The 122,972-nt window shown below is 33.3% G+C and overlaps 4 protein-coding genes across 7 annotated transcripts; 2 read left to right on the top strand and 2 right to left on the bottom strand.

Annotated features, from left to right (window-relative positions):
• Positions 1 to 607: 607 nt before the first annotated feature.
• LOC148623255 (uncharacterized) lies at positions 608 to 12,643 on the bottom strand. 2 transcript variants are annotated; one of them, XM_088564973.1, is made up of 5 exons: positions 12,566 to 12,643; positions 9,807 to 9,857; positions 7,232 to 8,087; positions 1,999 to 2,104; positions 608 to 915 (listed from the first exon to the last, which is right to left on the bottom strand). In XM_088564973.1, the coding sequence occupies exons 2-5, from the start codon at positions 9,843 to 9,845 to the stop codon at positions 738 to 740; spliced, it is 1,179 nt and encodes a 392-aa protein (XP_088421099.1). In that variant the 5' UTR covers positions 9,846 to 9,857; positions 12,566 to 12,643; the 3' UTR covers positions 608 to 737. The 2 variants fall into 2 exon arrangements, with proteins under 2 accessions (XP_088421099.1, XP_088421100.1); XM_088564974.1 differs by having other exon boundaries at positions 608 to 911; positions 1,995 to 2,104; positions 12,566 to 12,625.
• A 6,126-nt stretch (positions 12,644 to 18,769) lies between these two features.
• On the bottom strand, positions 18,770 to 22,187 carry LOC148623256 (uncharacterized). Its single transcript, XM_088564975.1, has 2 exons — positions 20,490 to 22,187; positions 18,770 to 19,820 (listed from the first exon to the last, which is right to left on the bottom strand). The coding sequence occupies exons 1-2, from the start codon at positions 21,157 to 21,159 to the stop codon at positions 19,591 to 19,593; spliced, it is 900 nt and encodes a 299-aa protein (XP_088421101.1). The 5' UTR covers positions 21,160 to 22,187; the 3' UTR covers positions 18,770 to 19,590.
• Positions 22,188 to 29,175: 6,988 nt separating this feature from the next.
• On the top strand, positions 29,176 to 75,782 carry LOC148623257 (proprotein convertase subtilisin/kexin type 4-like). 3 transcript variants are annotated; one of them, XM_088564969.1, is made up of 15 exons: positions 29,176 to 29,640; positions 37,474 to 37,593; positions 38,295 to 38,375; positions 39,464 to 39,592; positions 41,857 to 41,921; positions 44,070 to 44,158; positions 44,552 to 44,724; positions 50,663 to 50,866; positions 52,595 to 52,698; positions 54,325 to 54,434; positions 61,798 to 61,927; positions 62,797 to 63,110; positions 69,814 to 69,870; positions 70,484 to 70,606; positions 71,979 to 75,782. In XM_088564969.1, the coding sequence occupies exons 1-15, from the start codon at positions 29,470 to 29,472 to the stop codon at positions 72,164 to 72,166; spliced, it is 2,058 nt and encodes a 685-aa protein (XP_088421095.1). In that variant the 5' UTR covers positions 29,176 to 29,469; the 3' UTR covers positions 72,167 to 75,782. The 3 variants fall into 3 exon arrangements, with proteins under 3 accessions (XP_088421095.1, XP_088421096.1, XP_088421098.1); XM_088564970.1 differs by having other exon boundaries at positions 29,182 to 29,640; positions 61,810 to 61,927; XM_088564972.1 differs by lacking the exon at positions 29,176 to 29,640 and adding an exon at positions 31,410 to 31,520.
• A 31,631-nt stretch (positions 75,783 to 107,413) lies between these two features.
• Positions 107,414 to 118,756, top strand: LOC148623258 (visual system homeobox 2-like). The gene is made up of 5 exons (XM_088571130.1): positions 107,414 to 107,905; positions 109,682 to 109,775; positions 112,935 to 113,058; positions 117,624 to 117,804; positions 118,404 to 118,756. The coding sequence occupies exons 1-5, from the start codon at positions 107,515 to 107,517 to the stop codon at positions 118,685 to 118,687; spliced, it is 1,074 nt and encodes a 357-aa protein (XP_088427256.1). The 5' UTR covers positions 107,414 to 107,514; the 3' UTR covers positions 118,688 to 118,756.
• Positions 118,757 to 122,972: the final 4,216 nt, after the last annotated feature.

A 122,972-nucleotide genomic window follows, 5' to 3' on the forward strand; every position in this document is an offset into this window, starting at 1 on the left:
ACACACACCATTATATCGACCTTGGGATTCGCGCGTCAGACCGTGGGTAAAAAAATGTCTGAAACCTCAACATTTTCCTGCTTATTATATACTGTAGCTAGTGCTATAAAAAATCAAATACGTTGTTTCATGCTCACGTATGGCGTATTCGGATGTAGATTCCCTTTATAAGCCATATTGATACAATACAAACCTGCATAAGTCCAATTAATACAATACATCACTGTATAAGTCCTACTGGTACAATACACCCTTATATAAGTCCTACTGATACAATGCACCCCTCCATAAGTCTTACTGATACAATGAATTCCTGTTCAACCGCAATGCACTCACCCCCTCTATAAATCTTACTGGTACAAAAAAATGTATACGTCCTACTGATGTAGTACACCCCTGTATAAGTCCTTCTGATACAAAACATAGGTCCGTCTGATAAAACACCCACTTGTATAAGCCTTACTGATTACTACGACCTCATTGCATTATAATACATCCCTGGTATAAATCATACTTAAACCTCGTTATCACATGTATGATATTTGTTACATTCCTAAGAGAATAAAATATAAGCACATGTAGAGACAATAAATTAAAAGTGACGTGATAAGTTGACATTTCAAACTTTTGTTTAAGAATTAAACTTTCATCATAGATTTAAACGAATATGTGAACTTGACAAAACCTTAACTTAATAAAAGTATTATAACAAGATTACTTTACAATATAAATATAGTTTAGAATTTTTTATTTTGGATAGACGATTGCCCAGAATATAAAACGACCGGTTCCCTGTTAGTGTATACAAACGTTGGCTCGTTACTGTTAACGAATACGTCAACAGGTTCCATGTTGGTAATCAGTTCATCATCGCTGTCATCATTCACACAATCCATACGTGTAAGATATAGCTGTCTAAAATATAAAATTAACCCCTATCCATATCAATATTCTTTACTAAAGACATGAACTTTAAGGTGAGCAAAGATTAATTACCACATCTCGAAATCCTAAAATCACAACAGAAATGAACCACTAGCACACACACACACACACACACACACACACACACACACTATCCCAAGAAGAGACAGATATTTTCACGGTATACTGGGAAACTGTTCACAATTTAGGGTTTTACTAGCCTAAAATCTTAATTTTATAATCTTCAAATTAGGTTTTGCGAACCAAGCATTAAAAAAAAACAATTCTCCATGAAAATCACCCTAAGCAGATTCAACAATCAACAAACGTTTAATGTAGTATACTTACCTGTCTCATTAAGTGTAGTATACTTGTCTGTCTCGTTTAATGTAGTAAACTTGTCAGTCTCGTTTACAGTAGTGTATTTACCTGTCTCATTTAATGTGGTATAATTGTCTGTCTCGTTTAATGTTGTGTACTTGCCTGTCTTTGTTAGTGTAGTATACATACCTGTTCCATTTCATGTAGTATACTTACCTGTCCCATTTAATGTAGTATACTTGTCAGTCTCGTTTACAGTAGTGTATTTGCCTGTCCCATTTAATGTAGTATACTTGCCTGTCTCATTTAGTGTAGTATACTTGTCTGTCTTGTTTACTGTAGTGTACTTGTCTGTCTCGTAATCAGGTAGACTTCTCTGTCTCGTGTGATCTAGTATATTTGTCTTTCACGTTTGATCTAGTATACTTACCTGTCCCATTTAATGTAGTATACTTGTCTGTCTCGTTTAATGTAGTATACTTGTCAGTCTCGTTTACAGTAGTGTATTTGACTGTCCCATTTAATGTAGTATACTTGCCTGTCTCATTTAATGTAGTATACCTGCCTTTCTCGTTTACTGTAGTGTACTTGTCTGTCTCGTTTAATCAGGTAGACTTCTCTGTCTCGTGTGATCTAGTATACTTGTCTGTCTCATTAATATAGTATGCTTGTCTGTCTCATTTAATATAGTATGCTTGTCTGTCTCGTTTACTGTAGTGTACTTGCCTGTCTCATTTAATGTAGTATACTTGCCTGTCCCGTTTTCCTTGTTTACGTAGATGAATAAGAACTATCACCACAATGACAATAAAAATGGCGACACAAGTTGTAGTCACCGCGATCGTTACCATTATGTTATCTGAAATAGTTACAAGATAAATCTACCGCTACCGCCATCATATACCATAATATTGTCTAAAATGATTCAAGAAAACTCTTTTGATACCAAATATAGTATTGTCTGAAATAATTCTTCACATAATGTCGTTTGAAATAATTCTTCACATAACGTCGTCTGAAATAATTACAAGGTAAATTTATCATCACTTTAATATTGCCTGAAATGTATGAAATAAAGAGATATTTTCGCTCTCGGGGGCGCAACAATAATAAAAATAATTTATTCATTTATTCAATAAAAATATAGTTTCGAAATTAAAGGGAAAGACCATATTATTGTGCAAGTCATAAATATCGAAACTAATCTGTTCAATATTCATGAAAATTAAATTGAAACAAAATAATTTACTTTTCTTAATTAATTAATCAAGGTTTATAATTAGAAAATTTGAATTTTCCGCGCCAAGGGCGCCAACCATGATCGGTTGAACTGTGAGGTCACGAAGTCAGTTTGTAAAGTGAAAGTAAATAGGTAATTGATTACGATGTCCGAAGAAATCGCAAATTTGGGACTTTACCCGTATAATTTCAACCCAAAATAAATAGAAGAAGAGATTGAGGCACAACATGTAAGCAAATGTCAGGCATCATTGACAAACAACGGGATTTGCAGCCAGATGACTAGTATTTGAAAGGAAAATCTTATGGCTACTTCCGAAGAATGTTCGTGTTGCTGGTAAAGAAAACTTTTAGAACATTTCTCTTTTATCATTCGTGGAATCGCAAGCTTGACAAGTCATCGTGTTCTGGTGTTTAGATAAACATGATCGTAGAAATATTTACGGAATATTCTTTGTTTACATATTATTTGCAGTACTTGTATCAGTACCAAACCAATTTAGTGACGTCACGAGCCAATCGGAAGCTATCGGTAAAAATCAATAAAATCTGGCTATGATCTTCCTTCAGATAGGAGAGTTCTGCAAGATGGCTATCCACTTACATTTCAAGGATTTCGAACTTTGCATAGCCTTGATCATTTTATAAAAGTGCATTTTGCATTAAAGATTATTTATTTTTGTTTTGTGGGTATGATTTATCATAAGAGCCTAACTTAATGCAAAGGTGGTCTTTCCCTTTAATCACGAAAACTCAGCATTTAACATTGTTTTACCACGAACCAGCTATTTATGTCGCATTGTTTTATGACATAAATGACCAGCCCATTGTAAAAGAATGATAAAATGAATGGAGCTTCCGTGATTTATTTCGATTCTAATAGGTTTAGATGACATTGGTCATATGTTTATCACCTTTTTACCACGACTGCGGTCTAAAGACTTTTGAAAAACGTCATATAAGAATTGTTAATATAACGTATGATTAACAAAAGTATATTTGTGTTTAATCAACTAAAGTTTGCAGGGTAACTGCTTTGCATAAAGAGAGACCAATGGATATGTCTTCTAATTATCGTCCTATTTCAGTTCTTTGTACAATTTCCAAAATTTTTGAGAGACACATCTGTTTAAATCTGACAAAAAAGTTAATTGACGGGTGGTTGAAATATATAGATGATGGTGATATTGTAGGAACTATTTTCTATGATTTCAGTAAGGCTTTTGATCTTGTAGATCATTATTTACCGAAGCTGAAATTCTATGGTTTTGAAAATGACGTTATAAATTGGATGAATTCATATTACACCAATAGAACACAAGAAGTCCATTCTTCAAATGTCAAATCACAAAAGTAAAATGTTAAATATGGTGTACTTCAAGGATGTGTACTAGGACTTCTTATATATAAGAACTGTAACTTAGTACACGATGTAGATAGTTCAGGACAGTTCATTTAGATGTTATTATGTAGGATAGAGGATCAAATTAATGATGCATGTCACAACAAATCAATATTATACAAACGTCTCAGTATGTGACAACTCTATTCGCTACACTGCTCCATCGGATCAAATTGATACAGGGAAGATATGTAAACGTATAGAAAGGCATGCATCATTACCGTTCAACCTTTGAAAACAGATAATAAACAATTGGGAGAATCTCATTCCAAACGGTTTACCCATTCGGTCTTCACGACAATATCATGGGAATTGGAAACATCTAAAGAACATTTTCGATATATTTTCCAAAGCAATGCGTAACAACAGGACACATGGATGCAGATTAAATCGCAATAAACGGAAACATCGAAATAACAATACTACGATTTCAAACCTCATTACAATTTCTGAAACAATGTCCGTCATCAACTCTTAACCAAACTATGTTCAATACCATTCCCTAGATTACACATTATTCTAGAGGACTGTAATAAAATTTCGTTCGGCAGTCCAACATATGAAACTGCTCAAATTATAATTACCTACTGTTATCCCAAACTTTTCCCGAAAATTGGTCGTCCAGAAAATCACCTTTCCGAATAATAATTATATAGGTGTTTCTAGAAAAGCAGAGGACGCTTACCCTACCAGTGCACCTGGTCCATGCTCCCAGTTTTTAGTGGAGTCCGAGTTGCTCATTTACTTTTGTTACTTTGTATGTATGATTTTAGTCACTTTATGTTCTTTGTTGTGTATGTCTGTTTTCCATATCTGGTCTTTGTCCCTGGATAACATTCTTTTGATTACCGCTATAACCTTGGTTCCCTTGATTACTCTTATACTACTGAAGGTTTAGATTTTATCAACATTGCTGGTATTTTGAATGATAATGCAGTTAAGGAAACTATCCCTGCTCATTTTGATAATACTGCACTCCCTTTTATTTGTTATGTTTTTAAAAAAAAAGCCAACCCGTAAATATCTCTTTCATTAAAGTGAATTATGCAAGGATGTGAATTTTAAAGAAAATATACCAACATGCTGAAATTGCATTAACTCAAAATATATGTATGGTCCCAGTTCCCATGGGACCAATTGTGCACCAATTATTGCGGACCTCTTTTTGTATTGTTACGAATCACAATTTATGGCTATGAACGTATGTGTCATTTTTAATCAACATTTTTATTTTTATAAATATATATTTGATTTTATGAACATACATTTTATATTTTGAACATATATTTCGTTTTAATGAATAAATATTTAATACTATAAACACATATTTCGCTTTCATAATCCTACGAGGAGGAATGACCCGGCCAGCGAAAGCTATATTTTTTTATAGCCTAGCTTGCCGAGTGGTCTAGAGCGCTGGATTTTGTGCAGACGGTGTTGCCATAGATGTGTGATGCAGTAAAATTCTATATGATTCAGCAAAAATTAAAACTAAATAAAATTGCATTTTAGCTTAAGTAAATTGATAATGTCTTGACATATTTGTAAATTTAGCCAAAAGAAAGAAATATTTGTAATATTGAATAATACATAATATGTGACAGGAGACTAAATAAGTTTGAATTCTTTGGTACTTGCTTAATTGTTTTGCAAATAATTTATGTGAACAACTCACACTTTATGGAGATGGGTAAAATGTATTTAATTGCTCTAGGTAATAGTTTCCATTGTTTAAGGATAAATAAATTAAAACAGTATTAGACATGAAAGATAAAGTAAGTTTGAGTAAACGTAATCGTACATAACCAAACGTATCATATACTAAGGCGTTTGAATATTCATCTTTGGTCATTAAATAAAATTAAGAAATTTCATTGGTAAATAAAGATAGGTCCGACAGCACGTGATACTGGGTTTTTAAGGGAACTCAACCCAGCCCTGGTATCACTGTGTACGTTCAGGACAATAAAGAGTAAAAACTTAATATCTTTAATTACCAGGTACGTAAACAATTTAAATTTGATATTTTATTTCTAACTTTTTTAATTAGAATTTCAGAAGTAAAGTTTTTAGTTGAAGTTTTATTTAAAGCAACTATGTAAATAATTAAATTCTTATTTATCAAAATAAATAAACGAAAAAGTATATTAATCAAATAAATAAAAGTATACATAGTATTAAGCTTAAATTATAAGAAAAATATATTTTGATCACTGTGTACGTTCAGGACAATAAAGGGTAAAAACTTAATATCTTTATTTACCAGGTCAGCATCGAAAGCACGCAGTGACCAATGGGCCACGGACACAAAACAATACAACATGTATGCCAGACATAGCAATAAAATATCATCACTCCACCAGATTCTACCATGAACTAGTTTTCCCAACAACAAAATGCCACTCCACTCGAAAAATATAGTGACTGTCCATAATTATGTGTCGGACGGGGAGGCAGTCGGCATTGCGAGGAGCCATGCCATGCCCTCGACCTCTCCGCTCCGACCGCACATTTTACGTCATTACAGATGTCACAGCGATACGAGTTCCGAGTCCCGCAGAGGGAATATAATAAAATATATAATGAGCAAAATTTTCAGTCAACAAATGACCTCCTTCAGTGCCTTAAATAAACTGAGTGTGTATGAAAGCAAATGGTCTGTGAACACAACTCACTACCTAATCAGGTGTGACGTATAAAATTTTATTGACAATTAACAAAGATGAACGTTGTGTTATAGACACACGTTGTGTGTTGATCTTGAACACTGAACTATAAAACTAAAAATATTTACAAAAACTGTAATAAGAAACTAACAAAAAAGTTTTCCAGTGAGTCAACACTTCAGATTACCAAACCACTGCCTCGATGATTTCAACAAAATGAAAATCTTTATCGTGGAGCAAAACACGATCTGCAGCGATCTACAGAGAGTGAAGCGATAAAAGAACTCTATGTTTTACACCCACACGGAATTAACAAAAACATTAAGTTCTTCCTATTTTGTATAGTTTCTTATTACAATGTTTGTGAATATTTTTAGCAGAGGACTCTTACCCTATCGGTGCACCTGGTCCATACTCCCAGTTTTTAGTGGAGTCCGAGTTGCTCATTTGCTTTTATTACATTGTATATATGATTTTAGTTACTTAATGCTCTTAGTTGTGCATATCTGTTAACCATGTCTGGCCTTTGTACCTGGATTACATTCTTTTGATTACCGCTATAAACTTGGTTCCCTTGATTACTCTTTCATTTTTAAGAATTTTGTAAAACTTTACATGCCATACTCGTCACAAGCATACGATACAAAATAAAATCTCACTATCATGAAATGATACTCACTGTTTTTATGAGGTTTTCTTTCTAAAGGATGTAGATGTATAGTTGTAGTCTGGTTGAGGCTAGGTCCCGTCGGAGGAACAATACTGGACTTTCCTTTAGAAGACCTCTGATGTATCGTTGTAGACGTTGAACTAGGTGTTGATGAAACATTAGATACAGATTTAGTGAAATGTTTTGTTGTTTTCAATTCTATAATTGTAATATTGCCAGTCGATTTAGAAGTATATGAATCAGTTCTCAGATTAGATGAGTTGATCATTTGTGTTGTTTGGTTTGGAGACGATGTTTTGTTGATTGCTGTTGATTTCATTGTGGTTTTTGACACATGTATAGGTTTCGTCGTCGTTTGTTTTCGGGAGGATACCGGTTCTTTTGACGTGCCATTTGGTGCTGAGGTCGCAATCGTAGGTTCTGTTCGAGTATTCTCCGTTGACGTTTCTTTTGAAGTTGTAACCGTCGCTTTGTTTGATGTCAACGCTTTTGGTAGTGTTTGATCAGAAACTGTCGAGTTTGTCGATGGTTTCGATGTGGTCGTTTGAGTTTCTACCGTAAATTCAACAGCGGTTAATAATGTCTTGTTTTGAGTTTCAGCCCTTTGTGTTGATGATGATGAAGTCTGTGTCGAAGTAGTTAAATAAGTTTTTGTCGATGCTTCCTTCGTAGTTAAATCTGTTTTCAATGTCGATAAAGGTTTTGTTGATGTTATACTTGGAGTTGTTGGTACTACTGTTTGTTCCTTTGATATTTGAGGCGAAGATATAATAGCAATTTCTTTGTTGACATATTTTGAATTTCCAGGCGTTGTCTTTTCACGGTTCAATGGTTTAAATCCTAGCGCAGCAGTCACTGTAAATACCTAAAACCAATTTGTCCAAAACAATGTTTATTTTGTCATTATTTTGTTTTGTAAAATTGAGATTGAGTTTAACGCGTCTCTATTTAGTTTTTATTTAAGGACTTCAATAAATATATTAATGTTGAAAAAGTACTTTTTTTTCCAGCTTTGTTAATCAACCTGTTCAACACGACTAACGACTGACACAGCATATTACTTATTGGTCTATAACTTACAACTGACACTGAATGATTTTCCCCCCAAATTTATTATAATATAACATATAGTTGACAAAGCATGCAGCATGGCATAGAGAGTTTAGTATTTCTCCAACTTACTGCTATGTTACTTACAATTTCGTATTTTCAAATGTGTTATGTTCTTACCAACAGCTGCCTCTGCGAGACTTTTTATTGAAATACACGACACAAGATGCCTGGCAGCGATAGCTCTAAGTTACAACAAGTAGATTGACAATATATGCCTGGCAGTGACAGCTCTAAGTTGCAATAAGTTGATTAATAATATATGCAATACTTTGTGGCGTTATTTTTGTTTATATGTCTATTTGAAGCACATCTGTTATATTGCTTCTACGATTAAAGATATTATATTTGATTGACAACTCATATTGTCAATAATTTGTCGGTTTATCGACTTCTTGGACGGCTAGATATATGCGGTATCACACCGTGGACAATGTGATTCGAACTAGATACCTGAAAAAAATGTTTTATAACTCGCGAAAGTTGAATATTGCAAACATGTACTATCTTTAAAAAAACAAGGTAGCCGACGCATTAAAATTTTGTTCTTTTTCTTAGTTTCTACATTTCTTTCAAGAAAATAACACATGGCACACAATGTCAAAATTTCGATTGTTTTATCAAACGCTTTTTCAAATTTTCGATACAGTTTTTTCGAAGGCCACTAAGTTAGCAGTATTTGGCCAATCGGGAAACATAATTGCGATCAGGTGATTTGCGTTTCCATAGAAGAGCGTCCTAAAGGTCAAAGGGTAAAAAGCGAAACTATACCGACTGCGTCAGAAAAAAAATACGTGTATCAACTCACTTGTCTATTATGATGTTGAAATCAAATATCTTAAGTTCATATTTTGTGATCATCAAATTTTACTCATTATGAAACCTATAAAACGCATTAGAGTAAAACCTTAAAAAAGAAATATTTCCTATCAGCTGACGGGGAAAATCTATACACGGAAAGGTAATATTTAAGAAATAAAAAATTATTTTGTAGAAAATTAAAAAAGTGACAAAAAATTAACTAAGTAAATATTTGTAGAACTTATTGCCAAATTTTCAGAAAATCACATCAAATAAATTATTGATCGTATATTTCTTTTCATGAAAAATTACCGGTAAGTGTAAAGTACTGCTTTTGTGCAGATATTTGAAATACTGTATGTTTTAAAACATATGGAAACATATGTTTATGGCCAGTATAGCAAAATTATATGATTTTGTGCAATTTAAAATAAATAAAATCATATGTTTCCAAAACTCATACGAATCCAGTACTCTTTATATATCTGAAATCCTATTGAAAACAGATAATACCTACATGATTTTTATCAACATATCTTTCATAAATAAAACATCAATTATAAGAAGAAAAGACACTATGAATAGTTTTGTGAGTCTTGCACAAAACAAACTTCCACTTAGGGAAAGTTACAAAGAGTTCTTTACTGCTAAACATCACCTAAAGTATACTCACTGAAAGCATCGTCTTCAACCAGAAAAACGCCATCTTCATCCTTCTTAATACCTATAAATATATATCTCAATAATTATGACTGTCTAAAACACCAAGTCCATATGAATGTGTTTAATATTTACACGAAAGTAAAGTCTAGTATTTTCCCTTGCATTACATCTGAAAGCTTTAATTATAAATAAGATAGGAATACACCAACACCAAAGTAACAAAAACAATACCGTAAACTGGGAAATTTTGGCCGTAGTATTATTTTAGTTTATTTGGCGCCTCTCTTAAAAATGCCAAAATTAAACACAACAAAACTTTTTTGAAATTTTTGGCAGCCAATATTATAGGGTAATTAAATGGTTATTTTCATATTAATCCAGTATTTTGTGGTCGAAACCCAATACGACTGTACGAGGACATAATACAGGATTAATATGAAAATAACCATTTTATGATCCCTTTATTAACTGATGACTTAAAATAACAGGAGTTATCTGTACAAACCTTTAAATACAGCTCAGTATGACATATTTCCTAGTGAAGACTGTAACACTCCAGATCTCTTGATGCTGGCGGACAAGTTTAACTTTTATACAGGGCCAGAATTAATACAAGGCAATTGCCCTGTATAATTTATGGTTGCTAAAACCTCCTGTTGTATTAAAGGGGCAATTTACATTGTATTTTAAGTCATCAGTTAATAAATCTCGGTATATTGGTAGGTTCTGACAAAAACAGGATTAATATTGTAATATGTGTCTTAATAATAGGCTAAAAACCACTAATTCCACTTCCCATAGGCTTCTATGCTAATTTCACAATATTCAATGGCTTCTCTGGACTTTACCTTAACTTTAACCTGCAGAGGACTATATATCAGCATGATTCTACATATCTCAGCTCACAATCCTCAGAATGGCATGTGGGGTTAGCAGACTTGCAGTGCAGTACTGGTCACCGAAAGTGAAGTGTCTATAAATAGCATGGGAAATCCCAGTGTTTTCACAAGATAGGGGTATATTTAGAAATCATTATGGAGATTAGGCTTCACATCACAAGAAGCAAAATGCACCTATAAAATGTACAGAAATGTTTTTCCTTTCAGAAACTATTTAAATTTTTTAAATGAGATGAGAACTTTTTTCACAGCACTATGAGGAACAGGGGTAATTTCTGCGTAGGACTATTTTTGCGTACGTTCCAAATGCTCATTGGTTGAATTGGTGGTCTGTAACCTAAAAGCAATTGAAATGATCCTTTGGATTTCTTAGGTCAAATGTAGTAATGAATAAGACACTGCTAGTGTTAGATTCTTTTTAGGATAATAAAGGATCCCACTGTGCAAGGGTAACGCAAAAATAAAACACTTTTTAAAAAACTAAACATGCACATTGCGACAGAAAACCGCCAAATATCCAAATTCACGTTATAAAAACAACAACGTTAAGTTACGATGAACGACATAAATGCACCAAAAACTACAAATATGACATCAATACACCAACATATAAGTTACCAAGACGACACAAATACATCAAACACCCAAGTAACTGGGACAATAGAAATACACCAAATCCAAAGTTACAAAGACGACATGAATCTACCAGACGCCTAAGTTACAACAATACAAAACTACACCTAAGTCCTACCGTCAAATCATACTATATAGTGTAAAGGAACAGTCCTACCGTCATGCTATACTGTATAGTGTAAAGGAATAATCATACCGTCATGTCATACGGTATAGTGTAAAGGAACAGTCCTACCGACATGTCATACAGTGTAGTGTGAAGGAACAGTCCTACCGTCATGTCATACTGTATAGTGTAAAGGAATAATCATACCGTCATGTCATACTGTAAAGTGTAAAGGAATAATCATACCGTCATGTCATACGGTATAGTGTAAAGGAACAGTCCTACCGTCATGTCATACGGTATAGTGTAAAAGAACAGTCCTACCGACATGTCATACGGTATAGTGTAAAAAGGAACAGTCCTACCGACATGTCATACAGTGTAGTGTGAAGGAACAGTCCTACCGTCATGTCATACTGTATAGTGTAAAGGAATAATCATACCGTCATGTCATACTGTATAGTGTAAAGGAATAATCATACCGTCATGTCATACGGTATAGTGTAAAAGAACAGTCCTACCGACATGTCATACGGTATAGTGTAAAGGAACAGTCCTACCGACACGTCATACAGTGTAGTGTGAAGGAACAGTCCTACCGTCATGTCATACTGTATAGTGTAAAGGAATAATCATACCGTCATGTCATACTGTATAGTGTAAAGGAACAATCCTACCGTCATATCATTTTGTATTGTAGAATGAACAGTCCTAACGTCATGTCATACTGCATTGTGGAGCGAACAACATGTTGTCTTTTGTCTTATATCTTAAGGTGTTTGTATTCTGTATCGATCTCAAGAGTAAAATCCGAATGCAACAGATTTTTATAGTTCATTTTATTATGTCATACTTGGTATAGGAACAGTCTTACAGTGTAAAGAAACAGTCTTACATTGTAAAAGGAACAGTCTTGCTGTGTAAAGGAACAGCCTGTGTAAAGGAACAGTCTTACTGTGTAAAGGAACAGTCTTACTGTGGTAAAGGAACAGTTTTACTGTGCAAAGGGATAGTCTTACTGTGTAAAACGAACAGTCTTACGGTGTAAAAGGAGCAGTCTTACAGTGTAAAAGGAACAGTCAGTCTTACTATGTAAAGGATCAGTCTTTCTATTTAAAGGAACAGTCCTACCTGTTTATTCCTAGGCTTTACAATACTCGCCTATTGATATTGCTATCATTAATTTCTCTTCTATATAAGGAAAATAAACAAAATAATCAATTCTAATACAAATAAATATTTAGTGATAAAACAAATTCTGATAATATAAACATTTAACATAAATATAACATAGACGATGAAGATCACAAAATATTATAGTGATAAGAAAAACAAAACGGTTTTAAAATCAGACGCGTTTTGTTACTAATGATATACTCTTTTGAGTTTTGATACTAAAATTCAAGTAAAGGGAATGATTTGTTTCTGTCCATTTAAAATGTTCATCCTGCTCAATTAAACTATCACATGATATTTCCTGACTTAAGTGATTGCATTGGTCAAATGACAAGTCCATTTATTTAGACTCACCTCCGAAAATGTAGTTTAAGATGTCAATATAGGATAAACTGATAACAATATCATAAACATGCTTTGTAATACATTCTTAGCATTGCATGGTCAGTTATAATGTGGCATTCACTTACTTATAAAATACTGATTGGGATGGCTAAGTGTACAGAGAATCTAACTGCTAGAACTGGAACTATATCGATCATACGCCAAAGCCCATCATTATCTATATTAAAGTACACAATTCCTGAAAAATAATTTCCTTGAAATTTTAAAGCATCACCTAAATACTTTCATTACGGTGTTACATCACTTAAAATTATACATGCAAGCAAAAGAATGCAGCATATTGAATTATGATTTATGAATGGCGAACTTCATTCAAAATGCTTTATGTGCAATTGGTTTTTAAACTGAAAATTCTGAACACTTTTTCTTACATTGTAACATATTTGATTTGCACAGAAGAGATTAATTAACCTTTTCACAAGCTCCCGTAACTTGGGAACTGTTGCGTTTTGATTTTTGGTCACGAACTGTTCAGTATTGATGAAAATAAATTCATCTTCGAAAAAGTACAATTGTATATAAAAATACAAAAACGTTTATTTTATAATATTATATATGCACCTAGCCAACAGCCACCATAAAGTGAAGAAATTAGTGTACTAGCAAGAACATACTTTTCATGTACCCACAACACCGGCTTCTAAGAACTAATAAAGATCCACAGGTAAAGGTAGAAATATCAATCTAGCTAACACAGCTTTCGTGATCAACATCTTCTGGAAAATAAAAAATAAAATCCCATAAAAGCAACGTATTTTCAGTGAACAAGCAAATACAACAGACAAAAAGAAAATATACAAATACAAAGCAGAAAATCTCACATTGTTTTCGAAATGATTGCAAATGATTTACAACACCAATTAAAAAATTCTCATAATTGAAACTCCTTTACAATTCAATGCAAAAATGCAAACCGTCTTAGGAAAAAAGATTCCTCTAAATTAAGAATAGATCCCGGCTGTGGAAGAAAAGGCTTAAAAGATTTCACAAGTTGAAAATTAAACTTAACAGAAAAATCTGATAAATGATTATCATCTATGATAACTAAATCCTAAGTACCTATAAAGTCCAGTGCAATAAAGGAGATAATATAATCTTACAGATTAAAACGTCTTTGATCAATTTAAACAAATTAACATATTAAATTGAAAAATTTTAAATCAGAAGTTAATCCACTTTTAATGACATTAGTGCAAACATGACTAATGGTTATTAATGTGACATTTGTTGTCCTTTAGTATACATAATAAATGTGAGCACAGCACTAGGAATTCAAACGTGTGAATACCATAAATATGCTTACACATATAATCAGAAACCAACAAAATATTCCTAATCAAGTCTAAAAAAATTGCCATAACTTTAGAATCGGACAACTTATCAAAACAGAATTCTAAATAAATCTTGTATGCACCACTCTGCCAATCCCCATGAAGCTGAATAAGCTCAGACGGAACTCTAGAATGAGAAGCCTACGACGCACCACCACGACGAAAGGAATGAGAATCCAAGTTACAAAAATCCAAACGCAGACGCAGTTTCGATGGAAAAATGAGTACGCGAGTACATTATTCCAAGAACCATATTTTAATTAGAAGGCTTGCTCAAAATCACCAGCTGGAACTAACGTACACATATTAAGATAGGCCTTAACTGGACATAAAGGTGAATCTTAAATACCAACTAAAGGAATTTCTAAAAACCGCTGACCAAACTGAATAGTTTTAGACCAAATATCTATACTATTGAAATATCACCTTTAAAAATAACATTCTTCCAACATAACTGCTTTGATGAATTAAAACTGGAACAACTATCAGGAACCAGATTTACGTGACATTAAACAGGAAACAAAATAACACCAGGAAAAAGAATCATTAGGTTTTCAAATGCAAAAAAAAAATCTAAACATATCCAACATAATTTATGAGTGATAGGGAAAGGTCTGCGAGGCTGATGGGGATGTAAACGGAAAACTCTACGAGGCTGATGGGGATATAAACGGAAAACTCTACTAGGCTGATGGGGATGTAAACGGAAAGCTCTACGAGGCTGATGGGGATGTAAACGGAAAACTCTACGAGGCTGATGGGGATGTAAACGGAAAACTCTACGAGGCTGATGGGGATGTAAACGGAAAACTCTACGAGGCTGATGGGGATGTAAACGGAAAACTCTACTAGGCTGATGGGGATGTAAACGGAAAACTCTACGAGGCTGATGGGGATGTAAACGGAAAACTCTACTAGGCTGATGGGGATGTAAACGGAAAACTCTACTAGGCTGATGGCAAACGGAAAGCTCTACGAGGCAAACGAGCAATTCCTCCATACTAAAGTTTCAAACAATACCAATCTGAATTATCAGATGGAAATTTTAAACCCACAAGTAAGTGCAAAGTCTTAATACTACTGACATAATTCTGAAGAGGCTACGCTCTCAAATGAACGACTCAGAAATTCAATATTTAAGGTTAAAATATCAACAGTAGTAGGTAAAAACAAAACAAAATCCCAATTTAAAATATAAGAAGTAAACAAAACTTAAAGATTTATGTATGTCTTCTTAACAAAGGCTGTCTTCTTAGAAACAGCAGTATCATACCGAAGCTTACTAAGATAATTATATGCAAAAACAAATTAAAAACAGAATTACCACGGGGCAGAAAACTGAAAAAGTCTATCTGGAACAGAAACCTCTTCCCAACTATTACGATTAGCCTCCTCCAAAACGGATTCATGATAATATTCACCAAGTGACCATCTAAAAAGCCAGTCAGCGATTATATTTTGCTCAGAAGGCAAGTTCTGGCAAATAAGCTCAAACTGATTTGAAGCAGATAAGAAACGAATCTCACACAGACAAGACTGCATAAAAACGTTTCTGCAAGCCCCGGTATTCAAAACGGTCACTGAAGACTTGTCCCAAAATATACAAATGAACCTAGGAAAAACAATATAAAAATACTGTGAACCCTGAAAAACCAACACAACCAACCAGACAAGAATCACTGGCCAAAACTAGATCTGGGTCAGACCATTCTTCTAAACTCATTATTAAAACACCGTTGTACATATCAAGATATCTGTTCAACCAGCCTAAATCCCTCTTAACATACTTCGGAATATTTTTCAATAAAGTACTGCAACCACCAGGAAACTTGTGCAAACAAAACAAAAAGAAAGAAACAAAAATACGTCCAAGCTTAACACACTAACTCACAAAATGTAACTTACCCAGCAAAGATTGCAAGAGTAATCAAGGGAACCAAGGTTATAGCAGTAATCAAAAGAATGTAATCCAGGGACAAAGACCCGACATGGAAAACAGACATACACAACAAAGAACATAAAGTAACTAAAATCATACATACCAAGTAACAAAAGCAAATGAGCAACTCGGACTCCACTAAAAACTGGGAGCTTGGACCAGGTGCACCGGTAGGGTAAGCGTCCTCTACTTTTCTAGAAACACCCGCCGAGTTGCTCATAAAAAGTCAAATCCGGGGTAGACAAACGAGGAAAGGAAAACTATGACCCGTTGAATAAATCAGTTTTCACGGTGCAGATGGACACACCATAACGATCCATGAGTTCATGATGACGACCATAAAACTTCTTTAGTGATAACTTCAATCTTGTAGCGACATAACCCTGTTCCAGAAGCCTATTTGTTAGAGTTCTAGCGCGATACAAAAAGTAGTTTCAGCAAGCTCTGGCATAACGTATGAGTTGTGATATAAACACTCCATACGCAGGTGCTGAAGGGATGTTGCCAAAGATGAAAGGAAAGTTGACAATTCTGAATGAAAAGTCATCACGCTCGTCGTAAAGTTTGGTCAATAGTTTTCATTTACCATCGATTTCTAAGTGTAGGTCAAGATATGAGGCTGACTTCACAGTGTCTGTAGTATCCTTTATCTCAAGTTCTTTGGGATAGATGCTATGTATCAAATCCCCGAAATTAGAATTGTTTAAAGATAATACGTCATCTATATAGCGGAAACTGAGATTAAAGGATCTAGCCAAACAATATCCTTTCTTTCGGATCAGGTCAGCTATAAAGTCAGCCTCATAAGAGTAGAGGAATAGGTCAGCAAGTAAAGGAGCAAAATTTGTTCCCATTGGAATGCCGACCGTTTGTTGAAAAATACGTCCACCACACTGGACAAATATGTTGTCGATTAAAAATTCCAGCATTTGTCTTTCTATAACCAAATTTTAACCAAATCTGTAATCTCTTCTAACCTCTCAGAAGAAATAGAATAAGTATTGAATAATACCCCAAGAAAACCTATTTTGGTCGAAGGTGGTAAAGCCTTCTCAACTGACTCCTCTAAATCATACTCCTTAAGAATCGAACGTAACCTCGCATATGCAGAGGCTGTATTATGAATCATCTCACAACCAGCGAAATCGTGCAAATAATTGATGACTTCTTGACCGAAATGATTACCTAAAATGAACCGAACCGAATTTGTCACCCCTGACAAATGTAACAGACAGACCGCGAACCTATTGACAAAATCTTGTAAAAAAATATGTGACCATTCCATGAAAAACAGACCAAAGTCCAGTCGCATAGACATATAGGGATTTGATGATAATCCTTCTTGTAACATAAACAACCAGGACCTTTCCTCTTAATTATATCCACAAGAACATCAACAGAAGGATTAGATAATTTAACTGTGTTGCCTAAAATATTGATCCTTAGAAATGTGAGAATTAGTAGAATCATCCGACTGAAAAAAACTACTAAGATAAAGAATAATCCGACGCTCCTCTATCATTTTAAGGCACTGAATTGAGAGGAGAAATAACCGTGTTGAAATCGAAAGGATTACACTTAAACGGTCCCAAAATAATACCATACGAACACACCATTTTAAAAATATTTAACAATTTGCTCAGAAAACATTTGTAGCACCCGAATGATCAGATACATACTCGGAAGTTAAACCCTGACAACGTAATTCCAAAAAAATCCGGTAGCCACTTATCATGATAATGATAACATGCGCCTAAACTCACATTCAGCTTTCAATAAATTTGAATTTTACACCAAAAATATTATGCTCTTTAGACCTTAACACTTTGTTATTAATATTTTTCAAATTATTGATGACATTATCTCCAAAAATCCCCTATAAAACATGAAAGTTCTCACAAACTTAACGCCCCGTGCAGGTCAGGGTGTTAAAAGAATAAGCCTGCAGCAGCGCTAAGCTTGTCGTAAAAGGCGACTAAATAGTGCTCAGAACCCTAGCCGGGGGGCTAGGGCGCTCTGCTCACAGAGCAACTGGGATGTGTGCCCCATGTGGTGGAATGGGGTACCCCTGGCGTGTTACATGTTGGGGTTGTCAGGCTATAATACGGAAAACCTGACCGCAAACCATAGTGGTGCACCGTGTTTGGAAAGATGCCACGTTCCTCGCACGTGAAATAACCCTATTGTGGTATTATAGCCACAGGAGGCTAAATTGTCCGACCCTACCCAACTCTCCCTATTTTCAGTGGCAATCTAAATTTGTCGACCCCATTGTCCTTGTGTCCCATCCTTTTTTCATTTCACCATCATTTCATGTTCATTTTATCATCAATTTCATGTTCATCGTCTGAATATAGCTAAAATGTTGCTGCTCGGACGTTAAACCCCAACAAACAACAAACAAAACACTAACTTGACATGAATCTACAAACATAGGCAGACCTGAATTACTCTTTTCTAATTTGGACATCTTTCAACAAACAACTAGCACAGATGTGCTATACTTGTTTGTTAACACCTTTAATGTTCTTAGAATGTGAACCTGAAAAAGTGCATATTTTCCTCTGAAAGTCAGAACAAAACCAAGTCAAGGGTTGTTTTATATTTCCACCCCGCATTTTTCTTTTATTTTAGCTCTAACCGAACTTGTTAATAAAAGTGTTTCAATATCAGACGGATTACCGCCCCAGACATTCTGACTAGACTCTACACATCTACACCATGTAGCATAAAACTGTAATAACGCTTTCCAATCATATTATTCATAAAACATAATAATGAACATATTGGGGACTGGAAAACAAGTGATGCAACATTTTTATAGATTCCTTCCGCGTAATACAATATAAGATACGGTAATAGACACAAAAATGACAATATAATAAGTATATATATACAAAAAAAAAAAAAAAAAGAGATGACTACTTATCACATACTATAGAGACATAAATATTTAGACCCACAAGACCAAATATAATTAATAAATGACATTACATGTCAACCAAACCTTTTTGAGTTTAATAAGTTGAGTTCTCATTATCTGACAAAGAGGCATCACCATATAATAATTTATCTATAGTAACAGGATGTTATGTCAAGCATGATGGATCGTCGACTAAGTTCTAAGTTTTTCTTATATAAATGTTCCTTTCAGCCGCTACTTTGGGTTCTTATTCTCGTATGAAGACTTTGACCCATTCTCTTACCTACATAATAATAGTTTGGAACCGAATTAGTTTTTCGATATTTCTTAAAACAATAAAAGGAGGATCGTCTAACATGAAGTGGTAGCCGATTCCACAGTCTCATGGTTGAGGGAAGAAAACTGTTATGATAGTAACTCGTTCGCGTAGGTATATTGACCATGGATGGTGGTCAGGGTCTAATTTTCTGGATACTATCATTGATTTAGTTTTCTTTGGATTAAATGTGACCATCCATCTCTCGGCCCATCGATGAATTATTTGCATATCAGAATTCAAATAAATCGATACCAATAGAGGTCTGTCCACAATGGCATATAAGCTAGAATCATCTGCAAAAAGTTTTGTCTTACAGTTAACTTCATCAACATTGTCATTAATTAAAATCAAAAATAGCATAGGACCTAAGATGGAACCTTGCGGCACACCAGCATTTATCGAAACCCAATAAGAATCTTGCCCATTTAAAACCACCCTTTTTTTTCTATCACTCAAATAACTACAAAACCATGACAAAAGATTACTAGATATATCCATTTTTTGTAATTTGCATATCAGTCCCTTGTGCCAAACACGATCAAAAGCCTTACTAATATAAAAAAAGACTGTCGAAATGTCTTTTCCCTGATATAGGGCCTTAGCGAATACGTCAGATAAGTATAAGAGTTGATTAACAGTAGAAGGGTGAAGCCAGACTGGTGTTCAGAAAGATTGTCTCGAACGAAATTCATGGTATACTTATAAACACATCTCTCCAATGTTTTACTTAAAACACTCAATAATGAAATAGGACGATAGTTACGAATGAAACTTTTATCTTTCTTTTTAAACATGGGGATAACATTGGCTTGTTTCCATGAACGAGGAAAATACATACTACCCAAACTTAAATTGAATATAATACAGTGGCTTATGTAAAAAATCAAATGCCATTCTCAATAGCCTTGGGCTAATACCATCAGGGCCGGTAGCCTTATTAATGATAATTACTTGGAGGATACCTTTTACATCATTTTCAGTGACAATTATGGAGTTCAGTTGTCTATCTGGGACAGAGTCAAGAGTCGGTACCGATTTATTGTCATCGTTTATATTCGACTGTGAAGCGAAGAAGGTATTAAAGGCGCAAGCTTTATCTAAATCGTTAATAATGATATCGTTGTTCATTTTTAACGGAGGGATATCAGGATCACGAGATTTAAAACCGACAACACCAGCAGCCGTTGCCCACCATTTCCTTAAGTCTAACGTATTAGTACGCAACCTCTCAACCAGACTGTCAATATAATTTTGTTTATGTAATCTAATCCAATTTCGGTTTCGAGAACGCCTGAACGCAGCCCAGTGTTGAGGAGAATAAGACTTCTTGGCCTTCTTGTGTAATCGACAATGTTTACGTATGGCACGATGAACAGTGCTATTCATCCGTGGAGGATCTGATTTTCGAACAGTGATTTCCTTATTAGGAATAGTCTCCATGGCAGATTTTATAAGAGTATCAGTAAATGATTGAACGGGAACATCAAAGTTATTATGTGCATCAGAAATAATCTTGTCCCAGTCAATAGTACGAATTTTTTCGCAGAAAGTATTGGCATCGCATCGGTCATATAACCAGACTCGTCGTTTGATGCACGTCTGTTGCAGTTTTATTATATTTAAGATAGTCATTGAAATCTGCTCAAATGACAATGTTTTAAATGCCGCGTCAACAGCAAGATCTATAGAATGCTCAATCAGAGTAAAAATATGATCTCCAGAATCTGGAGGTCTATAAACGACTGAGACGTAGGATATTTTGTATTATGCTTTGATGAAACAGATTGTTTCGACTTGTTTTCGACTTGTTTTTTTTTATTTTCCTTACGTCTACTAGCATGATCATCAGAATCGGACGATGAATCGTCAGATTTAAAGCAGTTGTCGGACGTGTCGTAAGTACTAACAGAATCGCCGTTCCTTAAGCTCCATAATTTCCGCTTTCTCATTTTCCAGTGTGAATACAGATTCTTTCTCCGTATATCAGCGCATTTTTTGACAAATGCACTCCAACTCCGTTTGCAGATATTAATCACACACTCCTTTCAACACGGATGTCTCGTGGCCATCGCAGAGCGGATCATCGTTAATGTCGGACATCATTAACTTTTTGTGGTACCTGTTGTAGGCAAAAACACTCCCAGTCCAGACAAAGACTCGATATCTTCTGTGCACTCCTATACTACTCCCAGTCCAGAAAAAGACTCGATATCTTCTGTGCGGTCCTCTACTACTTTAACGATCCGGTCAGAGTAATCTAAAGCAGCTTTCGAACAGAGTACGGCCGACATGAATTAACCATCAAATCCGAACAGAGTACGGCCAACATGAATTCACCATCAAATCCGAACAGAGTATGGCCGACATGAATTCACCATCTGAACAGAGTACGGCCGATATGAATTCACCATCTGAACAGAGTACGGCCGACATGAATTCACCATCCAAACAGAGTACGGACGACATGAATTCACCATCAAATCCGAACAGACTTTCCACTAAAATATTCGTGGCGAAAAATGCATCAACTTCTTAGAACGCAAACGACGCTGCCGCAAATCCAATTTAAACTCTACAACAGCAGAGTCATACAAAGATTAAACTATTAGCACAGACCATTTAGACCATCTAAATTTTGTTGTAAATCTCATAAACTCCGAAATGAATATAAAATCACTGACAAATTACAGGTAAAAATTATCCAGGTGTAACAAATCAAACACCAGTATATTAGTTTGTAAATATATCAGTATGTCACTATAACGACAATTAGGGGATGCAATTTAATTTTTAGAGAAAAAAATGTACCACTTAGGAAATTATTTCTTTACTACTTATTTGTTGTTTGATCATTGTACGTATATGATGTATGTAAAGGAGAGGACTTCACTAAGTTGAAAAACTTGTGTCCAATCCATTTGTTGTTTAAGAACTATGAAATATATTTGAAATAACAACAGACCGGACACAATATTGCCTTGTCAGGCTGTGGTGTTCCCAGATGGGACTCTTAGCACGCTCACATCTGGTATGGAAAGTGCCTCTATAATTCCAATAAAGGATACCCAATCACACGTTCAGTCTACTGATCTATTCCATTTTTGACGATTTCATACTAATCAAATCGTGTTCTATCACCTTAAATGGTATATTTGACTACATAGATGACGAACCACACTGTACCACATCAAAATGTGGAATTAAAAATTGCAAAACATGCAACATTCTTATAACCGTGTACCCTTACGAACAAAACCTTTCACACAAAAAGTCGTGATAACTTAAGTTGCAAATCGACCAACTTAATCTACGGATTAGAATGCACCTTATGCGGTCTAGTATATTTCGATGAAACACAAGAACAAGTAATGAATGTGCGGTCATCGTTCGGGAAATAATACCCGACAGTTTGTAAACATTTTAATCAACATGATCATTCAATCCTCTCTATGAAAGTTCGTATTCTTGAAAAATATAACATCCAACGAACAGCCCTGTCGTAAGTAAAGGCTATCATAGGGAAAGAGAAGAATACTGGATTCACAAACTAGGTACTGCAATACCTTACGAGTGCAATGACAACAACAAAAGTATAGGAAACCTTTCAAGCCAATATAACAATAACATAATTGCAATGAATATATTTGACAAAAATCCGAGACGGATAAGGAGTCATGGTCATCGCTACTACACATCACTTAAGATGCATAGATGGTCTTCTTCCTTTCATACAAAAACCTCTTGGACTTCATCACATTTGAACTAAACTCTATTCTGTAACTGTCACTTAACTACACTCCCATTACAAAACAAATCTTGACACTACTGTTTCTGAACCTACGTCATCATTATACAGACTTGTAGCAATTACTTTGGATATTGGTTTTTCACAGGTTATTTAAACCAGTTTGTGTAAAACCTCAACATGAAGAAAAAGATCATTTCTTCCACTACTGTTTGTCAACAAAGGTATTGTTGCAATTAATTTGTCTTACATCTCTCATAAAAAAAGTCACGAACAAAATTCGCCTTATTTCAAAGACAAATCTATACCAATTATTTCATATTCCTATACTTCACCTATTGTATCCGAAATTTTCAATTATAAAAGGCTATTGCAGTGGCGTCATTACGGGAGATTTAAACGTCGAAGAAAACTTATCTCTCCGTAAGGTCCTTTTGAAAGGTCCCAAGTACCGCGAACCATGCTCCATAAATTGGAAGTATAACTTTAATAAAATTCTTAAGAATGCCGTGGGAAACTATGCAAGAAAATAGATAAAACGAAACCAAAAGACGACATTGATTCACTGTCAGAGTGGGTAAAGGCTGTGATGTCAATTAGGTCAATGAGTGTCAATGTTACATCAGTTTTCAAAGACTCGGATGTAGCAAAAACATTGTCTACAATACTGTGAAAGGAATAATATTCGTGGGGTTCCAATTTTAATGGAACTCAAAACACAAAATAAAATTCCCGACGAAACACAATTGTTCCGTTATTCATATTGTAGGAAATGCCAAACAATGAATTTAAGAATCCACGAACCAGCAATTTGTCTGCAATCCACCAATTAAAGAACTATGACAAATATGCTGTCATACCAGCAGACAAAGCTAAGTAGAACATTGTTTTTGTTTGCAAAATGCATTTACATTCAATTTAAATCACCTTTATCAGTGGTAGACGCAGAAAATAATAGCAGCTATAAGACTTACACTGCTATCACACTCGCCAAAGAAGAGATAGTGGAAAACCATAAATCTGTGTTATCCTCTTTTGGTATCTTTACCAAATACGATGATTTTGATATACCGCATATGTACTGGATTCCTAAACTCCCCAAGAATCCATATCATAACATTATTTTTTTTGTGTATGAATTATGTTCACCATATTAGAACTATTCTTGATTTTATTCAATAGTATTACAATAATATCCTGAGTACTATTAGGAATATCTCTAGCTTTTCCCTAATAAATGATTGTAATATCGCCAATCAAGCAGTGTATACAGTTTGTGGAAAAATTTTCATAATATAAAATTGAGTACAAAAGTTACAATTGTTTTTAGTTTACATGAAGGGCCTGTTAAACATTAAAGAACATTAAATATAGTCATATAACTGGGAACTACGTTATATATCTGAAACATTAGCTGTTTAAAAACTAATTGATATATACAATGTAAGGCCTGACTTGTGTTCACTGAATTATGTTATGTAAGCAATGACTGTTATATCTTTTCGGTCTATGAAGAAATAACCTCAATCACGTGATCACACTAAATAATCTGCGTAGTGGGTTATTTCCAAGTGTGCATCACGGACATTTAAGTTATTTCAAATAAACCGAAAAAATAAAACAGTCATTCCTTATAGTTTAGTTTTCGTATCAAAATTCAAGGAGTAATTCATTAAAAAAGGTTGATGACGTCATAGTCACATTACTAAATTTGGTTTATGAGATGATGGATAAACTTGTTTATCCAATCAGAAAGCGTGTTAATTACTTCTGAAAATAAATTACATAGGACTCATTGATTTATATGTTATATAAGAATTTTCTGAATCATATGATAGACAGATACTTGGGTAAACTGAATCATGTCATACAGACCGATACTTGGGTGAACTGAATCATGTGATACAAACTGACATACACATGAACATGATCCAACCGATTTCAAAACCAGGGCAAACCAAAACCATCAAAATAAACGCTTTCATCGAGCACTTATTTCTGTAGACAAGACTAATGCAATTTACATGTACGACTGGCTTTTTAACCACTACCATGTGGTAATACAAGAATATGGTCTGCGATATGGGATTAGACAAAATACGCTAGTTAATTACGCGATTAGGGATTGGACAAAGTACGCTGGTTAATTACTCGATGAGGGATTGGACAAAGTACGTTAGTTAATTACGCGATATGGGATTAGACAAAGTACGCTAGTTAATTACGCGATACGGGTTAGGACAAAGTACCTATTTAATTACGCCATGAGGGATTGGACAAAGTAAGCTAGTTGCGCGATGTGGGATAGACATGCGATACGGGATAGGGCAAAGTCCGCTATTAACATAATATTGACCAGGACTTTGATTCGCAATGTGACAATGCTTGGTACATCCACACTTTTAGTTCAATATAATGTCTTCTGATTCCTGCTTTTATTGGTTATATGAGAACACGAACTGCATAAAATTTGTCATTGTCCGTATTTATACATGATAAAGATCTAGTGTGGAATGAAAACGAATATATGCATTAAAATATTCTTTGTGTTAACTCAATATTTTAAGTGCATAATAAAAAAATTGAGTTTGTAATTAAAAAATCTTAGTGGTGAATAAATATTTTGAATGTGTAATTTTACATCACATTTTATCAATAACGGCTTGCCATATGGTTTGAACCAATTAACAGAACAAGGAAGTAGATCTGTATTTACCGACGTTTAAAGTTCTGAAAACAATTTGAAAAAAAAACGGTTGGTTAGATTTCTCCGAATCCACATATTATTACTAAGCGATTTAAACATTGAAAGGTTGTACGTAGAAGGAACTATGTGTTGGTCATATAAATAGACGAGTACAGTTTGGACCGTAGAGAGGAAGTATGATTTAATACATTCACAGCAAGTTTGGAGAAAGTTAACTACATTAATACATTTCACAATGGGCTTTAAAAGTGCAAGGGTCGTGGGCTGCCCAATATCCATGAAAAGTGCAAGGGTCGTGAGCTCTCCAATATCCATGAAAAGTGCAAAGGTCATTGGCTCCTCAATATCCATGAAAAGTGCAAAGGTCATTGGCTCCAAACCATCCTTGAAAAGTGCAAGAGTCATGGGGTCCCTACCATCCATGAAAAGTGCAAGGGTCTTGGGCCCCCCCACCATCCATGAAAAGTGCAATTGTCTTGGGCTCCCCACCATCCATGAAAAATGCAAGGATCATGGGCTCCCCACCATTAACATAAGATGGTTGTAACACCACAATCATCAGAATAAATTGAAAGCTTACCGCATATTTTCAGTTCTAAGATCTAATTATTTAGTTTAGAAGGAGTAATCAATGGAACAAAGATTCTAGCGGACTCAAAAGAATGCAATCCAGGGACAAATACCAGACATTGAAAACAGACAAACACAACAAAGAACATGAAGTAACTAAAATAATACATACAAAGTAACAAAAGTAAATGAGCAACTTGGACTCCACTAAAAACTGGGAGCATGGACCAGGTGCACCGGTAATATAAGCATCCTCTGCTTTTCTGAAAAAACACCCGCATATTCTCCTTGACCTTATCCGTTATGAACACGATCTCAAAACCAACGTCCGTTGATTGAGTAAAGACTGTCTAGGCTGATCTGAAGGAAGGGGTGACGTAGGTGTTCTCTCTGGTTGCCGAGTTTGTCTTCTCAAACCCCACTTACATCACTAATTGCACCTTCATTTACCTTGAAAAACGTTTCCAAGTCATGTTGCTTCAAAGGTTTGAGGACTACTGTGCCAAATACACTATTCAGAGCTACGCGTCTGTCCTCGACTTAGATCTTGTCTGGAACTGGGGTATTTTTAGTGTACTTTCACATCAGTAAGAGCAGATCGTTTCTCCTTAAGCGCAAGTGCTTAGTGATGCCGCGTCTCTTGATGATTGCATTAAGCTCCTTTTAGGCGGAGACCTCTTCTTAGGCAAATTTTCGGTTGTTTTTTTCCTCGATGAACCTAATCATTTTTAGTTCAAAATCCCACTGTACCCACTCAATCCCTCATCCTTAGCTTTTTGACGAATTCTTTCATATGCTCTTTGGCCCGGGTCTTGCCTCCGATCGGGTTTGGTTCGTCTCCCACCAACTATTGTTGTTGTTTGCAGTGTCTCAAGTTTTGATACATGTCGGTCCTTTCATCCACAGGTGCCACCATGAGGTCGCTGCAGCACTGTTGAGGGGCTAGTCCTGGGGCTTGGGTAGGGATAAAATGCTATCCTCCAAATCATCTTCATTTTCCAAGAAATAGATCTTCGTACCCATAAATGATATTTTTACGCATTATCATTCCTTTATTTGGAACAAATTTGAGGTGACATTCTTATAGCATGTTTCATACTCTTCAAGGTGTCCATCCTACTTGTACCAACACCATTTTTTAAGATGTTCCAATCCTCAGATAAAATAAGCAGTATCAAAAGGCAGATTCTTTTCAAGGGCAAATCCTGCATGGGACCCAAATCTTGGACGTAGAGTGCAAACAGACAATGTCCCAGTTGAGTATAGGGCAAATACAAGCATGGCTTACGAACATGATGGTAGCAAGATTGCCCTTAAGGAACATGTTAAAAATTTGTGGTATTTTTCCTTTAATGTACACATATCGATAATGCTTGTCACACTGAACTAGTCCTGATACAAAAATGACTGGTCAGCTAAATTCAAACAAGTGGGAAATATCGCAGAAAAATGTGCTTCACAAATTATCCAATGAATATTCGCTACGCCACAGTGAAGTTGAATGACTTTTGCGGTATATGAACCGCATCATAATGTTATATTGAATCAAATCAACAAAATATGCCATTTGAAAATATTATTATTGTAACAACAAACAAAAAAGAAGTAAAAAGTTACCTATAAATTACCGATATCATAATTTCTTTGTATGTATGATTTTAGTTACTTTATGTTATTTGTTGTGTATGTCTGTTTTCATTGTCTGGTTATTGTCCCTGGATTACATTCCTTTGATTACCACTAGAATCTTTGTCCCCATGATTACCCTTCTGCAAGGGGGTCCCATGGATTCCTGTATACATCTCTTAAAAGACGAAGTAAAGTTTTCAATTAAACCTGGTAAAAATATAAATATTTAAAGTCTAAGGTATTTGCTGGTTCACCTGTTTTTAACTAGCTGTGCTTATTCATTTATGTAAAATAACGGTGTTGTACGCGAATTTTGGCAAATTATTGTATTTTCTAGCACACATTTTACATCAAGCAATATCCATACTGGTTCGACGAATACCGGACATATCCTTTTGCAATTTTTCTGTTATATTGCTATTTTGTAGTCCTCGTTTGTCCCCAAATTACATAACTAAATTTCATTCAGTTGAAGATATCGTAATACCATATCTTTTGTATCTTGAATATAGACCCTTTCATTTTATACAAACTTTTTTTCGAAGTAACTAATTAAAAGTATAGTGTTTGTTGGCATAAAAGCAGACCATACACAAGTATCGTAAGTGCACGGTCATTATGTAACACTTAAAAAAAACCTTACTTGTTTAGTTATAATATTTAGATTTTATTGTCTTGCCAGACTACTCCTGTAAATTATATCGTTAATGAACTGTTGCTTCATGCTTCATTGTTGTACCGTATTAGTTTTTCTTTGTTTCATTCAATTATTTTTTTTTCAGATTTTTTTTCAGGTATTTAAAACTTTGATTTAACGATAAAAAAGAAAAAAAAACATATACCCTATATATAGTTTAAACAATATTGTCTGCAGTACTTTGACTCAAGAAATACCCGTCATTTTTAGATATTGGAAATCCATATCTACATAATTTACCTGCTCAAACCAATACTCATCAAATTTCATACTGAAAAGTAGGTAACCATAACAAAACGACATTTAAAGATACCAATCGCAAAATCCATCGGATCGTTTCATTCCAATGAACATAAGGTTAATTGTATTACCAATGTGGAATTATGTTATATGTATATGGTGTTTTGCAACACTACCCATGTTACACAGAGAAAGCTTCTAATAAACATGCATTGGACCAGAAAGTTCAGAAATGTTTAAATAACTGTTCATTTAACAATGATTTAAATAAATGCACACTTAATGAGGATAATGATGTATAAGGAGTGGGAAGTTTAAAATCAAAACAGCATTTCTGTATGAGTTACTACTGGTATGAAATTAACATTTGTGTCTCTATTAGCATCCATTCAGTATGTGATATCTGCAAATGACGGCACATTTACAAATACAATATGCTTCACTATAAATGACAGTTCTGACCCAACAAAATGGACGTCAGAACAGTTACAGGATTTAAACATACAGCCTAATACCATCAAGCAGGTAAGATATTAAGAATACAATACCGCGTTTTATCACAAGTGAGAAAACGAATCAAGCACCACCAGAAAATGCATTAGATGTAACCGGTGGTGTCTGAGATTTTTAAGTCTTGTATTTATATACTTGCGGTGTGATTTTTTGTTCTCATTTAAAAAAACTATCGTGGTAAATTCACAACGATCTGTTTTTTGCCGCTAGAGATTAGTATTAGTGTTATGAACGTTTGTAATCTAGAATGTTGTATATGAAGATCATCGTCATCACGGTCGATATATGATATATATGAATATCTTCTTTTAGTATGTATACGGAATGGAAATCTCATATGGCTAGGAATACGAAATCTCACATGGCTAAGAATATGATTATCATTGTCTCCAATGAGCAGAATCTTAATCATGTGATTACAGCAGCTGTTGTCATAACATTATTCTGTTACAATTGTTCAGTATAAGGTAGTTGGTGGAAACAAAAGTAAAATTCATGTTATTTGTATGAACCCGCTACACATGAAAAAAATGAAACATATGTTTTTCATATGTTAAGGACCACCATGAAAAACATGTTTATGATTTAGGTTTAATCCGCGGATATTTTATAATTGTTTAATGTTTTCCATGGCTGTAAATTTGTTTTCATAAACACCATCTTATTATGATTGAACATTCAAGTGTCTGGAATGTAATGTCTTTCTTCAGGGGCACTATTTAAAAAAAGTGGGGCTTGGTAATTATTGGGGTGAAAAGAGTTCACAATATAAGGTGTTCGGATAGTTTTTGATATGACATGTTATCCACGATGTTTTAAGATATTAAGTACCAGTCCACATAAAATTCAGACACTGCCTAGGTAAGATGATTCATGGTAAAAAAAAACAAACGATCCATTTTTAGTCTACATATGCTATACTTTCACATAAAAACAACCTTTTCTGCATTCAGATTTGCACTTTTCAGAAAATCATACATTTATCTCCCACTAAAATCAACCAAATGAAGCCAAATCAAGAACAATACTTATTGCAAAGTGCAAATTTCATGTACAATCTATATAAATTTTATCTCCAAACGCAACAACCAAATGAAAACTAAGACTGGTTATGTGATCAGTTACTGTTTCTGAACAGGAAATAAAAGTGAATTCGGTGGGTTTTTGACATGCATGAATCACCTTCTGCCTGATTTTTAGAAAGACTGCTACTTAATAAGTATCCAGGGTGTTTTAAGATATCAGTAAGAAGCCGGGATGTTTTTAGATGTTACTTTGCATCCTGAATATTATTTCATGGGATGTTTTACGCTTAGTTTTTTTTTTATCCAGGATATTATTTAACGGGTAATTATCATCCTGGGAAATATGTTCATGTATATTTTTTAAAAAGATAAATAATTCCCATGATATTATTTGACAAGGATAACTTTCAATAACAAATCATTACACTTGTCATATTTGTAAATTGTTCATCAATGTTCGTTTTAGGTACTACTTGAATTACAACCAATGATTTTTACGCTTGACAGGGAAAATGTTCAATATATACACATTTAAATCACACTAAATCTATTAAAAGTACTCGTAAATATTGCAATTTTGTTGAACATGATTTGTTTTGTTTTGTTTTTTTTTTTTTTTTTTTTGTGTATGAATTATGTTCACCATATTAGAATAATTCTTGATTTATTCAATTGTATTAAAATAATATCCTGAGTACAATTAGGAACACCTCTAGCTTTTTCCTAATAAATGATCGTAATATCGTCAATCAAGCAGTAGGACAATATTTCACGGATACTATTATGTCTTGCACAGGTTTCCATATATTGTAAAGTATATGAAAGCATATCCTGCAAAAAATTTCTAATGTAGTAGAAATATTCTTGGTAAGTTATAAATTGTGTTCATATCAATATAAAAAGTTACTTGATTATTTTGACACAGTCGTCTAAAAATCTAAAGAAAGTAACCATGCAGTTAAATGTTTAAAATTTTATATCCAGATAATGTAACAAAGATATGAGTACAAAAGTTACAATTGTTTTTAGTTTACATGAAGGGTCTGTAAAACATTAAAGAACATTAAATATAGTCATATAACTTGGAACTACGTTATATATTTGAAACATTGGCTGTTTAAAAACTAATTGATATATACAATGTAAGGCCTGACTTGTGTTCACTGAATTATGTTATGTAAGCAATGACTGTTATATCTTTTCGGTCTATGAAGAAATAACCTCAATCACGTGATCACACTAAATAATCTGCGTAGTGGGTTATTTCCAAGTGTGCACCACGGACATTTAAGTTATTTCAAATAAACCGAAAAAATAAAACAGTCATTCCTTATAGTTTAGTTTTGGTATCACAATTCAAGGAGTAAATCATTTAAAAAGGTTGATGACTTCATAGTCACATTACTAAATTTGGTTTATGAGATGATGGATAAAATTGTTTATCCAATCAGAAAGCGTGTTAATTACTTCTGAAAATAAATTACATAGGACTCACTGAGTTATATGTTATATAAGAATTTTCTGAATCATGTGATACAGACAGTTACTTGGGTAAACTGAATCATGTCATACAGACCGATACTTGGGTAAACTGAATCATGTGATATAAATTGACATACACATGAACATGATCCAACCGATATCAACACCAGGGCAAACCAAAACCATCAAAATAAACGCTTTCGTCGAGCACTTATTTCTGTAGACAAGACTAATGCAATTTACATGTACGACTGGCTTTTTAACCACTACCATGTGGTAATACAAGAATATGGTCTGCGATATGGGATTAGACAAAGTACGCTAGTTAATTACGCGATGAGGTATTAAACAAAGTACACCAGTTAATTATGCGATGAGGGGCTAGACAAAGTACGTTAGTTAATTACGCCATATGGGATTAGACAAAGTACGCTTGTTAATTACGCGATGAGGGATTGGACAAAGTAAGCTTGTTGCGCGATGTGGGATTGGACAAAGTAAGCTAGTTGTGCGATGTGGGATAGACATACTCGATACGGGATAGGCCAAAGTCCGCTATTGACATAATATTGACCAGGACTTTGATTCACAATGCGACAATTCTTGGTACATCCACACTTTTACTTCAATATAATGTCTTCTGATTCCTGCTTTTATTGGTTATATGAGAACACGAACTGCATAAAATTTGTCATTGTCCGTATTTATACATGATAAAGATGTAGTGTGAAATAAAAACGAATATATGCATTAAAATATTCTTTGTGTTAACTCAATATTTTAAGTGCATAATAAAAAAAATGAGTTAGTAATTAAAAAATCTTAGTGGTGAATAAATACTTTGAATGTGTAATTTTACAACACATTTTATCAATAACGGCTTGCCATATGGTTTGAACCAATTAACAGAACAAGGAAGTAGATCTGTATTTACCGACGTTTAAAGTTCTGAAAACAATTTGAAAAAAAAACGGTTGGTTAGATTTCTCCGAATCCACATATTATTACTAAGCGATTTAAACATTGAAAGGTTGTACGTAGAAGGAACTATGTGTTGGTCATATAAATAGACGAGTACAGTTTGGACCGTAGAGAGGAAGTATGATTTAATACATTCACAGCAAGTTTGGAGAAAGTTAACTACATTAATACATTTCACAATGGGCTTTAAAAGTGCAAGGGTCGTGGGCTGCCCAATATCCATGAAAAGTGCAAGGGTCGTGGGCTCTCCAATATCCATGAAAAGTGCAAAGGTCATTGGCTCCTACCATCCATGAGCAAGGGTCGTGGGCTCCCTACCATCCATGAAAAGTGCAAGGGTCTTGGGCTCCCCACCATTAAACATAAGATGGTTGTAACAACACAATCATCAGAATAAATTGAAAGCGTATTTTCAGTTCTAAGATCAAATTATTTAGTTTAGAAGGAGGCAAACACAACAAAGAACATGAAGTAACTAAAATAATACATACAAAGTAACAAAAGTAAATGAGCAACTTGGACTCCATTAAAAAACTGGGAGCAAACTCAAATGAGTCAAATCCTACATTTTTTTTTCGTTTTAATGCATGTCTTCGTCCTTTTTTTTTAATCCGGATGCTGACATGTTCATTTTTCCAGACTTTTTTCCATACACATGCAAATACATGTAATAAGTAAGATTGTATCATTTTCTTTCTCCTATTAGAATAATTTTCTTCTTACGATTTTATAAAATTTTGATTTTACAATTTAGAGTGATAAGACTTTGTGTATGGAAACGGGAGAATTTACAGTTTTTGTCTGACTGCACCCATGTTCATGATACGCTGAAAACTACTTTATTTTTATTGATTTCCATTTTCAAGTTATTGGACTTCATTCATACCAAAAATTGACGTGATTTTCTGTTTTCGGACTATACCCTGAGAACAATGTCAATGAAACTTTGGCGAATTGACAAGTGCTTCATGCCAAAAATGTGCGACCTGCCAACGCTATTACAAGCTGATAAAAACATGAAAAAATAAAACAATCAATTCTTACAGTTTCTGAAACAGTCCGTGATGGTTAACATGGCTTCGGTGATTTACATTACATAGAAAAGTAGTCCAGTAAATGTGATGAATATTCAGAAATGACTTAGGAAAAATCATTTCCAATAAGATTAGCGTATTTTAATGACAATTTTGTACAGTATGTAATTTTATTGATTTAAGCTTTCTTTTGTAAAATTCTGATTTTACCAATTTTGAGTTATAGGAATTTGTTCATAAAATGGGGGATTTCAAAGATTTAGACTATAACTCAATAGTGGTTGCACCTTTTTCATGGAACTTTTAAAGTAGGTCGTATCAAACACGCTTACTAGGGTTCTAAATCTTTATTCAGTAAAATAAAATAACCCTGCAATTACAACAATACAACACTGAAGTAATTCCAGTATCACAAATTATATAGGTAAATATAACAACTTGCTGTCAAACTATCATTAAAAGAATACAGTTCACACTCTAAATACGTAAGAAGAAACAACACAATGAAAATACTCAAGTTCAAAATACATCTAGCAGTCATGGTAAATAATAGCTATAAATAAAAAGACAAATTTGCTCACATGAATGAATGACAATCCTAGATCTTTAAATATCAAAATACTAAGCTAAGTAATTCTCATATAAAACCATGTGCGCTATAAAGCATATAAACTTACCAATCTATGGGACTAGGCTATAATAGTCTACAGCTATATATGCATAACAGCATACAAGGTCAGTGCAATCTTTCAAACCACAATCAAACTACAGATTCATAAACGATCTTGCATCATATCAATCGGACTGAGGAGGGCCAAACTTACCAACTTCCAGAGACTTTAAATACAGGCCTATGCAACTACGGACAAAACACACACTGCATACGCCATTCACGTCCTGTACTCTACAAAGTATGATAGCATACTTACCAGATGCAAAGTGCTTCTTTCCAAATCAATGGAGTGTTCCTCCGAATATTTTTTTCTGCACTCAAGATATGCACTTAAGTCTATATCATGTTCTAAGAATGCGAATTATTTCAATTGTATAGCATACTGTTTCCAAATCTACAATCGAACTTCCACTTTCAAATATAATTAAAAAATCCATTGCGTTTTGTCTGACCAATCAGAACTGACCACAGAGAACTATTCAGGTGTAACAATTAACAGGAAGGACAGGAAGGGCGGTACATTTACTGTATTCCTTTACAACTTGCTCAATCTCGAATTTTTTATACGTAGGCCAGAGTAATCATATAAATGTATCGACAGAATATCAAAATTGAAGCTTCCTTTAACAAATAAGTTTTCTGTTTCAACCAATTTTTAAAAGTTCTTAATGTCATTTTTGTTCTTAAATAAGTGTGCTAAACATTTTAGTATAAAATAAAAGAATCGGATCATACAGGATTAAATCGTATTTAATATGTGTATCATTTTCTCCTATCGTGGGTATAATTTAAATTACTGTCAACGAAACTAAGGAGCATAATAACTACTTTCTTTTTTCATATCAAGAAATCACGTTCTGGTCTAAAAATACTAAATAAATAGCACAATGTCACCTTTGTCATACATGTCATTTGATGGTTGGTTAAGTTTGAACGGTAGATTCGTTACAGAGAAGGCCCCAAGCTTCGAAATAGTGTAGATTACACTGGCCTTAGGCTTCGTATTAGTGTAATCACACAGGCCCTAAGCTTCGTATTAGTGGATCACACAGGCCCTTAGCTTCGTGCTGTTGTCTATCACAAAGGCCCTAAGGTTTGTATTAGTGTCGATCACACAGGCCCTAAGCTTCATAGAAGTGTTAAACTCGCAGGTCCTAAGCTTCATAGTAGTGTCAAACACGCCCTAAGTTTCACAGTAGCGTCAAACACACAATCACTTAGCTTCGTATTAGTGTCAATCACACAGGCCCTAAGCTTTGTACGTAATATTGTCAAACACACAGGGGTTAAGCTTCATAGTAGTTTCAATCAGACGTGTCTTAAGCTTCATTTTAGTGTCAACCACAGGGGGCCTTAGCTTCGTGTAAGTGTTGAAAAACACAGGCTTTAAGCTTAGTATTAATGTCGATCTGACAGGACCTAAGTCTTGTAGTGGTGTTGAACACACATGCCCAAAGCCTCGTAGTAGTGTCGAAAACACAGGCCCTATAAGCTTTGTTGTAGTATTAGCACATGAAAATGTTTTGTTAATGTTTCAATTGTGTGGTACGACATGCGTTTTTTGCAGAGGTGGCAGGGGTTGCATGAGAGATGGCGCTGTTTGTCGTTCAGTAACCTATGGATCGACGGATCGAAGAATACAAAGGCATTCAAATCTTGTTATATATTGGTATCTACAAGATAACACGCAAAAACCAAATATAAATTGTTATATATTTTCTTAAAAAACCGATAGTCATGGTAACATATTGAAATATAAAGAACTATAACTGAGTTCTAATTTAAATATGAGATGCCTTTCAAGAACTGACTGCCAGATACCATGATTTATAAAATGTCAGGCATGCATGGAAAAGGTGTGACACGGAGGAAAATAACAATACCATTTTAGATTACCATTTTTTTGCGCATTTAGTTTCCAAAATTTACCTTAGAAATTTAGCCAACTAATGCTGAGGACAGAACCAATACGACAGGGAACTGGAACTATCCGAATACCTTTGGACATTAAAATTCCACTTGTTTACCATCACAATTACATCTGAACTTTACTGCATTTAAAGAGTATACCTTTTGATCTTATGTTTTACAAAATAAGACCGGGTCACTTTTGTGCATCAGATAATGTGACTGAGTGGTGACCCTTAAGTTGAAACTAATTTTCAAATTTCTAAACCTTCTTACTTGGCTTGGATAGTATCAAGCGACGAAATTTTACAAGATCCTGAGAAAATAATAAAACGTTACAGCAAATAGGAAGTTGAAAGGCTGCCGAACCCTAAAGCGTACCACACAATTCAAACTGGAGCAGCAGACCAAATTTTAAATCAATCAGTCTTATGAAGGATTGCGAAAAACGAAATATATAGGTTCGATGTACAAACTAACTTACTTACAACATCCGATGCTCTCCGACATTTACAGCAAGAATTACTGAGCCTTTCTCTTTACATAAAAGAAAAAAAAACTCGTTTGCGCTAAGTGGGGGAATTTATCCGGAATTTGTCCGATTCTAAAATCATTGTAAATTTGTTGAAAATTTACCACCGTCGAATAATTCAAGAAGAATTTACTAGCAATTTTAAATATCTACTTTATATCCGTACTTGCATAACAAATTTATCGACACAAAATTATTTTTCATTTATAGGTAATAAAAACAGATAAAGACACTTATTATTGTGGTATACTCTACCCACAGAAGGGTAGTCGATCAATAAATGAAGATACCGAAGATCCTCGTATGGAAGAATTAAGAAAAAATAAGAAGGTAAGTTTAAATTCAGTGAGAATATGTAAGCGGAACTAAAGTAAAATTATATTATGAGAATTAGCTATAATAAATTACTAATGTAGCAGACAGCATTTTATTAAACAAAGTAAGAAAATAACAAACCTTAGATACATGTAATGTAGGACATTTTTAACTTGATGTTGTATCATAGTTCTGAGTTATGTAGGACATCAATGACCATGCTTTGTACTATGGTTCTGAGTTATGTAGGACATCAATGAGTATACTTTGTACTATGATAAGGGTAACAACAAAATTACCGAACACTGATCCGATTCGTAATCAACTCAAGTCCAAAATAAATCTGCCAAAATAGATATTACACCACCGGAGCAGCTGGTACCGCAATGGTCCTGACTTGGTACAGGTACTTCAACCGAAGTGGTAGATTCAGAGATATGTAGGATATAACTTAATTAATTCCGTACTATGATTCAGTAATACAGGACTTCACTTAATTTTGTACTATGGTTCAGAAATATGTAGGACACCAATGATTAGATTTTGTACTATGGGGCAACGTTATTTAAATATTCAATTTTAAATCGATTTTCAAAATATAAATAAATAAGTCTACACAATAAATTGATACTGCCAGATGCATCGTAAATTGTTTCATATCCGTCTTTTTCCTGTTTTGAAGTCCTGCATTTCAACAATATATGTCTTCTATGTAGATTTCTTGGATCGAACAAGAGACCAGACGTGTAAGAGTTATAAAAACAGCAGATACTCATTGGAATGATCTGTGGCATTTGGTACGAAATTATGTATTAATCGATCGTTTATCAATAATATGATTACGTTCAGTAATTCATAACATGACAGTAGGTGATAAATATTGGCATATAGTGTTACATGTATGAATTTTACATGTTCTTAATTAAGTGGATTTATATCTAGACAAGAAGGAGGAACGATTGGGTAAGGGCGAATGATATATTATTTGAGCAAAACTGACTTAGGGTTAAGTTATGTATTTGGTTCCAATGCTGCTGATGAGAGGTTACTCTTAGAAGCACGTGTACAGTATAATATTGAAATTTGCAATATTAATATGATAGATATTTTTGTATTTGAACCAAAAAAAAAAAATTTGTGTACAGGTATTATCGTGTTATGTTAATAAAACTTGTAGATTAGGCATAACTTTAATTGCGTAAACGATAACTCATAACTTTTTATGGCATGTGCAATCAAAATTATTTTCCGACCTTATGGTACATATAAAAAGGGTTGATATGCCATTAGTTTTTGATTTGTTGTCGCACTCTGAACTAACACTGGTGTTTTATTTATATTTTTTCTCTATTTCACAACACAGATTAATATTTTTTTTTCCAAAATTTTGTTTCTAATTGTCTAAAATGTTTTACACAGTATGGTTTGTCCTGTATGTCCGTGGAAAACACATGTTTGATTGGTGGAATATGATTTGTATTATTCCACATGTCAAGATGAAAACAAAAAGCCAATAAAAAGAACAGGTCAAAATAAAAACCAAAATTAAAGAAGAGATTATGTATTTTAAGAGAAAACAAAGAAATTACAGGAGATGATCATCAGTAGCTGGAGTTTGTAGAAAATCAAGAAAAAAATGGTTCAAAGTTGACTTTTTAACTTCATTCACTGTAGTTTTTTTTAACCATTTTTAATTACAGAAAATATTAACTTGTTCGTTATCCGTGTTATAATATTCTTGTTTCTACATGCCGCGTAACACTTATATAAAATTTTCAAAATCGTGTCACATTGCTGAAAGTAAAACTTGAAATTGAGAAGATAGTTATTGTCACATAACCATTGACTTTCAAAAGCTTGATAACGTATTCATTGTGAATTAAAGAATGATGCCGTTTCCCCGTCGATGAAGGTGGCAGAAATATGGAATACTGGTGTGACGGGTTTGGGGGTTCTGATAGCTATCCTAGACGATGGACTCCAGACAGACCATACAGATTTTGATTCCAATGTGGTAAACAACATTAATTAAATTGTTGATCTAATCGGATTGTATTGTTATATTATTTTGAGAGCCGTAGTGACAATACAGAATTATGATATTGTCACTTTTATATGTATAATGTGGATTGGAAACAAAAGATTTCATTTCAAACGCTGCTCCGAAATTTTAAACATTCTAAATATAGTTATCAAATAAAGTTCATTTTTGGATTAAAAAAGTGCTTATGCTAAAGTCCCAATTTAAAACATCCTGGTGAAACGTCAGACTCGTCGCACGGCCGCATTCAGTTATATATATTCCTCAAATGCAAAAATTAAAGAGAAAAAAAAAAGAAATATGTAAATGGTTTTTTTTTTTTTTTTTTTTTTTTTTTTTGAAACATTCAAAAGTGAATCCTTCCCTAATAAGTATGTATACCAACTGAATTCGGTAATTCTTAGCTAAAAAGCTGTGGACTGCATCGCGGTGTCATATATTTAGTTCTTGTTTTGTGTGTATGATGTATTATATACAGATATTTCATTTATTATTTATTTATTTTTCTTAAGGGTACGTCTCGCTCGGAAATACTTCTTTATTTAACGTGAATGTTTTTATATCGGCAAAGTATTTTGGCAACTCCCTTTAATAAAGCAAATTCTTTTGACAATTCTATGTGCAAACTTCTTTTAAATGTTGTATGAAACGACGTACGAAAGTTCAACAGTTCTAACTAGATGATAACATGTTGCTGTGGCTGAAAGAATCGGTATTTCAAACACCTGCTATTTATGTCAAGTTTGACATTTTGAAATATTTTGGGAAGTTTGACTGTTTTCTTACAATCTGCGGATTAATGGCCACATTCTATCCTTTTCCATAAGGGACTGACCCACACATTTTATACTTGTTTGATTTTTGTTAATTGGATCGAAATTGATAAATCGTTTCAGTCCACATTGGTATTCAGCGATTGGCCAATAAAATGCCATGGTACAAATTATTGTACTGTATTTTATTTATTCAGGTGTGTAGCTCCCTATACGCAAAAACGCATCTGCGTACACATCAGAAAATTAGCAGAAAATATATAAAAAAAGTCTTTTGCAGTAGAATATATCTAAGGTGGTACCTTTTGATTTTAAATACTAATTCATCTAGGTTGGGTTGTTATTTCCTTGACATAATAATATTTCATATGCCAATAATTTCCATTCCTGTTAAAATACAAAAACCTTCATATGTAATGTCATCCAATAGTAAAGCAGAAATTACTGATTTCCATCCGCGTACGTTTCTTGCTTTACTTTCCTTAAGTTATATATAGCACAAAGTTCAAAATGGCAAAAAAAGAAAAAGGTTTTTCTCCACCTTATCTTGATATATTTATGTCTGAATTAAAAAAAATCACCATTATAATTTCCTTATACCAGATATGGATCTAATCAAAATGTAATGTATGTTTACCACCATTCCATTAATTCATTCAGGGGATGGAGAAATGAAACGAATGCATCATTTCCCAATACAGAATCAGTGAGATATCGATATTTATTACACGAAAGTTGTATGCATCTTACATAGGACTTCGAATCACGTTCTTGGTTTCGCCGGCGTATGTCCATCTGCCTGTTGCATTTACTTTTTTGCGCCTGTCCCAAGTCAAGAATGTTGATCCCTCTGTAAGTCTTTTTTCTACCCCATCTGAAAATGCTAATATTGTCTGAAAATGCTAATGTAGTCTGAAATGCATGTACTATAGTATTTCGCAATGTCTGCGTGCAATCAGTAATCAGTCCTTTGTCGTGAGGCTACTCTTCATTTGACACATCATATTTGTTGCCGTGGATTAAATATTTTTCACCCTGGTTGTTGGCAGCTACAGGCGACCCATGGTTAAAACAGGGATCTATGAAAAACTGAAAAAGCTCATTTGATCCTCATGATAAAGGTAGGCAAAGTCATTGAAATTGTCCGTAACGACAAGACAACATTAAATTCAGTCAGAGCCTTAATATACTCATATTTCAGTCAAAATTCAAAATGAGTCTCATGAAATAAGTTTTTTCTAACAGCAATTGAAGTGCCAGAAAATGGTAAGAATGTGGCATTTTAAAATTTTCCCCGAGCTTTCAGGGGCCTTCAGCGGCCCCCAGACCACCTGCTATAATGCCAATTCTCGCGACCCCGTTGATTTGTTTTGAGTACACATCATTTAGGCTTAGCTACGCCCCTGTTATTCATGATGGCGTGCGTATCATACGAGCAATTATCCGTGTAATTTGACTTTCCAGAACACAGCCGATGATTATGACTATGTAGAAAACGATAATGACCCATCTCCAGGCGCGTCTGACAGGTAAGATATAAATTGTTAGTCCGAGGGATGTTATACAATATCTTCAAACGTGATATTTGTATTGGATAGCTATAATCTGTCCTCGGGCATGTAAGCTTTTATATATATGAAAGTGTAATGAAGCACGTGAAATAAATTCTGTCCTCAGACATATAAGCTATAATATATGTGTAATAAAACATTTTAACTAAATTCTATAATTCACTCTTAGTTTTTCTCCGGGCAAAACGTCACGTCACTTCTTTCTTGTGAAGGTTTACTTTATTCAAGTGTCAACCTGCCGATAAAAAATTAGAGGCTTATTTTGGAATTTAAAAAAAAATCTATACAATAAACAGCTTTCGTGATAATCAAAATAGGATTACTCATACTATGAGCCCTCAGACAGGAAAGTTTGTATCAGCCTACTGAACGTTAAAGAGTAATCAAGGGAACCAAGATTTCAGTGGAAATCAAAAGAATGTAATATGGGGACAAAGATCAGAAATGGGAAACAGACACACGCACAGCAAAGAACACAAAATAACCAAAATAATACGTACAAAGCTACAAAAGTAAATGAGCCACTAGGACTCCTCTAAAAACTGGTTAGCATGGACCATGTGCACCGATAGGATAAACGCCCTCTGCTTTTCTAGAAACACCCACCGAGCTGCTCATAAAAAAGCCAAGTCCGGGATAGAGGAAAGGAAAACTATGATAAATCATTTCTCATGGTGCAGATGAATACGCCGTAAAAAAACTGCTGTATTTATGACTTCAATCTTGTAGCAACAGAACCCTGTTTCAGAAGCTTAATTGTAAGGAAGTCTAGTGTGGTACAAAAAGTCTGCGTGGTTACGACAAGCTCTGGCATAACGTGTGAGTTGTGATATGAAAACTCCATAAGCAGATGCTGAAGGGATGTTGCTACAGATGAAAAGAAAGTTGACAATACGGAATGAAAAGTCATCGCGTTTGTCGTAAAGTTTGTTCAATAGTTTCCCTTTACCATCGATCTCTTAGTGTAGGTCAAGATATGAGGCTCACTTCACAGTTTCTGTAGTATCCTTTTCTCAAGTTTTTTTTTTTTGGGAAGATGCGATGTATTGAATCCCCGAAACTATGATTGTTTAACGATAATACGTCATCTATATAGCGGAAATTAATTTAAAGGAACTGGCTAGACGATGTTTTCTTTCTTTGGATTAGATCCGCAATTAACTTTGCGTCATAAGAGTGAAGAATAGGTCAGCGAGTAGAGGCGCACATTTTTGTTCCCATTGGAATGACGACCGTATGTCTAAAAAACGCTTCCACCACACTCGACAAATATGTTGTCGATAAAAAATTTCAGCATTGTGAATACATCTTCTTTTGTATATTTGCAAAATGGTTTATAATCGTTTTTTTTTTAAAATAAAGTATAAAAAATCTCTACCAAGTACTTCATATCTGTATCTAGGTGTACTGTCTTTTTTAAATGACAACGATTTTTTTATTGGATTTTAACTGAGTATTGGGAATAGAAGTATTGAATTGAGGGTATCCAGAAAATCCTTCGAATTCTTCAGGATTCACATTAAATTAATACTCTAATCGTGGATTCTAATGCTATTGTATTCTGAAAATAATCTAGAATTGAGGGTTTTCAGAAAACCCTTCGAATTTTTCAGGATAGTACATATTAATGGTTTTCCACTATCTCTCCTTTGGGGAGTGTGGTAGCAGTATAGATCTGATTACTGCTATTATTTTCTACGTCCACCTCTGATAATAAACATTGGATGTAATGTGTTTTGCAGACAAAAACAGTGTTGTTTTGGGCTTTGTCTACTGGTATGACACATATTTGTCATGTATAGTAGACCATCTTTTTGCCACATCAGGGTCTTTTAAAACTGATGTAGCATTGACACTCATTGACCTTCTTAAATCTTTCATACGTTTCAAAAATATATTAAACTGGGATCCAAGCAAGTAAGCTTGTACCAGCTTGAGAAACGTCATATACGAGACCAGAGACACGTACGGTCAAAGTCTTCAGACAGGGAAGCTGCAATGTCAGTGATTTTATCCACCCCGCTTCTAACCTAGCAAACGAGCTCGTAGTAGTATAAATCAGTATGCGTCCAGTCTTCCTATTAGGTGTTTGACAATTTTTTTCAGTCATGGAACAAATGTAGCAGGATTTATTGCTGCAGAAAGAAATAACAATGATTGTACAGTAGGCGTAGCTTACGGATCAAAGATATTAGGTTTGTATGATTAGTTATACCGAAGTCTCCAAAACTAGAAACAAACATTCCCCTTTTCCGTTTTGGTTTCTAAACATACGGAAGCATTCATTGATTTTTTTTTCATAAAAAGTAAATTTTCAATGTGATATCACAATTTGTCAAATTAACAAGCCCAACACATGCCAATGACACTAATTTCATGGTTAATATACAAACAGCTCATACTGCACAGGTAAAGAAGCTTAAAAATTCAGAAAGCCTATCAAAATTGAAGGAGAGTGACGATTCTGAATATATTAATTGTTAACCAATTTATCTAACATCGAGTGAAAAGATACATATAGACGAAATATACATGATCAATTCAGAAGAAATCCAGTATAAATTTGTGTCTTGTGTCGATCTTTAAAGGTGTCCGGATATTAGGTGGATCTGGTTTGACAGACGCACAGGAAGCACAGGCTTTATCTCACGACTCATCCAATGTTGACATCTACTCTAACAGCTGGGGCCCAACAGATGGGCATGGTTTCTCAGGACCAGGAACACTGACAAAAGCTGCTTTAGAAAACCAAGTACAAAATGTAGGTTCATTTCTCTCTAGTAGAATCTCAGTTCATATCTGAATCAGTATAATGAAAGACACAGAATTTCATTCTGTGGCCATGAAGGGGGGTGGGTGTGGAGGTGGGGTGGGGGGGATTACAACTTTTTATAATTAAGGACTGTTGCATTCACGAACTGTTTTGAATTTCGCTCACTAATCACTCTTCCGCATCTGATTCACTGATGTAATTGTGGCTATTTTATTTAACTATTTTTTAAATCTTGGTTGTCATTCCATGTACATTTGTGTGTGTGTGGTTTTTTTTTCAGAAATGTACATTTTGATAAATCAAATAGTGCCATGTATCCTACTTGTAATCCTACTTTCATCCCAAAGGCATAGCTAAAGCATTGTGTAACTGCATATTTCAAAAAGTTCGCAATGTTAAATTATAAAATAGTTTTCAAATGTACTCAAAAAAAGTTCGCAAGTGGAAAAAAATGTTCGCAAACGTAACAAGAAAGTTGGCAAATGTAAAGCGCCGGGGATGGGGGTGTTTTTTGTCTGTACCAAAGATGTTCGTGTTTGGAAAATAAAAGATAAATAACAAGCCGTCTTGAGCTCTATGTATTTATTACGCGAGAATAATAAATACTAAAAATAGAATCTTACAACAGATATTGACAAATAATAAATACTAAAAATAGAATCTTACAACAGATATAGACAAATATATCAGTAGTATTATTTAAGTTTATAATTCAACAGGATAAAAATGTTTAAAATAGGAGAACAAAATCGCGTTCTAGATTATTTCTGAAATTTTGCATACGTGCTAATACTTGATCTCTGTAGTAATGCCATCAATCAATCAAAATAAGTATAATTCTTAACACTTGTGAAGTGTTTCACCTTAAAATTAATGATACTAGTCAGTTACCCCAGAACATACATAGGAATGTGGTCACATAACCAGAACGCAAATGTTATTTACAACACACTGGCCTTAACGTTTCAATAAATACATATTATTAATTTATTAACATAAATAGAAATAACACTATAACCATAAAATTGAAAATGATAACACTTTCCTTATATCCGTTGCACCCTTCATTTCGTGCATTATAAAGCTAGGACATCGTTGCTTTGAGCATATAATTCGACCGTCTTTGTAGAAATAAACTACTAAAATCCCCAAAAATCTTTTGTAAGACAGTATTAGCCATTCATTTGCACGATATGAGTGACGCCGACCATCAGCTGACTGTTCCTATACTTGGTTAAATTTTCACTTTCGTGTTAACATATATACCCAATACTGTTAGACCCGGTTTGCTCTCATATGTGGTATTTATAATACATGACGGGCAGAGGGGTTTCTTAACGCCCTTGGCTATCACGGACGGTATAAAACATTGAAGCGTTTACACAGTCCCCAGACATAGTCATATGACCACGTTCATTCATTAAACACATTTTCACGTGATTTAATGTCGATCCGTGATCAAGTGATCCAATTAGTAATTTGTACGCTATATATTGTGCAGTCTACAGCATTTGCTGAATCTTTGACCCAGCAAAATACTTTTTGCGATAAAATCAACACTTCTTAGTGCATGTAAGGCAGAACGGTAGGTCAACTTAATGGTGCACGCCAGTCAATTGATGAGATTTCTCCTAGGCCGAAAAAATGTTATGTTTCTGATCACAATTCTTAAATATTGTCGGGTCGGTAGGTAGAGATTTATTTTATTTATTTTTTTTAAATGGAATAAGTCATCGTGACACCAAACTTAGAATACAATGAACCAAATATGCAAAAAAACTAATAGACTTAGTCCACGGCCTGATCCCTTTTGGGATTCGGCGCTTGAGATATTTTTTGTTTTGACAGTGGTGGTCAAAACAAAAGAATATTGAATTCAAGTGCCGAATCCCAAAAGGTATTATCCACGACCAACAGCACAATCACGGCATGTCGAATCTAAATATAAACAACCAATATTTCTTTTTGTTTTTCCATCTAGGATGGAAAAAAACATCTATGGCTTTATTTTCTACTTTTTTTCTGAAAGACAACCGGCAGACTTTATATTTTTTGTTCGAAATAACAAATAAAAACTTTTGGGTAGAGGATCTGAAGGAGGGTCGGTAGGGTGACCGGAAACATAACATATTTTTAAGCCTAATAGGATGGTCTATTTATTACTACAGGTTGTCTGGCAAGCTATTTTTTTTTTTTGCAAAACACATGGCATTGAGGAATCTGTTCAGTTTGGGTAGTCCAATTAGCTGCCCATTACTGTAACATGAAGTTTCAGGGACTCTACATTATACATATAGACATTATGAGGAGCTCCGACGATTTTTAGTTTTGCTATGTATATATATGTCAGACTGCATGTACTGACAACTCTTAATATGTTTTTTTGATTAAAACATTTTTTGTTTATGACTTCATGTCAATAAAGTAAAGTTTGTGCATGTACATAAAAATATAGTTTTAGTCACACTTAAACATTTGTTAAAAGGGTGGGGCTTTAATTAAGTTACAAGTCATTCATACTACATAGGTAAAAATAACTAAGTTTTGTTAAATTGTTAAGAAGATTTACAGGATTTAATGAAATAGAGATTCTAAAGTTAATGACAGTGTTGTGAAGTATTGAATGTACAAACGCGTTATGTTGGTTCTGAAACTAAATTTTCAGGCTATTTAAAAGTTGATAAAATTGTTTGATAGAAGATTTAGGTGAAATATTGATTTGAAGTGTTAACTGTGAGCCAGTTTCGATGGATTTAGCCTTAAATTCGTTCGTATACCGGTATTGTAATTTTGATTCATAAGAATTTTGAATGTTTTCTGTTGAGTACATGACTGTAAGTGGGAAAACTTTACAGTTTTGCAGTTTTATTCTCTTTTGATATATGGCCAAGTGGTCTAGGGCGCTGGACTTTGTGCAGGCGGTGTTGCTATAATTGTCACAGCGGTACGTGTTCGAGTCCCGCGGAGGGAACGACCAAAAATTTGCTTCGCAAATTTGACAGTTCTAACATCGTTGGGAGTTTTTCATACCTTATTATACGTTTATTTTATGTTCCCTGTATCGATTTGATGCGATGGAGCAGTATAGAATAGAATCTGAGGCGTTTGTATAACATTGATTTGTTTTGACATGCATCATGAATTTGATCCTGTATCCTTCATAATATCACATAAATGATCTGTCCGTACTATAATACATCGTGCACTAAGTTACAGCCCTAGATTAATCCTACGAGGAGGAATGACCCGGCCAGCGAAAGCCATATTTTATAGCCTATCTGGTCGAGTGATCTAAGGCGCTGGACTTTGTGCGCCCCACTCATCAACCAAAATATGATTTCCAGGTACCTTTGTACCTATCATTACTAAATAAATTTGTTGCCAAAGAATATTCTCTGATTCTTTTTCAGTATAAGCCTATATTTGTACCTCGTTGAGGCAAAAAGCCAAGATGTTTGTGACCCAATTGTTCGACCGTCTAAGTCTTTCTATGTTTTTACGCATTAAGAAACTAAATATATGGATGTCATCTTGTAACAGAATGTCCCAGCTTTCATTGCAGGAAAAAAATTGCGATAACACATTTGGATTTGGGTAAAAATGAAAAATGTATACCCCTACCCCATAGCTTATTTGGTATTTTCTGTTTTTAGTTAACACAATTGATACTTATGGGGTTCTTTTGATGATTTGTGGCGATTTTCATAGTCAGAATTTGTCAAAACTTGCAAAAAATCGATTCTCATGAAAAGTCGCATAACTTCTACAAGTTATTGCTCAACCAAAACGTATCCAACTTGGTATTATTCAATAGATAATAGAATGTTTCTACATAAGAGAACAACGGAAACCTATTTTTTTTAAAAGGGGAATTTTCAGAATTTCTTATTTTCTTCTATTTCACCCATTATTGTCGTTTTTTTTCTTTATACCGTATTTCAAACTAACTTTTTATGATATAGAACCTTTACATGGTATTCTAGCTTTCAAATGAGCCTAAGTAATATATATTTGAACTTTTTCAGATCCAGTCAGGTAAAAATTGCCACCCTACCCCAGAAAAAAAATACCTCAACATGAACTAAAATGTTAATTTTTGGCATACAAAAAAGACATGTTGGGTACTACTGTTTTAATATCGATGTATAATATATCTGCTCATTTCAGGCGATTATTTCTCGTTTCCAAGTGACAATTATAGTCCATTGGCTGGGAGGGTCCACCGTGCACCCCACCATCCCCACTCATCAACTTCGCGGTGATTTTTAGGTACATTTATACCTCCCAATACCGAATCAGTTTGTCGCCAAGGAATATTCTCGGATTCTTTTTCAGTATAAGCCTACATTTGTACCCAAATGGGTCAAAAAGCCAAGATTTTTGCGACTCAATTGTATGACAGTCTAAGCCTTCCTAGGATAGCATGTGTAAACAAACTAAACAAATCAAAATTCCCCTTTTTATGAAAAACTCATTATTGTCACATTGAAACATACGCGCCTGAAATGAGAAGATATGTTGGATACATCGATAATTAAAACAATAGTACCAAACATGTCTATTGTACACCGTTAATATGCCAACAATTAACATTATATTTCATGTTGAGGCATTTTATTCATGGGTATGGGTGGCAATTTTCCACTTAACTTGACTATGAAAAGTTCAAATATTTATTACGTAGGCTCATTTTGAAGCTAAGACACTATATTAATGTACCGTATCACACAAAAGCTTATTTAAACTACGGCAATATAAAAAAAGACAATATCGGGTGATATAGAAGAAAATTCTGAAATTCTGAAAATTCCTCTTTTTATGATTTAATAGTAATTGTTACCCCAAAGGGAAAATTTAAGCGCCTTAATTGATCAGATATATTAGGAACATCATTATCTTAATTATGAATGCCTAATATATGAGTTTTACGATGTCAATATGCTTTGAATGAGAATTCTATTTGATACTGAGACCAGTTTTCTAGGGGTAGGTCTAATATTTTTAACATTTTTTGAAAATCTTTTCTTGAAAATTAATTTTTCGTGAATCATTTATGTAGAAAATTAAATTATCTATCGAATGATACCAAATTTGAGACGTTTTAGTTGAGCAATAACTTGTAGAGTTGAATTTATGTGACTTTTGACCGAAAAGTCGAAAATCCCATTTTTTGCATTACCAAAATCGCTAAAATTCATCAAAAGAACCCCAGAATTATAAATTGTACTAAAACTTAACAGAAAATACCAAGTAATCCATTTTTTTACTGAAGCATTAATACTCAAGGGTTCTGACATTGAATTTCAACGATTTTTCGGCGGGGTAGGGGTGCGTTTTTTTTTCATTTTAATGCAAAACCCGAAGTGTTACTGTAATTTCTTGGTACCATTGTAAAGCTGAGACACTGTGCTACTCGATGATATATAAATATGTCAGTTTACTTTGTTCTGTAGATAGAAGAAGTTTGTAGAATCAAAAAACTATAAAAATTGATTTTTGCCTCCATGAGGTATAAACAGTAGCCAAAAATACAAAAAAATGCTTCAGTTTATTTTTTGGCGACAAAAAGATTCGTAAGTGGGAAGTATAAGGGTACTTGAAAATCATATTTTGGTTGATGAGTGGGGGGAGGGGTGCAAGGGGGGTATCTCAGCCCACGTACTATAATGACCTTTTTCTTAAAGAGGGAAATTTTCGGAATTTCATATTTTCTTCTATTTCTCCTGTTAAAGGCATTTTTTATAAGCTGGTTGGTTTGACTTGCATATTTTTTTAATTGGGTTTCAATACCTTATTTGACATTGCTTTTAATGTCGAGTCAATTGCTTTTAAATTTAGTCTGAAAGTTTTAGTGTATGCACTTATAACAACACCTTTGACAACATTTTCAAGAAAGTGCTGATTGATTTTTCGTTATTTACTATAGGGACGTGGTGGAAAGGGGGCGATATATACATGGGCTTCCGGAAACGGTGGGACACGTGACAACTGCAATGCTGATGGATATACTAACAGTATCTATACTATAGCAATAACAAGTGTTGAAATTGGTCAAAATGCCTGGTATTCAGAAGTTTGTGCAGCAGCGATGGCGGCTACCTATGGAGGCAGTCAAAATGACAGATATTTAGTAAGTATGACGGAGCTTTATTGACTTTAATCAGTTGGTCGAGGTCAAGATTTTGAGTCCAGATTTATATACTAGCATTTCGATATGATGTAATTTAAGATTCTCAATTTAAACATAAAAACAGGAAATATGATATGATTGCCAATGATAGTTGTCAACCAAATGCCAATTAAAGAATAATTAAACTTAGACCACAGGTACATGGGGTCGGGAATTTTTTTTTTTTTTTTTTTGGTTCAGAACAAAAATATTACGAAATCACTTGTTGTAACAGCAAACATTGCTCTTGTAATATCCATATAAAGTTTTCTGATATATGGGGATCGACTGGTATATATGATGAAGAAGGTGGTAACTCCGTCATCCACCATTTTATTTTGATCACCACATCGATGGGGTATTCCATCATTGTTATGTTATTTAAGCATTTGTCTGGTCTAACAATTGCCTGAGAACCCTAAAAAAAATCCCTTCAGTGCCATTTTGTTCCGAACAATTGTACATTGACACAATAGGAATATTTTGTAAACACAACTCCTCTGTAACCACTAGACAGATTTCCTTCAAATTTTGTAGCATTGTTAGATACATTATGTAGTCGATCATATCGCACTGCCATTTAGTTTCGGACAATTTTATGGAAGTTATTGGACTTTGACAGTTTTTTTGTACATTGTTGCAATAGGATGCATTTGATCTTTCTGGACACAAATAGCATAGATATATGACTATAAGGGTTTGAAAAATTCCAAACGATGTTAGAATTGTCAAATTTGCGATGCAAATTTTTGGTCGTTACTCCGCGGGACTCGAACTCATACCGCTGTGACATCTATGGCAACACCACCTGCACTAAGTCCAGCGCCCTAGACCACTCTGCAAGCTAGGCTATGAAAATAGCTTTCGCTGGCTGGGTCAATCCCCATCGTAGGATTATATATATATACTGACACATAAAACACACAAATCCTATTAAACATTTCAAGGCAAAATGATATATACATTTTAGATTACTTAAAAGATAAAAGAAATTTCTGATATATGTATAAAAATGGTATAAAAATGCAATTCACATATATAATTATAGCTGAAATACGGTTAAGCATTAATGTAGAAATAAAAAGATAAAAATACATTTGTGTATATCAAAGACATAAAAATACAAAGATCATGTAATAATAGCATTCGCTTGTAATCGTCAATTTAAAAGAAAACAGAAATAAATGTCAAGAATCTGGATAGGCAAGTTTAAAAAGATGAGTTTTCACATTCTTCTTGAAGCACGACAGAGATTTCTCGTTCCGCAACGAACCAGGTAGACTATTCCAAAGTGTGGTCGCTATATTATCGAAACGTCAATTATCGTATGTCTTGGTTCTAACACGAGGTTGTTCAATCCGTGCACTATTCTCTGATCGTAAAGAACGTGCAGGTATATAGTAGCTGACTAGTTTTTGTAAATATGTGGGTGCTCTGTCAAGAAGATTTTTTTAAAAACATACATAAGAATGTGATATTGACACCGATAATGTACTGACAGCCATAGGAGAGAAATGAGTGTCGGTGTTATTGAACATGTTTCTTAGTTCTTGATATCAACCGTGCTGAGGTCTTCTGAACTCTGTAACTTGTTGGGGGTGTTTGAAGTAAATTAGTATTGCTCCCAATTTTTCTAATTTGAATACAAACCATGTTTAAGGGATCAGCAACTTCTTCATTTCGTAATAGACAACAACGACGACGTCCTCCGGGTGTACAAGTGATGGAATACAAGGAACATCATATTCTACACCAATAGCATCGGGAATTATAGCACTAACTTTAGAGGCAAAGTAAGTATAAAAGCTTCGGGAATTATAGCACTAACTTTAAAGGCAAATTTAGTATAATAGCTTCGGGAATTATAGCACTAAATTAAAAGCAAAGTTTTTGCAGTAACTTTAAAAGCAAAGTTAAAGCACTAAATTTAAAGGCAAAGTGAGTATACTAGCTTTGGGAATTATAGCACTAATTTAAAAGACAAAATATGGACAATATTTTGGGAATTATAGCACTAACTTATGAGGAAAAGTAAGTACAATAGGTTCCGAAAAACATAGCCGTTCCCTATGATATACGCAATAAAATAAATATCTTTTAATATTCATTCAGAGTGGTATAGGGAGTACTTGTTTTCCCCCAGCACATTTAGTGCGTTCATCAAATACATTCTATTTTCTTAAATAAAATATTTTTGCGCATTAAATGATCATTAACTCTTCTGATTAAGTTATTTAAATCCCTGTATGACAGGTGCAATTCCACAATAAATATGCAATAATTATTTGATGCGCTCATTATTTTATGTGATGCGAGGTACATACCGTTTTTTTTTATCTCCAAGAAAATGTGAAGACAGGTATAATTGGTTAGATAGGTGGTATTATTGTTTTGAGAGCGGTCCGTTTAATTGAACTGCTGTAGAATTGACTTTCAATTTAGTTAAAGAGAGGAATAAATTATTTAAATCTTTCTTCAACTTACTATGGCAATGCCTCTACATAAGCAACTATTGTAAAGATAACATCCATTACTTTGTCGTCATGTACTTCAAATTGGTATTGTAAGAGCTTTCCTACTATGAAGAGCCTTAATTTGTTTCCACGCCCTGTATTATTCCACAGCCTGTATGATTTTTATTTTTATCCACACCCTGTATGATGTTTGTTTTTATCCACACCCTGTTTAATGTATGTTGGCATCGACGCCCTTTGTGATGTATATTTGATATATATATATATAGGTCTGAAAAATTCCCAACGATGTTAGAACTGTCAAATTTGCGATGCACATTTTTGGTCGTTCCCTCCGCAGGACTCGAACTCGTACCGCTGTGACATCTATGGCAATACTGCCTGCACAAAGTCCAGCGCCCACTCGGCCAGCTAGGCTATATAAAAACATAGCTTTCGCTGGCCGGGTCATTCCTCCTCGTAGGATTAATCTAGGGCTGGAACTCGGTACACGATGTATGGTTGTACGGGACAGTTCATTTAGATGTTATTATGTAGGATAGAGGATCAAATTAATGATGCATGTCACAACAAATCAATATGATACAAACGTCTCAAACGTCTCCTACGAGGAGGAATGACCCGGCCAGCGAAAGCTATATTTTTATATAGCTAGCTGGCCGAGTGGTCTTGGGCGCTGGACTTTGTGCAGGCGGTGTTGCCATAGATGTCACAGCGGTACGAGTTCGAGTCCCGCGGAGGGAACGACCAAAAATTTGCATCGCAAATTTGACAGTTCTGACATCGTTGGGAATTTTTCAGACCTTTCTATACGTTTACATATCTTCCCTGTATCAATATGATCCGATGGAGCAGTGTAGCGAATAGAGTCGTCACATTCTGAAACGTTTATATATATATATATATATATATATATGTGTGTGTTTGTGTGTGTTTTTTTTTCAGTCCAAGCTTGACATGGAGAGATATTCAACACTTGATTGTTTTAACGACTACAAGAAATGGGTTCTCTGATTCCTACTCAGATTGGGATAAAAATGGATTTGGAAAGGAATGTAAGTATAGACGACTTTCTTTCACAATTGCCATTTACGTAGAATCTTGTAGAATCTGGTTTACAATTTTTCATTTGACAAAGACAGGGCTATTGAACTTTAAAGTTATATATGGAAATATGTCTCCGAACATGAAAATGACTGAAATGCTTGTATAATGTATGTATCATTTCAGAATTCGAATCAAGTTTCTGTTCCTTTGACTCCCTGCAATGTCTACTCATCTTAGGCCCGGAATACTTTTCCGGAACAGATGTGAATGTTGTCTATTACAAAAGTATTAATAACAGCATGTACTCATCATTGCCCCAACTGAACATCGCATAGAATAGGGCTTAAACTATTTCATGTTGGGGAATTTGTAGTATCCCCATACAAAGCCCACCTTATGTCTATATATTTAATTATAAGTACAGCTCTTGAATGGTATAAATTTCCCACTTACACTATATACCACCCACGTTCCCCATTTTCCCTATCCTCTTTGGCCAAGAAAAATCCCCATCCCCCATAGAATCCCCATTGCAAGTTACGTATCAATAATGTACATTAACAAATCAAAAATTATAGTTTTAAATTCATTTTCATTTACACCCATTCATAATTTAATTTAATACATTTTACATATCAGTTAATACTAAAAAAATTAATTTCCCCATCTTTTCCATTCAAAATCCCCCACACATTATCCCCCCACCCCCGATATACCATAAAATGGGAAGTTTTCCCCATATAAGTGCATTCTAACAGGTGAAAATATGTAAAACTGTTCTAAAATCAATCATACAGAAAATCAAATTAATGTGAAAGATCTAAAAGAAACTAGAAACAACTATTCGCAATGTTCACTGAATTGATACCACCACTCTGCATCTGATAATATGCACCTATTGACCTCCAAATTTCTTTGGATCAAAATATAAAAGGAGGGTACACAATGGTAATATAAAATAAAGATTCTGTGAAAGTTTCATTAAATTCCATTCAGCTGTGTAGAATGAATTACTGAATTGAGACGGGAACCCCCAAGTCATTGAATGATAAAGTCAATGTTTGTTGATGGGAAACCTTCAGATCTAAATCTAACATCTAACATCGAAGGTGCACAATGTTATGAAGATTCTGTAAAGGTTTCATTAAATTGAATCATTATCTATGCAAGTGGGGGTATAATATTATTTAAATATTGTGATGTTTTATTGTTCACAAACAATGCTATTATTGTCAAATGATAAAAGTTTCACAGTAAAATGAAGCGTACCCTTCATCTTATAAGCATTCAGGTTCGTATAGTAATACATAATATAAAATATAGTAGAAGTAATGAAATTCATCACCGATTCAAGCCTTGCACAGTTGGGATTTTCGTTTTTGCCTTAGATATTTATTCATCTTTATGTCTCGATGAGAATTCCGCCGACGTTTACTCTTCTTCACTGGAAAATGTCTCAGAATGAATTTTCTCGAATGTAAACTCAATATTTTTGTTTAGAAAAGTTGCCTCTAGACAATTTTTCAATATCTTGAAACTACTTTTGTATGAATTGGACCCAAAATCATTCATACAGAAGAGGCTAACGGTGAATAACTTTGATTGTGTGTTACGGGTAATTAAATTTTAATCTCAATCTTCCATGGTTCTGATGATGTAGGTTTCTCCTTCAAACACTAATGTACAGCATACTGAAATTTACAATATTTATATTGTTTGGTAGTTTCATATTTTTAAACTATCCGACTGGATCGATGCCACTGCTGGTGTACCAGAAGTCTCCGAGAGTGTTCAGTCTTGTCTTGATTATATACTGAATATTGCGGGCAGATCATAAAACAAACTTAAAACTTTTAAAATACCTTGTATTGTACATTGTAGAACTTCTCAGGACTGGATTTGACTTTCTACATCATGTTTATATAAGTCACCCATGGTCAAAGCTAATCTAGTAGCGCTCGGCTCCGTCCGTCCGTCCGTCCGTCACGCTATAGCGTACCTACTTATTTTATATATTTTAGAGTGTTTGACTGACTTTCTCCTCGCATTGCAAATACAAGCGTATATTAAATATAATTTCAAGTTACGGAATATTAACTAATTCTAGTAGCGAACCATTATATAGTAAATTGTTCTTGTGCAATAAGTTTCAAAATATCACAAAAGTGTTATGTAAGACGAGACGAGCTAGGGGTATCAAAAATTGTTTTGAACACGATTCTTCTCATTAAAACTAAACCTTCCATTTTCATGTACAGAAGTAGAAATGTTTCATTGTAGCACATGTGCTGCATTATTTTTTGTTTAAATTTCGATAACGAAAATAAGGGCTTATTAACTTTACAATCGTCGATTTATATTTTCTGAAAAATACAAAACTGTTCAGTGTACAATTGAAAACGACACAAATATTTTGGTTGACCAAAATAAAATTTGACGTTTAATTACATTACTTATCAAATATCAGCCAAAAATACTGAAGGATTAAAATAGAAGGACAATTCAGAGAGACATCAGAATGCAAGTTCATGTTCACAATGAGGAAACAGAAACATACACTATTTAAACTACAGTACAAGTATATATAAAACTCGAAGTAAAACAAACTGGAGCATTTGTCATTTATAAACTTCCACAGAAATCCGGAATTATCTATTGAATTTTTTTAGTCATAATGTCAAGAATGTATTCAATAAATTTCTGAAATTTTGCTGATTGCTTATTGATACAGTTTTTTTTCACATTTGTATGTTCCATTTATAGTTAAATCAATTTCCAAACATTAACAGTGTAAACAACAAATGTCAAACTAAATCAATCAAGACAGATTTCGATTGGACATATTTTGTAACCTGAATGTTAAGTAAATATACATGATATACGTGTACATGTATGGTACACAAAATACAAATTATGACGGATCCAAAGATATGTAAAAGGAAAGTCCTATTTAACCTTGAACTCCAAGTTTTTATGAGCATTTTTCTACTAAGAAATATTTAAGAATTTGAGAAAAAAATCATTTTCACACCGTCTTTGAAAACTGAGAGTTTAAAACCCAAACCTCTTATTATTTGTATATATATAGAAAACATCCCGTATAGGCCTAAAAAAATTGTTATGTTTCCGGTCACCCTACCGACCCTCCTTCAGACAAACTTTCCAAAAGTATTTATTTGTGATTTTGAAAAAAGAAATAATTAGAAAGCCTGCCGTCTGTCTTACAGAAAAAAAGGAGAAAGTAAAGCCAAAATATTTTTTTCGTATCCTAGATGGAAAACAAAGAGTTAGAAATACTGATTGTTTAAATATTTAGAATCGCTGTTAACACATATGTGAGGGAGCTCTTGGCAGTGGACTAAGTTTATTACATGTTTTATCCTGACAAACTTGATTCATTTCAATTTAAAAAAAATAATAATAAAATAAAAATAAGAATTAGCAGGTTATCTGAAACATCATTAAGTTTTGTTCGGCCTTAGAGATTTCTCAATAATTGACTGGCATCAATAAGTTAACCTACCTATCAGTCTTACATGCACTGGAAAGTGTTGATTTTATCCCAAAAAGTATGTTGGTATGCCGTACACATCGTTTTCAGATCACACTTTGGATCACTTGATAATACACTTAATGAATGAATGTAGTCACATGACAACTAATTTCCCCGACCACACCATGACCTACATTCACGGGTATGGCTATGCCCGGGGACTGTGTATACGCTTCGATGCTTTACAACAACCATGAAATACCCCAAATGATAGCCAAGTCAGTCGTTAAGAAATCTCTCAGTCTGTCATGTATTACAAATACCACATATGAGTGCAAACAGTATTGAGTATATATGTTAGCACGAAAATGACAATATCACCAAGTATAGGAACAGTCAGCTGATGGTCAGCGTTACTCATATCGTGTAATTGATTAGCTAACATTGTAATGGATTTTTGGGGATTTTAGTGGTTTATATCCACAAAGACAGTCAAATTCTCTGTTAGAAGCAACGATGTCCTAGCTTTATAATGAACGAAATGAAGGATGTAACGGATATACGGAAAGTGCTATCTTTTTCGACTTTATTGTTATAGTGTTATTTAATTAAAACCAAACACTGTTGGTGTTTTGCTGGACTACAGGTAAAAATGACAATTTGTTCAAGATGATCAGCAAGCTCGCTTTCACTGTACTATACATTTAGAAGCAAGAATATGTCTTAAACGCATCTCCTCCCTAACTGCTCCTGGGAATTTCATGAAATTTTATTGGAAGACTGGTATGTAGATTTGCATGAAGGAATTAAGCGTCAGTTCCATATTGAATTTACAGGTTATATATTTAATTTCATGTTTAAAGCGGGGGTATTCTTTTTGTGAGCCTGCTCACAGTATTTCTAGTTTAATATATGTTGAATGACATATAAAGACGTATATAAAAAATTTAGAGCTACATTTAATGCACGATTAAACGTATAACAACAAACACTCTCTTAGATTAAGTGGAGTCTTTCATAGAATTTTAAAAAATATATATATATGAAGTGGCTCAAATTAAACGTAAATAAGAATAAGGCATTAGTGAACAATAGCCACGTTTAAAAGGTAAAAAGGAACTAACTACAAAAAAATATGAATAAAACGTAAAAATATTAAAAAATATAATCCCAAACTTTCGGCCTTACGGCCTTCGTCAGGGGAATAAGTATTGAGGAGAAAACTGTCGATCCCTACCACAGGGACAAAGTGACCTTCAAAATAATTCTTGGTCTATTGATAATAATAAGCGTCAAGATGTGTACCCGGTCTTTACAAACGATACATAGACGATGGGGTGTCTTCTGATGAAGAACATTGTTAAATGTCTGTCATCAAATTTGTTTCTTCTTACCATCCAGCCATCAAATATACATTCGACATCACCCAAGAGAGTCTTTTGTTCCTTGACGTCAATGGTAAAATTCAAGATGGAAAAATTTAAACCTCAGTTTTTTTTACAAACCCACAGATGCACATGTTACTTAAATTATCAGTCCTGTCATCCTCAGTTTTACAAAAATGCCATTCCCAAGTCACAATTTCTGAGACTTCGCCGTATTTACAGCGATGACCGAGATTTCATCCTCAATGTGACACAATGAAATCTTTTTTTTGTCAATAGAGACTATAGCGATCACGTCAGTTTCCCATGTTGAGAGATCTTAGTATATGGAAAAGAGAGTAAAAAAACACAAATGACCGTGTCCCTTTGGAATTGACGAATCGTTTGAATCCATAGTTCATAGAGACGAATATATGTCGTCAGTATTCAACGATTTGCTTCCAATTACTGCCTATAGAAAGGGAAAGAGTCTGAAATAGCACCTTTTTACGAGTTCTTTCAAGAGTGCCACTAGACGCCCCAGTTACAAAGGCACTGTAAGCGACCGCGCTGTTCGACATGTCCTTTTGCTTGGGAGACTGATGAGGTCGACGGGCAAGCAAACGTCTTTAAATTAAAAGATGGTTTTACATGTATCTCAGAAAACGTCTACGCTGTGGTTTACGGGGGCGAGACATATCGGTGGTTGGGAGATCATTTTGTAGAACACAGACAATGTGTCACTAAATGTAAAGGATTGTTCAGTCGGGGAACATTTTCGAGAGGCAAACCACTGAGTTGACGACATGAAAGTCATTTTAGAAACATATTCAGACGAAAAATAACAGCGTATCATCAGCTTTCTTGGGATTGCCCATCCCTTGGGAATGAATGCCAAAAACCAGCATTATTTATTATTTTCACCTTGACTGGATTTCACTCGGTTTTCGTTTTATAAATGTTCATCTTGAATTGACGCATATTTCACAATGACCAAGAACAATTTTGAAGGCACCTTGTCTCTGGTAGTGATCGACAGTTTTCTACTCAATACTCCTGCCCCCCGACAAAGGTCGTCCGGCCGAAAATTTGGACAAATATTTTTCAATATTTTTACGTTTTATTCATATTTTATTTGTATTTAGTTCCTTCGTACCTTTTAAACATGGCTATTGTTCAGTAATTCGTTATGTTTTCTTCCGTAGAATTAATTGGTAAGGCTTCGAAATAAAAAAAATAAGTATTTATTACATTGAGAAAATGGTAATAAATTTTCAGATCTCGTGCATCCAATTTATTACATTTTTTGTATATTTATACATCAAATACGATTATCATTTACACCAAGATCAACCTTTTTGATAGATGCGCGTCTTAGTAAGTTTCCGAATATAGACCATTTCATATCAGATTGAATCAGCTATTGTTATTGCTTAATACAATACCATGTGGTACGCATCGAAGTGCAAAAGATTTACTCCGATTTATTTGAGAGAAATATGATTGTCTTGTGATCAAAGTTTAACTATAGTCCATTTGATTTCAATAGGACTATGAAAAAAAAATTCTCAAAAAATCATATTTACATCAGAATTTATTAACATTTTGGCAAACACATTTCTAAAATCATACGAACTCTGTAAAAAATTAACGAAAAAAATCTTCATAAAATAAAAAAGTTTCCCATTACCTCTAATGCATAATTCATATTAATATTGCCATATTTACTGTAGGAGTGCTCAGGTAAAAGGAATAGCGCCGGTACATGTAAACTAAAATAAAAATCATGTGCTTTTGGTGTATCTTTAGCATGACATGTGTTCAATCCATTAAGGGGCTTTTGATATTTAAAATATGTCATAACATGGCACGCTTAAAAAAGACCAAAACCACATAGTTTTTTATTTTTATTTATATTCAAATAGCTATTACTTTTACCTGGTCACTCCTACAAAATATATAGGCATTAAAATTGAAAATTTTGCATAAGGGGTAATGGGAAACTTTTTGTTTAATCTCTATATGAAAGGTTTTGGTAAATGCTTCATGAGTTCGTATGATCTTGAAAATGTAGGGTTTTTTTTTAATTTTGACAAAATCTGATTTTTAAAGATTTTTTTTCATAATCCTATAGAAATGAAATGGACTATAACAAGAATGTTAAATGCATTATCTATATGCTATAATATATTTAAAGGGGTAAAGCAAAACATTGATACTCGATTAACCTTAAGTTGATAGCATAATGATAAAAGCAAAATACATATAGATTAAATGCAATAATCTTACATTGGTTTCTAATGACCAAAAAAATACCTCCACCACAATTCAGTAAAAAAAATAGAAAAAAAAAATTTTCCTAGTCCTACCGACCCTGTTTGTTATAAAACATGTTAGCGGAAACACAGATTTTTTTCTTGGCCTAATGATATAAATGCATTTTTTTTCATTTACAAATCATTTTTTTAAGCTGCCTTTCATAACAAAATGATGAAAAAGGTGTACTCCTCATAGTTGTAATTTTAGTTAGTCAAGTTCTTGGTTTTGGTCTTATGGATGCCGAGGCAATGGTGAGCAGGGCAAGAAATTGGATATTAGTTCCAACACAACAGAATTGTACACTATCAGCACAAACAGGAGCAGGGTAAGTCCCAAAAGTTCAGGTAACAGAACAAATTGCAAAAAAATCAGGGTTACTCTATTTAACACAAACAGTAGCAGAACAAATTCCAAAAGTTCAGGTAACTTCCATTAACACAAACAGTAGCAGAACAAATTCCAAAAGTTCAAGGTTACTCCCTTAAAACAAACAGTAGCAGAACAAATTCCAAAGTTCAGGTAACTCCCTTTAACATAAATAGTAGCAGAACAAATTCCAAAAAATCATGTAAATCATTTTAACACAAATAGTAACAGAACAAATTCCAAAAATTCAGAATTAATCATTTGAATACAAATAATAGCAGAAAGAATTTCAAAGGTTCAAGTGACCCCCTTTAACACAAGCAGTAGCAGGTAATGTTATAATAGTTCAGGGTAACTCATATCAACATAGTCAGAAGCAGGGTAACTCCTTGATGTTTATCGATATGCACTACACTAGTGATTCTTGCATATACTCCAAAAATGTATAAACAGGACAGAGCATCAAAACACATTGAAGGGTGTGTGTTAATCAGTGTACATTCGACTGACGTAAAAATAGAAGTAGATACAAATAAATCTAAAGCATTATATATAATACAAAATGTATTATTGTAGCTATGCATGTGTATAGTGTTGTTTTGGGGCCAGCTACAGCCTGCCCTGTGGTATTAGGTCTGGGGCCAGCTGCAGCCTGCCCTGTGGTGTGAGGGTATCTTCGTTGTTCATAGAAGACACATGGATGGCCTTGAGCTGACAATATTTATCCCGGTGGGGTTGCTTTCTCGTAACACATAAAGTATAGTTTTAAATTTTCTCTATTTGTTTAGTTACTACCAATATCTGACATGGTTTCTTAATGTATTTTAGATCAACGTCTGGATCTGCATATAGGACTCAAACAAAGGTAGTGACATCTTCTGACTGTTCTACAATTACCTACTTGGAACATGTCACTGTTGAGATAGATTTTAACTGGACAAAGTACCGTGGAGTTACCGAAATAAATCTGATTTCCCCCTCAGGAACAGAGACTCACTTGCTGCATTATAGATACAATGATGCTACAGTGTATACATCTGCTGATACTTTGAAATGGACATTCATGTCAGTACATTTTTGGCGGGAAAACCCATTAGGAACATGGACTCTGAAGTTTAAATCATACCAAGGCCTTTCCATTGGTAAATATTTATCGTTTTTTATCAAGAAGATTAGTTTTTAAAAATAAGGTCATTCGCTTCTCCTTCTTTCTAATATTAAGTTGCATAAAGGAAAAAACAGTTGACCAATACTTCACGTTTTAAATTTTTAAATATACTCTTATTTCCTGTACATTTAATTTCTGTAAGTAGTTTTGTAGGAGTGGTTTGCTTTAAGCATTAACAGCACAAACCTTTTAGCTGACCCGACCGTAGGCCGGGTTAGCTATTGCCATCACTTGACGTCCGTCGTCGTTAATAATTTTTCAAAAATCATCTGCAAAAAGTCTGTTCTTTGATTTTTGATCTGTCGAAAAACATGACTGCCGTTGCTAAAGAAAAGGACATAGGGGTCAGACAGAAGTTTCTTGCATATATCTCCAATCGTTAGGTTAAATGTTGAGTATGATGAGATTTATCTGTGGTCAAATTTTGGTGAATATCAGTTGACCTATGCTGGATTTATTGCTCTTTTGGATGTTATTTCCTGTTTTTAATGTTATTACTTTAAAAAATCTCCTCCTCACAAACTACTGCAGAGAATTCAATGAAAGGAGGTACGATTGTTTTTCTGGGTATCCTGCACAAAATGACCGTTTGTTTTTGATCTGTGAATAAACATGGACTCTGTTACTAGAAATGGAACATATCGGTCAAAACATAGTTTTCTTGCAAATAATTTTGTATAATGTAATATTGATCACAATCAGAAGACGGATATATGCCGAAATTTTGAAAATAATTCGTCACCTGATGTAGGTGTTATGTCCCCTGAAAGATTATGAAGATGAAAGCTACTCATAACACTCCAAAGTATTGTAGAACTGTGTAGTTGTGGTCTTGTAATCTGATACTTTGTAACATTTTTCAATTTAAAAAATTGTCAAGCATCTGTAAATCTATATATCTAGAAATAGCTCAAGCCAAGGCCTTCAGAATATAGTAAAAATTTTCTGGAAATAATTTACCCTCAACAAAAATGGTTACCATAGAAACCATGCAAAAATATGCTAAGATTTGTAAAAAGTTGATAAAATCAGGTTAAAAAAAGTCAAATATTTTTATTTCATGCCCTGAAACTGTCAAAACTTTTTCTTTGGTAAACCCCTTCCTCATATGGGCATCGCCGGTTAGATTTCGAGCTATTTCACTTTGGAATCCACTCATCCAATTTAGCATGGTAAAAAATTGACTTACTTTCACATTCGCAATGACGTCAAAGAGTAATCAAGAGAACCAAGGTTATAGCGGTAATCAAAAGAATGTAATCCAGGGACAAAGACCACACATGGAAAACATACAAAGTAAAACAAGTAAATGAGCAACTCGGACTCTGGGAGCATGGACCAGGTGCACCGGTAGGGTAAGCGTCATCTGCTTTTCTAGAAACATCCGCCGAGTTGCTCATTAAAAGTCAAGTCCGGGGTAGACAAACGAGGGAAGGAAAACTATGACCCGTTGAATAAATCAGTTTTCATGGTGCTGATGGATACACCATAACGATCCACGAGTTCATGATGACGACCATAAAACTTCTGTAGTAATGACTTCAATCTTGTAACAACATAACCCTGTTCCAGAAGCCTATTTGTTAGAGTTCTAGCGCAATACAAAAAGTCTGCGTAGTTTCGGCAAGCTCTGGCATAACGTATGAGTTGTGATATGAACACTCCATACGCAGGAACCGAAGGGATGTTGCCACAGATGAAAGGAAAGTTGACAATTCTGAATGAAAAGTCATCACGTTTGTCGTAAAGTTTGGTCAATAGTTTTCCTTTACCATCGATTTCTAAGTGTAGGTCAAGATATGAGGCTGACTTCACAGTGTCTGTAGTATCCTTTATCTCAAGTTCTTTTGGGTAGATGCGATGTATCAAATCCCCGAAATTAGGATTGTTTAAAGATAATACGTCATCTATATAGCGGAAACTGAGATTGAAGGATCTAGCCAAACGATATTCTTTCTTTCTGATCAGATCAGCTATCAAGTCAGCCTCATAAGAGTGAACGAATAGGTCAGCAAGTCAAGGAGCACAATTTGTTCCCATTGGAATGCCGACTGTTTGTTGAAAAACACGTCCGCCACACTGGACAAATATGTTGTCGATTAAAAATTCAAGCATTTTGTAAACATCTTCCTCTGTATATTTGGAAGATGATTTGGAATTATTTCTTACAAAGTATGAAGAATCTCTACCAAGAACTATATATTTGTATCTAGGTGTGCCATCTTTTTTGGAAAAACAACGATGTATAATGTTTTTAAGTCGTGATTTTAACTGAGTATTGGGAATAGAAGTATACAGTGTTGAAAAATCATAGGTTTTAATGCTATTATATTCAGATAATAGTCTTGAACTGATTGTCTCCAAAAGATCTTTCGAATTTTTCAGGATCCACATTGAATTAATACCACTACGGGAGTAACAAGTCTTGTGGTAGGACTGCAGATCCTCTTTGACCGTTGTGAGTATAGAAGTTAAAAGTTTTGAAAGAGGTTTGGTGGTACATTTTGCAGATCCAGCTATGAAACGTTGTTTGTATGGATTCTTGTGAAGTTTAGGAATCCAGTACATAGACGGTAAATCACAATCATCGTCCTTGGTAGAGAGACCAAAAGAGGATAGCACAGATTTATAGTTTTCCACAATCTCTTCTTTGGGGAGAGTGGTAGCAGTATAGGTCTTATCACTGCTATTATTTTCTACGTCTACCTCTGATAATAAACATTGGATATAAAACGTTTTGCAGGCAAAAACAATGTTGTTTTGGGCTTTGTCTGCTGGTACGACAACATATTTGCCATGTATAGTAGACAATGTTTTTGCTACATCGGGATCATTGAAAAAAGCCCCTTCAACATTGAAAATATATGAAACATTGCAAAATACCTTTAAAAGTGTCCTTTTTCAGAAAATGTGTTATCTACAATAGAAACATCATTTTTAATTACTATAGCAACCACCAGTTTCCATTAATGTCATTTTTCATACCTAGCAAAAAGTGCGGAACTAAACTAAACTGTGGAATACTGGCTATGATGAATATTTTGAGTTGACAGGCAATAGTGAAGTTATTTTAGGCGGTCATTTTGCGAAAATTTCCTGCAGTTGCTCGGATTCCAATGATTTTTGTTTTGTTTTTGTTTTTTTTTGTTGTTTTTGTTTGTTTGTTTGTTTGTTTGTTTTTTGTTTGTTTGTTTGTTTGTTTTGTTTTGTTTTGTTTTTTTTTTGTTTTGTTTTGTTTTTTTTTTTGAAACATGGCAATCTAAGTTAAATGGTGATGACGAACGTTGTTTTTCAGCAAGTGTACACTGGGTGATGCCCCTCAGACCCGGTGGAATATTAGGGCATAGGGGGACCCCTGTCCACATTTTTTCCAGAGGTTTTAAAAACACTTTGTTTTCATACATTTTATAGTGACTTAGGTACTTAGTTGAACTTACAGCATTCATCAATTTATGCTATTTTTCAGCATATTTTTGTCAAACATGGTAACAAAGCATGATACCTTTGTTAACTTAGTTAATATGGCATGGTTTGCCAGGTGAGCGATTCAGGCTCTTCGAGAGCCTCTTGTTTACTATGTTGCAGTTCTTCTTGGTTATTTTATAAAAACTAAATTGAAAAATTTAGACTATCTCTGATAAAATTAAGCATTTGAAGTACTCTTGTATTTTGAAAGATTGTAACATCCTTATTTAGTATTGTTTTAATCACTATATTTATGTTTTATTGTCATCATCATGAACTCGTGGGTCGTTACGCTATATCTATCTGCACCATGAGAACCGATTTGTTCACGTGTCATAGTTGTCAATCCCTCTTTTGTGTACTTGACATTTTATGAGTAACAGTAACACGGCGGGTGTTTCTAGAAAAGCAATGGACGCTTTCGCTACCGGTATCCAAGTTTTTGGTGTAGTTCCGAGTTGCTCATTTGCTTTTGTTTCTTTGTGCATGCTATTTTGGTTATTTCATGTCCTTTGCTGTGTATGTGTGTTTTCCATGTACTTTATCATTGGATTATATTCTGCTCGAATCTTGGTTCACTTGATTATTCTTTTAAACTCTTCTCATTGCTACGTATATACAATGTAAGTGATTGTCTGTTTTAACAGGTTCTCCTCAAAATGCAAAAGATAAACTGGAGACATTTCCGTAGAACTGTTTTTGCCCAGCAATGAACACCAATACATATGTTTCGAAATTAAGGCACAAAATTTGTATCTTCATATACAAATATAAGTAGTCGAATGTAGCTGGGTTGTGTGTTGTATACATGTAACTACATTTTTGGTTTCATTTCACCCGTTTTAACTATTTAAATTTTGTAACAGGATTAGCTTTGTGAAATTTGTAACCAGTTGTATTTCCTTCTGCTTTAAATTTGACTGAAATTTGTTACAATTTTATAATATTTATAATTGTTGCTAAATACTTCATGCATTTCCTTGTAACGATATTCTCCGAGACAATATACTGATATCAATGATCGTTTTCAGACGTTGGACGTTTCCAGTCCTATAAAAATTATTTTGCTCGGTCATCGCAGTGTTTGCCTATAGTAATTTCACCTATTATCAATTAGGACATGTTTCACACTTTTATTAAACAGCCATTTTGCACCTTCGTTTGATGACGTTAATGTTGCTTTAAAACCAAACTTACAGTGATATGCCAATAGTAATCGGTCACTTGTAAATATTCCCTTAGTTTCTATGCAAAATCACATTTCTTCAAAAAATCTTTTTTCTAAAATTGATTTTCATTATTTCACAAATAGTGAGAAAAATATCTGAAATTTTATTGTTTATTTTGAAAAAAGATTTTTAACTGAAAATAGATAAATATTGACAAGTTAATTACCAAGAAAACTGATGACGTCACAAATTTATGACCATATTTCATCTTCTGTACTGAACTCTCTGACACTTCTGAAATTGATACTGTAGAACATCATCAAGCGACACAAATTCATTTCAACATTTTTCGTTTTAATGGTAAAAAATATCTTCAGTTCAGATTATGCCAGTGACATTTTTAAAAGTAAGATTGTGCATAGAAAGTAATAAGGAAATTTTGGAATGACCAAATACATTTTACACATTACTGCAGAAGAGAAAGGAATGTGTATACCGAGTGTCGCTAGTTTCAATCAAGACTTTGATAAACAGTCCATAAAATGAGACTTTGTCGGACGTTTATAATTGCAAATATTGATTTTTTGGATAGAAATGGTAGTATTTTAAATTTTAAGTAAAATTTAACAACATGCACAAATTTAATAGGCTCTTTGTTACACTTTCGAACCGTGCATAACATAAATTTATGAAGCTGGATAGCGAAATAACTTATAGAAAGAGTAATCAAGGGAACCAAGGTTATATCGGTAATCAAAAGAATCAACTAAGAGTGAATTATCGAAATTTATTACACTGCGAATATTCGGTAAATCACTATTATTTATATAATATATATAGTCTTTAAATTATAACTTAAGTTCATTTAAAAAGTAATGTTCAAGGTTTTAACTTAATTGGAGTATTTAAGTTAATTGAATAAATGACGTACTTGTTTATCTAGAGAACACTGTAGTATAGATGGTCATTAATGTGTCCCTTTGAAGAATTGTCATCGTTATATTACTGTGGATTCTATTACTTTTGTTGTCAGCAACTTTCAGAGCTTGCCTTAAGGTGTGTTACTAACACTTATTGAAGACCTTTTGGTGATCTCGGAAAGTATTTTAAAACAATTTTGGATTCAGTTTAAACCCTTGATGCATTTGTTGTGTTATATCATGTCGGCCCTTTTGTCCACGTTGTAAATTTTATGTTCCACGCAATGTAACTACACCGAATGCTTTTGGATCCCCCTGCTACATAGTCTCTCTGTGTTTGGTTGCCTAAAACTACTAGCAAAAAAATGTACATGTACACACCTGTATTTCCATCATTGCACTTAATATATTAAAAGAATTTTTTCTTCATATAATTAAAAAAAAGACTGTTTTCATGTGTTTTTATAGGCATAAAGTATATTTCAATTGCGTTCCTAAACATATGTTTTCTATGTACAGTAAATTACATGTATAGTAATGACTTTTCATAATGAATGAAAAAATACATTACTTAACTTTTTATTCTGATGTGTTAAACAGACAAAAATAAAAACATTAGTTCAGTCAATTTATCTTCTTCAAAAAAATGTTTTTGTATGGATCCACTTTGTAATTACTCCTCCTCATTGTATATCAATGTTTACACAGGCAAATATTTGTCACGTGAAATTCATGTTAATCGAGCTGCACATGAAATTCATATGAAATTCACATGAAATTAACATGAGTTTCATGAGAAATTCACTAAACACGAATTTCATGTGAACATTTCGTGTGAATTTTACGTGAAGGCTCCATTCACCCGAATTTCACGTGAAATAATTTTGCCTGTGTACAAGTGAGCACTTGTACGATTTTGACTACTGTACGCTGTATATTCAGACTACAGTACACAGTATATTAAAACCACTGTACGATGTAACATATTTGTAAGAATAAGGCAATGGGTGAGAACATGACATGAAATAATCCACCTCTTAAACAGTGTGTAAGAGAGATTTTGTGTAGTGCCAGATGTAAGCTTTGTTTCATTGTGTTATTATTTAATGATCAATTTTTACAGTGACAGTAAATTCATGGTATCTAACGTTCTATGGGACTTCCGAAGATCCACTTCCAAGTAAGTCTTGTCCTATAGAAACTTCTGGTAGGTCTTTATAATTTTTTTTATTAGAAACAAATTCAAGAATAATAAGAAGTGAATCTGACTTCAAGTATTCATTGTTTACTTTTGGGTGCTTTTTATACATATGTGATTTGTCGTTTGTGTTTAAATTTTATGTCATATTTAACTGGTCTATGTCAATGGCCCTAACATTAGAAACTAGAAACATCATCTAATTATTTTATATTGTTCTATACTTCTTTTCATGTTATTTAAATATCTGACTGCAACGAGATTTTGAGGAAATACAATCTTAAATATTTCATGTTTTAGTTTATCTAAACAATAAAAAATTAAAAAGTTTACAAAATAGCTAATAGACCTGTTAACATTTTTATGTGAATTACTAATGAAATTGTGCCCCAGTTTTATTTAATTGGTCCGAAAATGTTTTTTTCTTTAGTTTACTGGGTTGTGAAAAATTAAGCCACATCGATGCCTTAAAACCTTAACTTTCTACAGTCATAAAAATACTGCATATCTACTCATAGCAGTGAGAATTACTTCTCTTACAGACTACTTAATTCCTGATTCACATATAGTAAATACACTACAATACATGTTTTAGATATAGACCTTTGTACTGTAAACATCTGTCAAAACAATGGTACCTGCACAAACTACGCCTTTTCCTACAGCTGTACATGTACAGATGACTATACAGGAACCAACTGCGAGACCGTCATCTCAGGTAGCTATGTTTATAAGATATCTTCTACATTTTTTTTCGCCCCGTGCAGGTCTGGGTGTTAAAAGTATAGGCCTGCAGCAGCGCGAAGCTTGTCGTAAAAGGCGACTAAATAGTGCTCAGAACCCTAGCCGGGGCCTAGGGCGCTCTGCCCACAGAGCAACTGGGATGTGTACCCCAGGTGGTGGAATGGGGTACCCCTGGCGTGTTGGGGTTGTCAGGCTATAATACGGAAAACCTGACCGCAAACCATAGTAGTGCATCGTTTTGGGAAAGATGCCACGTTCCTCGCACGTTAAAGAACCCTACTGTGGTATTCTCCCGGAGTAGGAATCATAGGGCTCCGCCACAGGAAGCTAAATTGCCCGACCCTACCCACCTCTCCTTATTTCCAGTGGCAATCAAAATTTTCGACCCCATTGTCCTTGTGTCCCATCCCTTTTTCATTTCATCATTTCATGTTCATTTTATCATCAATTTCATGTTCATTGTCTGAATATAGCTGAAATATTGCTGCTCGGACGTTAAACCCCAACAAACAAACAAAACAAACTTAGAACGGGACTGTTCGTAGGATGGTAATTTTTTTCCTAAAAAACTTTACTTCAATTATTACAATTTTACGACAATAATTCAAACATAGCAATGAGGAAGGGAGGAAATAAGCAGGCCATGGTGGTTAGAAGGAAGAAAATCAAATGCGGATGTGGTGGTGATGCTTGAAACAAATCACTAAGCAATAAGAGGGAAATCCCTCTGAACCTGCATTTACTCAAAAACAAGTTTAAACAGAAATATTCATGTTGCGTTCCGGTCGATATCAAAAATAACATTATTTAGAAGCCAGTTCAATTTTTCCATTCAAATGTTTCGTAGATTTATATATAAGGGATAAGGGACAAAATGGAAAAAATGACCAATATCATTTTCAATAATGAAATCACAATAGAAACAATTAATTGGTATAACTATTTATGGGGTACAATAACCGTATTATGAATTTTGAGAGGCTTTGACACATTTAGAAATAAGCAAATATGGTGTTAAGAAATGTCATAGATAATAAGTATATTTATAACAGCAATGTTACTCCATACAGTTTGGAAATTACTGTAAAACAAACATCCGATCACCAATTTTCAATTTTTTTACTAAAAGAAACGAATAGATTTGAGTCCGACAAATCTACATAAAATAATCAAAAGAAACAAATACATCTGCACTTTTCTTTTTGCAAGAATTTTTTGGTAATTGTGTAAAGAGAGTAATGGGATAATAAAAAACAGTTGACTGATTTATGGCATCATGTTTATGTTAATGTTTATATATATATATATATATATATATATTGAAAGTGACTTTTTTTTCTTTTTAGAATCCGAAAGTGAAGATAGAAGCAATATAGGACGAATCATTGGTATCTTCATCGGTGTCTTCATCGGTGTCATTGTCGTGATGATAACGATATATTACAAGAAGAAGACCAGATTGACGGTTGCGCCACAAAAATCTTCACAACTAGTCAATAACACCGCACCAAACCAACAAATACCTCCAGCTTAATATGAGACTTTTTATGAAACCGTGTACTGATCGCTTGAAATTGAAGATTTTAGGAAAAACTCAACAGTGTCCAGGTGTCTTCTTTTCTCCGATCGTTTTGAATAGTTGTTTCCGAATCAGATTTTTTGTGAAAACACGACATGAATATTAAATGAAAATACTATGCAATTACAATTTTTGGCACCATGTTAACAAAAGATTAAATTATAAAAAAATCAATTGAAATGACAATGTTATGGATATTCAGAATTTTTCTTAATAATGCACTGGTCTTTAAATGCATGTCTACAGGTCAAGAGACGCATATTGGTTTTTGCTTGTGTGTGCATGCATGTGTTTCGAACTGTCTTAAATATTGTTGATTATGAGCTTTTTACATGGATATCGTGAATCCCATTCTCATGACAAAATTTACATACATGTGCAAATTTGGTCATGAGAATTGGGTTGTAAAGGTTTTTTTTTACACTTTATTCATTGCGATTTGTTTTTAAGGTTTTAAATACCTTTATACGATGTTTTTCTGCAATCAAACCAGGGCGGATCCAGAGATTAACAAAAGGGAATTTATTTCCTAAACAATTACGTAAAAAGGCAAGTATGATTACTTAGTACAATTAACACATTTGAGTGATTGAATCTCTTGTGTGGTTATGTGTATTGTAACATACATTATCAAACAGTTGATTACATTATGGACATATCTGCCTGGTTTATAGAACTGGTGTATAAAATTACATACTTTGCCTGGTATATTAAATTACATACTTTGCCTGGTTCATATAACTAAATACTGTTCCTGGTTTATATAACTACATACTTACACGTGGATCGTTATGATGTATCCATCAGCACTATGAAAACTGATTTATTCAACGGGTCATAGATTTCCTTCCCTCGTTTGTCTACCCCGGGCTTTACTTTTTATGAGCAACTCGGCGGGTGTTTCTAGAAAAGCAGAGGACGCATACCCTACCTGTGCACCTGGTCCATGCTCCCAGTTTTTAGTGGAGTCCGAGCTGCTCATTTGCTTTTGTTACTTTTTATGTATGATTTTAGTTACTTTATGTTCTTTGTTGTGTATGTCTGTTTTCCATGTCTGGTCTTTGTCCCTGGATTACATTCTTTTGATTACCGCTATAACCTTGGTTCCCTTGATTACTCTTTGCCTGGTTAATATAACTACATACTTTGCATTATTATCCTTGCCAGTCCATTTAAGAAATGTTTTTAACTTTTTAACAGGTCATACGAAATAACCTAAACATTCCTTACAATTTTCTAATGAATGACAGTTCATATTTTCAATAATTGATTCAACATCTCATGTTTTGTCTGAGGTTATTTGAATCGCGGAATGCAACTATCAATCGATGCTTATGACGTCATAGTACCAAGCCAGGTTATACAAAATAACCTGGTTTGCTCAAAGAAAACTAACTAATCAGAAAGTTTATTACAAAACAGATTAAATTATAATAGGATTAACCGGTCGATTAAGACTTTATTACTTTTCGGACCGGTACATTACAGGCAATGTTACATCATCGCTAAGTAAATGGGTGCGTGTATATGGATGTCAATTTCATTTATGAGACAAGCAACGGTCTGTAAAACTGGTTAATAAATTTATAAAGAAATGTGTTCATAATATACCTCTTATATATCCTCAGTCAGTAATTATGGCCACTTGGAACACCTGTTATATATCCTCAGTCAATAATTATAGCCCTTTGGATCCTGTAACGGTCCTCGGCGTTGCCTCGGGCCATAACAGTCCTCCTTGGGTCATTAGATTTAGGACATATATATCAGGTTAATTATTGAAAAAAGCATTTATAAGTAATATAAAGTACACTTGAACATGTGCAAAATCCAGGATCCGTCTGTATAAGATTTTTTTTTTATTTTGTGAATAAAAATTCCATTTTGATTTTTTAATGGTTTAATATTTTTATTGAAACATCTAATTATTAATGATCTCGAGTCTATGACAGGCTTTGACTCGATTGCTGAATGGTTTTATTTACTTATTCCGTCCTGACTTGAACGTTTGTTGTGATAGAATCAAAAGTATTATTGTATGACCTTCTTTGTCAATCTCGATTGTGACAATTGAAATGATATAATTAAAGTATTAAGGTCTATTCCATATAACGTTATAACTTACTGATACAATAGATGGTGACTTATAATTTACTGATACAATAGATGGTGACTTATTACTTACTGATACAATAGTTGGTGACTTATAATTACTGATACAATAGATGGTGACTTATTACTTACTGATACAATAGATGGTGACTTATAACTTACTGATACAATAGATGGTGACTTATTACTTACTGATACAATAGATGGTGACTTCTTACTTACTGATACAATAGATGGTGACTTACTGATACAATAGATGGTGACTTATTACTTACTGATACAATAGATGGTGACTTATAACTTACTGATACAATAGATGGTGACTTATTACTTACTGATACAATAGATGGTGACTTATAACTTACTGATACAATAGATGGTGACTAGTTACTTACTGATACAATAGATGGTGACTTATAATTTACTGATACAATAGATGGTGACTTATTACTTACTGATACAATATTCAGGTAGTATTTGAAGCATGATCTGAAAAATATCAACCACTATGACATCGTTATTCACTCCAGAAATATGACAGAAAGACCAGATTTCTTTTCAAATCTTTTTTTTAGTAAAACAACAAATGTGCTAGGGCAGACAATTCTCTCGAAAAGCACAAATCAAAACATTTGTCCTTTTAGCTTCACATTTGTAGATTTGGAATATTGAAGGTTTCCAGATGTGACAAGACTTTGTCAGTCTGTCTAGTGGTTGTTTGACATATATTTTAGATACTTCGAATCTACCCGATCTTCATCGTTCATCTGCAGTCAAATGAAGAACCAACATTATATTTTTCATTACTTATTTCCATTGCATAAAAAATAGAAATTCTACTTTTTATAAAGCATATGATGAAGTTCGGTCCATTGAAGTATTAAAACTATATATGTTAAGCAGGCAGCTATATGGAATGGTATTCTTAGATTTACGTAAGATCTTACATAGTTGGACGTGCATTTCATAAGTTCATTTGTTTTCGCAGACAATGCATTTTGAAAAGATTTTTAACAGTATTTCAATAAAAATAAAGATTCATTGTATGTTTTTTTTTCTAATTTAATGCAAAAACAGAATGAGACATTGTTGTGCTGTAATCGGATCAGGATATATATATAAAGATATTGAGATATAATAAAGAATTTTTCAACTTTAAATCTAGTGGTTTTTTTTATTTTTCTTTAAGGACATAATGTCCAAAACGTAGAAATTTACTAATAGCAATATTTGAAATGAAATTTAGTACATTAACATTTAGTGATATGTACATATGTATTTCTTTAATGTCAGTGAAACGTACGTTGATTTTTCATTGTATCATCTTTCTTTATAGGCCGAAAGTTTTATGTGATATGACTTTTATTATGATGTTGGTTTATTATTTTAAAGGAAGCTCAGTGAATTGTGATATATTTTCTTCTTTATAGTTGTTATATATTAAAACATTTCCACCTTTTGTATTTCTTCAACGTATTTTATGTATGAAACATAATTGAGAAATAATTGATATCGGCAAAAAAATACCGTAGCGTCAGCAGTTTAATGATTCAAATACGTCAAAATAAAAAAAAACATGGCCTAGCGTGAATACACTAAACAGAGACGATCTATATACACAATGTAGCGAACCCAATAAAACAAGACGTTACACAAAAAAACAAGAGGCTCCCAGGAGCCTGACTCGCTCACCTGGTTGAATTTTGCCTTTGAAAGGCAATAAATTTAACAAGAAGTCCAACAATTTAGATTCAAGAAGACTTCGGTAGGACTTATCATATGGATCATTTCAATAATTGAAAGTTTCTTTTAACCTATCACAGTTTTCAAGATATTGACTGAAAACTGTAAAAAAGTCATTTTTCCCATTTCAAGAACAATAACACTTACAATGAGTCGTCTGACAACTTTCATCCCTGAAGACTTTTGCAGTTCATTTCAGCTATGAACGAATTTGGCTAAACCTAACGGTTTTGAAGATATATGCGAAAAGCTACTCTCTGAAACCTGTGTTCTATTTTTAGTAACAGCGGTCATGTTTTTAAGCGAATAAAAAATCCCCATATCAGTTCTATGAGGAATACCTCAAGGAACATTCATACCAAATTTGGTTTCAATTGGTCAAGTAGTGTAAGAGGAGATGATTTTTGAAAGAAATAACATTAAAAATAGCAAAAATGGCTGAAAAGGGGCAATAACTCCAACATGGCTTAACGGATTAAAACCAAAATTTGACCAAAGATAGATCTATCTCATCATGCTGAACATTTTTACTCAAACAGAATTTAGCTAAACATAACGAATTTTGAGATATATGCGAAAAACTATTGTCTGACCCCTATGTTCTATTTTGAGTAAAGGCGGCCATGTTTTGAAACGAATAAAAAATCCCCACATCAGATCTATGCAGGATACCTCAAAGAACATTCATGCCAAGTTTGGTTCTAATTGGTCGAATAGTTTGTATAATTGTTAATGACGACGACGACGACGGACGTCAATTGATGGCAATAGCTCACATGGCCTTTTGCAAGGTGGGCTAAAAACTAAAGAACTATAGCAATATGACCGAAAGTGACATCAAGTACTCCGGAAAGGTAAGTATGTCCTGCTTCCCCAAACATTTACCTGAAGATTGCTCATTTGCTTTTGTTACTTTGTATGTATGATTTTAGTTACTTTATGTTCTTTGTTATGTATGTCTGTTTTCCATGTCTGGTCTTTGTCCCTGAATTACATTCTTTTGATTACCGCTATAACCTTGGTTCCCTTGATTACTCTTTTCAAAAGTAATGAACCGTAGACTTCCCCTTCGTAAAACAACTACATATTTTTTCAATTGATATACAACAGAACTAAACTACAAATGCTTATAAGGACTTGAAATATAAACCAATGAAGGTTTATTGTAAGTAAATATATAAATAATACATACAAAAAATAACAATTCAGAGAGCAACTAGAGTTACCGTTCTTTGTGCAGGTGACTAAAATCATTCGTCTTGAGACAGCGAGTTCAGTCTTAAAAGGCTTTTTAGTAAAAGAAATGTCGTCAGATTAATAGTGGAGCGGTTTAAGTGTGAAAAATAAGATGTGAATGCACCGGAAGCACACACACCTAATTTATACATCATTTGAAAGAAAAATATTTCTACTTTAATATAAAATTTGTCGGAAAAGTCGGAGGTGGTTCAGTTTTATGAAAAATGGGGGTGAAATGGGGAAGGGTAATTTCATGAAAAAATAAAGTGTTTTTGAGATATAATTTCCAAGACAATGAAAGGACACGAAAATGTCCTTTTTTTAATAAACGTTAACAACTACGCAGTATTCAATGATTTATGTATGACGTGTAACGTCCTATTATGACGTTTTTCGACACCACTCAAAATAACTAATTTTTTAGCTGAAACATTCGTCTTTTTAACTACTCCATTCGTCAAATGGTTGTAAAAAGTAGTGGATTTGTATGTTTATTCTTTATTTATTTGATTTAACTAAAATTAAAGGACTTAAACGATAGAATTGTCAAAATTATGCATTTTTATACAAGACCCCTGTTTCGCAATTTAGAAAAAAAAATCAATGAATAAATATAGAAATTCAAAAAATAGAAAAAAAAAGTGTTATCATATCTACATGTGTAATATGCATAACAATTTAAAATCTACATTACTGCTTAATTTACAAGAAATGTATTTGACAGGAGTCAAAATTATTACTAAAATATGTTATTTCCATTTGAATAAATTGGTCTGAATTAGTTCACCATTTTTAATGCATACCAAACGTTGTTTGGCGGTCAGGCTTTTATTTCTTTTTTATATTGTATAACTTAACAACCCACAAAAAAAAGAAAGAATCCCCGATCCACCACCTGGGGACACACCGAGTTTAAACAGGAGTTTAAAAATAACAAATGTGGCAGACTTTTCACAAGCAAATGTGCCACACGTGAGAATCAGATGGTTTGCATCATATGATTATCATATGAATCGAGCACCATATGATAATCATATGTTTCAGTTAACATAAGATAATCGCATGGTTATCATATGATAATCACATGTTTTTCACAAACATATGATTACCATATGTTCCCATATTATCATATGACTACCACATGTTAAATATCATATGATTGTGATATGATTACCATATGATTATCTTATGAATCGAGCTCCATATGATTATCATATGTGGTACATTTGGCTGTGTATTTCTTCCAAAAATATACAGACTACAACTTAACACTATAACCAATTTATATTTTATTTCCAACCAGGAAGAGACAAAAATATCAGGCCGTCCGATTATATCTCAATGTGGTTCTCCTACAGAATACTTCGGTTGACTTCTTTTGCTTCCTATAATTAAATACCAAGGAAATTTTACAATTTCTGAATGACTACAAATTTTATATGTACTTATGATATAACAAGCATTTATACAAACTTATTTAGTCATGAACTAATAAAGGCAGTTGGGAATAAGAAAAGAAGCGTTTGCTTTTAAACTTTGGAGCAAAAATAACTTACTTCTGATATTAAAATTAATTCTTAATACTTATGAATTTAAATTTGCTCACTCTTATTTCATCTAGCATAGAGGATGTGAAATGGGGACAGTCCCTAGCCTTGAAATATGCGACATACGAGCGTATGAAATATTTAATTTTATTGTTGAAAAGTTTTTCAACAAGTACAACATATGCATCGAAAGTTCCGAGATGATGGCTTTACTGTGATCAGCTTCAAATGTCATTTATCATTGCTAATATAGAACATGAACTACTCAAATTTACCAAAGTTCTCTAAGCTTAGATTTAACATTTGAAAAGTACAAAAGGTTTGAAGCAACCAACCTACTATATACTAAATCCTACATGATGGAAAATGAAAGATATCAATACCCGCATAGAAAAAGTTTCTAGAAAATTTCTAGAAAAACAGAGGACGCTTACCCTCCCTTTGCACCTGGTCCATGCTCCCAGTTTTTAGTAGAGTTGCTCATTTACTTTTTGGTTATGTCATATTCTTTGTTGTGTGTGTCTGTCTTCCTTGTCTGGTCTCTGTCCCTAGATTACATTCTTTTGATTTCCACTAGAGTCTTGGTTCCCTTGATTACTCTTTCACTTTAGGTTACAGACCACCAATTCAACCAATGAGCATTCGGAACGTACGCAAAAATAGTCCTACGCAGAAATTACCCCTGTTCCTCATAGTGCTGTGAAAAAAGTTCTCATCTCATTTAAAAAATTTAAACAGTTTCTGAAAGGAAAAACATTTCTGTACATTTTATAGGTGCATTTTGCTTCTTGTGATGTGAAGCCTAATCTCCATAATGATTTCTAAATATACCCTTATCTTGTGAAAACACTGGGATTTCCCATGCTATTTATAGACACTTCACTTCCGGTGACCAGTACTGCACTGCAAGTCTGCTAACCCCACATGCCATTCTGAGGATTGTGAGCTGACATATGTAGAATCATGCTGATATATAGTCATCTGCAGGTTAAAGTTAAGGTAAAGTCCAGAGAAGCCATTGAATATTGTGAAATTAGCATAGAAGCCTATGGGAAGTGGAATTAGTGGTTTTTAGCCTTAAGCAGAGGACATGGCAAAATGATAAGTTTCTTGGAATAGCTTTAAACTACTTGGAGATCTTGTAAACTTTGCTATGAGAGGAATACACTACAAAAATCCTTCAAAATATGCATTTTTTTTAGTTATAGGTCCAAATTATGGAAAATTGGTCTTTTTGGCTGAATTTTATGTCCTATCTTGTGAAAAGTGTAGAAAATTTAATGAAAATATCAAATATTTAACTTTGAGGGCGATATTTACTTAAATATGGTGGTAATCAGCACTTGAAATCAAGTTTTGTGTAAATTTGAGCAAAAATTTGATTAGAAATGAGGAAAAACTCACTTTCATTACTGCGGTTAAGGACATATAAGCATTTCCCTATGGCAACATGGAAAATGCATTTTTGAGTACTTTTTTTGCTTTAGGTGCCCTTTACTTGTCATGTTTTATTGTGAAAACACTGTATTTACAAATTTAAAGCCAAAGATATCACCTTTTGCGAAAATTTAAAGAATTAGGGTTTTTGACATGTGATCAAGAAAAAGGGGGAGGCATGTCAGACATAAATTTTTAAAAATAGACTAATTTTTCAGAAAATGACTACTTTTAAAGGCTATCTCTTTATTAATATTGTAAGAAAACAAGTTGTGATTGATTTTTTTTATTTGAAAAGTCAGAAAAAGTTCTTTGCAAATATTAAATGCATTTAAGTATGGTAGAATATTGTCACTTTTTTGCTCGCGCAACTTGGTTACCCTATATTTAAAAATCAAATATTTAAAAAAGTGCTTGTCACATTTCACTGAAACTTTGCAAATGCATTCAGTATGTGTATAGGAAGATACTTGTGTAGTTATTTATTTTTTCTAAGACAGAAAGTGACCCTTTAGGTTACAGACCACCAATTCAACCAATGAGCATTCGGAACGTACGCAAAAATAGTCCTACGCAGAAATTACCCCTGTTCCTCATAGTGCTGTGAAAAAAGTTCTCATCTCATTTAAAAAATTTAAACAGTTTCTGAAAGGAAAAACATTTCTGTACATTTTATAGGTGCATTTTGCTTCTTGTGATGTGAAGCCTAATCTCCATAATGATTTCTAAATATACCCTTATCTTGTGAAAACACTGGGATTTCCCATGCTATTTATAGACACTTCACTTCCGGTGACCAGTACTGCACTGCAAGTCTGCTAACCCCACATGCCATTCTGAGGATTGTGAGCTGACATATGTAGAATCATGCTGATATATAGTCATCTGCAGGTTAAAGTTAAGGTAAAGTCCAGAGAAGCCATTGAATATTGTGAAATTAGCATAGAAGCCTATGGGAAGTGGAATTAGTGGTTTTTAGCCTTAAGCAGAGGACATGGCAAAATGATAAGTTTCTTGGAATAGCTTTAAACTACTTGGAGATCTTGTAAACTTTGCTATGAGAGGAATACACTACAAAAATCCTTCAAAATATGCATTTTTTTTAGTTATAGGTCCAAATTATGGAAAATTGGTCTTTTTGGCTGAATTTTATGTCCTATCTTGTGAAAAGTGTAGAAAATTTAATGAAAATATCAAATATTTAACTTTGAGGGCGATATTTACTTAAATATGGTGGTAATCAGCACTTGAAATCAAGTTTTGTGTAAATTTGAGCAAAAATTTGATTAGAAATGAGGAAAAACTCACTTTCATTACTGCGGTTAAGGACATATAAGCATTTCCCTATGGCAACATGGAAAATGCATTTTTGAGTACTTTTTTTGCTTTAGGTGCCCTTTACTTGTCATGTTTTATTGTGAAAACACTGTATTTACAAATTTAAAGCCAAAGATATCACCTTTTGCGAAAATTTAAAGAATTAGGGTTTTTGACATGTGATCAAGAAAAAGGGGGAGGCATGTCAGACATAAATTTTTAAAAATAGACTAATTTTTCAGAAAATGACTACTTTTAAAGGCTATCTCTTTATTAATATTGTAAGAAAACAAGTTGTGATTGATTTTTTTTATTTGAAAAGTCAGAAAAAGTTCTTTGCAAATATTAAATGCATTTAAGTATGGTAGAATATTGTCACTTTTTTGCTCGCGCAACTTGGTTACCCTATATTTAAAAATCAAATATTTAAAAAAGTGCTTGTCACATTTCACTGAAACTTTGCAAATGCATTCAGTATGTGTATAGGAAGATACTTGTGTAGTTATTTATTTTTTCTAAGACAGAAAGTGACCCTTTAGGTTACAGACCACCAATTCAACCAATGAGCATTCGGAACGTACGCAAAAATAGTCCTACGCAGAAATTACCCCTGTTCCTCATAGTGCTGTGAAAAAAGTTCTCATCTCATTTAAAAAATTTAAACAGTTTCTGAAAGGAAAAACATTTCTGTACATTTTATAGGTGCATTTTGCTTCTTGTGATGTGAAGCCTAATCTCCATAATGATTTCTAAATATACCCTTATCTTGTGAAAACACTGGGATTTCCCATGCTATTTATAGACACTTCACTTCCGGTGACCAGTACTGCACTGCAAGTCTGCTAACCCCACATGCCATTCTGAGGATTGTGAGCTGACATATGTAGAATCATGCTGATATATAGTCATCTGCAGGTTAAAGTTAAGGTAAAGTCCAGAGAAGCCATTGAATATTGTGAAATTAGCATAGAAGCCTATGGGAAGTGGAATTAGTGGTTTTTAGCCTTTATACAGTGGGCGGCCGATGATCGATTCGTGAAATATACTTGTGATATGTGTATATGTATCACAAAATACATTCAGTTTTTAATAAACTTTAATTAAAATACAATCATGAAGTTATTCATAAGTAAAAATGTTGTATTTGTAGCACTATAGACCAAATATAGGTGGGCAAGAATTTTAATTAGATATAATATACAATTGTGCACTTACTAATAGATTACTTCCTGCCTAATTGATATATTTTGGGATGAAGGACAATATATACATGTAGATTGACCATGCTTAATTGATTATGGCATGGGCTCTGTTTTGTTTAAGAGGAAGCACGTTGGAGCAGTTCCTCATCCTGTTCCTCGCTACATACAAAGCCATGTCTTGTTTAGGCCAGGTAAACTTCAAAGGTAGATTTTCTTTTAACCTTCACAAAAATATAGGGTGGATGGGAGGATTTTATTTTTTATTCTTTACCAGATATTTGCTAGGCTAATTTTAGCTATTTGATGTTAAGATATGTCCTAAATCCATAGCCTCATCAGTTTCAAAGAAGAAAACATCATATTAGTCACTAAGAAATTAAAGATTTGTGTGCTACATTACCTAAATACTAAAAACAGACGCTGGTTTTGAAATTCCAGACCCATTTTTTTTTTGCAATTTTTTCAGGGTCGGGAGGGGATGAAAGTCTACTGATCGATTTTATTTGGTCTTATCAAGGATAAAATATCTGATTCAACTGAATCTTTACTTTCATATGACCTCAATTGATATTTATATAATATTTTTTTCATTTACCGTAAAGTTGACTGGAAAAAAAAACACCGCCATATTCCTGATATAATTTATTTGCTATCATTGAATAAAAAAATAAAATAATTTTAAGAAGAGCAAAAATACCGGCCCCTTCCCCTCAGTATAAAAATGGTCGGTTTCTCATACAACTAAACGACACATCCTATCCTGAAATGATGAAAACAACTTTATGAATGAGTTTTAATTTCAGCAAGGAAAAATACCAAAAACATTCAAAAGTCTAATAATTTCAAGTTCAAAATTTAAATCCGAAACAACAAATCGAACGCGCCTAACATAATTGGTTAACAGGTACTTTAGTTTATAGGTTTCTTCAAATAATTACTCACTAGATTTCTTGTAATTTAAAATGCAAAGAAAACAAACAAATTATCACTGATTTTTTTTTCAACAAATTGAAATGTTTGATGAATCGAATATTCCAACTACGTTTAAGCTCCGGCAAAAAAAAGGAATATATTCCGACAATTGACTGTTAATATCCTTCGTCACATGCTATAAAAAAATACTACGTTTTCTGATCAATAGTTTTGCAATGAATCTTGGAGGATTTTTGTTAATGCCCGTATCCTTGCTAATAAATAATAGTGAATTTTGTTCTTCTTATATGGCGTTTAATAAAAATGGACTAGTTTAAAGGAGGTGAAATCCAAATTTTACACATTCTTTTGTGAAATAATTTTGAATTTATATTCCTTCATGTCTTCGTTGGCAACTATTTTGCTGGCAGATTCCATGCCAGAACGTCTCGACTAAATTATTAAATATAAACAAGGCCTACATATTCCACCGTAGTATATTTTTCTTAACTTCGGTACATACACATGTTACATTAATATTGCACACAAATTTGACAATAAACGTGAATTTTACAACAACAAAAAAACTGGACCGTACGATTTTTTTTACGACAGGTCATAAAATGGACTTTAATATATCCTAGACAAATTTGAAAAAGTTCCAGATGTGTGTTCGGTGGGTGCATTAAACTCTTAAAATAAAGCCATTTCCCCGGGTTGGCCGCTCCACTATAAACCATCCTAGAACGCAAAATGTAGAAATGATTCATATTTAATATATATTTTGATATGAGGGACTTCATTTTTTAACACTGGATATTTGAGGTTGTGAGTTTTTTCAATTAGTTTCTGTGATTTTTTTGTCCCAATGCGAATACGTTTAAAGACATTTTAGTTACCAGGCGGGTGTGATATACCGGTCGATACCAGGCGGGTGTGATATACCGGTCGTTACCAGGCGGGTGTGATATACCGGTCGATACCAGGCGGGTGTAATATACTGGTCGTTACCAGGCGGTGTGATATACCGGTCGTTACCAGGCGGGTGTGATATACCGGTCAAAACTTATTGATCAACTTTTTAGTGTTCTTCCGCCAAAAATCGCTCATCTTGTGACGAAGTGGAAAATCACGCTAAATTTTCAGTTGAGAGAACATTTGTGCGGATTTTTTTCTTGTAAAAGAAGTAGAGAAGTTTCAGTTGTTTAAAATCCGCATGAACATTTATTATGTCACACCATAGTTCGTCGGAGAGAAGCTTGATCTAACGACTTTTTTGTGCAGAATATTTTAACTATGCAAATGATACCTTTTGTCTGAGATAAATCTTTTCTGCACTTTTATTGATGACACAACAAATGAAATATTGATGTGTCCTTGGTGTTTATAATGAGCGGGGAATCGAATGCTAGTTTTGAGTGGAGCTGAGTTATAGAAATACATCATTATAAGACATACATTAACACAATCATTGATAACAGTATGTTATATCTTACTAAAAATACATGAACTTATAGGACTGAAATACGAGATTCTGTGATACCCCGAGATTCTGTGATACCAAGAGATTCTGTGAAACTAAGGTTTTAATATATTTTATGTTTGCTTCTGTTTTTTTATTTTCCTCATTAACAGCAGCGTTTGAAATGATAATTATTGCCCTTACATTGTAAGTTTTTTATCGCTTTATCGCCAATATTACCTTGTCTGTCCAAATTGTTTTAGACATTTCAACATTTAATTGTGTCTTCTAACGCTTGATTTATGGCAGACGTCTATATTGGCTCTTGAAGTGTAACATGAGTAAAGGTTTAATTCTGTTTATAAAACCCAGTGTAATTATTTCCAGTCATTATTAGAATTTAAAATATGTGCTTCATCAACATGATTAAGATAAATAGTACATCTCAGGTAAATAATACGACCTCTCAAGATAAATAATACAACTCTCAGGATAAATAATACGACATCTAAATATAAATACATGTAATACAACCTCTCAGGATAAATAATACGACATCTCAGGATAACAAGTACGACCTCTCAAGATAATTAATACGACCTCTCAGGATAAATAATACGACATCTCAAGATAAATAATACGACCTCTCAGGATAAGTAATAAGACCTTTCAAGATAAATGATACGACCTCCCAGGATAGATAATACAACCTCTCAGGATAAATAATACAATTTCTCCAGATAGATAATACGACATCTCAGATAAATAATACGATCTTTTACGATAATTAATACAACCTCTAAGGATAAATAATACGACCTGTCAGAATAAAAATATACGACTTGTCAGGATTAATAATACAACCTGTCAGGATTAATAATACAACCTCTCAAGATAGATAATATGACCTCTCAGGATAAATAATACAACCTCTCCGATAAATAATACGACATCTCGACAGAAATATTTAATACTAAAATGATCGCTGTACGTACTTACATTTAACTGTTTAAGTCATTTGATATCTTACTACTACAGTTTTACTCAAACCATGGACAGAAAAAAATCGATTCATATTTTCTCCATTTCTTAACAAGGTAGATTTTCATACAATAATTTTGACCTGCTGCTGTTGAAAAAAATCTTAATAATAAATCCCAGCCAACCAACCGACCGTCGACCTAAATTCCAGCCATCCAACCGACCCTCAAACCTTCAAGTTGAGAACGGTCTGTGTCTTACTCAAAATATTCATGCAAAAAATAAAACCTAAAGGCAAACTTTCACATATGACAATTATTTTGTTTTAGTACAAGTGACAATTTATTTGAATATTAACGAATATAAGCATGTGTCTATTCATAGAATGGTAGTTGTAGTTACAAGATGATTTTTAATTCGGTAAATCATTTTTTCAGTTCATATAATGTAAGAAATGTTTTAGATGACAATTAATTCAATTAGATAAAATAACTATTTTGATGTTCTGTAAGAATTATAACGGTCTAGGTGAATCAAGAACACTTGTCACCAAATTTATTTTACTTACAGCAGGAAATATTTAAGTAAGGAAGATATGTAAAAAATTAGATTTTTGTTTTCCCAACTCCGTTCACTATTACTTTACCAATGGACAAGGATTATAGTGATTGTCCTTGCCGGATGAGATCTTTCTGCATCGTTTCCTTTAAATGTAGTTGGTATGATTGAATATGGTTATTGAATATTTTCAGATGTTTTATTTATCGGTATTTTACGACAGCGACTAAACATTTGATGAATAAATGTGTAATTAGAAGTGTTAGTTGCATTCATTCCCCGTGTAATTATTCCAACACAAAGGATTTTTTAATAAGTCTATTAAATTAAGACCATATTAGCTATAAAGTATAACTAACTAATTACACTAATGTGTATTTTATGCTCACAATTTATCCGGCAGCCTAACGAACACATTTTGTAATAATAACTGAATACTGAATCTACACACCATTATTTATATATCAATATATTATAGACAAGAAAAAGATTCAATCACATGGTTTTCCTCTAAATGTCTTGCTAATATACGAAACACATTGTTCAAACATGAATTTCAAGTGACACAATTTCCAAGCAAAAGCGACAAAATTACGACAATTAAAAACCGGGAAAAAATCTTAAATGTAAATTTATGGACCAGATGCATTGGAAGAGAGAATTGTTTTAGAACTATGTTTAATTTTACCGTCACAATCAACCCCTTCCTTTCACATCTTGATTATGAAGATGTCATAATAAAGGACGTTACCTAACAGATTTCAAATACGGAGCATTTCATAATGCATATATATATATATATATATATTCTAACATCGTTGGGAATTTTTCAGACCTTTCTATATAAATAGGTCTGAAAAATTCCCAACGTTGTTAGAACTGTCAAATTTGCGATGCAAACATTTGGTCGTTCCCTCCGCGGGACTCGAACTCGTAACGCTGACATCTATGGCAACACCGCCTGCACTAAGTCCAGCGCCCTAGACCACTCGGCCAGCTAGGCTATCTTCCCGGTATCAATTTGATCCGATATAATATTGATACAGGGAAGATATGTAAACGTATAGAAAGGTCTGAAAAATTCCCAACGATGTTAGAACTCGCAAATATATATTAATTTAACCTTTTTTTAGTTTTGCTTATAAAGTCGTTTTTTATTTTCAGAAATTCTGTTTTATACGTGTAAGTGCACCTGACCCATATTTTCTTTTAAAATGAAATATTTATATTGATTCAAAGTGTGTGTGAAACAGGGACTTTATATTTGTTTTGTTTTATGATGGTTTTCAGCCAGACAAAAGAATGAGGCACCTGGACTTATTTTTTGTAACCCAAGAAAAAAGTAACTACAATTTTCTCAGACACTGAAATTGGCGCTTATCGGATATTATTTAATTTCATCATGATGGGTACCGCTTTGCGGAGCAGAACATGTTTACCCTTCTTGGGTACCTAATATTACTTCCGTTGTTTTGTTGGCGTTCATATTGCACATTCTTTAGTTTTTTGTGTGAATACATTCCGGAAAGAAACTGGAAGGCCATGATTGTGACAGATTCTTCGGTCGTATCAGTTAGATTATCAATTAGTCGCTAATTGGGAAATTGTCTACATAAATACTTAAAATGACATTTAGATTGCATGCAATTAATTGACTACCAATTTGTATAATCATTTCCCTTGAGCATAGAATTAATAAGTAATATAAGGGTAAACTGATTGGAATTCTAGACACTTCGTTCTGCTAATATTCTCATAAAAACAGTGTATTAGCGAAGTTTCCTCTCTTGAGGACCAACATGAAACTGGTGACAATGTAGCCCGCCTATCAATCAGCTGATTTCGTGTTTGATCTCATTTCAATGAAGTAGTTAAAAGGTTTACCACTCTGTTGTAATTAACTAGTTAGTGTTTATAGTTGATATCATCTAGATCTTATTATACAGCATCGAATGAGAAGAGCGCTGTGTCAACACATTTAACGTCACTTCCATTCAAAATCTAATCAGGTCTTTATCATCAAAATACGAATTCGCCCATACATATTGTTTAATTTCTATTAGCAAAAGATTCACGCTGAATCAAATTTCCAATTAGAATCTAATTAAACCAAACAAAAAACTTTTTATCGACATATTGCTATGGTGATGTGCCTTACATGGCTGTAGAACCTTTTTCTATGAAGATAAAATAAGAATACCGAAAAGTCAAAGAGGGAAATCTGTGGACAAAAGAATTTTCTTCAGTTTCAACTAGTACCTTTAGTTTTCTATAGATCAGAATAAAGTTGTATTCGCATTTATGATCCTGTATCAGAAATTAATCAAAAGATGAATCTCGGTGAAATACCAAGATTACACTTATAGTGACTAAAGCCAGATGTGACCGACAACTACTATAAAACTGTTATTTTTATATACGTTATAATATTTGTAACAACTTACTTCTTCATCTATATAACAGCTTACAGAAGTACCATATGGACTTTCTATATAACAGCCAGGGGCGTAGCTAAGCCTTTATTTTCATCCTTAAAATGTATGTTTTTATTTTTGTTACTTTTTCGGAAAGTACGCAACTGCGTATTTGCGTATAGGCAGCTACGCCCCTGACAGCCTACAGAAGTACCATATGGACTTTCTATATAACAGCTTACTGAAGTACCATATGGACTTTCTATATAACAGCCTACAGAAGTACCATATGGACTTTCTATATAACAGCTTACAGAAGTACCATATGGACTTTCTATGTAACAGCCTACAGAAGTACTATATGGACTTTCTATATAACAGCTTACAGAAGTACCATATGGACTTTCTATATGACAGCTTACAGAATGTCTTATGGATTTTCTACATAAAACTTCTGCCATGATAAGCTCTCTGTTCAAGTTAATTTGTTCATATAACGGTTCTATCCCCAGAAAGAAAAAAAAGTAATGGCAGGGCTAGGACGTGGTAGAATGGTAAAAGCGCGAACAGGAGTAGGTGGATGTAAATGGAAATAAGAATTAGATGGAGTGACAATAGTGCTTCTAGAAGGAGGTGGATGGTAATGGTGCGACCAGAAGGAGATGGGGTGGTAATGGTGCGACAAGGAGGAGATGGGGTAATAACATTGCGACCAGGAGGAGATGGGGTGATAATGATACGACAAGTAGGAGGTAACGTAATAATATTGCGATTTTTTTATTATTAGGTGGGATTGGGCAAGAATCATTGTTTTCCCATATTCGTTGTATAAGTAACATTTTCCCAATTCATTGTACAAGTCGTTGTTCCTTTAACTATTTTCTAGCACTTTGTGAAGTATATTTGCATTCATTGTTAAAAAATACATTTTTGAAATAAAATTTTGAAAAAAACGAAAGTTTTTATGCTTGTCATGTAAATCATATACATGAACTTGCCCGACCTATACACGAGCAGTCATAATTTATGCACTAAATTCCATTTCTTATCTCTAGCAATTAAAGAGTTTTATTATCCAATTGGAAACAAATCATTATTTAACTTCAATGATTACGTTTCTTGAAAGTGTTGAACAAGACTGAATAACTACTTTCATAAAGAGTCGGGTTAACGGAAGAGACCGTCACCTCATTTAGACACTATCACACTCGTTTTTTTCTTGTTTTACCCATCTGATATTACACCTTCTAGTCATCAGTGCACTACAAAATATGTTGTTGAGGGTTATGGCATTTGTTTTCCCCTGGTTACAGTCAAATAAACTGTAGAATTTTGAAATTAATTGAAATAATCATTGGGTTGTATCAATATACTCGGTGTCAAACGAGTCAATTTGCCTAAAATCTCTCAGGAGCAATATCTTGTAATAACCTAGAAGAATTAAAATCAATTCTAACAACCTATTACAAAAATGAAACATTAACTGTTACCCATAACAAATGTTGTCAACATCTAGACAGCCCTAAGAGACGAAACTCTAACCCTACCATCCCTATTTATTGTTCCTAATATAATTACTAATCTCAGCTTATCCATGGGCAAAAATACATGATTTGGATTCTGAGATGTACTCCTGGGAGGTAAACACAATTTTTGAAATTAAAAGTTTGAAGGTATTGAAAAGTGATCGCTTTATCATTTCTTTGCTAGTTCTGCATGGGTGCTGGTGAGTCTCGGAGGTACTGGGGATAGTAACTGCGGGTAATGATACATGGATCTCAGACTTGTTAATTAACCAACTAGAGTAGAAATCTTTCATTATATGAAGTGCTTATTATCGACAATAAAGCTGTTTTTATTTCACAATCCATTATTATTCTTTACAACCGATTGCTCAAAGATCATATCACCCTGAAAGTTATGTTTTACAGGCAAAAATAAATTTGATTGAATGATTAATTTTGAGAACTGAAATATCTAAATTGCTTATAGTAATCCCAAGAATATCAATCCGAAAAAGAGATTGAAATGTATTAAATTTTAAAATGATCTAACTATCTCACAATGTATCCTTTAGGTACATATATTATTAATTTTCCCCAAACCTTATGAAAATATTGGTCGACTTTCAGCATGACCGTTTTGGTTGTAGAACTGATATGTGTTTCAACGGTCGATTCGTAGCTTCATGTGCATGTTGTCTACAATACGATCAAATCATCTTTGTATTTCATTCTTTAAAGAATATTATGCTCTGATTATGTGTTCTTAAATTGAAGCAGTTTTTTTAAGTCAGACGCTACACCACAGTTTCCTCCATCCTTTTATTTTAATTTCTTTTCTTTAAAAATATATTAAGGCAATGCCAAAAGCAGTGTAAAATGATGTGTCGTTTTTCCTATTTACAGCCAAGTTTTGGGTCTCATTAATCTATTGCGAGCTAATGGTTTGTCAACGTAGGAGTCGACTTACTGCGGGTAGGAAATACAAACCTCTTTATAACTTAGTAATTAGTTATTGCTAGTGACAGAATCGCGTAATAAAATAACGAGGAAAATAAATTTGCCCAGATTTATATGGCCTTCATTCAATTCTTGGCGTATTAGGTTCTAATCACTGTACTTAGCTCGTAAAACAATATGAAATAACACATCGTCCTCGGTGACAACAATTTTAATTAATATTTCAAATTAAATGGGGTATTGTCTCATCAATAATTGAATCTTGTCTGAAATGATACTGGTAACATCTCTATAACAATGAACGGTTTACGTGTTAACAGAGTCATACGTGTTAAAATTTCATTAATTAATCGTTTGTTTGTTTGTTATTATTGTTTCTTTTTTTATGGTAAAACAAATTCAAACATGAAAAATATTAATTTATGCAAGAGTTCAAATCAAGTGTGAAACTATTAGAAAATGAACGACAGAAATGGTCATGCAAATTTTTTAGTAGCACTCCAGCTAAGGATCATGCAAAATGTGTTTCATGGGTAAAATTCCTACATATTTTTATTTTTGATATTTTGTTTGAAATGTCATAGTAAATAGAAATTAATACGTGGTTTTTCATATAACCCGTGCTCTTAGGAGATAAAAATTGTATAGAATGCACTGTAGATTTCAAAATTAAAGGAGATAACTCTGTAAATGACGCTCAAATACAATAGAATCTACTGGATTTTCAATGTTGATTACCTCCTAAGAGCAGACAGATTTGAATGAATAATTACACATTTCATAGTACAGACCCATAAAACAACTTATTTACAAAAATAAAAATATGTAGCCTTTTTAGGGTGTATCACATTTTTCAGATTTTGCATGATTCTTACAAAGACAGCTACCTAAATAATAACACCGTTTACGTCACTATAACGTTACTTATTTTATTAACATCTTGATTCTCAACAGTAAAACCAAGTTCTAAATATTGACTAATAAAAAGAGTTTAACGATCAGAATTAGAATCAGAATGGTTTACATATATAAGAGTAACAACAAAATTACCAAACACTGATCCGATCCAAAATCAAGTCAAAGAGATGTGTCCCGTCCTGTGCTCTTGGCACGGTTTTGTCCATGGATTCCTCTACTATTGATTCTTTGTCTCCTTGAACGTTATCACATAATAAAAACATGATATATACATCAATTAACAACAAATGCTCCTCATACACTGTCAGTCAGGGAATACATAACTTGCATATACATTATTTCTGCTAAACCTATGTAGAAACATTGGTATACAGATAAACATGCATATTTTACAATATTGATGTACAGTTGTTTAGGAACAAAGATTGAAGTACAAATAACCAACAGACAAAAAAAGTAAGAAGGATAAGTACAGTGAGGAACAAAGTTTGAAGTATAAATGACAAAGTAACAAAAAAGTAAGAGAGGTAAATACAAAGTAGCATATAAAAAGATGGATAAAATCAGGGTTATGAGTAAATGGCTAAATGAGAGAATCCATTTTCTTATTGATAATTCTGATAAATTGACGGAGTGCAGACATTTTTGTGGTATTCATTAGTTTATTGAACTTGAAACATTGCAATTCACTAAAAACTTCTTATCTAAATATATATATATTTTTTCTTTCCATCATGAAGGACCTGCGTTTTATTATATTATGATATTCATCACCTATATCTCCATCCCCGCAAAAAGGACAGATTTTGTTATCTCTTTCAACTTTCAACAGGAAGTTTATGATTTATGAGTTGAAATTTACATAACATTGCAATATCTTTATCATTAAGTATATCAAAATATTTTTCGATACCATGATCTTTTTTGAATAGTCGGTAATTCAATGTTTTAGCACCATTTTCAATATTTGAATACTAACTTTGGATGAATTGGTCATGAAGAGTTTTTTTTTCAACAGTGCTTTTTAGCCATTTACCATTGTAGACAAATTGATAGAGCCATACGTATTGCAGGCCATATTCATTCAAAATGTTTTCAATACCTTGAAGCCAAAATGACGAAAAAGATGTCGTGTTTGTTAGGTTTATTATCAGCTTGTAAGTCATGGTACTTAATTTTTGTTCTGGACCGTTTAAGAGTTTCATTCAAAAAGAAAGCATTCTTACTTTAATATCTTAGGCTAAAAAGACATCTTCCTAGTTCCCCATAAACCATGGAGCTAGGCGTTGTTGATTCAAGGTAGGGAATAAATAACATGTCAAGACAGGGAAAAAATAACTTGTTAAGACAGGGAATACATAACTTGTCAAGACAGGGAAAAAATAACTTGTTAAGACAGGGAATACATAACTTGTCAAGACAGGGGAAAAATAACTTGTCAAGACAGGGAATAAATAACTTGTCAAGGTAGGGAATACATAACTTGTCAAGGCAGGGAATAAAAAACTCGTCAATTGTGTATCTCGTTACCTTGTTGAATGTGAATGTCTCAGCCATTGTATCAACTTTGGTTTATCTATTATATGATGTGTCTTTTGAGACGAAATTAATTATGGCGGATAAATAAATATAATACTAATATAAAACCATTTATTTTATATGCATTACTGATAAATGATTTACGGTAACAAAAACTATGTAAAGTCTTATAAAGAAATTAGGTTGAAATTAGGTTATTTGACCTAAATATTCATGTATTTTATATCTGATCAAAATTCACCAAAATATTCCAGGTTCTTAAAGCTAAAAAAAGGATCAGAAATTACAAGTGTTAGTACATCAATTACAAAGACGTTCTTATTCAGAATGCTTTTAGTATTGATGTATCTCTCCTTGAAGTAGTAAATTCTAATACATCTATTTGGTGACACAAGGCGTTGTCGTCTTATTTCAATGTCTAACATATATACTGGTACCTAAAGCATCTTAAAACGATTTCAATAAATTAACATAATTTAAATGACGCAGAAAATTATCAGCAATAATATTATCAACTTTAAAAGAGTGACTACAGATTGAATTTCCCCCTTTAGTAATTACCTCAATATGATTTCCAAAGAACTATTCTACACAAACTCCTAAAAATAGTTTTATTCTGTTCCATTATATCAATTTAATTTTAATACAACATTTGGCTATTACTTAGTTTGAGTGCATGCATCCACAACTTTCAACAGTCATTCTTTCTGTCATTTTCTCAACTTTGGCTATACATAAAACTTTTCTGATATCTTTTAATCATTCGAAGCATGTTGAAACCCCTGAGCCTCAACAGGATCGTTATTGTGTTTACACCATTATCTTCTATTAAGTCAAGTGTCGTTATGATTTAATACCATGGCTATTTGAGACTCCTGTGGGATATAAATGTGCTCCCTTTGTAATCATATTTAACTAATAGCAATTGAAAATACAGGTTTTAATTTACCATTTTTGTGATATTGTACATGAAATACAAACACAGATTTATCAAAATTGGATATTTAGATTCATCTTGCAATTAATCAATGATAATTAAACATGTTGCGGCCCTCATCACGATATTAGAAGTACAAGTAGTTATACTTAATCATTAAATGACTTGATTATAACAAACATATAGACGGGTCCCCAGGAAACTTTAGGATTTTATTGTTAACAAAGATCAAGGAATACTTATCTCACCTGGGAAATACCTGACAAATCACTGTCAATTAACCTGATTGGCCAGTACAGGTGACTATCAATTACCTGAATTATTTATACGCTATTGTTTTCCAATGAACCTTTTAATTCCCCAACAAATAATTGTGTATTAAAAAACTAATATAATAATGCCGATTTTAAACTAAATATGAATAGTATCAGAAAGATGAAACATGATGTAGAGACAGCGGTTATGTTGTGCAGATGAAACATAATGTAGAGACAGTGCTTATGTTGTGCGGATGAAACATGATGTAGAGACAGCGGTTATGTTGCGCAAAAGTATTTATCTCTTGATGAGATATTATACAAAATAGAAAACCTCCCACTTTTTAAGTATACTAGAAAAAGGTGGTTGTTGAAGGAGTTTGGTTTTCTGCATCTCAATTTTTGTAATGTAAATTTTAACGACAACTTTTACTTAGCTGCAAAAACATGTTTTAACATACTTTATACTCATCATTATTTCTTTCACATACTTACATACTTGTAAATGTTGTACTGTCTCTTTAAGTCATAATGAAATGGCACTTGTATTTTAAAATTGATCAATATCTTTCATATTAGTTTTTATATATTTTTTTTTATTTCATTGTATAGTTATATATTACAAAAGAGTAATCAAGGGAACCAAGGTTGTAGCGGTAATCAAAAGATGCAGGGACAAAGACCAGACATGGAAAACAGACATACACAACAAAGAACATAAAGTAACTAAAATCATACATACAAAGTAACAAAAGTAAATGAGCAACTCGGACTCCACTAAAAACTGGGAGCATGGACCAGGTGCACCTGTAGGGTAAGCGTCCTCTGCTTTTCTAGAAACACCCGCCGAGTTGCTCATAAAAAGTCACGTCCAGGGTAGACAAACGAAGAAAGGAAAACCATGACCCGTTGAATAAATCAGTTTTCATGGTGCAGATGGATACACCATCAAGATTCATGAGTCCATGATGACGACCATAAAACTTCTGTAGTGATTACTTCAATCTTTTAGCAACATAACCCTATTCTAGAAGCCTATTTGTTAGAGTTCTAGCGCGATACAAAAAGTCTGCGTAGTTTCGGCAAGCTCTGGCATAACGTATCAGTTGTGATATGAACACTCCATAAATTGAACACTCCATAAAATAAAATACAAGTGATGAGACTTTAAAATAAAATATTGCATGTAAATCTGAGTAATGCAAGATACTAACTTGTATTATATTTAACAATATAAAAATAAAATTAGTACTATAGTGATATTAAGCACATCAAATGTACTATAAAAAAACATCTGCAAAAGACCTGTGCCAAAATATTGTTATGCCGGAAGGAGGATGGGTCAATTAGAATTAGGACCCAAAGTAGTGGACTTAATGCACATTAATTTAACAAAAATCTAATTGAAAATCTTTTTTGTTTAAATTCTTTTTCTTGAACTGACACTCACAACATGCCCCTGTTTAACTATCATATAATCCTCTTACGATCGATAAGATACTTTTTGGTGACACCGACTGATTATAAGAACGGGACAGCTCATCTAGTCTAGGTATTATGATGTAGGATTGAGTATATATATATATATATATATAAAGGTCTGAAAAATTCCCAACGATGTTAGAACTGTTTACACTATCTATGGTATAAGATTTTAGGCTAGTTAATGAATAAAAAAATCACCAGTATGACAGATTGTAAGGCGAATTAAACTAACCATAAATGCTATTCAAAAATGCTCCGGCAGAGCACGAAAGCAAAAGATAAATAAACAATTAGATACTTTACCCAAACATTATTCTAAACTGATTGTTCAACGTGTCAAAGTTCGTCTACCCTGGACGACTTTTTGTGAGGAACTCGGCGGGTGTTTCTAGAAAAGCATGCTTACCCTACCGGTTGACCTAGTCCATGCTCCCATTTTAGTGGAGTCCGAGTTGCTCATTTAATTTTGTCACTTTGAATGTATTATTCTTGTTATATTTTATGTTCTTTGTTTCTTGATTCATGGTTCCCTTGATTACTGTTGGACATTTTTCTTTGTGTTAATACAATCAAGGTTGAGTAAGAAGACTTTACTTTATAACGTAGTATTTCTACCAGTCCATGACTTAACTTTCCATGACTTTACTTGTTACTGGTGAGATACATTTATAAGTTATTTCGTTGTTACTGGAGAGTTAGAGTTAATAACAATCCCTAACTTACAGATAAGATACAGTTATAAATTATTTCCTTGTTACCGGATAGTTACAGTAATATCAGTATCAGAATATTTTATTATAATGCCACATTCCAATAAAAATGTATGCACTGTACGAAGTAAAATCATAAACCACTTAAAATATTGGTAACCAGCCATATTTGGCTGCGATAAACATATGATGTAAAGTTTTGGCCGAAAAGGGTTGGGTCCTTTCGATTGTCACAAGAAAAATAAATTTATTTCTTAAAACAAGTTAAGAAAATCCTTCATTCAAGATTTATCAAATTAAATATATATTATATCAGATTTAAAATCACACAAGTTAATAAAAATGCATCTCGTTTTCTATACTTTTATCATTACAATATGTACAAAATATCTAGAACTTTTGGGCTGGCATATCATCCAATTTCTATAAATAAAGGTAAAAAACATGCTGTCTGTTAAAAATATTTTTACATAAAAATCTGTAAACAACTCATTCTTATAAATTCGAAAAGTACGCAACTTTTGGCTCATTTTATCATTAAACACATTTTCAACCAATTCTATTTTTTTCAATATCAAACAGTTTTTCTTTTATATCATATAGTTTATGGTGGACGGAAAAAGGTTCATCTATAACGTTCACGTGACATTCCCGTACTTCAAGTGTGCACTGCAAAAGTTAATCGTGTATCATATGCAGAACGAACTCCGAAAAAAAGACGGAAAACTTCTAGATATTGTTTCGATTAGGTACTTCCATATCCCATGTCACCTTGACTTACAAAATCTATACTACTAAAGGAAAAGACCGATTTCTCTGAAACCATACAAGGTCGAATATATTTCTGATATATAGTACAAATGCAGTGTTGTGTACTTCCTAGATTTGTCTTTGAAACAATTTTTTTTTCTACGGAAAACGCGAATTTTTGGGAAAATAGACGTACTATCCGGATCATATAACATGTTTTACACGAGTATTGTACGTTCATTATTTTCCTTAATCGACATCGACCATTTTTAGTGAGGTGCAAATCTGTCCAATCACAGAAAGGCGTAGAAAGTGTTGAAACAAATCTTTCTCTTTCTATGTAAACATCTGCGCCCGAAGTCCGGACCCCTCCCCCTTTTTAGTGTAAACTGGCATGACTGGTAAATCCCCTACCCATTGTATTGTATAAAATATTGAATTATTTTAAGATTTAAGAATTTATTATCCACCTTTTAACTTAGTGGAGTAGAACTTTCAGAAATATAGAGGGTGTTTAACCCATTTCCCCCTTCCCTCCCACCCCCCCCTCCCCCCCAAAAAAAACAACAAAAAACAAAGACTGGATCATCAAACACAAACAAACTGGGAATGACATTTTCACACAATTAGAATGACTTATAAAGTGTAGTACCAAGTCTGAAAAGCTTATAGTATACATGCAGTTGCCTACTGTTATTAGATTGTATGATAAAAAGTTCAGTTCGAGCAAAATGCACAGTTCGGATAAGGTGTGAATGAAGCCTTAACTTTTTATTATACATAAAAATTCAGTTGAGTGTCGTCTGTCTGCTCGTTTGTCTCCAGGCGTTTTCCATTAGATAAACATAACTTTGTACAGTTGTTAAGCAGAAAATACATGCAAGTCCGATTTTGAGCTAGATAAAAAAATATTTTTCGAGTTAGCAAGAGACCATTTTGATAACATACTTGAATGCATTATTGGGCGTAATTCTTTGATAACTAAAAGGAAATTTCGCTGAATAATACGATAAAATACTATTAAGTCCCCTTTCGACTTTCCTCGCCAATTCAACGATTAAAAAATTATGACCTAACAATTCCCAGTCTGGCCAATGGGGGTTGATCACATAATTGTAGATACATATAAAAGGGGTGATTACGGAGTGAATGTGCGTCTGAAAAAAAACTCACACGTTATATGGAAAATAACCGATATCAAAGAAAAGGGCTTTAATGCCTCTTCTGCATCTTGATGTTGTATGAGGGTCTTCGAACGATGAAAAAACGTTAACACCTTCAAACCAGACCAAGAAGGACACCTATAACGTGCACATAAGCAGAATTCTTAATAACATAAAAATCAAGGTTACTCTCTTGCTGCCCACTGGCCATGGAGTGGAGCAAAGCCTCAGGATAGACAGCTAACAGAGTTATAGGTAGAGACTGCTAACTTTAAATTATTTGATTACTGCAAAAATACGTCTGGAGCAGTCAGATTGTTTATTGCAAGCGTATTATAATGGAGTTTGTTTTCCCCCTCCTCCAACGAGCCATATCAACTTTTAAAATCTTCTCTTTGCGTTTGTCGATGTCGTAATCGTCGTCCTAAAACATCAGCTCCTCCCGTACCCCTGGGTCCAATTAAACCTTGGGCCAATATAATAGCTTCTTAGTCCCAGATTAAACGAAATTTTCCAGAAAAGTGCATTGGCATGAGGATATGAAACATTGCTTGGTTGTTTCTTTGTTTGTTAAAAATATTTCGATCCTGAATTGGGAGAAAAGGTAATTTGGTAAAGAATAGTTAAAAAATAAGTAATGTGAATATAAAAAAGATAAAACTATTTCGCTTACATGCGTTAGAAAAGTACATAACAAAATCTGAGTCAAAAGAAACCTAAGTCTCCCCGAAAGGTTAATGGTCAACTCCTCTTAAACCACTAAAGCAATTGACCATTGATGTATAATAGATGATTCTTTACAATGATTACTCATTTTGTTTGAATTAGTCAAGTTAGTACCGTGTCGACGGCATCCTCTAGTAAGGTTACAAATGATCACCGATCACCTTGTTACTGGGGAGGATACAGTTAAAACTGATCACCCTGTACTGGTATCAATTCATACGGTCATTTCCAAAAAGAAAGAGGGTAGGTATCACAATAGATGTGTGTACGCAAAATTGAGAAACATAAAATAAAACTTGATTTGACATCGTATTTATATCATAAATCAGTTGATAAAGAAAATATAACAAATACAACACAAGAAAAATAGGCACAAATATGTACATACTATTTATATAAAATAGCATAAAAGTTTTGGACTACTTTATGGCATTATCTACGACATGGAAACAGATACACTGCATTCGCTAAATTCGCTATTCCTGAGATTTATAAAACTTGTATTACAAAACTGTAGGTCTCAGTATCGTATTAATTTTCCCATAGACTTCTATAGTGAAGTGCATATTTTTAGGATTTTTAAAAAAAAATATGTAAACTTTCATTTATGTAGCATTTCTAAGGACATGTGAAAAAATAATTTCCCCGCAAAGAAAATAGGGTGAGTCCACGAAGATCGAACAGAAAAGTAGTCATGAACTATAAATAGCCATTTTCCCTACTTTCACTTTCGCTTTGCACTCACCAAACCAACCTTTTCAGTGGAACATTTTTCTGTTATTATATTAGATTTTCTTCAACAAAAAAAAACTTCATCTTACAGTGTGATGTTTGCTCTGTTCTATGAGTCATTGTTCATATCTTTTGACAAAACATTAGTTTGTAGAGAGGCAAAAAGAAAATGCACTATATTTTTATAGCATCCATGTTTTACATCCTCTCAGGGATAGGCAATATGATACTGGTACCTGTAACATGGTAGTCATAATCTCGCTATAGAAAGTGGTAGCTTTAATCCAGAATTTGTACATTATATAAAAGACGAGATGCATTTTATTCTTAAATGCCCAGTTAATCAAGGATTAAGAAAAAAAAAAACTTTTATTAAGCCTTATTATTGGAGATGGCCATCTATGTTTAAATATATTCAGTTCAGTTATTGAGTTCTAATAATGTAAAAGAATTAAGTAACCTGGTAAAATTAATATTCAGAGCAATGAAACTGAGAACAGACTTGATATGATTTATATATTATACAATAGTTACACAACCTTCTACTGTATGTAATATTGTATTTGTGCCTAAAATCATGTGACATGGTAAATAAACTATATAAAACTTAAAGATATTTAATAATAGATTTCTATATATACTTAAAATAAACAAGTAAATTGTTAACAAGGAGTAGGATAAAAATAAACAAAACAAGGACTATGAAACATTTCTCAAGAGGAACCATATTGTGTATGAAGGGTTAAATAAAGGCCACAAGCTAAAATATTTTATATTAAAAGAAATGTTATTCTAAATGTGAAAATGCCAGCCTGTCTTAAAAAATCTTTTTAATTCGTGAAAATATGATGTAAATTTTAACAATATCCTGACATGGCCCTAAACTATTATTTTTAACTCTTGAATGTGAGATTAAAATTCCGTACCAAACGTATGAAGGCTTTACTGTTTGTTTGGTTTTACATTCATCAGACACATTGGCACTTAAATAAAATGTACATGGATAGGTGATAAAATATTATATATTGTTATATTGGTGTGATTACATACTATATATTCATATGTCGAGATGTAAAATATTATATATTGATATGTGAAGATGTAAGGTATCATAAATTGTTATGTGGTGATGTAAGATATCAGATATGGTAATGTTGGAATGATATATTCAGGTATCATCGTCGATTCTTTATTGATCCCTTTTTCATCAAAAATGTCTTTAATTCCACCACTTCATTTCCATGTTCTGAATAAATACCCAAAAACATGAAGCCATACATAAATATGATGAACTGCAGGAAATTGCTAACTTGCGACTTGTAAATTGATTACTTATTAATTCTGTTAGTTAAACACAGATAACTACATTTAATAGCCTTTTGAAAGATCCTTATTTGAACTGGGAGGAAAGAGTAAAGTGTTATATTAACAGAAGAAATCCTATGGCGTGACCTGTAATGAGATGTAATCTGGTATGAGTGGCCGCTAATCTCATCACAGTCTTCCTTCACAAACGTTTTGGATAAGTGAAGCAATAAGATGTCTGATTGAGTTCGCAATCGCTGGGGTCAACATACCATTTTAAAAAGATTCATTATTTTTCAAACAAATTTATATGCGATATAATTCAGTAAAAAGGAAAGTGCGTGTCAAATTACGAACCATTCAGAAGATGATTGTATGATTGTAGTAGCCAAATTAATTTCACCTAATTCAATATGCCGAAATAATGATGACAAAATTACAAGTAAAGGGTAATTTATACAAAAATCAAATAATCGTCATTTCTCTTAAAGATTTTATTATTCAATAAATGGTTTTGGGAATAAATACAAAGAAGTATAGTAGTTTTAATCTTCATTTTTTTCTTTGTCACGCATTTTCAATAATACAAAAGTAAAAAAAATTGAATTTTTTTATAAATTCGTGAAATGGGGTTTCCTGTTGAAGTTTTGGTCAAGGTTCGTGGATACTTTGTTGATATTTCATTTTTACATTTGATGTAGGGAACTGCTTATTAAACACTTTATGAAACTTTTCTCCAGTATCTGACTAATTATACAAATTAGAATCGTTAATTTTAAAGAAGGTCGTTGACAAAAAGATAACGAGTCTCTGATAAATTATGACGTTTTGTGATCTTTTTACCCGTATATCGTTAATTGGTGAAGACCAAGAAAGAATAGTAAACTGTGTAACGAGGATCAAACAATTATATGACATCATTATGATATCAACAATTTATAACTAATCATTATACCGTTACGGAAAATATAAATTACTGTGCCGGTGCCACTTCTATCATAATTAGAGCTTAATTATCGGATAAATTATTCCAAATAATGTTTGCGGCATTTCCACCAGCATGAGACATTGTGTGGGCGTGGTGGTAAAGGCACGCTACCAAGTAAATCCCAGCATGTCCGTACCAACGTTAACATCGTCACCTGGTCTCATCAAACATTAGTTTTCTTCTCATTAACCCTAATCACCGATTGACTTTAACATTAATCACTCAGCGTTAAACACAAACTTTATAAAATAGTCTTCCAATTTTTAATTCCAATTAAAGACAGGAAAACGTTTTCACTCTGATGCCCGTAAGTTTGGAAGTTTATTATTTTATAAAACCCAATTCTGTTAAGCTTTAACAGTATATATTTTATTAATTCGATATTAAAGGAATAATTGTATAATTGTATTAAGAAATAGTAGGAGAATATACATACTTATAATGTAAAGGATAGTCATTTGAGCACATTTAAAAAGGCATGAAATGCATAGACAAAGATATCCGTAAATCGGAATGCAAGTCAACTATAATTAAATGAATGTAAGTTTTGATTTGTTACTGAAGGAAATGATTTAATTTATTGGTGAAATGTTTACAAAAACAGATAGACATAACGAACTAATAGATAATTCCAATATCATGCTCCATAACTTATCATGAAGCTTCTGGTCTGTAGTGTGTACAAGTGAAAAAGTGTACTCTCATGTACCTCCCGATCGGTCGTGAACTAGTAAATAAAATGTACTCACGCGTATCTCAAGGACTGCCGTGAAAAAGTGTAAAATGTAGTCTCACGTACCTTTCGGTTGGTCGTCAACATGTAAAAAAGTAGTCTCACGTACCTCCCGATCGGTAGTGACTCAGTGAAAAAAGGTACTTCGAGTAATTCCCGGTCGGTCGTGAACAAGAGAAAAAATGTGGTCTCACGTAAATACCTCCTTGTCAGTCGTGAACAAGTTTAAAAATGTACTCTCACGTGCTTTTATCAAATAAACCTAAAACCTAAAGTTTGTTTTATCTTCACTGTATTCAAGCGTGACTGCTGTCCACCTTGACCTAAATTTAATTCATATACAAGTTGTATTCTTATTAAATGCATGTCTTTCGTGGAAATACTTCGCATTGTAATCAAATATTATGGCAATCACTTGAAGATTCCTAACAACACTCATAAATTCTCTGGAGATGTGTAAACAGGGAACTCCTTATTCCCTAAGCTATAAGGGGGTTTCCATATACTGCAGGAATTACTAATACATTCATGTATTAAACTAACAACTATTCCATCTCCTCTCTGAGATGTTTCTATGCTTCTATCATCATATAGAACACAAAAGAAGCATTTGATGAGGTTCTGTAACATTGTTTTCGGATGTTTCATGCAGTAGGAGCTGATATAGATAACCTTTCATCTAAGGATCTATATATTATCAAATCGCAACCTGCATAAACAAACTTTTCCCGAGATTCTTGTTTTCTAGAAGCAAATGACAGTAAATATTACCTTCCAATAGTAATAAATACGATTATTTTAGCAATAAAATGGTTTTTTTTTCCTATCAATTGCGGTTTTAAAAAAGGTAAATAGAGATTCAGACTTATCAAGGTTCGTGTCGTCTCAACGTCTTGTTGTAGAATAGGTAAAGATTTCATAGAGTCTGTGTCGGTCTCATTGGTAAACTTAGAATAAACTGGAAATGGAACAACAGATACTCCACATTCTACAGAATGATCTTGTCTCTATGTTGGTAGTGAAAGACATGTCCTTACTTACATGTTGCCAGAAACACAAACAAATCATACATGAAATATAACAACAATAAAATCAATCTCTTTGGATTAGTTTTGCTTTGCTTTGTATTGTTTTAAAATAAAATATTCCGTTTCACAATGAGATAAAAATATTGTTAATTCTTAATTTTGGCTTATTCAAAGATTTCTGAGAAATTGAAACTATTGAATAGATTTATTCGCATATAACTTATGTTTTGTGCTACATGTTTGCATTAATGATTTTAGTTTTGATAATAAAGGGCTATAACAAAATTACCGAACTGATAAACATAAATTGTTCATGTATAACTTAATTTCATCATTTTGTTTCCCTGACAAAACATTTTGGTAGAAAATTGGGGGAATAACTTTTTTTTAAATTTTATTAACTTTTTATATTTATCATTGTATAAATGCTCACTATATTGACCATGATGGGCTTTATATACTCTCTTAATAACGCAAGTATTGGTATCCAAAAGTTCTTGAAAATGGCACAATAATGAAATTTTGATATTGCTTTCGAATATTTGGGTTGATAGATGTGGCGTACATTGTACATTTACACTACATTGTTCATCAAACAATTCTAAGATGTTCAATTATAGATGACAACCTGATAATAAAAATAAATGCATATTTTTTTTTACATTTTTTAAAACGTTTTTTTTAAGTTTGCACCATCTACACTTACGATTCAACATTGTACAGAAAAAGACCATAGAAAACAGTTCTCTAATACATTTAGACTATTTTTGAATAATTTAAACAAAGTCGACATAACAATGATTTTAGGATACTAGCACAAAGTAAAACTATACAGAGTTTAATCATAGTTTTGATTGTGTAAACACCGTAACGTCAAAAAAAATCTTTACCACAAGTATCCTTAATTAGTTGTAAATTGTCGCCTATTTTTTAAAAAGAAACAAAAATGAAAATTCTACCTGGTAGAACCATTGGTGGTTTTAAGGGCGAGATAACTTGTGTGAATTACAAGCGTTGAATCTCAGTTGATTAAACTAATTTTAACTAATTTTGTTGTAAATTTAAAGATCTATTATCTCACTTCTTTTTCTGGTCATCGTCCAATCAGCTTCATCTTTTTTTGTAGATGTTTCCAGTCTTATTAGATCTACATGTTGGTCGGTGATGTTATATTCTCTTATATGTATTGAAAAAAAAATGAAGGAAGTCACTGATTTCATGAATGCAAACTATGAAACACAATTACCAGTTCCTTAAATTCTATATTATTGAATTGTGCATAACAATCTGTAGAATTAATTCTTAAAAAGTCTAAGAATTTAAAGTCAATTCATAAATCATGCTTCTCTAAATTTTGTACTATTTTAAAGAATTCAATTGCTAGTTGCTATGAAACATTGAATTTTGGAAAATTGAACAAGTACTAGTTTTCATAATAATATTGACATAACAAAACAAAACCAGCAGTATTCAACATGTACAATTGTAGGTCATAGGGCTGCTACACGCACTAAATTTTGTATTTTCAACAACTAAATCTTTTTTTTAATGAAAATAAATATAATTTGGAAATGAATAAATACCCATCCACAAGGTACCATAGCATGGGAGGTTTAGGCTGTCATTCCACCTTCAAAATATCCCAATAATTTCTTAATAATAGCGGAATATTTATGAATTATTTAAAAGTCTATTGTTCGTTACTTATTAAACTGACAACTGGACGTTAAAGGCTATGCTCGACTATATTGCGCTGAAAACCGGATAAGACGCGAAGGTTTTGACATGACTAACATAAACTGATGTTACTTATTATTATCGTCAAAACAAGAACTAAAATAAAGTCTATATTGTATCTGGAAGGTATATAGAGTCGCATAGAGTTTAAAAAATTCAAAACGTGCGTATATCAGCCATGTCCTGAACGTTTGCTGGAGTTAGTGTGGTTCAACACACGATTTAGAGGTACTTAAATATGCCATCTGCAACTTACAATAGCAACCATGATTGGGCATCAAAAGTCTCCTCCTCATATCATGAACTTTATTGTTCATACTCTTGAAAGCTATAAAGGCAAAAGATGTTTTCTTAATAAATAGGCACGTACTACGCCAAATTAGTTAGTTAACAAGAAATCAACAAATTGTTTTTCTTGCATCGAACATTTCCGCCATTGTCTCCCGGGGAATATGAAGCTAAGAGGACTCTAGGTGTCATTATTCTAACACTGGAATTCTCTTTATAACCAAATCTAGCAGAACAAAAAATTGAAATATGGACAAATTAAAATCTGATCAAAAATTAATTCCTAACTAGTGATTGGCAAGAATTTAAATCCACACGATATCTCATTAGAGCGGAAGTCAACAGCAGCAGGGCAGCTAATCCATACAGCTCGTGTATTGGCCCATTATAAATGATTGACAGTTATTTGCATTGATATTCAATTAGAAGGGGCGTTAAATACTAAATATGCATTAAGATGTAAGCTAATAAATTAATGTCCACTGATTTTTGTTGATTATAGATAACAGAGCAAGTGGATTTATGTTTTACTAGCCGCATAGTTATTTCTTCAATGCGTTGATTTCAACTCAGCTAGATTCCTTTAAAAATTCCTTTCGAGAGAAAAAAAATAGTTTAGAAATGATGAACTTTGCGCACCACCCGGGCTATGCTGCAGCTCTTGGTATGACAGCAGCGGGTACTCTTGGTTTTCCTACAAATTTTAGTCCTCATGGGCTACACAATGGAGAAAACACCGATAGAACATTTTCACACAGCAGAAATTCGTTTGCTATTCAGGAATTACTTGGACTGAGAAGTGAGGATGAAGATAAAACAAGAACAACTCACAGTGATGCTATAATATCCCCGTACCTATCTACATCTCTTGCACCACTCAGTAGTCCAGGATTAAAAGAATCACCCTATTCTACATGGCGATCTAGTTTTATAAACGCTCTCAGTAGCTCTGCTCAGTCCGTATTTAATTTGACCACACCACAGGGTCTGTCCAAAGGAGAAACAAAATCAGGTAAGATGCCATTTTCTATTTTTTTATCCAGTCATTTATCCATTTATTTATCTAACTTTTTTCACTTAACAATACTTGGTTTAATTTCATATAATTTTACCTTTTTATTTGTTTGTTTTAATTTTAAGTTTTTGTTTTAGTTTTAGTATTTTTGTTTTTAATTCTTCACCCCAATTAGATATATTGAAGTTCAAACAACCAATGTGTGTTTTTGTTTAACAAACTATTTTGTTTTTTATTTCTATTTTAAACTACTATATACAAAATAAATTTTGGCTTGTACTGAACTAATAATTACTACCAGTTTACTTATAATACTGTTACAAATACATATTTCCAAACAAGAAAATAAAATTGTTTATCTAACTTGTTTCATTGAATTGCCAGATTTTAAAGTTTAATAAAAACTCCACTACATTGAAAATTCGAGTTAAGCTGAGAAATTATAAATCTAAATTTAAAGTTTGTAGGTAGTATTAGTGATAGATACAATAAAAAAAACATTTTTATTTATGTCAAATTATTATTAATTTGTATGATTAAAATAAAATACAGTATGGTTCTTTATATACCGAAATCATATTCAACTATGGGTTAACATATAATAAACAGGTTAACTCACAAATACATGTAATAAAAAAACACAAGATATTGTGAAGCATATAACAATCTAAATTACAGAACTCGTTATATTTTGTAAAGAAAGAATAAGATACAATTATTTTATTACATGCTTTCTGATCATTATTTTATTACATGCTTTCTGATCATTATTTTATTACATGTTTTCTGATCATTATTTTATTTGTTTTATTTATTTATTTCCATCTAAAATATTAAAAAAGGGACATACTTGTAAAGAATTAAAGTATCAGATGATTTTCTGCCTAATTGTTGGGTATGTAGATCACTGCCAGAATTTTCTATAATAGGTTTAATCCTTGACACGTAGACTTACTACTGTTAAGCCTTATAACAAACAAACATTCATTAAACAATACAGATTAATTATAACGATGGCAATTTAGTAAAAGCTTCTTGTCGAAGATAACATCTCTCTGCTGCCAATACTGACCGCAAGCCATTTTGTAGGAAGCTGATGAGAATTTTGATAAATACTTAGAAGATACCTGTAATTAAATTACCAGTCGTTTCAACATTCTGATTTTTTTTAAATGAATAAATCTTTGAATAATTGGCACAATATCTGATCATTGCTAGTAAATATATTGTAATGTTTCAACTAAGGGCTTCAAAGTAAAACCAAGTATTAAATAGTCCTATACAATTGATTATCAAATATTAATTTGCTAATTTAACTTTTTATAGTCGGTTGCCATTCCATTTGGTTTGATTGACAATGGATAAGGCCATGATATTATTATTCATATTTCTCGGATATTACAGTTACCTGGTTAATTTACCTTATCAGGTGCACACGTGTTGTAACAATGGGGTCTTCTATCTGTATAAATCTCGGATGTCACATTATATCCACTTCAAAAGCTCCCATGACTTAGGGATATAAATGTAAACTTGTGCACTCTTTGTGACAGGAAAAAATAATCACAAATTCTGCATCATTGATAATGATAATACACTGTAATCTAAATAATAAACCAAGTCTAAATCATCTGAAATTGTTCACACTAAAAAAATACATAGTACTTTCCAACTTAATTTAATCACGATTTTCAGTTACACGTTTATTAATCTTACTAGTTAAAGAATGAACGATTTTCGTTTAGTTTTTTCATGTTGATTCATTGTTGACAGATTTAGACCACGCTCTCGGTGATAAAGGCAGTGTTGACAGTTTGGAAGGAACAACTATTGGAGGGAAGAAAAAAAAGAAGAAAAGGAGACATAGGTATGTAGATAACGGGGGTCTACATCCCCTCAATGCAAGACATGGTCATGTATATCTACAACTTTCCGATCTAAGTAGGACAACGGTTGATTATGAAATACACCTATTACCCGTTTTTCTATATTGCTGCTTTAAACATATATTACATTTATGTAATTATTTTTAGCAGATCAATGGTAGTCCTAGTTTTTAAATTCAATTTGATAAATAATATGTTCATGCCTTTAGCTTGGTTAACAAACAACTCGCGTGTTATGGTTAATACTGCGAATAATCCTGAAATATGAAACCAAGAATTCGTTATGTTTTAATAACCTAATTACTGGCAAGTGAGATGTATATTGTTGTTTTACTAACTGTACCCAGGGAGAGATGTCGTTTTAGACATTAGTGGATTAGTCCTGGTAATGCTACAATTGTATAGTGACAAAAGGATGACATTTTTGCCTAATTGTTATATTGTTATCCATTGCCATTCAGCTACAATGTCTAATTCAGGCTAATTTCCATTTGGCCTCTTTTATTCGATATTGTTTCATTTTCCTAAACGGCTAATTTCAAGATCAATAACAATTATTAATTTAGTCACGTTATCTTATTGTAATATCGCTATTTATTACGATTTTTTATCCCAAATTTTAAATCCACCAAAAAACTAGAAGTGCGTAAAAAAACCGTGCCGTGTTACACAGACCTCTTTAGTATAAAGATAATATTGGAATGATGAGACTACTTTAAAGTGTATTAATTTGTCTTGAAATATTATATTTTGTGCCAATAGACTGTTTCCAAATATTGTAATCTAAAATAAAATGAAAACGATTTTTTTCAAAGATTCAGTTCACTCTAAAATAAATTAGAGTCAATTCGGACGTTTTACTTTAAGTTACTTGTTTATAACCAGGGTATATATCAATAGGATAATTAATTGGAAAGAGTGAATAACCAAAATATTATCACGAGTGCTGCAGAACACCTAGATTTAACGAGTGTGCGGAATTTGTTCCTCGCACGAGTTAAATCCTCAAGCGTTCTTGGCACGAGTGACCATATTTTGGTTATTCGCAATAACCAATTGGTTATCCTATTTATTACATAGATTTTCTTCATAATTTATCGCTATTTTCAACAAGATTTTTAAATTCTGTGATTGGCGGATTGATATCAATCTGATGACGTTTTGGCGGGAGAAAAGTCGTGAGTGAAAATACCGAATTTATTTCACAGCGCGAATTGTCGAAATTTATTACACTGGAAACATTCGATAAAACACTGCTATCTATATAAAAGAAAGTTTTATATAAAAACTACCGGTACTATCAAAAGTACCTATATACATTGTTTAGGACATGTTCTTAGACCCTTAATTTTAGAAATGGCGCAAAATTTATGTAACTTGTAACAGTGTTTCTGTTACACTGAAGCTTGATCACATCACAATTACATTTCCATTCAAGTTTATTCGATTCAGTTAATTTCTGACAGTTTATTTTCTTTTCTACGCACATTTGAAAAGAAACACATGTAATAGACAGGCAGGCAAGATAATGAACATTAAAAGTAATAAAATTACATACAATCATTCGACAGCCCCCCTTTATAATTATCTATACTATTTATATAAAATATTCTTTCTATGAATTAATATATCATGGCAGGTTTTGGCAGTGTAAAAACACGCATCTTCCTTTTTTCAATTAAAAAAAAATTCTTTAATAAATTCATAAAATCAGCATTTAAACAAACTCGATTAAATACATGTAGATCATTACGTAATTTGGCATATAAAGGGCATACAAGTAAAACATTTAATATGTTGACAAAATAAAGTAATGAGTGGATAAATATACATGTATAAAATATTAAAGAAAGTATATTATTATTGTACTTCTTTTTTATTTGGATTCATTGAACATGACTAAGCATATTCATTATTTTTTAAATATTTTTATGAGTTTTAAGACTTCGACGAATAATTGGACAAACAAAGCTTTCATTTCTGTTACATTAAATGTCATGCAAGACACGCCCACTTAAACTGGAAGTACAAGCTGCATTTATGTAATATTGCAATAAACATTGTTTTATCTATATTAGAATGACTCTATTTTATATCATTTTTGAAGGTGGAAAACAAAAACTTTTGCCATTGACTGCGAGTAAAATCTTTTTCGAGGTTATGACACGATGTGGGAATTTTTTCTTCATATAAATAAACATAGATTAGATGTTTTTATGATTCAGTTGTATCACATTTTCTTCCGAGTGCTAAGGACTTCTTAGCAATTCATAACTCTGTTTCTTTACATTGTCATCACCTTAAATTATATTTGTCTCATTGTTATTTTTGTGACAATTTTGAGAGGAAAATGTCTATACAGACAGCAGGGGCGGATCCAGGATTTTAGATTAGGGGGTTGGGGGCGTGCAGTTAAAAATTTTTTTAGGTTAAATTTTTTAAATATTCTTCTAGAGTGGGTGCAATGTAGATATCTTTTGTGGTAACATTAGCGAGACATTAAAGTTTCAACCTAAAACCGCCTAAATCTACCCCTGACAACCCATGCTTTGCAAATTTTAGGGGGGGGGGCACGCCCGCCACGTCCCCGCCTGAATCCGCCCCTGGACAGTAATGACGGATATAAATACTTGATGATAATCGGACATGTATATAGCACTATTATGGCTGGTCGTTCACCATAGATTCAGTACATCTTCCGGTCAAGTAGGCATACACAAAAATGGCAAAGCATATTTTGTATGGATAACTTGGGAATAAATGCATAAATTTTGGAGTTTTTCGTCCTGTCGTTCTTCTGTGTGCTCGTTTACTGTTATTTCGTGCGTTGTTCTTTTAGCAATTAGCGCATATATAAAATTATATCTGTAAATATTCAGGGTCTTTATTATTGTACAGATATCCAGGGTCTGTAGGGTGGTACAGATATCCGAAATGCCTTACACAAGTTCATGATTGTAAAGAAACTTTTACAACCAAAGAGAAAAAAAAACATAACGGACGGTGACATTCCATACAACTGACAGTGACATTTGTGTTCAACTGACGGTGACAATCGTGTTCCTTTCTTTATACTTTAGTCCTATTCGACGTTTCTATTTTGCTCATGCTTAATAAATGTTTTTTTACTTCATGAGTAGGACAATATTTACCAGCTACCAACTTGAAGAACTTGAGAAAGCTTTCAAAGACGCTCATTATCCTGATGTGTATGCTAGAGAAGTCTTGGCTCTAAAAACAAGCCTGCCTGAAGACAGAATTCAAGTTAGTTTTACTGTTATTTTTGTTGTTTTCGCTTTTTTGTTCTTGTTTTGTACCTAAAACCAAATCGTGCACAAAAATATGTATCAGTGTAAATAATAGTACGTGAGCACATTTTTATAAAGATTTTACAGTTTTCCTCAATTTTAAAGGCAGATAAAGATTAACATTCTCTTTCTTATTTGGGAATCACATATAAATTATTATATCTAATGTAATTTTTTTGTTTTTATTTTGATAATTAACATTCTCTTTCTTATTTGGGAATCACATATAAATTATTATATCTAATGTAATTTTTTTGTTTTTATTTTGATAATCTGTACAAAAAATGACCGAATTATGCCTACAGCGATCGTAAAGGGGGCTGTTAAGAATTTTTTATACGCAAATCATGCATTCACTTAATTCAGTGTGCACATTGGCTTTCTGTTTAATTTAGTTTAAACATATGTTTATGTCACTGTAACAACGGCAGTTTGATCAAGCACAAGTAACAAGATTTAACTTATTCTTGATCTACAAAGCATAAATTACATTACAACAACTTACGATACATATGTACACTTTAAAGTTCACGTGATTATTTACCCCAAACGAAGTGAGGACATAGATACATATGTACACTTTACAGTTCACATGATTATTTTCCCCAAACGAAGTGGGGACATAGATACATGTGTACACTTTACAACTGACATGATAATATACCCCAAACGAAGTGGGGACAAATTGTTTTACTTTCCCCAAATGAAGTGGGGACATATTTTTATTTTCCCCAAACGAAGTGGGGACACATTGTTACTGCTGTTCTCGTCATCTTCATCATATCATTATTACCTGCTTATCTCAAACTAATACTAATATTGTTGGACACCAACACAGATGTTCTTCAAATGTTCCCCGTTGCCACGAGAGCTCCGAAAATCAATTTCTACGGCTTCATTTGGTTGTTGAAGATTTTACATTTTCGACCGATGGCCATCATGTAATGGGGACCATTTTTCAAATTCATTTAATATGATTAACCATATGCTCTTGCGGTGACTTATATTTAAACCAAATATCAAATATTATCATTTTTCCTTATTTTTATGATGTATTTGTCTACCCTTCTTTTTGGTAAATAGTTACCTTCAATATATTTATTCACCGGAGCTCGAGATAAAGGAGACTACAGAAACAGCTTGTTCATCATCTTTTTGGACCAACATCTCGAATTCGATGACAGCGGTCATCTCAGCGCTACGATTTATGATAAAAGAGACGACTTTAACTGTACAGCAATATACCTTCATCTCCTGCATGCATATGGTGTTTATATTTCACAATTGATTCGCTACGCTAGTACAAGTACTAACTACTCTGATTTCCTTGAACGCAATAAATATCTATGTAACAGACTCCGGAATAAGGGGTATGAGGAAATGTGTCTCAAAAGTTCTCTTACCAAATTCTTTTTCAAATATCAGTCCTTGATTGAAAAATTCTTAGTTTTTCCTAAAACAATAAGTGATGGTTGCTGTTGTGTATTCTGATCCACTGATGTACCTGTTTTGATACTAGAGCATGCACCACCAGTATTTTCACTACGCAATGGTAGAAGGAGGTTTGGCGAGCTGTAAACCTAGATTTAACCCATCATTTCGTTTGAAATGCCTGCACTGGGCCATTGCGGTTCCAGCTGTTCCGGTGGTGAAATATCTATTTTGTTAGATTTATTTCAATAAGAAATAGATTGTTAAAATTTGAGTATCTGCAAAATTGAGGAAAATTGCGGAAATCTTTAAAAACGATTCATGTAGCGAAGTGTTGCCTTAGCATTCTCTGGCAAATTGTTTAACAAAATCAATGAAACATTACTTTATATTATCACCCCTTACTTTATATTATCACTCTTACTGACACCCCTTACTTTATATATATATATATATATATATACATATAATATATATATATATATATATATATATATATATATATATATATATATATATATATATATATTATCACTCTTACTGACACCCCTTACTTTATATTATCACTATTACTGACACCCCTTACTTTATATTATCACTCTTACTGACACCCCTTACTTTATATTATCACTATTACTGACACCCCTTACTTTATATTATCACTCTTACTGACACCCTTACTTTATATTATCACTCTTACAAAACCCCTTACTTTATATTATCACTCTTACTGACACCCTTCCTTTATATTATCACTATTACTGACACCCCTTACTTTATATTATCACTATTACTGACACCCCTTACTTTATATTATCACTATTACTGACACCCCTTACTTTATATTAGGCATTACAAACTGTCACTCACTAATCTTCGGAACAATTTTGCATTTTCACGAGAGATCACTCCGCTTTTTAAAGACTATTTTTCCCCATTAGCTTCTTACCACGTTGTCTTATTCCACGCCATGATTTTGTTCATTGGACATATTAAACATTTCCCCTAAATATTGTTTGGAGGTAAAATAAGCTAAATGAAGATTACAAGTTAGACCATCTCAAGTCCCTCTACAACCATAAATTTTCCATCCATTTATTAGCTTTCATTTGTCATTGAAGGAAGAAAACTGATGGAGAACATGGACATTTCATTTAAAACATCGTCCAATAACATCCTAGAAAATAATTAATAGTCGTTCGAATAGGATAAAGAATATCACGTTAGAATTATTATCTTTTCTAAGGTCGAAATAAAGACCCCGGGAGACAAATTTGTCAAATTGTATTTTGCTAAGCAGAATATTTGAAACCCAATGAGTGCAATGATGTCTAGAGTTTTCAATTTATCTAATAGATTAGCTGTATTCTCCGATGAATCTTTTAACAATTATGTGATTTCAATTAATAGATTTGTTATAGCGCTACAATCTCTTCTGTCGTGACCAGTTTCAATTAAAAGCTAATTGCAATGATCACCACGCGACAAGGTAGCCATATTGCTTTCCATTGGTGTTAGATCCGGTTTGGAAATTGGAAACAATGTATCGCATTTATTAACTGGTAAAGTTCCAGTTCGACTCGTCTTCCGAAAGACAGTTTGTCTATTGTTCGTGTTTAGATTTTATCTTAATAGTTAGTGTCAATCCCGCCAACTACATTAAACTGCAATGCCAAAGAACACTATTACAACCCTGCTTCAATAGTACTGTTCATTTAACCGTGACCCGTTCCATGATCCAACCTATTAGTTTCTTTTCAGGAATAACGTTTTTATTCTTTTTATCTCGTTTAATGGTTAATTAATTAATTAGTTGCTACAATCCATGGAAGTATTTCTAGGATGTATCATCATGTATAGATGGGATATGATCGATAGATCGACTGACGTATATGAACTAAGGATTACGGAGCCATTTTTTTTTTCAGTCTATCGAGTTTTGTTCGTATGATTATAAGAGTTGGGTCTATATCCGTGTCGAGTTTAGAGGATTTCTATTCGCATCGGTTAAGGGTCTATCCTTGACGGGTTAGGATCTGTTCTATTTCAGTGGTTGGGATCTTTTTCCGTGGTCGTTTAGGGTCTGCATTCATGACGGGATAGGGTCTATATTCTTTAAGGGAAATAATACATTTTTAGATTTGTATGTATTATAGTTGCCCCATACATGATCATTATAGATTGCTTTCTGAAGTCTTTATATTTAAAAAAACACTTTAAAAGCAATTGTCAAAGACTTCTGAAAGGTGTTGATAAACAATTACGTTTATATGGTCAATGCATAAATGATTCTGAAGATCATCTCCAAAACTCTCCAGGTGACGATAGCAATGTAAAGTACAATATATAAGTGTAAATGCATGCTGTATCGTTTATTAAAGGATTAAACAAGTATGATTCACTGTTATCCCATCCATGCAAATTGTAGTAAAAAAGTGGAAACGGAAAAAAAAACCAACTTTGTTTCGTGACATGTTTCGTGAATATTTGACGGCATGTGTGGACAACTAAAATATGAAGACGGCAAAAAATAAAACTGTTGACCGAGTAAACAGAAAAATCAAGGCCTTTTGAAGGAATAAGTACAGATAAACAGCTGCAGTATAATAGAACAGAATATGCCACATAAACGACTTAATTTAATTTTTAAGCTAAAAAAAAACAACTAATACCAAAATATGTACTAAGTGATAAATAAGCTTTTTTAAACCTTATAATTTTACATTAATATTACTAACTTAAGTTAGTGAAGGACTCGTTGATGACGATGACCAACAATACTAACAGGTGTATAAAAATTTGTATAAGTATTCGAAACAGCAATAGTTTCCAACGGGTAATTTTTATAAGTGTTTAGAAGCAGAATGTGTTCCAACAGATTAGGTGCAAACAAGGTGTGCTTAAAATAATATGTTCCGTCTGGTAAGTTTCTTTAGTACACAATAAAAATGATTGTCACAGGTAAGCCTTATTAATGCATAGAACAGCAAGACCAGAGAAAGCACTTGTAAGGACGTTGATATTGAATCTACTTATACTTGAATTCAACCCAATCAACCCAAGCTTTTGATTTTGTCGTTTGTAATGCAGGTCTGGTTCCAGAACAGAAGGGCGAAATGGAGGAAGACCGAGAAGACATGGGGACGAAGTAGTATAATGGCTGAGTATGGGTTATATGGCGCAATGGTACGGCATTCGCTTCCATTGCCGGATACAATTGTTAAGAGTGCTGAACGTGGAATCATGGATTCTTGTGCTCCTTGGTTACTCAGTAAGTAATCTAACAACAACCTATGTAAAATGTAACGGAATACAAACATACAATGGGTTAAAACAACTTTTTAGTGGGAAATTAACACTTTACAAAGATTGTCAGAAACAGTCATATGCATTCAACTTAATAGTATAAAAACTTATCTTCAACTTGGTAAAAGCCATCTAGCGTCTGTATGTATATAATAAATTTTAAAAACTGAAAAGGACTACGACCAGTGTTGAATTAGTTATTAACTTTTCACACTCTACGAATACTTGATATTTCCGATTTTATTGATTTCGCGAATTTTAAGAAAACTCCAATTTCTATGCAGTTTCTTCATGAACTCGATAAGAGGAAACCCATACTTTAATTACATTAATAAGAGATGTTTGATAATTACAATAACTTGTATGTTCATTGCTGTTCAGAAACCGTCATATTTCTTTTACGGAATAGTTTTTTTTACAATTAAGCTACTTGGATTTAATCATCAAATTCATCCGTCCATTTATCATTTATTCATTTATGTGTGTGTGTGTGTGTGTGTGTAGAAATATCTTTTGCTTCGAATGGAATACCCTTTTTTACAGATACAAAACATGTAATTGCAGGTATGCACAAGAAATCTCTGGAAGCAGCAAAGACATTTAAAGACGTTGACGAACAGTCGGATGATGGACAAGGTCCCAAAGACAGAGAGGAAATTCGTTCAGAAAGTATCGCCAATTTACGCGCAAAGGCCATGGAACACTGTGCTAAAATAAACTGTGATCAGTCGGAGTCTGAGGAATACCAAAATGAACAAGAATCATTTGATAAATATCACAGTCGGTTTGAAGAACCAGGAAAAGAATCATTAGGGGAGAGTTCACAGGATGAAATAGATGTAGAATGATAACTCACAATGTATGTTATTCTGTGTTATTGTTTCTATGTTAATATTTATTAAAGCCAAAAAATAACAGTACAAATAAGGTTTTTTAGTTACTTCCCTTCGGATACTAAATAAACCATGTCTATTTGTGATTATTAGTCATCATTTAGTAGTTTTTGATTAAAACGTCAAAGGGAAGGAACAACTGGTACCCTTGATTTTTAGTAAAAGAGTCAAAGAAGGCAGTCGGAATTCAAGTACCAGTCCATATAAATTTCAGACACCGCCAATGGAAAAGTGATTCATTGTGTAGAAAAACCCACCAAACAAAGAATTATTTTTGGGTCTACATATGTTATATTTTTACAAATCAACAATCCTTTCTATATGCAAGTCTGCACTTTTGAGAAAATCATACCTTTATCTCCCACTAAAATCAACCAAATAAAACCAAATCAAGAACGGTAACTATTGCAAAGTGCCAATTTAACGTACATTTTTTTTTATAAAAAAGGCGCAACGTCCAAATAAAGAAAAAACTAATGCAAGACTGATTATGTGACCAGTGGCTGTTTCTGGACAAGAAATAAAACTGAATTCGGTGGATTTTTGACATGCATAAATTACCGCTTGTCAGATTTTTATAAAGACTGCTACACAGGCAAAATAATTTCACATGATTTCCATGCTCCCAGTTTTAGTGAAATCCGAGTTGCCCATTTGCTTTTGTTACTTTGTATGTACGATTTTAATTACTTAATGTTCTTTGTTATGTATGACTGTTTTCCATGTCTGGTCTTTGTCCCTGGATTACATTCTTTTGATTACCACTATAACCTTGGTTCCCTTGATTACTCTTTCAAATGAATTTCACATGATTTTCACCTGAAATGAGTAAATAAACTTTGTGACCGAGTTCACGTGAAATTCGGGTGAATCGAGTCTTGCTAAGTAAATTTCACGTGAAAATCACGTTAATTTCATGTGAAAATTTTCATGAAATTAACGTAAAGCTCGATTAACATGAAATCCACGTGAAAAATATTTGTCTGTGTACTTAAAACTTCAGAATATTGAGATCTATTAAGTTCTTTTTACCATTTGAGACAATAATTTAAGTAGTTTTGGCATATTAGAGTAAATGGGTGGTATTTATTTTTGTTTACCCAAAAAACCCAAAGTAAGACTAAATCGGATATTGTTTGTCAGCTTGCTGTTAATTAATCTATTATTGTTTATTATGATTTGTAGTTAGATTGATTGATTGATTGATTGTTGGGGTTTAACGTCCGAGCAGCAATATTTCAGCTATATTCAGACGATGAACATGAAACGGATGACAAAATGAACATGAAATGATGATGAAATGAAAAACGGGATGGGACACAAGGACGGTAGGGTCGACAAATTTTGATTGCCACTAGAAAGAGGGAGGGATAGGTAAGGTCGGGCAATTTAGCCTCCTGTGGCGGAGCGCAAAGGTTCCTACTCCTATCGAATACCACAGCAGGGTTCTTTAACGTGCGAGGAACGTGGCATCTTTCCCAACACGGTGCACCACTATGGTTTGCGGTCAGGTTTTCCGTATTATAGCCTGACAACCCCAGCATGTAACATGCCAGGGGTACCCCATTCCACCACCTAGGGCAAACATCCCAGTTGCTCTGTGGGCAGAGCGCCTAGCCCCGGCTAGGTTTCTGAGCACTATTTAGTCGCCTTTTACGACAAGCTTAGCGCTGCTGCAGGCCTATTCTTTTGACGCCCGGACCTGCACAGGGCGATTTGTAGTTAGAAAGTAAACAAGTAAATTAATTCTTTATTTAAAGAGGGTAACCTAAATAAATTGGAACAGCTCAAAAATGGCCCTCTAAAACACAAGTCAAATTTAAATAAGTACACAACATATACAATAATATATACCATAATAGGCGGCTTCACCTTCGCCATTTACGTCGAATCTGGTAGAAATTGGCTTAAGGTTTTACACTGGACAAAAGTGTTATTTCTTCAGTTTGGATTAAACCTTCTCACAACTTAAAAAATCAAATTATTACACCACTACATCTGATTAAAGTTCATTTTTTTCTCAAATGTGAACATAGACCAAAAATAAAATGGTGGCTTGAAACTTCTCCTTACAATGAAACTCACCGAGTTATTCAAAAATGTACATTATAAATACCTGTATGAAGAATACTCACGACAGTAGGCGTAAACCAGCATTTCTTGTCAGAGTTGTCCTTCTTGTTATTACCATTTATACTTTATAAAACATTTTAATGGCACACACTCGATTTAGGATAGTGTGGACACAGTACTAATTGGACGGATATAAACAAAATGAGAAATCGTTGCAAAGGATCTACGATCATCTACCAAACATCAATGGTGTACAGTTTTGTTCAAACTGCTTTAGTGGTTTAAGAGGATAACGCATGCAAACGAATTATTTTTATTTCTTTTTTATTCACATTACTTACTTTTTAACTCTTCCTTACCATATTATCTTTAGTCATGATCGAAACATTTTTAACAACCAAAGAAAAAAAATCAAGCCCCCCCCCCCGGAACTTAAATGGTGCGTCCCAGAACAAAGTTGCATATCATCATGACAATGAACATACCCGGAAAAATTAGTTTAATCTGGAATTAAGAAGCTGCTTTATTGGTCCCAGGTTCAATTTGACCCAGGGGTATGGGAGGAGTAATGTTTTAAGAACTCCGTTTATGTGCACGCTAAAGGGACCTTCTTGGTTTGGTTTGAGGGTGTTAACGTTTTTTTCATTGTTGAAGACCCTCATACAACATCAAGACACAGAAGAGACATTAAAGCCCTGTTCCTTGATATCGGTTATTTTCAGTGAATCATGTGAGTTTTTTGTCAGACGCAAATTCACTCCGTAACTACCTTTATATGTATATACAAATATGTGATCAACCCCCAAATTGGGACTTGCTCACTCGTAATTTTTTAATGGGTGTATTGGTGAGAAAAGTCGAAAGGGTACTGTGTAGGATTTTGTCCTATTATTCTACGAAATTTCATATTAATTATCAAAGAATTACGCCCAATAATGCTTTCAAGCAGGTTATCAAAGTGGTGTCTTGTTAACTCGAAATATATTTTTATCTAGCTACAAATCGAACTTGCATGTATTTTTGAGCTAAACAACTGTACAAAGTTTTGTTTATCAAATGGAAAACGCCGGGAGACGAAGGGGGAACGTCCAGATTTACCCGCGTACTTCAGGTGCAGGTGCTTTTACACATAAAAGGGGGGAAGGTTTACTTCGACACATTCTAAATGTGTAAAAATGTCATTTTCAGTTTGTTTGTGATTAATGATCCTGTTGGTTTTGGTTTTTATTTAGGAGGGGTGGGGAAGGGGGAACTGGGTTGAACATCCTTTAATTATCTGAAAGTTCTACTCCTACCAGTTAAAAGGTGCATAACAAATTCTTAAATTACTCAAAACAATGGGTAGCGGATTTACCAGTCATGCAAATTTACACATAAAAAGGGGAGGGGTCCGATCTTCGGCCGCAGATGTTTACACATAGAAGGGGGAAGGTTTATTTCGACATGTTCTACACCTTTTCATGTCTGGACAGTTTTGCACCCCAGAAAAAAATGGTGGATTTCGTTTAATTCAGCAAAATAATGACATTACAATACTCGTGCAACACATGTACACATAATCTGGGCAGTGCGTCGAAAGCGTATTATAACACACGAACCAATGACGGTCATCGAATTTGGATTATATCATATCGGTAAAAAATCAGTAATTTCAATTTGATAAAACCTTTACACAATGGTATTGATTAACCTGCAGTATAAAGTTTTACCAATCAATATCACATCATGGTAATGCCCGATTACGAATTTAGAGTAACATCCCCTTATCAAACGCATTCGTGATCAAGCAGTTGTCAATGTAAACATGCAGAAACTCGATTTGCATGGCGTTCTTAAAAAAATAGATGTTCCTCGACGAAATAAACATAATAGTTGTTGATGAGAGAGTAATCAAGGGAACCAAGGTTATAGCGATAATCAAAAGAATGTAATCCAGGGACAAAGACCAGACATGGAAAACAGACATACACAACAAAGAACATAAAGTAACTAAAATCATACATACAAAGTAACAAAAGCAAATGAGCAACTCGGACTCCACTAAAAACTGGGAGCATGGACCAGGTGCACCGGTAAGATAAACGTCCTCTGCTTTTCTAGAAACACCCGCCGAGTTGCTCATAAAAAGTCAAGTCCAGGGTAGACAAACGTGGAAAGGAAAAATATG

The sequence above is a fragment of the Perna viridis genome, chromosome 2 (genome assembly GCF_037379345.1).
Source record: "Perna viridis isolate PV_CMFRI_1.1 ecotype Kerala chromosome 2, ASM3737934v1, whole genome shotgun sequence".
NCBI lineage: Eukaryota > Metazoa > Mollusca > Bivalvia > Mytilida > Mytilidae > Perna > Perna viridis.

What these genes read in the sequence shown, in the direction of transcription:
- LOC148623255 (XM_088564973.1), bottom strand. Translation starts at nt 9,845, where the DNA reads ATGAAGATGGCGTTTTTCTGGTTGAAGACGATGCTTTCA. An exon ending in AAGAAAACCTCATAAAAACA is followed by an intron (nt 2,105 to 7,231) that starts GTGAGTATCATT and finishes TAACTATTTCAG; the next exon opens with ATAACATAATGGTAACGATC. An exon ending in AAACAAGGAAAACGGGACAG is followed by an intron (nt 916 to 1,998) that starts GCAAGTATACTA and finishes TTTATATTTTAG; the next exon opens with ACAGCTATATCTTACACGTA.
- LOC148623256 (XM_088564975.1), bottom strand. Translation starts at nt 21,159, where the DNA reads ATGACTATCTTAAATATAATAAAACTGCAACAGACGTGCATCAAACGA. An exon ending in CACTGAAAATGATGTAAAAG is followed by an intron (nt 19,821 to 20,489) that starts GTATCCTCCAAG and finishes AACTTTTTGCAG; the next exon opens with ATGATTCTAGCTTATATGCC.
- LOC148623257 (XM_088564969.1), top strand. Translation starts at nt 29,470, where the DNA reads ATGAAATTAACATTTGTGTCTCTATTAGCATCCATTCAGTATGTGATA. An exon ending in GGAATGATCTGTGGCATTTG is followed by an intron (nt 38,376 to 39,463) that starts GTACGAAATTAT and finishes TGTGAATTAAAG; the next exon opens with AATGATGCCGTTTCCCCGTC. An exon ending in CTGCGAGACCGTCATCTCAG is followed by an intron (nt 70,607 to 71,978) that starts GTAGCTATGTTT and finishes TTTTCTTTTTAG; the next exon opens with AATCCGAAAGTGAAGATAGA.
- LOC148623258 (XM_088571130.1), top strand. Translation starts at nt 107,515, where the DNA reads ATGATGAACTTTGCGCACCACCCGGGCTATGCTGCAGCTCTTGGTATG. An exon ending in CAAAGGAGAAACAAAATCAG is followed by an intron (nt 107,906 to 109,681) that starts GTAAGATGCCAT and finishes CATTGTTGACAG; the next exon opens with ATTTAGACCACGCTCTCGGT. An exon ending in AAGAAGAAAAGGAGACATAG is followed by an intron (nt 109,776 to 112,934) that starts GTATGTAGATAA and finishes CTTCATGAGTAG; the next exon opens with GACAATATTTACCAGCTACC.